The 144179-nt window shown below is 32.5% G+C and overlaps 3 protein-coding genes, 1 long non-coding RNA gene and 1 other non-coding gene across 6 annotated transcripts in view; 2 read left to right on the forward strand and 3 right to left on the reverse strand.

The window, feature by feature from the left end:
- The first annotated feature begins 1444 nt into the window (after nucleotides 1-1444).
- Nucleotides 1445-45396, forward strand: LOC126882445 (uncharacterized). Of its 2 annotated transcripts, XR_007697349.1 has the most exons (5): nucleotides 1445-1656; nucleotides 12075-12159; nucleotides 16612-16817; nucleotides 29841-30184; nucleotides 44566-45396. XR_007697349.1 is itself a non-coding variant. In XM_050647410.1 (4 exons), the coding sequence occupies exons 1-4, from the start codon at nucleotides 1447-1449 to the stop codon at nucleotides 44581-44583; spliced, it is 519 nt and encodes a 172-aa protein (XP_050503367.1). In that variant the 5' UTR covers nucleotides 1445-1446; the 3' UTR covers nucleotides 44584-45396. The 2 variants fall into 2 exon arrangements, 1 of the variants encoding a protein (XP_050503367.1); XM_050647410.1 differs by lacking the exon at nucleotides 29841-30184.
- Nucleotides 3819-4943, forward strand: LOC126882448 (uncharacterized). Its single transcript, XR_007697353.1, has 2 exons — nucleotides 3819-4690; nucleotides 4749-4943. It is a non-coding gene; the product is annotated as an uncharacterized LOC126882448 (long non-coding RNA).
- Nucleotides 45397-45639: 243 nt separating the features above from the next.
- On the reverse strand, nucleotides 45640-71312 carry LOC114328776 (peroxisomal acyl-coenzyme A oxidase 3-like). The gene is made up of 9 exons (XM_028277737.2): nucleotides 71100-71312; nucleotides 68392-68700; nucleotides 68021-68340; nucleotides 60637-60916; nucleotides 57167-57398; nucleotides 54359-54595; nucleotides 54131-54285; nucleotides 51055-51345; nucleotides 45640-45900 (listed from the first exon to the last, which is right to left on the reverse strand). The coding sequence occupies exons 1-9, from the start codon at nucleotides 71217-71219 to the stop codon at nucleotides 45784-45786; spliced, it is 2061 nt and encodes a 686-aa protein (XP_028133538.2). The 5' UTR covers nucleotides 71220-71312; the 3' UTR covers nucleotides 45640-45783.
- LOC114328779 (U12 minor spliceosomal RNA) lies at nucleotides 64688-64842 on the reverse strand. The gene has a single exon (XR_003652223.2). It is a non-coding gene; the product is annotated as a U12 minor spliceosomal RNA (small nuclear RNA).
- Nucleotides 71313-91807: 20495 nt separating the features above from the next.
- LOC114328777 (peroxisomal acyl-coenzyme A oxidase 3) overlaps nucleotides 91808-144179 on the reverse strand; it is a 55357-nt gene continuing 2985 nt past the window's right edge. The window contains exons 2-9 of the mRNA XM_050647411.1: nucleotides 134428-134736; nucleotides 120917-121236; nucleotides 117070-117349; nucleotides 112388-112631; nucleotides 110025-110261; nucleotides 104246-104400; nucleotides 95029-95319; nucleotides 91808-92130 (exon numbers count right to left, since the gene is read on the reverse strand). Coding sequence (XP_050503368.1) covers nucleotides 92014-92130; nucleotides 95029-95319; nucleotides 104246-104400; nucleotides 110025-110261; nucleotides 112388-112631; nucleotides 117070-117349; nucleotides 120917-121236; nucleotides 134428-134736 — 1953 coding nt within the window. The 3' untranslated portion in view covers nucleotides 91808-92013. The remainder of the gene's footprint in view (nucleotides 92131-95028; nucleotides 95320-104245; nucleotides 104401-110024; nucleotides 110262-112387; nucleotides 112632-117069; nucleotides 117350-120916; nucleotides 121237-134427; nucleotides 134737-144179) is intronic.

The following is a 144179-nucleotide window of genomic DNA, read 5'->3' on the forward strand; positions in this document are numbered from 1 at the left end:
GTAGCAAAAAGTTCTTTTTTATGAAATTACTTTGTTCGTTTCTTGTGTTGAAGAACAAAGAAGAAACAAGTAACTTAAAAATAAACAAAACTTTTAGTAATAAAAGTAAGAGTAACTAAAAAGTATTGGTGCTACTATAGTATGCGGTCTACAGTCGGGTTTCTACTATAGCTTGCGGTCTACCGAGGGATGCGGTGTAAGTATAAGCTGAGATGATAAAGATATTAACTTGTAAAATTACAATAATGATTCTTCTTATTTATGCGTATTATTAACTTTGTAAAGAAGGATTTTGTTGCTGCTAATCACCATAATCTTTTCTCAGAAGGCTTTGAACACAATAATGAAAGGCTCCAGTAGGTACTAATAAACATTACAATAAAATATAATCTTTATTATAATGCAAATTACACCCTAATCTTTTCCAGGATATACGAAATCCTTCGATTAGAGGTAGGTAGATCAAACCCACGGGGTAAACCGTATACTATAATATAATGGTACCAAACTATTGTTATAAACGGTTTAAACATGCTTATTAATAACTCTTACTTATTTGCCTTGACACCTCGCATTTCTCCAATAGAATAGCTTTCACTACTTTTTATAAAAGTTGCCACCATGAAGACATCAACGGTAGGTAAGTTAGTCAGATTGACCTTTTGAAAAACCCTCGTCCGTCATATTATGCGTTTTAAACTCTTTACAAAGTAGCACTCAACTTTATCAATTTCAGTTTAAAACTAAGCTGATTGGGAAACTACTTATTACAATATATAAGATGAACATAAATAATACCTAGGAATTTTTCATTAAAGACTATTAAAATGTAATATACCCGTGATACCTACCTTAATCGCGTTGTTTCCGCCAGTTCACCGTGGCCGGTGACGTCGAACCAATAGAAGGACGTTCAAGAGCCTCCTAAGATATTTGAATTTTATAGCATTTTCAAAACGTCGTAATTAGCGTACGGGTTAAAAATATTTGTTTTTTTTTGCATGCAAGCGTTTTAAGATCATGTTACCTTATGTTTTTTAATATCATTTTAATATTTAAAATTTTTTGCAAGTTCCCTATTAAACAGAGAAAAACGGTATACTTGGGACACATAATTAGAAACGGAAGATACCAATTTCTGCAAAATTTAATTGAAGGAAATATCGAAGGAAGAAGATGAGTGAGCAGAAAGAATATGTCATGGCTCCGAAATGTCAAACAATGGACAGGGCTAAGAAACAAAGGACACTTATTACACACTGCGAGGTATAGAGAAAAATTGTCAAACGTGATCGCGAACATTTTAGTTGATTGCATAAGAAGAAGAAGAAGCGCTAATTGTTGTTCTTTATTATTTGTAAGTGGGCAGCATATTTTTCTGTCCGTCACCTAGGTTTAAAAATAACTAACTATATTTCAAAGATTTCTTATGTTTTAGCGGCCATGATGCTTACGGAGGAGAGAGCCAGAGCTATTAACTTTTTGGCGAAGGCAGATACGTGGAAGATAAGGTTTCTGTTGAAGAAACCTTCAATGTCGTATGTCGAAAATATTTATTTAATGACATTTACAGCAGAAGTATGGATAGCAACAGTTAGCATTTTGTTCGTGTTCTGTTTAGCGATATACTTTCTAATGAATTGGGAGAAGAAAGAGGTAATCGATTATGTTGTGTTATGTTTTTAGGATATTGAACATTATTATTTAGTACAATTTATCTAACACGTAGTCCTCATTTTTTTTGTTTTTTTTTCTGATTTGATGCACTTAAAACATTACGTTTTTCCAGCAAGTTAAATTTTCTAATACTATAGATAACTTTGACTTTACTACTGTATACCTGCGATAGTACTTTCATTCATTCATTTATTCATTCATTCATTAAGCATTACAATCCCTTGGTGATTTGTCCGCCTTCCTGGAAATGGCAGGATGGATAAAGGGCCATTCACGCTCTGATTTGTAGTACCTCTAGTGGTACGACTTTCGATGTTGGATCTAAAATCAGGCCGTGAATGGGGCGGTTGGGTTAGTGGTACCACAAGTAATACGACCACTAGTGGTATTACTAAGAAAGTTGGAGCGTGAATGCTGATGTTGGGTGTTGGATTAAAAATTTCCACTACACTGCGAGTCATAAGTTATTAACTCAAAGGATATAGAAAATGTATGCTCATTTTCATAGTTGATTTTTTCGTGAACGGATTAACGAATTTCGCTAATTTTTTTTATCTTAGATATTTCTTTACTATTTACACAGTTGTGCAAAGATTTAATTAAAATTCTTTTTGTACTTAAACCGGGTGGAAGAAAAGTAATGTTTTTCTTATGTTAAGTTTGAAACACCCTGTAGGGGGAACGGGGTACAAATCTGTGTATAGATCGGAATCGTATTGTAGTATTATGTTTTGTGAACATTTTGTTTTTTGAATCTCCCTGATATCTTTAGCTTTTTAAAGATAAAGAAAATAACAAAGAAAATAGGTGGTTTTACTCCTTAACATGTATTTTAACTGAAACAAAACTAAATTAACATTAAAAAATAACATAAGAGAGACGATATTGTTTAATGGAGGCTCTATGATGTTTTGGGGTGGAATTTCCCCAATTGGTGGAATTGAAAGTAATACGGATTCGGTGTCTACCTGGAGGCTCTTTAAATATCGAGAGGTACATTACACATATTCTTTTTCTTTGAACACTCTTTTTCTTTCACACTATATATAGGAAATAATTTCTTCTTAGTGGTATGATAAGACATGTCCTCCTCACGTATCGCAGTCGTCAGTTAAAACACATAATAAAAAGTAAAACCGTCTAGTTTCTTTGTTATTAAAGATATCAGAAAAATTGAAAAAATAAATGGTTCACAAAAGATGAGACTACAACATAGTATCAATGCATAACCACGATTTTACCTTTTCCTCCCTAAAGGGTGTCTCAAACTTTTGTTTCGGTTAAAACACATGTTAAACTACAAAACCGTCTATTTTCTTTGTTTCTAAAGATATCAGGCACATTCAAAAAACAAAATGTTCACAAAACATAAGACTATAATACAATTCCGATGCATACTCATTATTATACCTCGTTCTCCCTACAGGGTGTTTCAAACTTAACATAAGAAAAACATTTCTTTTCCTCCACCCGGTATAAGTACAAAAAAGAAGTTTAAGTAAATCTTTGCACAACTGTGTTAATACTGAAGAAATATCTAAAATAGTAAAAAAATTAGCGGGACCCGTTAATCCGTTCACAGAAAAATCAACTATGAAAATGAGCATAAATTTTCTATATCCCGAACTTATGCCTCGCAGTATATTACGTATGGGATGTCTACAAGTTTCTTTACGCAAACATTCCTAGTTTGCAAATATTTAATAGAAAATAAACTGTCACAAAAATTACCCTTATTAAAATACATGATTCTTTATTATCTACTTTTTGTTGGGACCAATCATTTTCCTTTCTGTAAATAAAGACCAGTTTCTTATTAATCTAAAACTATTTTCTTTTGGCATCTTATGCAATTTTACTATTTGAATTGGGAATAAGCCACGATATTAGTTATATATTAAATTTATTTGATGTTTCGACTTCCACTTCGCAACATTTTCATAACGATTTCAGAAGTAGAAGTCGAAACGTCAAATAAATTTAATTTCTAACTAACATTGTGATTTATTCCCAATTAAAATGGTAAATTTGCTATGAGACCGCACTGTAACTAGTATTTCCTCCGTGTATACAATTTGCTTACAACATCAGTTCCAAACAAAATCTCAATTGGTACATCGCTGAGCAAAGATCCCTAGGTTCGCAAATAAATAATAGAAAATTACTTTTAATGGCACGAAAAATTGCTACTATTAAAAATACACGATACACACACACACACAGCAAAGTAAATCCCAGCTCCAGTTTAGAACAAGTTTTTTTTTCTTTCTAAAATAGAATATAACTACCCTACATCTTAAAAAGTCGTAAAAATTACAAGAGTCGTAAAAATTAATTAGTTCATATCAGCCCTAGACAAATACTAGAGAAACGAAACTTACGGCATGCTTAATTATGAAACCTCAACTCATGTACCCAATTTTTAAAAACACAAATCCTCCGAATTGTATTTTGCATAGACTTTACTCGATACATTTTTTAGTGTACACCACCGTGAAAACAACAAGAATCTACAGGTCGAGCAAGTCTCGTAAATTTCACGATTGCGAGCCACGCTTCACGCAACCGTGTTTGCGTACTTGTGTTTCAAGTTGCGTGGTCGTACGGAGTTATATTTACCAAATTTAAATATAATCGTTTTCAAAATTAAATCAATATGTCAATATCATAGATAAATAATATAGTATTACGGCTACTGGGTGTAAAAGATAAATCTTATTCTATCTGTTCTTAATGAGTTTTAGATAATTTTAGTTGTATTTCTTTGTAATTTTGTGTTGTACAAAGATTAATTTAACATTTTCTCTGGAAGTATTAATTTAGAAAGATAATATGCTTCATTGGTGTTGTGTTTTGAAGTGTGAAATGTGATAAGTCAAGATAAAGTTCACTTTTAAACTGAACTAAATAAGGTATCTGAGAGACAACAATGGTTAAATGCAATACAATGTACAGGTTTTACTAGCGAAATGAAAATTTTCCTGTCCTGTCTGCTGTAATCATTTTATATCTGGTAAGTTACAATTACAACAGTAACGATTTTTGAAGATGTTAACATTTTAATCTTATAGGAAAACCAGCCGACTTAATAGATAATAACAATCTCCAGATTGGGTTCCTTCAATAAATATGGTCTATAAACACAATGAAATAAGTTCCCCAAAATCTAAAATGGAGTGGTATCAAAGGAGAATTAAAGGGAAAAATATTCATATTGAAATTATTTATAAGGCACTGGACTGTCTTAAATTCTACAATAATACTAGGTGGGTAAATGATTTTAGACATTTTTCATTAAGAGTAGATTAAGATTAAGTAGATTTTCATTCAGTAGATTTAAGACTTGTTTACACGGGTAGAGTAATGATGCAAGTACTTGATAGAGTAGAGTAACTCTACCTGTAAAAATGCTCAGCACAGTAGAATAGCTGGTAGAGTGTATAGTTGGAGTTAAAGTAGAGTGACTAGCAACCTATGGCAAAGTAACTACTCTATGACCACCACTACTGCCAAAATGTCTACTCGGCTGCACACTCTACCCATGGAACACGCTCAATTATGGCAGAATAGAGTAGGTAGGAGAGTACATGGGGGCGCTGTCATTCTGGCTGGAATTGTGTTTTGTGTAAATAGTGAAAATGAAGTTCACCGAAGATGAAACTTTAAAACTTGTAGAGCTATAATACAGCGAATACCAGTGTTTATGGAATTTAGGTAGTGTATACTACAGAAATAAAAGTTTGCAGCAAGCTGCGGAGGATGAAATCGTCGAAAGAATGGCAAAGGGGGCTTTGGAGTAAACAAGCTTAAGCAAAAAATTAAGAATTTAAGGTGCACTTATAATCAAGAGTGTTTAAAAATACAAAAATCGGTTTCACTATACTAGCATCAGTACTATACTTGTACTCTCCTCACGTGAATGGTATCAAGCCATTTTTGGTAGAGTACTACCACTACTCTACTCTCCTCAAAACTCTACCCATGTAAATAAGTCTTTAGAAACAGTGGAAAATGAGGTAGCTAGTAGAGTAGTAGTAGAGTAAAATATACTGGTTTAGCAAATTGCAATGTTTTAAGGTAATACAGTAGCGATAAACAGGTAGCCAAAACGTGTTCCAAGATTGTCACTGTAATTTTGAATATTTTTTCGAGGCATTTGGCACACGTATTCGTAAAATAATAAAGAATGGCGGTACAGAGCCCAATTTGAAAAATATATTAATATGTGGAAATTACTCTGTAATTATACAATATTTAAAAAATGAGCCTGTACCGCCATTAAGAAGAACAAAAAAATACACTTTCTTCAAATAAACTTTTTTATCCGATGCCTAGATTTTGTGTAATTTTGGAACTACTAATGAAATAAAAAATTTTAGTAGTTCCAAAATAACACAAAATCGGATAAAAAAGTTGTATTTGAAAAAAGTGTATTTTTTTGTTCTTCTTAATGGCGGTACAAGCTCGTTTTTTTTTATATTGTATTTAATTACAGAGTAATTTCCACATATTAATATATTTTTCAAATTGGGCTCTGTACCGCCATTCTTTATTATATTTCATATGTGTGCCAAATATCTTGAAAAAATATTCAAAATTACAGCCGCAATCTTGGAACACATTTTCGCTACCTGTTGATCTATACTGTTTCCTCTTAAGATAGTTTTAATAGTTATTTATGATATAAGTATTAAATTTTAAGACGCGCATGTGAAAGTTAACTTGAAAAAATAATTTTATTAATGTTTTGACTTCCACATCAGATGTCATTGTCAAAATACAAAATATTCATTATTATTAGGTTTGTTCTAGCAAACGGTCAAACTAGTCAAAAACCATCAGCAAACAGTTGGTCAGTAAAAGAACATAATACAGTCACCAGTGCGATCCCCTCTACTCGCGCTGGTCCACTATTCGCTGATGGTTTCAAACTGATGCTAGAACAAACCTATTATTATTATACATATCATTATCTGTAAATAATATTTCTTCTGATTGTTAATTGTAAAGGATAGAAAAATTACCATTTATTTTATTTTTTTTAGAATCAGCTGAGAGAAGTGGTCTACAAAAAAACCAGGAAGGAAACGGAATATGTGGCTACGAAAGGCAAAAGAAAGGTTTACAAAGCAAATGTGACACATTTTTTTGAAATATTTAGGAATATCAGTAAATTGCATTAAAAAAATGTATGAAAAGATTTTGTTCAATAAAAATGTTTATATTTATCAAGGATGTATTATTTGGTATGGCCACATATCGTCAGTGATGTAATAATACATCCTATCTGTTTTTTCATGAGTTTTGTAAGAGAGACTAAAAACTTGTCTTAGGGTCACCTCCTGTTTTCATATGATATTTTTTTACTTGTTTTGTAGTAAATTAAACTATCTATGAACTACAAAACAAGTCAAAACTTACATATGAACACAGGAGGTGACCTTAAAACATGTTTTTCCATCTCTCATACAAAACTCATGAAAAAACAGATAGGAGGTATTGTCACATCAGCAAGGATGTACAGTGATGAGTGCCCTAATAACCGGCAAAATATTTAGTTGTGAGATAAAAAGAAATGAAACTAGTCGAGCTGGGAAATTTAGCGAAATTAACCTTTAAATTTACGTTATATTGATCCCACCTTTACACATATCGGAGGAGTATGTCAACTAAAACTGTCACTGTGACAGTGGTAGTTTCCAAACTCATCTGATACGTCTGAAGGTGGTACACAATCAATACAATCTAAATGTATAAGTTAATATCGCTAAATTTCCCAGCTCGACTAGTTTCATGTCTTTTTATCTCACTACTTAATACATCTTTTGTGCTATTTTGCCGGTTATTAGAGCGCTCATCACTGTATTTCTGGTATATCCAGGGAATGTCTACAAAATATATTTTGAATGTCCAGAGAACATTCGTGGACATTCATGGAATGTTCCAATAAGACATTCAGGTAATGTTTAAAATGCTGACACAGGATTTTCCTGGGATGTTCTCAGAGAACATGTTTTCGGGGATATTCCAGGAATTTTTCAATGTCTGTGTACCTTCTATGGACCTATATGGAATATTTTGGTGTTATTACCGCCGCACTCCACTTGCGATTTGTAATCAGGAAGATTGAACACATTGTTTCAAATACAAGTCAATCCATTTGTGACTAAATAATCATGGATTGACTTCTATTTGAAAGAATGTGTTCAATCTTCACAACTACAAATCGCAAGTGGAGTCCGGCGCTTAGGGCTACTTCCTCTTCGGTATTATGTATTATACTACAGAAATCAGGAACTTTCCTTCTAAATATATGTATGCATCTTGGCCATCAAACATATTCTTCCAAACATTTTTTTAAGGGGTCTTGTGGGTAAAAAAAGTGACTTTTTAAAAAAATTATATCTCGAAAACTAAAATTTATTTTTATTTATAATTGGAACATGTAAAAGTATAGTACTTAAGGTAGTCTCAAAAAAAGTTTCAGCCAAAAATATTCATTTTTGTAGAGTTTAAGTTTTTTTGCGTTGGCAGCATAACTAAGTCCAGTCTCATCTGAAATCAAAAAGTTTCTTGTAGTTTATACCTCTGGCTAGAATATGAACGAAGGAATTAAAAAAAAATGAAATTTGAAGATTTTACATAAGTTTAAACACATTTTTGACCCCAATTTTTCTCATTTTTAAAGTAGTTTTTTTTATAAAACAAAAATGACCTCATCTAATAAAAAATCCTTTGTTGATTCACTAGCCAGAGGTATAAACTACAAGAAACTTTGATTTCAGATGAGACTGGACTTGTTATGCTGCTCAGGGCAAAAAAGGGCTGTTGTCGAAAAATTGCAGTCAACTCTACAAAAATGAATATTTTTGGCTGAAATTTTTTTGAGAGTACTATACTTTTACATGTTTCAATTATAAATAAAAATAATTTTTAGTTTCCAAGATATAATTTTTTAAAAAGTCACTTTTTTTACCTGCAAGCATTGATTATAAATATTCCTCTGCAAGACAACAACTTAACAAATTGTTGATTTCAAATTGTAACAGTTGTTTTGCAAAGTATGCTGCCCTCTTGTATTTTCTGTGTTATCTTCATCATACAATTACTTCATCTAAAAACTTTCTGCGATATATTCGCAACAACAAAAACAAACAAAACAAAAAAAAATAAAACAAAAGTTTAACCACCTTCACACCACAGAATCAAGCAATCAAGTTACACAAATTTTCAAACACCTCACCTGACACAGCGTCTCAAGTACGATTGCGCGAATTGGTAAATATAACTCTGCACGACCACGCAACTCGAAACACAAGTACGCAAACACGGTTGCGTGAAGCGTGGCTCGCAATCGTGAAATTTACGAGACTTGCTCGACCTGTAGATTCTTGTGTGAAAACAGGTGACTGAAAGGTAAGACCTTTGTTAACGGCTATAAAGATAAAATGTTGGGACGTGAATGGTGCCGAATAACCAACTAGTAATACCACTAGTAGTACCACTAGAGGTACCACAAATCAGATCGTGAATGGCCCGTCTAATGAACTAAGGACGACAACCCCCTGGGAGGATGCACAATGAGTCAATTTTGGCCTAAGCAGTGGTGTCATGGCAAAATTAGCAGTGCCGGAACGCACTTTGCTTAACTAAGTAAAATATTACTCTATGTTTTTAATACAAGTTACGTTTGCATATTTTAAAATGTATATGCATTTGCTTAATTCAAAATATTTTAAATAATGAATGGGTTGCATGTGTGAGTCCATACTATTGTATTAAAGAAAAGAGAGACGTTCTCACAAACAATTTATTTTACTACTGACGACCGGTTTCGCTGTTTACAATTTAACAGCATCATCAGGTCCGGTTAAAGTAAAATCAAATGCTACAAACAACAAAAAACCAGAGTTAGTTAGGTGGTCTGGTTTAAATAAGATTTAATGATACAGCCAATATCAAAGTACATATGTTCATGCATGTACATGAATACCCACTTGTATGTTGCGCATGGTGTACAATCCTCATACTCACAAACATGCAAGCATTCATGTGCAGTGGCAAGCAAAAGTATGTCAAGTATATGATATATACTTACTTTCCGGTATAAGGGAAGAATGTAGTAGTATTCAATATCATACTTTTCTGTGCACTTTGCTAGAGGAATGGTTGGTGAAGGGAAAGATTTCAATGTAATATATTAACTAAACATCGGTGGGGTCTTGAGGGGTTTAGTAGGGAAATACGACATTAAACCGATAGTCTAATTTGTTAGTTATATATAGTGATGTTATTTTAATTTAATTATATATGGTGATGTTATTTTAATTATTAATGTAGCTTTTAATTATATATGATAGTTAGATGTTGTGCTGGGTGTGCGACTTTTAGAACAGATTGGTCGTTTATGTAATAGATGTGATCTGTTTGTGAATATTTATTTGCTATGTTTAAAAAATTGAAAATGAAGAAGAAATTAAACAATAGTAATTTGTTAAAACTTTTTGATATAAAAATATTAAAAATTGTCAAAAAATTTAGTCAAAATGTAAAATCATTCATTTAGCTTTAACTCTGAGTCAGTTATGAATGATTTTACATTTTGACTAAATTTTTTGACAATTTTTAATATTTTTATATGAAAAAGTTTTAACAAATTACTATTGTTCAATTTCTTCTTCATTTTCAATTTTTTAAACATAGCAAATAAATATTCACAAACAGATCACATCTATTACATAAACGACCAATCTGTTCTAAAAGTCGCACACCCAGCACAACATCTAACTATCATATATAATTAAAAGCTACATTAATAATTAAAATAACATCACCATATATAATTAAATTAAAATAACATCACTATATATAACTAACAAATTAGACTATCGGTTTAATGTCGTATTTCCCTACTAAACCCCTCAAGACCCCACCGATGTTTAGATAATATATTACATTGAAATCTTTCCCTTCACCAACCATCCCTCTAGCAAAGTGCACAGAAAAGTATGATATTGAATACTACTACATTCTTCCCTTATACCGGAAAGTAAGTATATATCATATATCATATACTTGACATACTTTTGCTTGCCACTGCACATGAATGCTTGCATGTTTGTGAGTATGAGGATTGTACACCATGCGCAACATACATGTGGGTATTCATGTACATGCATGAACATATGTACTTTGATATTGGCTGTATCATTAAATTTTATTTAAACCAGACCACCTAACTAACTCTGGTTTTTTGTTGTTTGTAGCATTTGATTTTACTTTAACCGGACCTGATGATGCTGTATAAATTGTAAACAGCGAAACCGGTCGTCAGTGGTAAAATAAATTGTTTGTGAGAACGTCTCTCTTTTCTTTACTACAATCAAAATATTTTATTTACAAAACCTAAATTCTCTATTTTTTTTTCTTTTCTTAACCAGTGCCGGAACGGCGTTCCGGCACCATGACACCACTGGGCCTAAGTGCTGTGGGACTTGACTCACCCTCCCTACTCTACAGATACTACAGAAGCATTACAATCCCTAGGGATTATTGCTAACGCCATGACGTTCAAAATCCTATTCTTGAGTGAGGTGGATTACCTAATCCTCTGTCATTTTGTCTTTGCTGCTGTCGTGAATGTCATGCTACTTTTCCATTTCTTCCTGTTCTTGTACTGAACTTTCCAGTCTTTCACATTCATTGTGGGCATCTTTGTATATATTATGTCCTATCCATTTTAAGCGAAGAGATTTTATGTATCTGACTATATTTTCCCTCTTTAATTCTTCTTTAATTTCGGCATTTGTTTTCATTCTTATTTCTCTCTCATTACATTGTGGCTCAGTATTGTTCTCATTATTTTTTTTTCAAATTTCAGAAGGCTATCTTCTCCTTTCTTATTAATCGTCGTTGTTTCCATCCCATATCTAACATCAGGTGTTATTAAGGTTCTTATATATGTAGGTTCATCTTTGTTCTTTTACTTAGAGTCTTCCTTCTTAGCAGATTTCTATTCATTCCATATGTTTTTTGCCTTGCAGAATTCTTTCCTCTGTTCTCTCTTTTACGATTTTCCCTATTATTACTCTCAAGTAGCTAAATGTGGATACAGTTTCATATTTATGGTTCTGTGTTATTAGATATTTGTGAGTTGTTGTGTCGTCCATCCCTATCGTCATGTAATTTGTTTTGTGCTGCTGGTTTATCTCTAGCCCTTATTCTCTTCACTTCCTTATCTAAATTTTCAACTTCTTTTGATAAGTGTCATCTTCGTCTTCGCTATGATGTCTATATCATCTGCGAATAGTACTTAAGTAAACTATATTAGAATAAAACTTATATAAAATTAACTATATTAGAATAAAACAAAATCTAAACGCTTTTCATAATTTCAGTTGCAAAATGAAAATCAAAATATATCCAAAAAATATACTGTAAGTGATGCTAGTTTGCTATCGTTTGAGGCTTTGTGTCAACAAGGTAAGTTTTTGGCTGTCTTTTTAGTTTTGCATATAGCCGCTTAGAGGGCACAACCAATAAAACTTTCCTACACAAACGCAACCTCAATATGAATCACTTATTGTATAAAGGGTATAAGTCCACAATGCCTAGTTTTGAGAAAAACGAAAAATACTATTTAGTTTAGAAACTTGATGACCTATCAAATTTTGTTCTACAGCTGAAATGTAGAAGGAGACTAGTAGAGTGACATGTGATACAGCAAACTTGGCTTTGAAAACTATTAAGACCAAAAAGTCATTTTCAAAGGCTGAGACTTGTTTCCTTTATACAATCAATGAATAAAAGACGAAATAATGCTGCTTCACTACAGTTAAATTAATATTTTTATTTATAAAAAAAAGTTTATTACAAACAAGACCTAAAATACCTACATCCTAAGACTAACTAACGTAAGCTAACCGAAGTAATAAAATAAACGACCCTGTAAACAAAATGACACAAACAATGGTGGCACCACAAGAATTATTGTATAAAGGTAATGAGTCCCGGACTAGTCCCCTTTATACGCTCAACAACAATTTGATCGTGCGATATTTCGCGTACGGTGAGAGATACAAATTTCCTTTATAGACTCATCGATCCGTCGGCGTTGGTTTAACAAAATGTATATCTCACTTTAATTTCGTACGGAAGTGGACTTATTCCCTTTATAGAATAAGCGATTCATATATTGTTGACATAAATCGAGAGTTTCATTGGGATACAACAAGTCGTGTAGATACAGTGAATTTTTGAAATTAGTAAGTCGGTAGAAAAATGGATCTTAGCCGAGAACATTTTCGAGCAATAATGTTTTAATTTTCGTAGAGGATTATCCCAACAGCAATGTCACGTTGAAATGGTTTCTGTGTTTGGGAATGAAGCATCACACAAGTCAACTATTTTCCGCTGATATTGCGAATTTCAACGTGGTCGCTGCAGTCTCGGCGACGAATCCAGGCCAGATCCATCCAAAAAATCAGTCACACAGCAAAACATTGATGTGGTTCGTCAGCTAATTAAGGATGACCGCCATGTAACATACTGGGAGATAGGGGCATCTTTGGGCATTTTTACAGAAAATCAAAAAGCGGTTCCCGTCAATTGGTGTCGAAAACATTGGACCGGTTCAACAAAGGAGGCTCAAAAAACGTTTATAGTATTGTTCGTGGCGATGAATCTTGGATTGACTCCTACCAACCGGAAAATAAACGCCAATCCGCTGTGTGGGTATTTCACGATGAGGAAAAATGACCTGTTCTCGAAGTGTGTCAAAAAAAATATTCGCAAGTTTTGTGTTAAAATCTGGTCGTGTGTCAACAATTGCTTTAGAAGATCGAATCACCGTTACTTCTGATTGGTATATAACTGTTTGTTTACCAGCAGATATCGTGGAACTCCGACAAAGCAACACACAACGGCGAATCATCCTACATAATGACAATGCAAGTGCTCACACTGCCCAAAAGACAATAGAGTTTTTAAAGCTTCAAAACAACGAATTGTTAAACCATCCACGTATAGCTCCGACCTAAGTCCCAACGACTTCTTTACGTTCTAGTCTAGGCGCCAAATAGAGGTCACCGTGTCATTTTCAATTCTGATGGACAAACTCAACGGTTTCTTATGGATTTTTGGCTGCTGATTACGAATTTCGAGGGGGGATTTCGATCCGAGTGGTCAAAAAATTGTTATAAACAATTTAATTGTTTATAAATTGTTTATAATGCTCTGGCTCATAAACTAAAAGAAATAGAAAAAAATGTTTCAAATAAAATTTGTTCCTTAATAAAAAACGAAGAAACAACCGTTTACTAAACTTAAATCCGACAATCAGAACTCCAGATATTGTAAAATTAGTGCACAATGCAAATTTCAAATTGCAAAATAAGTATTTTTCGAAGCTTTATCGATCATAACTCGGCTTCTACCCATGCAAATGAGCCCTATAAGATGTTCTTTTAAAGCTTGATCAAGAGGCTTCCAAACAAAGTTCATTAAATTATTTGATCTTCATTTGTTTTAAAGTTATACCCATTTGAAGTTATAATTTTCTCAAAAAAATTGTACATTAATTTGTTTATAAAGGTTTCAAGCAAACTTGAGCTATAAACATTTATACTTTAATTAACAATAATGATAAAACAACTCAAAAGGAACAATTTGAGCTTACGAAAATGTTCGTAAGTTTATTTTTGGCTAAGATGTCGATATTTTAATGGCGCGCTATGAGGCGCAAGATTGGCTCACAGTCAAGTAAGTATGTATTCTTCGACGCTTTATCGATCGTAACTCGGCTTCTACGCAAGCAAATGAGCCAATATGTGATATCCATATAAAAATGGATCGAATTTTTTTGCAGCATCATCATTGCATATAAAACGAGCATTTATGATGTGGCGGCATACACACAATTGACGGGCCTTGATGATGCTGCAAAAGAACTATGATTCATGAACAAAATCTATGAACAAAAGATTCTAGATCCACTTTATATGGATATCATATAGATAATTAGACTCTGAAGCCTCAAAAAGTTTTAGTTTTACTGCCTACAAGAACAGACTTGTACCACCATGTAACTGTTAAAATTTCGCTAAGAACTTATGCAGATGTAAAAAATCTGATGATATTCCCTGTATATCTCTTTGCAGATTTGCAGATGCATGAAAAAAATGTTTGTAAAAATAGTACTAATAAATAATATCAACTTACTTTTTAGTTATACTTCTGAAATATTAGTTTTTAATGTTTTTTTTCTCATTTAGTGCAAAAAGTAGAAGACAAAGTAAATAGAATGAAAGGTGATACGAGGTACAGTATGATGATTTAATTATAAGAATTATATGATAAAATTTTATTAGGATCTTCAAAAATGAAAAATGAAGATAACGTATGTATACATAGAAATTATAATTTGCATGGAGAAGTTAGCGCGTGAACCTTTACGCGGTGAGCCGATATTGCGCTTCATAGCGCGCGCCATTAAAATATCGACATCTTGGCCAAAAATAAACTTATGAACATTTTCACAACCTCAAATTGTTCCTTTTGAGTTTTTCTATCATTATTGTTCATTAAAGTATAAATGTTTATTAGCTCAAATTTGCTTGAAACCCTTATAAACAAATGAATGTACAATATTTTTAAGAAAATTGTAATTTCAAACGGGTATAACTTTAAAACAAATGAAGATCAAGTAATTTAATGAACTTTGTTTGGAAGCCTGTTAATTAAGCTTTAAAGCGACACCTTCTAAGACTCATTTGCATGCGCAGAAGCCGAGTTACGATCGATAAAGCTTCGAAAAATACTTATTTTGCAATTTGCAATTTGCATTGTGCACTAATTTTACAATATCTTGAGTTCTAATTGTTAGATTTAAGTTTAGTAAACGGTTTTTTCTTGGTTTTTTATTAAGGAACAAATTTTGTTTGAAACATTTTTTTTCATCTCTTTTAGTTTATGAGCCAGAGCCTTATAAACAATTTATAAACAATTAAATTGTTTATAACACTTTTTTGACCACTCGGATCAAAATCCCCCCTCGAAATTCGTAATCAGCAGCCAAAAATCCATAAGAAACCGTTGAGTTTGTCCATCAGAATTGAATATGACACGGTGACCCCTCTGGCGCCTAGACTATTCCCTAAGATCAAGAATTCAATACGTGGGTAACGATTCCAGTCACGGGCGCCCGTATAAAAATTTTCAGGGAGGGCAGATGTGAAGATGTTGCACATTATATTTTGTGTACTCTGGATAACCATATATAGTTAACAGCACCCGAAAAGCCAGGGGGGGGGGCCACGCTCCCCTGACCATGGGTATGGGCGCCCATGATTCCAGTTGCCAGAAGAAGTCATCGATGCCTTTAAAACAGCGATTTTGCAGGTCTCAACTGAAGACTGGAATAACTACTGTTTTACCAATTGGTTTGAACATATGCAAAAGTGTATCGATCTTGGTGGGACATATTTTGAAAAACAATAAAGTACTTTAAGTCTACTAGTCCACGTACCTATATTTTTTTGTTTTTATGGCTATATGAAAACTAAAAAGACAACATATCGTATTAATTATAGCACATCATTGAACTGTGTAATTGATAAACCAAAAAACACTACCGTGAACCTAGAGCTTTTTTCTTGTAATATTTTAACCACTTTTAAACTGTTATTTAGTATTTTTAAAAGAAATTAGCTACAACTCCAGATGAAAATACGTTTGACGTTTCGATTTCCATTTTCAGTGGTAATATCTTTTCCACCAAACGAATACTTGTAGTTATTCTGCAGTTCAAAGTTATATCTAGCCTTCACATTACGTTTTCATAGACGGTTAATACAAAAGCCTGAAACTAAAAATTATATTAGTAAATCTATTGACAGATACAATTTCAAAATAACAAAATCGAACATTATATTTTAGGTTCTGAGCTAAAATCAAAGACTTACGCTGGAAAAATCTTATTGTTTTTGTTATTCGCAGCACTCATGTTCCTGTATTCTGCTTATTCAGGCTACATACTAGTTTTGCTGCAATCAACCACACCTATAAAGTCTATTCGTCATCTGGTTGACAGTAGACTGGAAGTTGGTGGTATTAACGTCAGTTACCAATTTCCTCATTACAACGTAAGTATCTTCTTCTAGACGGAGAGGCAGAGCTGAAAAATCTCTTTGAATTTACTAAAGCTAAATTATTTTTCACAGTTGATTACTGTGATTGTGTAGAAAAACATTCTGCGCACAAACCATACATACTCATAGACGTTTCACGGCCATGTTAATCTTTCGGATCGAATTAACGCCATCTCTTGATTGGAATGGGAAGTAAATTGACAAATTTTAGTTACGTGGGAATTTCAAATAATAAATTTTTCGGGATTTTTGATGAAATTTCGCAGGAAATTAAAACAGCAGAAAGACAATTCAATGTTTTATTCAATGTTTTACTGAAAACTTCAAATATTCCAATTTGTTTTCAAAATGCTATAAACACTACTGCCATGTGTCACGTGAAAGCACTGATGTGTAATATTGAGTTGAATGAAAATTTTTGTAATAATCTTGTAGGATGATTGTTTAGATAAATACCTGAAATCTTTCACAAACTTCCAAAAATATATAGGCCCGAAATGTTGATGACACACTTGTATATTGGAATAAACTGTTTCAGGATCTATTATATTGTTTTTTTAAATGTGGAGAAACACAACACGGGATGATCAATGTAAACTAAAAATTCTACTCACAAAAACGGAGAGGAGGTTAATACAATTGATTAAAATTGTGATTAAATCTAATTAAAAACGTAACACCACTATAATAAAATATTTAAGCCACAAACTGTAAAATAAAAAGTAAATAACAAATTAATTTAATTGTCAACTGTCAGTTGTTAAATATGACAAGAGAATTGACTGACAGCGACATCTCTGGATTGGAATGGTAACTAATTTGCTGTCTTGACCTTGACAATTTACGTGAAACGTCTATAAGTATGTATGGTTTGTGATTCTGCGGTCGGTCAAGCGAAACGTAGAACAGGGGCTACTGAGAGGGTATCAAAGTTGCTTGGAGGTAATTAAATCCATTTACTAAGGCTGAAAATTAGTACACATATTCTAAATTGAATATAAATAAAAGTTATTATAGTGGGTCAGCTGTATGACGGAACAGAGCCGGTCGGTCGGCCCCAATGAATGTACAGGGTTATTCACTATATTTTGACCCCCTTGTAAACTGCTTTATTTACAGAATTAGAAAAAATGTAAAATACAAAAGTTATTCGATTTTTTTAATTATGATTTTTTGACATATATATCGTACTAGTGACGTCATCCATCTGGGCGTGATGACGTAATCGACTATTTTTTTAAATGAGAATAGGGGTCGTTTGCTAGCTCATTTGAAAGTATATTCAATTCTATATACAGTACTATAAACATTAAGATCATTATTTATACAGGGTGTCCAAAAATTTTTTTTGAATTATTAATTGAACAATTAATTTAATTTAAAAAAAAATTGGACACCCTGTATAATTAATCATGTTAATGTTTATATTACTGAATAGGGAATTGAATAACATTTTAAATGAGCTAGCACTCGATCCCTATTCCCATTTAAAAAAAATAGTCGATTACGTCATCACGCTCAAATGGATGATGTCACTAGTACGATCATGGACGTATAAACACAGATGGACTCAGCAATACCATACCTTGAATACACACTGTTTTGAAGCTTCGGTACTCCTGGGCCAGAGGGTAAAGGGGAGTAAAACGGGTATCGATAGAATGTGACGCTTCCTCAATGAGCATAAGCGTGCTTGAATTATTACTCGTGGGGATAATAATTCAGGCGTTAATAATAATTGGAAGTAGTAATAATTTATAAAAACACGTTCAAAGAATTTAATTAAAAAAAACAGAGTATAAATATTAACAATCACGTTTTTATAGAAAAAATAAAAACAATTTTATTTGTTATTAAAATTAATATAATGTCAATATAGTTAAGCTCAAGTTAATTTTTTAATACGTATCAAATAATACTATGATAAAACAAATCAATTAAAAAACATACATTGGTCAAATTAAAGTACCTACCTACATTTATTGTAGTCCAGTCGGGTTAGACGAATAACAAGCCTAACCTTGCATTAGGAACTGCCTCAAATTTTATTTTTCTAATCTTTAGGGGGGTCAACAGTAGTGTAAATTTTAAATCTCGACTAAATTCCGCCGTTGCGTTAGCCGCCATCTTGATTTTAAACGAGAACCGTTTTAGCTCAATATCTCCGTCATTTTCAAATTTTCGATAAAAAGTATGAGAACCAAAATTGTTAAAAATGTGATTTTCTATCATTTCTATTATCTCGAATTATCTCGTTTATTATTAGTTTTACGACAAAAATGTACCTATACAAAAATGGAGAGAATTAAATTCTAAACAATTTTGATTTCTTTCATTTTTTTTGCTAAAATTAATATTTAAGGTAGTACGTATGCGGTAATCTCGCGAGCGTAAGACCTGATTGATTTAAAAGCAATTGTTTTTGTTCAATATCTACGCCATTTTCAACTAAAATTTTCCAAATATGATTTCCTACAATTTCTCTTTAACATTTTTTTATGCGGTTGATATTTTCCGAGTTAAGTGGGAAAATAGTAAAAAGTGGTGGGGGGAGCATAATTACTGAATTGAATCTTGCTTCCGAGATGCACCAAATTTTATAATTCTCTCCTTTAGGGGAGATTAATATTAGTGTAAATTTAAAATCTCGACTGAATTCCGCGGTTGCATTAGCCGCCATATTGATTTTAAAGGAGAACCGTTGTTGCTGAATATCTCCGCCATTTTCAACTTTGCGACAAAAAGGTAGGAACTAAAATTGTTGGAAAATGCAATTTCCTACAATTTCTTTTTCACAATTTTTTTATGCGATCAATATTTTCCGAGTTAAAGGGAAAAATAGTGGAAGCGGAGGGGAAGTATAATTATTGAATTGTCTCATTTATTATGAACTTTACGACATCACTGTATATAAACAAAAATAAAGAGAATTATATTTTATAAAGTTTTTGAAATTCCCAATGAAACACCAACCAAAGTAAGTACATAAGAGACATACATAATAACAATAACTTATATGCATTAATGTCACTTAATTTTATTAACTAGCCGGTTTTATGGGTTGAAGTTGCCTGTCGATATTTTAAGTTTCATGTCAGCTAATATACAGTAGAACCCCGCAAATCCGAACTAATTGGGGGGACAGCCTGTTCGGATTCCGAAAAGTTCGGATTATCCGAAAGTTAGCCTTAACTAGTAGTTCAAAGCGTTCATTGTGATTTTGAGTAGCCAAACGTTCTCGCAAGAGTGTGGACAATATTTTTGGACTCAAGTTGACTACGAGAGAACCAAAGTAAGTTTGTGTTTAAAACACTTTATAAACCTATATATTAAAGTATAATATTTATTTTTAAGAAATTTTAAATGTCAAAGTCCTAGTAATCCTACATTGTCCAATATTCTGGCTTTACTCTGTATAATAAACATGTTTTTAAGTTTTTGTCTTGAATCTTTAAATTTTTTCACTTTCCGTTGGTTCGGATTTGCCGAAAGTTCGGATTCGCGGGGTTCGGATTTACGGGGTTCTACTGTATTTTTATATTTCAACATTTTTTTTTTTTAAATTTTGGGCTCTGTTGGGGGAATTTCCTCATTTCCCCCCACGTAGACCCGCCACTGGTTCTCTCGAAAAGTTGTAGTAAATCGTAATTGCAACAATTTCAGCCCTTACACTTTTTGTCGAAATGTTGAAAATGGCGGAGATATTGAACAAAAACAATTGCTATAAAATCAATCAGGTCTTACGCTCGCACCTTTACCGGATACGTACTACCTTAAATATTGATTTTATCAAAAAAATAAAAGAGATTAAAATCGTACAAAATATAATTCTCCTCATTTTTGTATAGGTACTTATTTGTTGTAAAACGATAATAAACGAGATAATCCAATAATTCATTAATTATGCTCAAACTGTCACTATTTTCCCCCCATAACTCGGAAAATATCGACCGCACGAAAAAAATTATAATAAACGAAATTATAGAAAATCGCATTTTCGACAATTTCAGTTTCTACACTTTTTGTCGAAAAGTTGAAAATGGCGGAGATATTGAGCAAAAGCGGTTCTCGTTTAAAATCAAGATGGCGGCGAACGCAACGGCGGAATTTAGTCGAGATTTTAAATTTACACTACTATTGACACCCACTAACAATTAGAGAAATAAAATTTGGGGCAGCTCGTAATGCAAGGTCAAATGCTATCCGGACTGGGCTATTTGATAATGTATTAAAACATACTTTTCAAATTTTTCACCAAATAAGTATCATATAGACCTTTCAGACTCTCTTTACAGACAACAAATCCTAGAAATCCAGTTTTTCTTCTGGTTTCTAATTATAAATAAAATTATAAATGGAAAAATAAATAATTTTTTATTCATTTCACTAATTGATTTGAATGCATGAGAAATATCAAATTAAAAAGCTACTAAACAGATCTTTTTAAATCAGATGATGTCTACTTACAATTTAAAAATATATAATTTAATGAACTAATATCTTGTTCAATACATTAATATGAAGGACCCAATGGTACGCCTATGAAAGACATATTTCAAAATGTAAACAGACTTCCTCATCCTTCTATAATGTAAAATAAACAGTACTTACAAATGAAATGAAAGATCCGGATATAAATGTTTAGTTTTTTTTTGCAAATGCAACACTGTAGCACCATTATTATGTATGTTTATTTCACTTTTCACAAAATATCACTCAGAATATAGCCAAAATAGCGAAAAACAACTTTTCCTCAATTACCTTAAAAAGTAAACAAACATGGAATATTTGACATGGACGTTTGTAGACAGAAATGCAAACACCGTTGCCATTTATTTATAGTTTCAATGCTTCTACATATACAATAATTGGTTGATATCTATTATTCAATGATATGAACACTTGATATTTTAATTACCATTCAATATGTAAATTAATATAACTGAACAATTATTATTTTAGTTTGATAGCATCTGTAGACACGACATAAAAGAGTAACATTTTCAGCAATACGCGAATAAGAAATTTTAATAAAAATACGTGACAACATGTGAAGGTACTTAGATTGTGACCTATTCAAATAATTTTGGCTTCACAATTTTATGTAAATAGCTGAGTCCATCTGTGTTTATAGGTCCATGAGTACGATATATATGTCAAAAAATCATAATTTAAAAATCGAATAACTTTTGTATTTTACATGTTTTTCTAATTCTGTAAATAAAGCAGTTTACAAGGGGGTCAAAATATAGTGAATAACCTTGTACATTCACTGGGGCCGACCTACCGGCTCTGTCCCGTCATACAGCTGACCGACTATAATAACTTTTATTTATATTTAATTTAGAATGTGTGTACTGATTTTCAGCCTTAGTAAATGAATTTAATTACCTTCGTAGGAAAGCAACTTTGATACCCTCTCAGTAACCCCTGTTCTACGTTTCGCTTAACCGACCGCAGTATGTTTCTCTACACAATCACAGTAATTAACTGTGAAAAATCTAGCTTTAATAAATTCAGTAAAGAAATTTTTAGTAAACAGATTTTTCAGAGCTGCCTCTTGAACTATTCCTATGATGCCGTGCATCTAACATGGAAACGTAACTATACAAAATATTTCTTATAACTTTGCAACTATAAAAAAATCAATTGAAGTCTCGGATTATCTTCTCAGCTACTTGCTTAATTCGACATAAGCGGAGTCCTATTATTCTCTCTACTATTGGAGTGATTCCGAAGAATTTTATATTAACATTAGAATCTTCTAGAAAACAGCTGGGTAGTAGTGAACATCCCTATAAAACCATGACGAAAGCTATGCTATACTTTTGGAAGATACTTCAGCATACCGTCACCTTCATGCTGAAGGTATACACAAAAGAGTCCCACCAGTATCAAAAAAGAAAATGAACTACTTTATTTCTTTCCAACCTGTTGCTGCATCTCCCATAACATTTTTCTTCTTCCTGAGTTTTTCTCTTTTTAAGTTTTTCTCTATTCCTTACTCTTCTTCGTCACTCCTTTCTGTCCATCGGGTCTACTTCATTTAAACCATTCTATTATAAGTCCTCTATCACACAGTCTTACCATCTTTTTCCCAGTGTTCATCTACCTCTCTTCCTTCAACTTCTAACAGATCTACATTCGTTCCACGTAGTTCTCATTTCTACGTTGTCTAAAGGGGCCAAAAAAATGTAGTCTTTGTTCTTAAATCTCTTTGAGACTGTAGTAACCCCGACTGTAGTGCCCAATCATGTCCTTCCTGAGCTTGTCCCGTCTAGTCATACCCAACATTCAGTGTAACATTTTCATTTCAGCTACACTACCACCATCTTGTTTTCCTAAACCCTCTTTACAGGCCACATTTGTATATATTTTCTTTTAACCCTTCGTCGATTTTTTGACCTCAGGGTACCCCGTTCATTCATTTCTATCTAGTGTCCTATTTTCCATCATGTAGGAACCAAGGTATTTAAATTCTCCTACTTAGTCCAGAAAGCCACTGCGCATCTGCTAGGAAAAATATTCCGATTCGGACTTTTTGCATCTTACAATTGCAATCTTACTCAAAAAGGACCGCTTTTAACAAATTTGCATGTTGCCAGGTCCAAAAGTGGGTCAAAATTTTTTTCAAACGTTTTTTTTTTGTTTTTTTCCCAAAATTATTGTTTTTGCATCGAACAAAGTTTTTTTTGGTTTTTTTGGATCATTTCAAAGAGAAAAGCTCTTTAGTGACTTTTCTCTAAAGTTGATAGTTTTTGACATATAAGCGATTAAAATTTAAAAATTGCGAAATCGGCCATTTTTAACCCTCAGAAACTATGTGAAAAACTGAAAATTTCGATGTTGCCAAGATAAGAAAATATTCTTTGAACATCGATTGATGAAATCCCGAAGAGTTTTTAGCAATACAATATCGAAAACCCCTTTGTTTTTTAATTGCCAATCAAGCGGGCGTTTGATTGGTAACCGTTGCATGTATATTGCCTAAGTAAGTATATGTGTGGAAAAATATTTCGATTCAATTTTTTTTCACCATCTTCGTTGAAAATATCCCCTCTTATGAATAACAAATTTGTATGTTGCCAGGATCAAAAAGTCAAAAACAAATTTAAACGTTTGTTTTTTGCTTTTTTTCTAAAACTAATTTTTTTGCATCGGACAATTTTTTTTAGGTTTTTTGGATCATTCCAAATAGAAAAGACCTTAAGTGACTTTTCTGTTAATGTGATAGTTTTCGAGATATAAGCTATTGAAATTTTAAAAATTGTAAAATCGGCCATTTTTACCCTCAAAACCTATGTGAAACACCAAAAATTTCAATGACACTAAGGTACGTAAATATTCTAAGAATATCGACTGATGAAATCCTGAAGAGCTTTTTGCAATACAATATTCAAAACTCCTTTGTTTTTTAATTGATAATCAAGCGGGAGCGACACTATTTTCAACCGTTGCATGTGTATACGTAATCGGAGAACATTTTAAGTTTAAAAAAATTGTTTAAAATTTTTGAAGTTATACTTCTTTAGGCGCGATTGAGATTGAGGATGAATTTATATTGATATGCGCGCATGCGCACACCGACAGTTTGGTATTAGTCTTTATACGGGCTCTGATTGGGTGTTGAAATGATCTGTCAATAATTGTTCAATATGAAGGTTATCGGTAAACAAAAATGTTGTATAATATATTAGTTTTTATTGTTGTGAGGACAGAAATAAAATCAAATTTATAATTATAGTGACTTTTTAAATACATAGTTTTGAAAAGCCACAGGTACGTAATTCTAAATGTTTCAGTTGTATTCCAATAAAAAATTATCTTCATACCTATTTGGAAAATGTAAAAAAAAAATAATGTACTTACCTATTCGTACTTCAGTACTTGCTATGCTATACCCCTAGTAGGCAATGCTTTAATTTACATAATCTGATTACGAACAAACTTTCTACAAATTTTCATCTAATGTATCGTTTTCTTACTCTATATATTGTTGTATTTTAATTCGACAAAAATCAAACTAATAAAAATTCATATAAACAAAATGTCAAAAAGTTGTTCAGTTTGTGTATATTCCCACATGACGTATACGCGAAGGTGGTGCAGTTTGAAATCGCTTCAACTCTCGTACGGCGGGATACACGGGAAGTAGGTTCAAGCCCAATGCAAGTTATATCATTTTTATATTTTTTTATAGACTTTATGATTGTAAGTATATTATTATATAATTTTTTTCAGAAAATACGTATTTAATTAAAATTTTTGGCAACAATTATTGTTTAGAAATCATTTGCGGCATTTTTCAATGTGTTTGTGTGTGTTTTATTCTTTTATTTTTTGGTATTGTTTTAATAAAAATTTTTGGAAAGTAGTAGAGAAACTAAAGTATATTGATTTCGTTGAAATCATATAATAGAAGTATAACTTCTTACGTGCGTACAAAGTACACACATTCTTTTTTTTTTTGACACATTTTTGACCCTGGCAACATGCAAATTTGTTAATAGGGAACCTTTTTAAGCAAGATGGTGAAAAAAAATCAGAATATTTTTCCGAACATTATTATTTACGCATATTACGCATATTACATACAATGTTGTATACATGCAACGCAACGGTTAAAAATAGTGTAGCGACAGCTTGACTAGCAATTAAAAAACAAAGGGTTTTCGATATTGTATTGCAAAAAGCTCTTCGGGACTTCATCAATCGATATTCTTAGAATATCTGCGTACCTTGGTACGCAGTGTTACTGCGTACCAAGTAATACATCATTGAAATTTTCGGTGTTTTACATAGTTTTTGAGGGTTAAAAATGGCCGATTTTACAATTTTTAAATTTTCAATCGCTTATATCTCGAAAACTATTACATTTACAGAAAAGTCACTTAAGATATTTTCTATTTGGAATGATCCAAAAAACCTAAAAAATTTGCTCGATGCAAAAGAATTAGTTTTAGGAAAAAACAAAAAACAAATGTTTAAAAAAATTTTTGACTGTTTGATCCTGGCAACATACAAATTTGTTAAGAGGGGATATTTTCAAGCAAGATGATGAAAAAAAATTGAATCGAAATATTTTTCCGTACATATATTTAAAATTTAAAAAAAGGGTTTTCGATATTTTATTGCAAAAAACTCTTCACCGATGTTCAAAGAATATCTTCTTACCTTGGCAACATCGAAATTTTCAGTTTTTCACATAGATTTCGCAATTTTTAAATTTTTTATCGCTTATAAATATGCCAAAAACTATCAACTTTAGAGAAAAGTCACTACAGAACTTTTCTGTTTGAAATGATCCAAAAACCCTAAAAAAAAAACTTTGTTCGATGCAAAAAAAATAATTTTAGGAAAAAAACAAAAAAATACCTTTTAAAAAAATTTTGACCCACTTTTGGACCTGGCAACATGCAAATTTGTTAAAAAGGGTCCTGTTTGAGTAAGATTGTGCAAAAAATCCGGATCGGAATATTTTTCCTAGCGGATGCGCAGTGGCTTTCTGGACTAACGGATCCTAATTTTTTCCAAGAGATGCTATGTTCCAAACCATTTATGTCCTGCTAATCTCAAGTCCTATATATATATATATATATATATATATATATATATATATATATATTGTTAAGATATGTAAAATTTGAATTAATATGGTTTCGATCTTAATATTTTAGAAAAGTTAAAACATATAATAAAAATATACCAAAATTCATTTCGAAGAAATGAAAGTCAATTATCTTTGGATGGCCGTAGGTAAACAAAATTTAAATAGGGATTAAGTATTTTCTTTGTACAGTTAGTATGATAAGAAAGTGGTTATGTGTTTGGACAATGAGACCGGGTTTCCCAAATGGACTTTTGCGGCGAGGGAACAATTGTATTTAGAAATTTAAATGAATGTAATCTTTGTTTAGATATTAAGAAAGGAAAAAAAACCGATTGGCATGTAATTAGTTTTAGGAAATTTCTAATGGTAGGGAAAATTGGTGTTTGTTATCTGAAAGGTAGATGGGGATAAAATTGAGGAACTCGGATTGGTGAAGAAGGAAAAAGGAGGGGCTAGGTATGAAGAATGGGAGTTTAGCGAAATGTTAGAGGGTGGAAGAAGAGTCAGTTGTTAAATGATCGTTAAGTCGACTAGTGGTGATCTCTAAGAGTCTCCTGAAATAGTAAGGCAGATAAGTGAATAGTTGTGAGTTTGTTGAAATAAGTGTCCTGACGGAAGCTCATCACGTAAAGCATTGTAAGTTATATTGTTCTACTTATATTCCAAGAGTCACCGTTGCATGCCGGAACGAGAAATAGATTCAGTTTATCGAGAGGAGAAAAGGCTAGCATTGTTTTTTGAAAGATACGTGCATCTGTAGGGGGTCATTAATGACAATAGGCTTGCAATAATTTGTTGCGAGATTGCTGACTACATAGGGGGCTGCTAAGAGTAAATTGTAGGCGACCAGAGACATGAATTTGGACAACTCATCATCCGAGAGACAGTTTTATTTTTTTTGTAGAATTATTCATAACGCAAATTTCAATAAGTACTTTAGATAGTGGTAGGGTTATTTCAATAATCAGAATAGGAGATATTATTTTTAGAGGATATTTTGAGGGTGAATTTATTTCAATAGATGCTTTTATACCATATATGTGTTTTATTCCGTTAATCTTTGACCTTATTTATCATATGTAAAGCAAAGGAGATATTGAAGCACGAGAATATAAAACCCTGAGATTAGAGCATTAAATAGTGTGATTAAATCATAAGTGCATCATTAAAATTAAATTTAATTAATTAGTTAATTATCTAATCAATTGCTTTGAGCACACCGATCTTTGAATATCACATTAATATATATATATATATATATATATATATATATATATATATATATATATATATATAACACCGGTTTATAACGTCCTGCGCCTTTCGGTTCCTATTCTCCAGACGCGTCGATCTGTCCAATCTCCTGGTCGGAGATCTCTCTCAGACATGTCTTTCTGGATTCCACTTATCCAGGTTGTTTTCGATCTGCTCCTTTTCCTTCTTTCCGGGGGTTGTCATTCCATTATTAGCTTTGGGAGTCGATGTTCCTCCATTCTTTGTACATGGCCATACCAACACAGTTGTTTTTGTTGGACTTCTTCTACTATGTTTGTTTTTATACTCATACTTCATATCTCGTACCCGTTCATTCGTTATATTTATGTGAGACTCTGGAGATGTAGGCCAATCTTCGTCAGAAGTCCATTTCCAGTGCGAGCAACTTCTGTTCTGTTCGCTTATTCAGTTGCCATGGTTCACATCCATACAGTACCACGCTGTTAAAGATGCTATTATATAGCTGTGTTTTCTTCTTTTTGATATGGTTTTTGACCAAAGTAGTGAGTTCAAAGCTCTTATTACCTTCTTTCCTTTCATAATTCTTTCCTATATTTCGAATTCTATTCTTCCACTTTGTTGGATTCTCTTTCCAAGGTATATATAATAAGAGCTTGGCTCGACAACCATATCATCCTCTAGTTGTAACTCCTAAAGTCCTGCCTTTTCAATAGTCCTTTTCCAATTCTCCCACTTGTCCTTCAGCATTGTTTCTCTCGTGACATTACTAAAAGTAGAACAGACCTCCTTCCAGGATTTCAGAGGCCGTCGTAGGACTAATTCAGCACTGAAAGCTACATACCGTGTAACGTCTTCTTCTTCTTTGAGTACCGTGCCCAAATTTTAGGCCTGGGTAGGCTTCCATGACAATTTGCCGATATCGTTCTCGATCTTGCGCGGCTTGTAATAATTGATATACTGATAAGACAGTCTTTTGACGAAGGTTTCGGAGCCATGAATATTTTTTTCTACCAATTCCTCTTTTTCCGTCGATCTTTCCGTTGAGTATTAACTGCAGCATCCTGTATCTGCTACCTCTTATTATATGACCGAGATATTTAAGTTTTCTCTTTTTTATCATCTTGATTAAGTCACCTTTGCCTTGACCTTCTCTGTGTAAGACTTCTCTGTTTAAATGTGTTGAACCCAAGATATTCTGAGGATTCTACGATATGACCACATCTCGAAGGCTTCTAATTTGTTCATCATGTTAACCTTCATGATCCAGGTTTCACATCCATATAGTAATACAGGATACACATAACATTTTAGAAACTTGATTTTTAGTTGTAAATTCAGCTGAGAATTGCTCAGAATAGATCTAAGTTTCATATATGCTCCTCTTGCAATTTCTATACTAGTTTTCATTTCTTCATCCGGATTTAGTGTCTCGTTTATCCAACATCCTAGGTATTTAAAATGGTTAACTTTTGTTATCGGTTCATTACTGACAATTAGTTGCAAGACGTCGGTCGTCTTGTTTGCTAACCACAAGTAACTTTGTCTTTGTTGTATTTATGCTAAGTCCGTTATTGGAGCATTCTCTAGTGACTCGGTCTATAAGGAATTGAAGATCTCCGATACTTTCAGCCATGATCGCGGTGTCGTCTGTATATCTGATGTTGTTAATAAGTTTCTCCCCGATTCGAACTCCACATTGTCCCTCCAAGGCTTCGTTAAAAATTATTTCTGAGTATACCTTAAACAAAGTTGGGGATAACACGCAACTCTGTCCGACACTTGTTTGAATGCAAATTTTGTCTGTTTCGTTGCCATCTAACAAAATATAAGCTTCTTGATGCCAATATAGATGTTGTAAAAGTCTCAGATCTTTATCGTCTATTCTATTCCAATCATTTCTAGATATACATTATTCCACGAATATATGTACGACTGTTTTGGATTATCTCGACAACGAATATTTCACTGTGCAAAATATGAAGAGCAAAAGTAAATTGCAAATTCCATTTTTGTTTATAGGAATAATTATTAGAGCTATTTACTTTCGTATTTCTTATGTTGCACACTAAAATATTTGTTGTCGCGATAATCCAAAAGAGTCGTATATTCGTGGAATGTAGCCTATTCAAACAGCCGTGTAACGTATATGACAGTTTTTGTTTATTTTGTAGCTGACCAAAGATCCCGATCTAATAGAACTTTATAGAAAGAAAATACATCCAAATAGATTCTATTCTCTCGAGGTTGGACTACAAAAAGTACGAAAAGGAAATTTCGCGTTTCAGACTGACATTGGCCCTAGCTACAATTACATCATCAAAACCTTCAAAAATTATGATATATGCACATTGCAAGAACTATCGTCTTTTATGAACGTAAGTTTTTATTTACGTATAAAGAGAGAAAAATCTAGACAATATACTTTGAGACAAACTTAACCTGTTACTATGTTTTAGAGTCCGCAGTATTATGCAACACCCAAAGTTTCGAATTTTAAAAAATTCCTTAAAATTGGGTATGTAACAGAGAATTATTTCATAATATTATTTTAGACTATGGAAACTCTATAGATTCGCTTTTCGTTGTACAGCTGTAGCAAATGCTTACAAAAAAATTTATATTATCACTTTACTCATAACGCCTAACTAATAAGATTGTGGTCTACAAAAAATGCCTTATAGCGGCTTCCCACGGTCTGTGATTCTACGGATCATCACGCACAGCTAGTGCTGCCAGGTCCGATTTGTTTTTAATCGGTACATAAGCAAAAACAGATCGGGATTTAGGGTTGTAGATCGGGACAAATAAACAACAATGACCGTTTTGGAGTGTAATTTTCAGATTCAACTCCGAATTGCATGAAAATCTGGTTTTAGGTTCTACTTACTGTCTACTTCAAAGTTGAACTTATGCCGTTGGTTGCTTTTGCTTGGGGGGTGACAGTTACAGTTACCCCTGCTCGGGGTTAAAAAAACGCACATTTAAAGTGTCCCAAAATGGATTAACTGTCTAACTCTAAAAAACTTTTGTTCTATATAATTGAAGTTATACTTCTTTACCGGCGATAGAGGATAAATTTTTATATGGGAAAACCTAGCGACCGGGCGCATGCGCATTATAACTTTGTTCTGATTGGATGTTCAAATGACATGTCAAAAATTATTCAATATGGCGGCTGTGGAACAGCTGTAGTTAGATTATTTATGGTTGTTGCGTTTTAAAATTTGTGTGAAAAGAAACAACAAACAAAAGTTAGTTAATAGTTATACTGCCTTTTTAAATAGTTTTCAAATACCTATATTTTTGGACTTTTGGACTATTTTGGACAAAGAAAACTCATTCTAATTTGGTAAGTAGCTTTTATTATAATCATATTGTAATTATACATTTGGATTAGGTTGAAATACATACATTTATTTTCTCAAGAATGCGGATTTTAGAGAGAAATCCCAAATTATGTTCGATTTTTATTTTTAAATTATGATTTATTGGCGTAGATTTATTTATCTAGTAGGTATGTAATGCTTTGATTTACATACTTAATTTGATTACCAACAAAAGTTCTACCAATCTTCATCTAATATATTGTTTTCTTACTGTTTTGTTATATTTTTATATTTTTTTCCACAAAATTCAAACTACATAATTTAATTTTCAAAACAATTGTCAAACAGTAAAACGTTCAGTTACAGTATTTTTCCACATGATAAATAATGTGGGATTGGACGAGTTAGTCTACGCTTCGATTACGAGTCAAAGCGGCACGAAATTCAAGGGTTCAATTCCCGATGCAAGTTTTATTTTTTTATGCATGTTATGATTGTAAGTATATTTGTTATATAATTTTTTTTTTCAGAAAATGCGTATTTAAAATTTTTGACAACAATTATTATCGTTCAGAAATCATTTTTTCTTTGTGGCATTTTTCAATGTGTTTGTGTGCGTTTTATTCTTTTATTTTTTAAAATTTTTGGTATTGTCTTAAAAATCACATAATATGTAGTAGAAGTATAACTTCTTACGTGCGTACAAAGTACACACACATTCTTTTTTTTTTAACTAAGTCAATACTTTTCGAGTAATTTTATCGAAAAAAATATTTTTAGAAAAAATGTAGATTTTAAAAAAGCAAAAAAAATTGTATGTTCAGAAAGTCTATAAAACCAGTAAAAGCAAAGTTGTAGCTCATCAAAAATACGTTCTTATTCGTCAAATTCCAAATCGAATTTTTCAACTTGAAATAACCAAAAAATTAAGCAATTTTCGGGCAATACTTATTAAAATTTTTTAGAAGTGTTTAAAAAAATCTTTAATTTTGTTGTATATGAAAGTCTCTAGCAGTCTTAAAACTAAGCGAGTTACGCTCATATTAAAAGTTGGCTCCTTTTTTTGGTAAAAAAAATTGTGAAAATCTCCCCCTATTTAGCACCGTAAATAAAATTAATCGTTCCCCTTTACCATTTACTTTATATGTGTGTATTGTTTATACGATCTGTAAGGTTTACCGGTTGGGAGTGCTTAGTTTTAAAAAAAATTGGTTTTACAGTAAAAATAAATTTTCCTAAAATATTGGAAAATGTCCTTTTTTTCAAAATAATTTAAAAAGTATTAGGGATATTAAAAATCTCAAGGAGTAAAAACTAGGTAGGTTTTGCTTTTATAAATATGATAGATTCATTTTGTGTTTCTGTAAGACAAAAATTGGTTAAAATTGGTTGTTCATATTTTGCATACACTCGTAATTAGTGACTCGTTTAGGCCCTTTCAATCATGCAAAAAATATATAAGTAAAGTAAATTGTTTGCAAAGCGGTAACCGGTAACGATTAATTTCATTTGGGTGCTAAATAGGGGAGATTTTCACGATTTTTTTACCCAAAAAAAGGAGTCAACTTGATTTTGAGTATAAATCGCTTAGTTTTGATGTTAGAAACTTTTTTAAAACATAAAAATAAAGCTTTATTAGAAAAGTTTTAATTGGTTTTCCCGAAAAGTGCTTCATTTCTTGGTTACTTCACGTTAAAATATTTGATTTGGAATTTGATGAATAAGACCGTATTTTTCATGAGCTACAACTTTGCTTTTGCTGGTTCTATAGACTTTATGAGTTCACATTTTTTTTTCATTTTTTTATATTATGCTACATTTTTGCTAAGTATTTAATACTTACTTTTTTTATAAATAATTTACTTACTTTTTCGACCAAATACTTACTTTTTGAGTTATTTGTGAAAATCTCCTGAAACCATGATTTTTTTGTCGAAAAATAAACATTTTCAATCGTAAATAACTCGAAAAGTATTAACTAAGTTAAATTCTATAGAACTAAAATTGCTTAGAATTAGTTAATTTTTCCAACTCCGGACTTATTTTAAACGCTCGGTTTTCACCCCCAAATACCTATCGGGGGTGATTGTCACCCCTCGAGTAAAAGCAACCAATGGCGCACAAGCCGTCCAAATTTTCATGCAATTCGGAGTTGATCCTGAAAATTACACGGTATCGCCGTATTTCCCGTTCATTTACTGGACTACCAGGTTTTTCTAGAATCTGTATTTAATCCTACATAATAATAATAATCGGACGAAATTACAAAAAAAAAATCGTAGATTTAGTAAATTTATTTTTCATTAAAATTATATTGTTCATTCGATTTTGCCGCTTTTAGGAGTGCCTTGTTTTTATAACATATTTATAAAATTCACTGCTAGTCCTCCTAAAATTGGTTTTCGTGGGTGAAAATCGGGACATTTAGTGTCCCGATCAGGTACAAATCGGTACGCGTCCCCAGACCCCTGAAAATCGGGATGTCCCGCGCAAATCGGGACACCTGGTAACGCTACGCACAGCCGACGACCACGGACACCAACGCACCGCGGACAGAGGTCTTCCCATGGTCCGCGGTCCGCGACAGTCTGTGTTTTTGATTGAGATTGAACTATGTATGTAACTTTATTCCTCGCTAAGTAGCAAAAGGACTGACGGTTTCATGAGAAAAGAATATTATATATGTGACTCATTTAATTTGGGTGATGATTACATTGCGTTTGTCATGTTTTTTATCTCTTTCGATGTTTTCGTTTTAGACAAGGCGGAAACGGCGGGTTCGTTGGGAAAAATATTCCCATGAGATATTTTTGCATAATCACATTCGTGAGACATCCCAGAATAAGGTTCAAGAAGTCGCCCACGAGAAAAGTGGGCCAATTTTTTTTAACAATTTTTTTTTAATCAAATTGCAAAAATCAATATTTTGGCCCGGACTAATTTTTTTTAGGTTTTTTTAGACCATTCTGGACAAAAAAGGTCTCTTATAATTTTTCTCTAAAGTTGATCTTTTTCGAGTTATAAGCAAGTTAAAATTTGAAAAACGCGAAAATGGCCATTTTTAAGGCTTAATAACTCGGTCAAAAATTATTATTTTGAAAGTCAGAAAGTGACTAAATCAAAGTTTAAAGTCGCCGTTACATGATCCTGAAGAAATCTGTGTCATTAATTTACTACTAAGCTGTTATTTTTAATTAATAACAATGAGTGGTTGTATCGTATTGACGCTGCAGTAAATGTGAGTGCGAGTAAGATGCACAATTGGACTGCTGGAATAGCTTCTCTCTCGCACTCAGCATTTACAGTACCGCACACGTGCATGGCGCTTATTATTATTACTTAAAAATAACAGCTTAGTAATAAAATAATGACAAAAATTTCTTTAGGATCTTGTAGGGGGGGCTTTAAACTTTGATTTAGTCATATATTGACTTTCATAATAATAACTTTTAACCGAGTTATTAAGCCTTGAAAATCGCCATTTTTCGTTTCTTTCAATTTTAAATTGCTTATAAGTCGAAAACGATCAACTTTAGAGAAAAATTAGAAGAGATCTTTTTTGTCCAGAATGGTCCAAAAAATTAAACAAAAAAATTGTTCGGGCCAAAAATATTGATTCTTGCAATTTCATTAAAAAAAATTGTTAAAAAAAAATTGGCCCACTTTTCACTTGGGCGACTTCTTGAACCTTATTCTGGGATGTCGCACGAATGTGATTATGCAAAAAAATCTCATGGGAATATTTTTCCCTTCGAACTCGCCGTTTTCGCCTTGTCTATTTTGAATATGGTGTGAAATGTGTAGTATGCACATTCCATGTAAATCAATAATTACACACATAATTTATTTTATTTTTAACAAAATGTTACATTTTGTTAATGTATTTTATTTTTAACAAAATTTGTTAAATTATCAACTTGTAAAAAGATCGTTGGTCAAAAACAAATTTTGGACCAACTTTGGATATGCTTTATAGTAGTCAGGGAGGTAGTATAAAATTTGACCGGAGCATTTTAGCATGGGTGTTTTTCTTTATTGAGTTAGGTGTTCCATTAAAAAACGGTGTGTCAGCTGGCCCAAAACCGGGGCTTTTAGGCAAAACAAGATAAAATATGAAACTAGATATAAAAACCCTACAACTATAATATGTCAAATATTTATCTCCGTGGCTTACATCCATCATGGCCTAAAATATCTAGCTCCTGGTTTTCACCTAAGTGAGCCGGGTTCCATTCCCTACGTTGGAAGTTTTTTTTTTGTTTTTAAAATTGACATTTTGATTTGAAAAACAATTATTTTTATAATACCGTGTTTTTAATATTCATACGACACTATAAAAAAGATTAGTAGGTGGGGGTAAAAGTACGCACGGGGCAAAGGTACGCACTTACATTTTTCAGTAACTTCTTATATGTTGGCGACAACATCTTGTGGCATATGTTTGTACTACTCAGTAGCATTGGATGAGAAACTTTGGCGCAATCAGGGCGAACACAACAACAAAAATGAGGTAAAAATTATTTTTGTACCTTTTGATCTAATTTTTCTTAAAAATTGATTGATTCTAATTCTTAATCTTTCAAACTCAGATTATTATTGGTTAGGCATGTTGAAAGTTTATTTGTTAGAAGTCTTCTTCTACATAACAGTTTGAAGTTCATATGTGCATAGTTTCATATTAGGGTTAGATATATTATTGGTTGCCGGATGGGGCAAAAGTACTCACACAAATGGGGCAAAGGTACGCACTGCGAACGTTGAAATGGGGCAAACGTTCACAGTGCGTACCTTTGCCCCCAGTGAGGTAGACTTGGCAAATGCATGTTTCAAGTCAATCTTCAAAGTGAATATCAAGTTGAGCTTGATATTCTATCAGCTAATTTTGTCTCAATTGCAAAATGTCTCAAATCCGCAAAAGTACGCACGTGCGTACTTTTGCCGCATTAGGTGGGGCAAAGGTACGCATTTACAATTTTTTTTCAAAATGTTATCAACACTACAAAAATGATATTAAAGAATTTCCATTTGCCTAATATGATTACAAAATGTATCAATTTCATTTTCATCTATACTCTGTGCCAATTCAAGGATTAGGAGATTCACTAGAGATGAAAATTTAGAAAATGCGTACCTTTGCCCCCACTACCCTATATGTGTGTACTTTGTACGCACGTAAGAAGTTATACTTCTAATAGTCGGAGAGGTAGAAGCGGATTTTGTGCGTGATAAGTAATATGGAAAAACTATACGGGGATATGTTGAATTAGTTGTGTACATGACTTTCACCAACGACCGGAAACCATAGTTGGGGCCGAGGGTAGTTATAAGGGGTCAAAGTCGCGGATTTTATTATTTTTTTTTTATGACGCTCATGATCGAGTTAGTGCACCAAAATTTGGGAATAAGTAGGTCATGACGTAACTAAGTAAAATCTCTAGGGGTGAAACGCTGCGTGGCCGACAAAGGGGTGGGGGTGGGGGTGAATATAAAAAATATAAAGGGTTTTTTGCGACGTTTGTGATTGAGATAGTGGACCAAAATTTGAAAATAAGTAGATCATGACATCACCAAGTAAAATCCCCAGAGCCGGAAACCAGAGTTGGGGATGAGGATAGTTATAAGGGGTCAAAGTCGCCGTTTTTATTATTTTTTTTGTGACGCTCATGATCGAGATAGTGCACCAAAATTTGGGAATAAGTAGGTCATGAGGTAACTAAATACAGTCTCCAGGGGTGGAACTCTGTGTGGCCGATAAAGGGATGTGAATATAAAAAATATAAGGGGTTTGTTGCGACGTGCTAGATTGTGATAGTGTACCAAAATTTGGGAATAAGTAGACCATGACTTAGCTAAGTAAAATCCCCAGAGCCGGAAACCAGAGTTGGGGATGAGGGTAGTTTTAAGGGGTCAAAGTCGCAGTGTGTATTATTTTTTTTTTGTGGCCCGGCACAGCATTTGTCCCACACGCAGCGTTCCGCCCCTGGAGATTTTACTTAGTAATGTCATGATCTACTTATTCCCAAATTTTGGTGCACTAACTCGATCATGAGCGTCAAAAAAAAAAATAATAAAATCCGCGACTTTGACCCCTTATAACTACCCTCGGCCCCAACTCTGGTTTCCGGCCGTTGGTGAAAGTCATGTACACAACTAATTTAACATATCCCCGTATAGTTTTTCCATATTACTTATCACGCACAAAATCCGCTCCCAGCTCTTAGACTATAATTTATGATTTAAACGAAATTAATATACTTTTTATTTATATTTTATTTAAATATTAATATAATTTGTACTTACTACTTCTCAAACATTTTTATTAAAACAGTGACAAAAATTAAAATAATCAAAGAATAAAACACACACAAACACATTAAAAATGCCACAAATGATTTCTGAACATTAATTGTCGGAAATTTTTTAAACTAAATACGTATTTTCTGAAAATAAAATTATATAATAAATATACTTACAATCATAAAATGTATAAAAAAAATAAAAAAATAAAAGTTTTTATTGGGATTCGAACCAGCTATCAGCGCGGTTGGTATATTGGGGTTCATTCGCCTTAAACGCTTCGTCACGGAGGCAATGTGTCATTATGTGCGAAAATCGACTAACTAAATGGATTAAGCTTTTGACATTTTTGGATTAAATTAAATTATTTTGATTTTGAATTGAAATGATTTAGAATTGAAAAAATACAACAAAACATAGAGTAAGAAAACAATATATTAGGTGATCATTGATAGAAATTTTGATGGTAATCAAATTATGTAAATAAAAGTATTACATACTATGTATTTTGGTAGGTTCAAATAGGTAGGTACCTATGATACATTTACAATTATTACGTACCTGTTGCTTTTAAAAACTATTTAAATGTCACTACAATTATAAACTTTTTTGTTTCTGTCCTCACAACAATAAAACTAATATATTATACATTTGTTTACCTTCATATTGAACAATTATTTATTATTGACAGTGACAGATCATTTCAACACCCAATCAGAGCCCGTATAACGACTAATACCATACTGTCGGTGTGCGCATGCGCGCAGATCAATATAAATTCACCCTCAATCTCAATCACGCCTAAAGAAGTATAACTTCAAAAAGTCTGTATGTCCTTTATAGAATCATAAACCATGCATTTGATCATAATATGATGACCTCAAGCAAAGTTGTTGTACATGAACCCGGGAAGGTTTCTGAGTTAATACGACCAACCTAAGTAATCATTATTTGCGCAGACAGCACAAAAAACTATTATATATACTATCCGCAACGCCTCATATAAGTTGTAGGCTTTTTCCATCTAGTTTCATATTTTATCTTTTTTGCCTAAAAGCCCCGGTTTTGGGCCAGTTGACACATCATTTGTTAATAAGCTTTGGAACACCTAACTACATAAAATGCTCAGGTCAAATTTGACACTACCTATATAAGTTGTGCTATAAGTCCCCCATTCAATTAAATACAAACGCTGAATTCTTTTGAATCCATCTAGCCCAAAGTGAAAGTAAACAACTGACGTTTACCGTGTTAAAAAATCATGACAGCGTCCGCACGGGCCCATAACGCACCTTTGATCTTTACCGACTTTCAGCGGATCACTACAGACGTGTCTGTGCTACCACGGACGACAACTTCCCACGGTGCGTGGTGCGAGCTAATCTGTGTCCGTCGGCGAAATTGCCGATCCTGGGAAGCCGTTGTTAGTACGGACCAGCACAGACGCGTCTTTGCTACTACGGACGATACGCTTCCCACGGTGCGTGGTGCGAGCTGGTTCGTGTCCGTCCGCAATATTGCCGATCGTGGGAAGCCGCTATTAGGTTGCGTACAGAGTCACGCCGTAGGTTGCTCCTGTATGCTTAAGTCGATGGCTTCCAATTCATGCTGTACGCAGCCTACAGAGCGTCTATTGGATACCACCGGCTAAGTCGGTGGTCACTTCAATTCAAATCGTAATTTGACTTTGTTTTAGAATTACGCTTTTTTAACTATTTTCTGTTGCAAGATAGTTTTAGTCCTTCAAAGTTTATTAACGAAATGAACAATTTTTACGGCGTGACGTTGTACGCAGCCTGTAGCGTCTATTGGATACCACTGCCACAGGCGGTAATCACCAATAAACGCTGTACGCTTCTTATAACACTGTCACGCAGTAGCTTGCGTATGTATGCTTTATACAATATATAATGGATACAGCAGCGTGTTTAGTTATTTTCGAGCATTGAAACGTACGGCTTGTACAGATTTTAACCTAGCGAAATGGGTAAAACGAGTAATAAAAAGGAACAAGACGAGTTGCTTATCAACAAGTTGAAATATCGCACTTGACTGATAACGAAAACGATCGGAATGTTGTTGCCGGCTATCTACAAACGCTGTACCCAACTTACGGTGAACACAGCTTACTTACTCTGGACACGACCTACGGTGTTTATTGATAATCATGGCCTATATTTTGTATTGACTACTTGAAGTTGCCGGTGACTGACAAAGGCTGTATGCAACGTCTGGCTTGATGTTGTACGTAACCTACGGCATTTATTGGAGACCACAGCCTAAAAGCAAAGGTTTAGGTGAAAATCAATTTTATTCATCAATAGGATCTCATCTAAAATAATACATACATTGATTCCAATGCTTCTGAAACAGTTTAATGCTTCTACAAAATATGTAGGAACATCGATATTCTCATATAGTCTAATTTTTCACGCTGTATCCAATGCTATCTGATTCAATCCCAGTGATTTATTGTTCTTTAATCTGTAATTGTGGTTTCCAATCTAGTGTCTGTTTGGTAATCGATCCTTTTCCATTCTCTGAACGTGACCGTACCACTTCAGTTATTTGAATTTTTTGTTACCTAATTTTCGACTCTTTCTAGACGTGACCTTTCAGCAGACATTTGTAATTATAATTGAGCTTTTGAGTCAAAAAAGAATAGGTAAACCACGTTGTGCTTCACTTAATCTCTGAAACCACAGAATAACGTAACATTATGTATTTATTTTATTACAATTCTTTTTCCATGGTTCTTCTTCAATCCTATTAATCATTTTTCTAACTTTTCCTTAAGAGGGTTGTTAAAACTTAATACATAATCTGTTAAATCCTGAATAAGGTGGCAATGAAATATTTGCTATTATTTGGGAAATTTAAGTCACTCTCACTCCTACCTGCCTCCATGTAACTGGATATAGCCATATTACGTTCTTTAGTCTTTTCTATGATAACTGCTTTCTTTATAACTTCTTCTAATGTTTTTAAATCATCTTGTAGGAGTTTTTCTCTAATTTCGTTATTTTTTATACCACAAATTAAAATATCTTTACCTAGGCTCTCCCTTAATTGATCTAGTTCACAGTGTAATGATATATTTTTCACTCTTACACTAAATTGCTCAATACTTTCAAACTCTGTTTGCTTACTGGTTAATAGTTGATGTCTTTCATAGGTTAAGTTTTTCTTTGGTGTAAAGTGGTTATCATATTTTGTAAGTAAAACTTCTAGATTATTTTTTTCTTCGTCTAAGAATGTAAAAGTATTATAAATTCTCATTCCTTCGTCACCTATTAACGTTAACAACAGGGCACATTGAGTCTCTTGTGCCTTTTTTGAAATCTCGGTTGCCACGAGGTAAGTTGTGAATCGCTGTTTCCAGAATTTCCAATTTTCGGAGACATTCCCTGACATCTCCACAGGAGGTACGCCTTTAAAGTCCATGTTTACTATAATTATTACTGCTTTATCTTCTTTATTAATTTTATTTTATATATTTTTTGTCGCAGCGCCATGTAAGGTTAATGATACTCCATTGTCAGGTTATAAACTGTGTTCTTTATTGTCATGCTTCTCCCAACTATATCAACAGCAGGCAATACACCTTTCCAACATATGGTGAATGTATTGCCTACCTTTCAAACTGAAGCAAAAATTCTGGAATCGGTTTTCAAAAGACTATGTTACTCAACTACACAAGCAGTATAAATGGAACGAACCTGCATCTCCAATAATGGTGGACATCTTGTCCTCATCAAGAATAGCCAGTTACCGTCTTTCCGATGGAACATTGGACGAGTGTTAAAATTTTTTCCTGGAAAAGACAATATCTCTAGGGTAGCGGAAGTACGGACGTCCAATGGTGTTTTAAAACGATCTATTAGAGACCTCTGTTTACAACCATTACAAGACTTACATGTGTAATGTAGTTAATTTTGTTGCGTTTTATATTACATTAATATTATTATTATTTGAAGGTTCCCTTCAAGGTGGGGGCTATGTTAAAACTTAATACATAATCTGTTAAATCCTGAATAAGGTGGCAATGAAATATTTGCTATTATTTGGGAAGCTGCCGATTGTCAGAATGACAAGATTCAATAATTTAATTTCATTACGTACACCTTCGAAAAGTATTTGTATTTTAGACGAAGAATAAATTTAATAAATTGAAGATAAATTCCTTTTATTAGAACCACAACAATAATACAGTCCACACAAGATATTTATACAGGGTAGACGTAAAATCTTTGTTCAATGCTATTTAAATACATTTATTTTTTTTTCGAATTTTGAGAAAACTAATTAGTATTTTTCAAAAATTTAAAGGGAGTATGAAAGATTACGTTATTACCGAGGGCCGGAACTTCCTAAAAACTTCTATAATGTTTATTTGATTAAGTTACAGGGGTGAAAAAAAAAAGAGAAAATTTAGTGTGATTTTTAATTTAAAATATTTCATTCAAAAGAAACTTTTTGTTTATTCTAAGGAACTTTCGGCCCTCGGTAATAACGTAATCTTTAATTCTGAGTTCAAATTTTTCAAAAAATATTTAGGTATTAGTTTTCTCAGGATTAAAAAAAAATAATGTGTGTATATTTTGTACTTGTACGCACGTAAGAAGCTATACTTCTGTTATATAATTTCAACGAAATAAATATACTAAACAGTATATTTGTATTTTATTTAAATATTAAACTAATTCTCATACTTATCTACCACTTTCAAAAAAATTTTATTAAAACAATACAAAAAATAAAAAAAAAACATTAATCGTCCGGATTCGAACTCGGGACCTCTCGACCTCTGGTAGAATGCTCTACCAACGAAGCTATCATCGCTGTGTATACGTGACATCTCGGACATAATTACAAATCACGGTGACAAATAGATTAAGTGAAGTATAAAGATATTATATTAGATATTTATTATCTTACTCCTGAGGAAGACAAATCCAAAGAGACAAAAATTTATTTTAATAAATAATACATTTACTAAAAACAATAATACAGTCGGAAAAATGAAAGAATACCCATGAACACAAAGAAAATTGCCCAGCGCAAGTACATGTAATAATAATTATTACATGTACTTGCGCTGACCAATTTTTTGTATGACACGGTGACAGGAAAATACAGCGTGTTTTATATGTTCGTTCATGGGTATTCTTTCATTTTTCCTACTGTATGTTATTTTTATACCTTATTTGCGAATATATAGACATAACTTGAAAGATAAGCAACGAACTCCATACTGTCTGTGTGCGCATGCGCCCAGAATAATAAAAATTCACTCTCAATCGCCCCTAAAGAAGTATACCTTCAAAAATGAATGAGTTTAATATTCATACACATATATGCATATATATTTAATAGCATTGGACCAAGATTTTTTTGTGGTTTTAAAATCTACTTTGCACGTATTATTTCTCTCAAATTCTTTCATAAATATATTACTAATAATAAAGATAAAGAAGAGCCTATAGCATAGCTAAACCAAAGTTTTGTTTGTATAGTCCATTCTTTCACGGTTTTTGCTCTAAATTTTAAAGAACCGCTTGGATTGACATGAAATTTGGCATACGCATAGCTTACATGTCAAAGAAAAAAAGTGATATCGTGCCGATGTGTGCTTTTGCCCTGGGGGTGACTTTCAGCCCCTCTTGGGGGTGAAAAAATATATCTCCAAAATAAGTTCGGAAATGAATAAACTGACTAATTTGAAGTAACTTTTGTTCTATAGAGCTTTTTCGCCAAGTCAACACTTTTGGAGTTATTTGCGAGTGAATATGTTCATTTTTCAACAAAATAACTACATTTTTAGACGGTTTTTCGCAAATAACTCAAAAAGTAAGTATTTTGTCGAAAAAAATGTTCTTAGAAAAAATATAGCCAGTAAAAAAGTAAAAAAATGGTGTACGCGTTAGGTCTCTGGACCTCGTGGAACCAGAGTTATAGCCAATGAAAAATAGATTCATATTCACCAAATTTCAATTCGAAGTGAAATATCCAAAAAATTAAGCACTTTTTGGGGAAAACCCATTATAACTTTTTTAAAGTGTTTAAAAAAGCTTTATTTCTGTTTTTATAAAAAGTTTCTAGAATTAAATCTAAGCAAGTTACGCTCAAAATAAAGTTGGTCCCTTTTGTTTTGGCAAAAAAAATCGGGAAGACCACCCCCTAATTATCAACTGAAATGAAATTAATCGTTATCGCTCCACAAATCATTTTACTTATATTGTGTTTATATGATCTGTAAGTTTCATCGATTCAAAGTGCTTATTTTTGAAAAAATTTGGTTTTAAAGTAAAATTTTTAAAAAACTTTATTTTGAAAAATATGTTTTTTTTTCAAAGTAACTTAAAAATTATTAGAGATACCAAAAATCACGAAGAACAAAAAAAGTCAGCATTGCTTTTCTGAATATCATGTATTTTTTGTTTTTCTGTTAGACAAAAATTGATTAAGATTTGGTGTTTCGAAATTTGCAAACATTCGTGATCAGTGACTCGTTCAACCCCTTTTAAGTACAACCCTTTCAAAAATAAGAACTTTGAACCGATGAAATTTACAGATCATATAAACAATACATACACGAGTCAAGAAACTTATGAAGTCGTAACGATTAAGTTCATTTGAGATACTAATTAGGGGGTGATTTTCCAGATTTGTTTACCAAAAAAAGGGACTATTTTTATTTTGAGCGTAACTTGTTTACTTTTGATGCTAGAATTTTTTTTATAAAACAAAAATGAAGGTTTTTTTTAACACTTTAAATAAATTGTAATGAGTTTTCCCCGAAATGTGCTTCAATTTTGGTTATTTCACGGTAAAGTATTCCATTTGGAATTTGACGAATATGAACCTATTTTTAATTAGCTATAAGTCTGCTTCTACTAGGTGTAGAGACGTGATATATACACCATTTATTTTTTTCGTCAAAATACTTACTATTTGTGTTATTTGCGAAAAACCGTCTAAAAACGTGGTTATTTTGTTGAAAAAATGAAGATATCCACTGGCAAATATCTCGACTTACTCTGGACAAATATTTTTCACCCCCAAGAAGGGGTGAAAACCACCCCCGGGGCAAAAGCACATATCGGCACAGTATCACTTTTTTTCTTTGACTTGTTAGCTATGTGTATGCCACATTTCATGTTAATTCAAGAGGTTTTGCAATATTTTACCGTTAAAGAACGTACCAGTAGAAGTCTTACATATCTTGTGGCTTTTACATACTCGAATTCATTTAACATATCTTTATTTTCAGGATTTTAGTCGCTTCTGAAGCAGGACTAGCACATAGGGTTAAACATAGGTTAGCAAGTAAACCACAATGTTATAGTGCAGGAGCTAACTTTCAGTCTGTGAGAATCCACGATTGTTACACGATATTCGTACTGTTTTTCATCGGTAGCTTTGCCGCGGTTACTGTTTTTTTAGCTGAAATAGTTCTCAATAAATATTCACGTTATGTGTTAAAATAGGCACATTTTATATGCACAGCACAATAATATGTATTGTTCAATGGCAACATGCTTTCTTAAGAGTATATTGGTTTTGCTGCTATGATAACGTCATTTATTTGAGTTTTTAGTTGCATAAGCTACGTACATACGAAATAGAAGGAAGAAGAAATGGAAAAGTTCTTGAACGAATAGGAATAGATGACAAATATTTAAGAATTATGCAGAATCTATACTAACACCAGTAAGCAATGTTAGAATTGGCCTAATAGATACTTATGAATGAATTGGAAATTTTCTATGAATTAGACAGGGGTGTATCTTGTGACCACTGCTTTTTAATCTGTATTCCAAGCATAGTTTTGAGAAAAGAGACACTTACCAGGGTTGTGGTAGGTATCACAGTATCACGGTAAATGGTAAGAATTACAACAAATGGCACATAACAGACAAGAATAAAGAAAATTTAAAAAAAGTCGGAGACCTAGTGAAACAAAGAGGAAATATTATGACGTATGTATGTTACTACTTTTTAATACGTTACTTATTGAACCGTAGTGAGCACAACATTTGGTACAACAAGTTATCCACCTAATACTCTCCCCCCTTTTAAGAGCTGTTCTTTCTTTATCTCTGCGTTTGTAGGAATGAAATAAAATACTAATTAGTAATTTTTGGGTTTTTCTTCAATCGCTTTTTTTCTTTCTTTTAAACAGCTGGAGCTTTGGGTACACCATATAAGAGGATGCTCCACACGTGCCATATATTTCTAATAATTGTATGGTTTCTGGAATACCTAGATTCTGCATATCAGGAACAGGTACTACATATTTTTTAAAACAACTAGTTTGAACAATATAAAATGTTATTAACAGCCCTTAAAATATTAAGATTTATTAATTTTTTAACATTCACCAGCAGTTATACATAAAAAATAAAACAGAAAAATTTCTACGACTTACGTATTAATTTTTTCACTATTTCATAATATATATTTACAATTTTTTTAATGAGATAGGTACTTATAGTTTACTTTTTGATCTATTGTTTTCGGCATAATTAACAACCTCCTTCCACCATGGTGGTCTGTTCATGTTATATTTATCCTTGGTCATTGATTCTTTTAGACGTTTGTAAACCTAAAAATATAATGTTTGAAATTTTACGAACATCTTGATTAGTTAAGAGTTTGGTGCCTTATATTATACCTAACTAAAATATTTGATTGAGAGATAAACTAATAGTTATTATACAACAGATAGTGCAGTCGCTGAAGGTGGATATGAGCTATTACCTACGATTTCGTTGAACCTCCATCGATTTGCATGAAAATTGGTGAATGGTTAGAGGATATCTCACGGAACAAAGGTGACATGGTGCCAACTTGCGCTTTTACCCTGGGGGTGGATGCCACCCCTCCTCGGGGGTGAAAATTATTTTATTAAAAATAGCCCCACAATTCGATAGAGGGACAAATTATAAGCAAAAGTAGTTATATAAAGTTATTAAAATAAACCAAAACTTTTTAAGTTATTAAAGATCAAAGATTTTAATTTTTCGTGAGAAAGATGCATGTTTTAACCGATTTTTCATAAATAACTCAAAAACTATAAGTTTTTACAAAAAAGTTATTATTATCAAAATTGAGGCTAATAAAAAAGCAAATAAACTTCTTACTCGAAAAACCTTTCAATGTTAACTAAAAGTGAGTTATAGGTAATTGAATGTATATTTCTTTCGTCGAGTACCCAAATCTAAGTATTCAAGCTTAAATACCGGGAAAATGATGCATTTTATAACATAAACTTATTAAACATTTGTCAAAGTTCATAGAAATATGTATCAAATAAGCCCTCGAACAAGTTGATAGCATTAAAATTTATGCACCAAAAATGTTTCAAAATGTATCTTTTAAAATTTTTTTCAAAAAATGTTATTATATTTTTGTAAATAACTCCGTTAATTTTTAAGACATCATGTTCATCAAAAAACTAGTTAAAAGCTTATTCCAAGAGGTATTAAAAAACGTCAAAATTAGTCTTTTAAACCTCTTAGTTTTTTTAAAATAAAAGGTTAAATGGTCCCGGTTACATGGTTCTCGCAGCAAAATTGAAATTTTAAATGTTTCTATCTCGGTTATTTTTTACTCTAAGGAAATAGCAAAATCGGCATAGTATTTGGAACAGAAAAAACTAACATTTAGTTTTATATCATTTTTTACGTATATTGAGTATTTTTGGAGTTATTATCAAAAGAAAATGAAAAGTACGATAAGTTTAAAAATTCTGATTTTTTTAAATTATATCTTTTGTTTCAAAAATATGCATTCTAAACCGATCAAAATTGTTAAAATCATTAACTATGTTAACCTAAAGAAATTCTTGTGAGGATTACTACAAATTTTAATTTTTCTGGAAACGGCGTATGCTTTATTTTTCACTTTTTCCTAAAAAAAATCGAAAGGGTTCTCTTATTTTAATCATAATTTGCTTAATTTTGATGCTATTAACTTCCACTTGAGCTCATTTAATAGGTATTACGAAGTACTTTGACAAGTGTTTAACAAGTATATTCTATAAAATTCATCGTTTTACCGTTATGTTAGCTTGAATATTTAGATTTGAGTACTCGCCGAAAAAAATATACATTCAATTACTCATAACTCACTTAGAAATAACATTAGTTTAGTTCTTTAAGTGGAGAGTGTATTAAATTTTTTATTATCTTTAATTTTGGTAACAATAGCTTTTTTACAAAAACTTCTAGTTTTTGAGTAATATGTGAAAAACAGCTTTAAAACATGCATTTTTTTTAAGAAAAAATAAAATCTTTGATATTTAATAACTCAAAAAGTATTGATTTATGTTAACTTTATTTAACAAATTTTGCTTAGAAGTTGCCCCTCTATCGATTTCTGGTATTATTTTTAATAAAAAAAATTTCACCCCCGAGAAGGGGTGGCATCCACTCCCAGGGTAAAACCGCAAGTTGGCATCATGTCACCTTTGCCCCTTGAAGTATCTTCTAACTACTCACCAATTTTCATGTAAATCGATGAAGGTTCAACGAAATCGGAGGTGAAAACCTTCAGTTACTCCACTAAGAAGGATTGCAGTAAACTTTGTAAGTTGCTCTAATAGGCTATTGATTATGTTCAAAATAAGAGAGCTAAAAGGAACTACAACGTTAACGGGGTTTTATTGTTTTATATGGCGAGTGGACCTCTAAATATGAAAAAACCGTGGAGTGCCACCATTTAAAGTGGTGCGTTTTTGAGAAAGTGGTGAATTAGTCCCTAGGCACACAGTGAATTAGGGTGAGTTCTGTGCACTTTTGGTACAAACAAGTTTAGAGAAAAATTGTACCAGGTTCAATTTTCTATCAAAATATCACCTTTTAAAGTCAAAAATATTTCTTTTTACAAAAATATATTAAAAACAAACAAAAAAAAAACACGAAAGAAAGCAATTTTGTTTTTGCCCCATAACTTTTTTCCACGGTGATATTGGTATAGGCATTGAGAAGTCAATTACCTTTAAAATGGTCTATTGCAGTGGTTTTCAATGTTTTTCAGTCATGTACCACCAACTTATTTTAAAATTATTCTTGGTACCACCTAGCTGAAATACATGTGGAGCTTAGTAATCTAAACAACTGCAAATATGCTGGATTTTGCTTGTGTTTTTGTGTTTTATGTACCACCCCAAATTATGATATGTACCACCGGTAGTACACGTACCACATATTGAGAATCCGTGGTCTATTGTATAAGGTTGTACGACTATTTTTAATCAAGTTATGGTTTTTCAAAGTTGTATACTTTTAATGATTTTTGATATTTTTTACGATTATTTTTTAATTTCATTATAACTTTTTTTCTTGTACATTTAGGTACCTAGACAGGGTGAGGCAAATAAATGGCCTATTAGAAATATCTCGAGAACTAAAGGCAACAGAATAATGAAAATTGGAATAAAGGGGTTTTGGAGGATGATCTATTAAATTAAAATATTTTCATCTCTTTCCGGTATAACCGGAAGTTGCTTATAACTTCGTTTTTTTAAATGGGACACCCTGTATATTTTTACATTTTTGGATTCTATTCGATGTCTTCTTTCTTAAAATATAATATTATACAGGGTATTTTAAAAGATAATTACGTTTTTTTATTAATTTCGTAGCAAAATTAGCACCCTGTAGAATTGTAGTAGTTTGACATCTAAAACTCTACTTACGTTCAAATGATTTTTAATATACTCTACTATTTTTAAGAATCATTAGTATAGCTAAATTTTTAATTTTAGTATACAGGGTTGGTCGAAACTCGGAATGAGTATTTTCTGAGTTTTCTTAAATGGAACACCCTGTATTTTAGTATTGTAATGAAATGATATTTTATGGTACTTTTTTATTTCTTAAGCATTCCCTATACCTAACTGCTTTAATTTGTGCTTAATTGTTAATCGCACCAACAATCTTAACTAAGTAGGTATTTCGATAGCTAAACCATTATTGGTAATTTTAAGGACCAGTCTGTATTAATATGTATTTATTTCTGAAAAATTATCTGGGATTGAGTATTTTCACGGCCAACCTAATAAAATTTTACGTATTTTTTGTTGCAATTAATGTTTAGCTTGAATCACCAATAACTCACAAATTAAAGCAGTTAGGTACATATAGGGAATGCTTAAGAAATAAAAAAGTACTATAAAATATCATTTCACTACACTACAAAAATACAGGGTGTTCCATTTAAGAAAACTCAGAAAATACTCATTCCGAGTTTCGACCAACCCTGTATACTAAAATTAAAAATTTAGCTATACTAATGATTCTTAACAATAGTAGCGTATACTAAAAATCATTTGAACGTAAGTAGAGTTTTAGATATTAAACTACTACAATTCTACAGAGTGTGAATGTTGCTACGAAATTAATAAAAAAACGTAATTATCTTTTAAAATACCCTGTATAATATTACAAAACCTTATATTTTAAGAAAGAAGACATCGAAGAGAATCCAAAAATGTAAAAATATACAGGGTATCCCATTAAAAAAAACGAAGTTACAAGCAACTTCCGGTATAACCGGAAGTTGCAAAGAGATGAAAATATTTTCATTTAATAGATCATCCTTCAAAACCCCTTTATTCCAATTTTCACGATTCTGTTGCCTTTAGTTCTCGAGATATTTCTAATAGGCCAGTTATCTGCCTCACCCTATATACATTGTGTAATAAAAAAAGCTTATTTTCTTTACTTTAAAATGGTGTATTGCAAGAAACTCTAGGACTATTTTTAAACAAGATATCCATAGGATATCCAAAAGTATCCGTAATTTGAGAAAAAATTTGAAATTTTTTATTTTTTTAACTAGAAGAATATAATCGCACATTATAACATAATTTTGCATGTGTATATGTCACATTTGAAAAAACATATCTTGTTTAAAAATAGTCCTAGAATTCTGTACAATACACCATTTTAAAGTAAAGAAAATAGGCTTTCTTTTTTATTGCATAATGTATACCTATACCTAAATGTACAAGGAAAAAAGTTATAATGAGAAATTTAAAAAAATGTTCCATTGCATATACCTAAAGCTGCGTAGAAAAAAGTTACAGAACAATGTTTTCGAAATAACAAGAAAATAGCCCAAAATCGCTGTGAATGGCGAAATTTGAAAAATCCTATTTCGGAAACTAGAAATCCTAGAGACTTTTGCCAAACCCCATTTAAAGAGGAACGATGGAAGTTTTTTCTGCTTTGGAAATTGCTTTGTTTCGAGTTTTTTTGCTTTTTTTAATATATTTAGTAAAAAAAATTTTTGACTTTAAAATGTGCTATTTTGATAGTAAATTTAATCTGGAATAATTTTTCTGTAGACGTGTTTGTACCAAAGGTGCATAGAACTCACCCTAATGCACCCTGTGCCCAGAGACTAATTCACCCCTTTCTCAAAAACGCACCCTTTTAAATGGTAGCACTCCGCGGTTTTTTCATATCTAGAGATCCATTGACCATATGAAAACATAAAACTCTATAACGTTGTAGTTCCTTTCTAAAGTACATAATCAATAGCCTATAATAATCTATTCGTTAACTTACTCTGTTAGACCTATCATTTGTGATATTCATCTATCTATTTTATAATATATGTGTTCTGTGCTATAGTTTTCAGCTTCTCTATTAATTTATCTAATAAATTACATTTCTACTTAAAAGTCAATATAGGTTGTCTGATTGTTTTCTAAATATAATTTTTGAAATTTTAATATGGAATAACTTACTTGTCCGTCTGACGAACCCAAACACGACCTCAAAATAAAGTCAGGAACTGCGATTGCATCTACCAAACCTACAGCATCGTCTTTCAGATCGGCGCATAATTTTAAAATGGCGTCTTGGATTAACGTCGGTGCTAATTCAGTTGAAGCGAATCCTCCCTTAAATAGAGTCGCCATGTGCCATCTTTCTATCGACCACAATCCAAACAGTGAAAAGATTCTCGTAAGCACAGCCTTTATAGCAGGATCTTCTGCTTCGGAGATGGTCACCAAAAATATTTGCAAGAAGAAATGCTAAAAAATAATGTATGATTAGAATAGAACTTAAAAATTGTACAATATCTCGTGTTTTATATCGTATGTACAAAATCTTCACACACATCGATATCCATTAAAGAAATTCAATAATACCTACATAAAAGATGTTGACCAAATAAGACATGTATGTACATACATACTGTTTAATTTTCAACTAGATATACCCATTAGAATGGCAGCACTGCTTCCCCGCTGCTGACCTAATGCACCAGATTCGCGCCGATTCATTAAGCCATTCGTTATTCTACAGCTACAGTGACAATGAATCTTATTATCATAAGCAATGTTGCCGATTTTAGCGTGTCCTTCATTGAGGTATATCTAATTAAATAATAAACAGTCTGTATGAGAAATTATTAAAATAATTTCAGAGTTGCGTGGACTGTATTATACGGAGTGGCTCAAAAAAATTGATAGAGGTAATTATGTTATACATACAGACAATATTTAAATTAAGTTTGTAAGAACGCTTACCAATATCACTGTGTCACTCGCGCATCGATAATTGTCACATATACCTACAGGTTTTACATGCCGTTGTTTCTCGTACGAGGGTGTATATTTAGCTGAGTAGCTGTTTTTGTTAATAAAGCATGGTATTTTTTTACCATGCGGCAACTCGTCTTTATCAGTAACAGATGATGGAACAGAGCGTCTGTTATATTTGAGGATCAAAACCAGAGAGTTATCTGTAACGTCTGTTGCCTATGGCGGTCAAAAGTTAAGAGAGAATTTTAGTTTGCAGTGTCTCAGAAAATGTCTGTATTTGAGTAGGAATAAAACTAGGTACTACGAATTATTATTCAGGGATGAATTAAAAAATGGCTGGTAATATTGAGGTTGAAAACTTAAGATTTGATACAGTGAGAAATATAATATGTATTATTCCCTTACGGGAATGTCGGAGTGGACGATAGTAGAAATATTAACATGTAAATTATATATCTCAATGTTACCAATTTTAATAGCGTGCTAGTTTCATCTACTAAGCAGAATGTAAGTATTTGCCACATTTTTTCTTTAACAGTCACAGTTTTTATCTTTTTCATTCTAACGTGGAAATACTTCGTTCTAGACACTGAAGATGATCTGATCTAGATCGAAAACGTTTTGCAAACCATTTGAATGGCATTTTAATAGTTTTTTAATAAACTTTTTATATCATTATACAAACGAAGTTTCTTAATTCTGTATGATGTATTATTTTTCTCATGTGAACAATTCAACAAATTTCACCAATGGAAGGGTGTCTGGAGAAAATCATGGATATTATTAACAAATGATTTTAAGAAAAACGAATTTTAAAGTTATAACACTATTTACGACAAAAAAAATGAGTTGAGAGGTATTAAAGATGGACATAATGATAGAAAAATGTATTGATAATATGAACTAATATGTAAACAAAGAACAAAAGTCAAGTTGTTTTTAAAAAAATAAAAAATTTGTGGCGTAATGTCCACTTTTTAACGAAGAAAACAATGGATGTCACCAAGTGCAGGCGTTTAGTGACAGTATAATTATTCCTGCTTTGTTTTTGTTTCTCCTTTGTTTTTTTGGTTATCTGCTTTCTATTTAAACAGAATAATAAAACATTTTAGTTAAAAAATTGGTTTTAGCAATAAAATGTTTCAGCTTTTACTTGATTTTCTGCTTCCTTTAGTTGTGTTATATCTTCTTACAGATTTTATTATTGAACGGCCTGGTGTTGGTTGGTCCCCATTTTTTCTTTTATTTTTTTATTTACATATCTTTCGCTTCAAGTCCGTAGACTTACTTTTCACGGTTAGATCATGTGTTGCCTTGTTTTTGCCACTCATTTTTTGTTTACATGGTTTCTTTTCTTGAGGAATTGAAACATACTTTCTTTTGCATCTCGAGACTCGCAGAAAAACTATATCTTTATATTTTTCATCAGTTATAGGAATACAGTTGAAATATGACTGGTTAGGCAAATGGAACTCCGATTCTTTAAGACTTTTAGATGTTTTTGACTAAGCGGAAGAACGAGTTGGATCTTCAAGTCTATGCCCATGATATGCATCTCGATTCAACATAGCGAGGGGGTTAGAACTGATGCACAATATTTCCTTCATCTTTTGTATTGCGAAAGAGCATTCCTTCAGATGTCTATTGGTAAAAAATTTGGTCCACTCTTTAACAAGATCTTGAGTTACTTAGATAACAAACAATGGTAATGGTTTTACGCGAGAATTGGATATATTTTCTTCCCAATCTGAAGGCATTTCCATTCTATTTTTGAGGTTGATCAGTACCTACCATATTTTGTCGCATTCCAAGTAGGAATGCGACACAGGATATGCTCTCACAGGATACGTTATAACAATGGACCGCAAACGTTTAACAACAGTTATCATGTAGTGAATAAATCTTATAACGGTATAGTTTTTATTTTGTCAGCCAGCGCCATCACAATAGATATGCCGAAAAATAAACACGCGGCGCACAGTGCTTGGGTGACAATCAATGTTTTCACTCAATTACGCCTGGACAAATATCGTTTTCTCCCTATACATGGTCAATTATACGCTTAAAATCTCTGAACATTCATCGTTTTCTACCGATTTGAAGGAATGGTGCGATAGTATTTGTTAAAATCTACAAGACTACGTAGTTGACTAAATTTCACCCATTTAGTGATATCCACGGTTTTCTCCCAACCCCCTTCAATTGTTGAAACCTAATATCTACATCATTTTTAAACTCACGTTTAAACTTGGTTTCCAAACACAAAAATTACCTGAATAAATGCTAGTCCTAAACTCTTCCCGTAGTACACTTGACTGTTGTTTTTGGCTTCGAACAAATCCTTTCCAGCCTTCAACTCTCCTTCTACTTTCTCGTAAGTAGCTTTCAACAGATATACAACTATCCACTGGAATGTTGTGATAATACCTACAAATCAAACCAATTAACTATACAAGAAAATTTGTCTAAAATGGATATTATAAGATAGAGAAAAACTTACTTTCTGGGTGAGAAATCTCCTCAACTTCTCTGGCATCACATCTATTATTACTCAATATGCTCAAACCGTTCGATAAGAAATCAATTGAATGCATTGGACTAGATATTTGCCTTCTCGCAAGCATTTGTGGGGCTAATTTAAGAAGCCACTTGACGGTTTGTTGTATCAGTACATGATTTTCTCCTTCGACAGTTAAATTAGGATCTAGATTATCTCTAACGTCCCCTAGACCAGCCGCTAAAATATCATTTAACGTTAATGTTAAGTTGATTTATTTAGTTTTTATTTTAATATATTTACACTTATTTTAATTTATTTATACTAAACTATTTACATCAAAATATAATTTATATAATACATTTATTAAATTCCCGTAGGTGAATAAGTAAAATAAGAAAGATATTTTGACCAACCCAGTGCAGCGATGGCTGCAAAAGACTGCGAGGCAGCGGTTTCCACTGGCCGTAAGCCATGGATATCCGATAATACGTGGACTGTGATTCAACGCAGAAAAGAACATAAAACTAGATAAGGAACAAACGATGAATACAGAGGGTTATCGAGAGAAATCAGAAAACAGTGCCGCAAAGATAAAGCTGATTACATCTCTCAAATATGCAGAGAGATAGAGGAACATGGCTGTCGAAATGAACCGAGGGACTTATTCCAGAAGATCAAACTCCTTACCAGAGAATTTAAACCTCAAACGTGGTCTGTAATAGATAAGGAAGGTAATTTAAAGACCGATACTGATGGAATATTGGAAACATGGCGAAACTACTGTGGCGAGCTATATAAAAATAACGAGGTATCAGCAGAAAATCAGTGGCCTTCTGACTACCCTAGAAAACCTACTGTCTTACTCACTGAAGTCAAAGATGCAATTAAATCACTAAAGAGAAATAAATCCCCAGGCATTGATTCAATATCATGTGAAATACTACAGTTACTAGGTGACAAGGGATTACATATCATTCATTCTATCTGTGTCGCTGTTTGGAATTCAGGAAAATGGCCATCTGATTGGTGTACCTCAATTTATATCCCACTACACAAAAAGGAACTACCACCAGATGTGAAAACTACCGCACACTGTCACTTAATAACACATGCTAGTAAAATCTTGTTGCATATCGTCAAAAACAGATTAAAAATCTATCTGCATTACCAAATACCTCAGGAACAAGCGGGGTTTGTAAAGGGTAAAGGTACAAGGGAACAAATCCTGAACCTGAGACAACTCATTGAAAAGTCTAGAGAATTTCAAGTACCTATGATTATATGCTTCGTTGACTACCAAAAGGCATTTGATTGTGTAAGCTGGATAAATCTGTGGTCAATTTTAATAGAAATTGGCGCACCAATGCACCTGGTGACACTTATTAAAAATCTGTACCAGTCTCATATAGCGACAGTACGACTAGATCAGAAGTTCTCACACTAATTCAAGGCCAAAAGAGGTGGTAGACAAGGATGCGTGTTGTCACCTGACTTATTTAACATTTATGGTGAACATGTCATGAGGATGGTTTTAGAAGGATGGGCAGGTGGAGTAACAGTAGCTGGTAGGAAAATCTCCAATTTAAGATTTGCTGATGACACTACACTTATAGCAGCAAGTGAGCAAGAAATGTTTGATCTTCTGCGAAGAGTTGAGTACGAAAGCAATAAAGTTGGTCTAAAAATCAATAAAGCTAAGACAAAAATAATGGTGGTCAACAAATTCGGCACTATTCAACTGACTAACATGTTACAGGAATACCAGATAGTAAACACCTTTATCTATCTCGGGTCTAGTATAACTAACGATGGTAACTGTGAAGCAGAAGTTCGGAGACGTATTGGTATGGCAAAAAATGCGATGAGTCGCCTAACTAAAGTTTGGAAAGACAGATCTATCTCTCAAAATATCAAGATGAGACTGGTGAATGCCCTTGTATTCTCAATATTTCTACACGGAGCAGAGACTTGGACTCTTCGCGCATGCGAGCACCAAAAAATTGATGCCTTTTAGATGTGGTGCTGGAGAAGAATTCTGCGCATACCTTGGACAGCTCATAGGACAAACGTTTCCATTCTAAACCAACTCAATATTGAAAAAAGGCTGTCCACAATATGTCTGCAACGAATTCTGCAATTCTTTGGTCACGTGGTTCGCAGAGGTGACGACAGTTTGGAGAGATTAATTGATTCTGGGAACGTTCCGGGGAGAAGATCAAGAGGACGATCACCAACTAGATGGTCTGACCAAATAAAGCATTCAGCTGGAAACTCATTCTGCGAAGCTCTTAGAGCAGCTGAAGATAGAGACCAATGAAGAAACATTGTTAGGAATATATGTTGAAGAAATCACGATCCTCAGTAATGGGGAAACTACATGAGAGAGAGACAGAGAGAGAGAGAGAGAGCAGCGACGGTTCGTGAAGAATTAAAATGAACTACAAGCGGGATGAACTAATGCAGAGCGCAGATATTGTTAGATTTGTAATGTCACAAAGACTATAAACTTGCTTGGTCACTTAGAAAGAATGCCAGATATTCGAGCTGTAAAAGTAATCCAGAGATGGAAGCTCCAAGGAAATAGAGCAAGAGTAAGGCTTCGTAGGAGATGGATGGACGACGTAGAGGATGATCTTAAAACCATGAGCATCAAGCAATGGAGAAGGAAAGTATCCGACAGGGCAGAATGACTTACAAAGGGTTATAGCGCCATTAGAAGAATAAGAAGGGGTAAATAAATAATTAAAAGAGAGAATTTGTCAAAAATCAAAATGGAAGCAAAAGGTTATATTAACTGGTTTAACTCACCCTGAAGATAACCGTGTCCACCACAACATTCCCTGCATTCTTGTACGGCATCTCGCAGTATCCAGCCTGCTATTGGTTTAGATGCTGAAGAAACACCATGGATTTCGATTCCTACTTCAAGTGCATTTGGTAACGAGGGGTTCTTGGTAAATTCATATAACATTTGTGTGAAGTAGGTGTTGAAATTTCTTATCACATATGTTGCTGCTAAATATGGTATCAGACGAAGTTGCTAAATAAGAATAATTATTAATAAACAAAAACTTATATTTTTATTAAATCAAGATAAGTAGGTATATCGATAAGGATTGACCAGTCTTAAATCACTTTCATGAAGTTACAGAACTACTACGATTAATAATAATGAAGACTACACAAAAAGTTTATGGTTAAGTTTCATATTCTAATAATGATAGCTTAAGGCAGCGGTTCTCAATCTGTGGTACATGTACCACTGGTGGTACATATCATTATTTGAGGTGGTACACAAAACGCAAAGTCAGCAACACTATTGTAGTTAATTAGATCACATATCTAGATAGGTATTTCTGTTAGGTGGTACCAAAAATATTAAAAAGTATTTGGTGGTACATGGCGCAAAAAGATTGAGAACCGCTGGCTTAAGGCCTTTATTTTGAATATGGAGATTTGGAATTGGTCTCTGAAATAATGATTATGATCTAGAATCTGTTTTTATATTATTAAAACCATTTATGTTCTGCTATATGTATATTAAAGGCTTTTCGAGTATGACCGATTTAAGTTTTTGGGTAGCGACCACATTGCCATGTACATCGGTCAAACTGGTAGAACCTTTAAGTAACATACGTAAAACAGAACACAAGAGAAGTTTCAGTCATATAAAACTTATTCTTCTCTCCTCAGTCCTCAACTTATTCAGTTAAAGACTAGTAACTACAGACGCATTGTAAAAGTAAATAACTTAAAATCAGTGCCGGATTTAGGGCACTTGCGGCCCTAGGCCAAGTTACCTCGAGCGGCACCCTATAACTTCACGATTATGTAATTAAAGCTTAAGAGCACACAGTAGCAGTAGCGATCAACAGGTAGCAACAAACGCGGTCCAAGATTGCGAAAGTTCTGCGAACTTTCAAAAGTAAGGCAACAGTGCGTCGGTAATTCGACACTGACAGTGACGTTTATACTATCAAAAACAATAATTTTTTACACATAGGCGCGACATGTTGCCAAGTCAGTGACGTTCCATTTCTTGTTAAAAAAAATCGATTTTTAGTAGTTCCAATGTGACACAAAATCTAGGCACGGGATAAAAAAGTTTATTTGAAGACAGTGTATTTTTTTTTCTTAATGGCGGTACAGGCTCCTTTTTTCAATATTTTATTTAGTTATAGAGTAATTTCCACATACTAACATATTTCTGAAATTGGGCTCTGTACCGCCATTCTTTATTATATTACGAATATGTGTGCCAAATATCTCGACAAAATATTCAAAATTAGAGCCTCAATCTTGGAACGCGTTTATTGATCCTACTGTTGTTGATCCTACCTGTTGATCGCTACTGTTTGCTCTTATTACATAACGTACTTTAATTTTCCTTTTTAAAACTAGTACAACATACAAAGCATAACATAAATGAATAGAAATACTATTAATATTCTATTTGATTACGGTAGGTACATAAATAGGTGGAAATATTGTATTCACTAATTAAATAATCTTGGTTTATAAATTTGTCTAAAACCCCAAAACAGCTCTAACAACAATGTCTATATTGACAGAAAATACATAAATCAAAAAGTTAGCAAACAGTAGTTATTTGTAAAATTATTAATATTGCTAAACTTATTATATTATAAAGTAGTATTGCAGTTAATCGTTAAAATTAAATAACATTTGTTTCATTCAGGGGTAAACGTACAGGTGACAACGAAAGGTTGAAAAGTTGAAAAGACATTATAAGTAAAAGAACAAGGAAAATAATACTTTAAAAGGGTAAACCCTGTAGTTGGCTGTATACCTTTGTTAAGACAACGTAGAATGAAGTAAACACTTCTGTTGTATATAGGTATATAAACTGTAATAGTAATAGGCTAGGGCACTAAAAAATAAAAATATTAAGAATACAAAAAATAAACTTCTAGATCGTTCAATTCTCACATTATTCTCTTATACTGAAAAACGTCAATGTAATGTTCTTAATTTGGGTAAAGTTGGATTAGTGATTAACATTGACACTCGCACCACTCCGTACTCATAATAAATCTCATATCTCAACTCTAAACACTCATTTTTCTAGCTTTTTTGACTGCAAAATCTTTAATCAAATCGTTAAAGTCTAATAATTCTTGAAAAAGCTCAGAATTTGAAATAGAACTAGCCAAACTAGACAATCTAGAATTTTCGTCAGAAGTCGAGTTGCACATGTAGTTTTTGATTATTTTCAACACGCTGAATGATATTCCTCCACATGCATTGGATGTCACCATGCATAGTAGAATGCGCAAAGCCGTGTCCATATTCGAAAATATGATTCTCACGAATGAGTTTCAGATACTCTAAAAGTGTATTTCTCGGAGGCTTGGTAATGTTGTTATCACGACGTTCTGTTTCTACATAAAATATACCTTCAACAAAGCCTTTGAACTGTACACATACACACTTCTTCAAAGTCACCATCTATGTCGATACTTTTTAGCCAAAATAGAAGTTTTTCCCTTGATTTCTTCATTAGAAATTGACGATAAGTTGGTTAAAACTCCAAATTCTTCATTAAGACTGAAGTAAACTTTGGACCTTTCATTCAATTCTGAATAAAGCCTGTCAATGTTAATTATTATAATATTAAATGTATTAATCTTTAAGTATTCTTTGCCATTAAAGTTAGGTTCAGTGGATTCATCTTCTTTGTCTTCGCCAGGGAGAGCTTTTCTTTTCGGGCGTCTTTTTATTTCAGGAATATAGGTTTCATTTTTGAACAACTCTTTTCCTCTTTGTTCATAGGAATCAAGGTTGTCTCTCAGACTCAATACGTACTCCTTTAGAGATTTGTATGTGTTGCATATACGAAGGAGGGGGGGGGGGCATCCGTCATCTCGGCGCCTTGATAGGAAAGGAAGTGACTCATCACACGGGGCCCCTACCGTATGCTAGTGCGGGCTACATCAATTCATCACATTCCTATCTAGAACTTTCCACAATCCACCTGCAATCTGTATAGCCTCCTATACCCTGGCAAGAGTTAATATTTATTTTTGATATGAACATTGGTTATTTTAATTAGACTTTCAAAAATAAAAATTCAATTTTTTACCAAAATTTTTTTTTACAAAACGCTGCAGAAGCTTTGCATGCGGCCCTAGACCGCGGCCTAGTGGGCCTAGTGGTAAATCCGGCACTGCTTAAAATAGTAAAAAACAAAAGTTTTCAGTGTTTTTTATGCTTATTTGTAGTCTAAAAATTAGAAGTTTCGGTTAACTTAAACTTACTTGGCTTTGGTATTCCAGTATCGGTATCTCCTCTTTTCCACTTGGTCCGAATTGTTTCCTTACTGCCGCATACCTTACCGCTATCGTGATAGCTTTAGCTGCTAAAGCGTCAACGATAGTTGCAACGGTTACTCTTCCTGCTGATAGAGATCCTAAGGCAGCTCCGTGTCTTCTATTGGGATCTTTGATTGGAGTTATGTAACGCCCATCTTCAGAAACGTCTGCTATTTTGTTGAGTAAGTTGATTCTGGGTATTTCGTAGTTTGTAAATTGGACAACACTGAAACCAAACAAAAATCATTATGTTAATGTTTATTGCTATAAATAGATTTATCCGCTTCTTCTTCATCCTATGAGTTTACGCATTTTTCCTGTTTCAGCGTCAAACCTTGTTAAATCTAGTCAAATGACGCGACGTCTGACACTTTTTCGATCTCCATTGATAACTCAGCAATTACGTCATACACAGGGTTAGTTTGAGAGCGTAAACAAAAAACAGTGTCTAAACTCTACTATTGGCAAAACAGTGATAATAGCAAGATATTAAAAACCTTTCAAAAATTATTGAAAGAAATAGCAAGTTAAGCATGAAAACGAAGTGAAGAATGGCAAAAAGCATCATCATGTAACAATACCAAAAACAATATATGCCAAAGATTGTTCGGACTATAGAACAATATCATTAAGCCATACCCTCAAAATATTTCTAAAGGTGATTCATGGAAGATTATACAGAAACCTAAAATATGATATGGATGATACCCAATTTGGGTTCCGCAAAGGACTTGGAACAAGAGAGGCATTGTTTGCGTTTAATGTCCTCTCTCAAAGATGCTTAGATATGAAGCTGGATATTTATTCCTGTTTAATCGACTTCGAAAAAGTGTTCGACAGGGTCCGACATGAAAAACTAATAGAATTATTGAAAAACAGAGATATAGACAGACTAGATTTACGAATTATCATAAATCTGTATTGGAATCAAAAGGCCAATATAAAGATAGAACAACAAGAATCCGAGAATGTTGATATAAAGAGAGGGGTAAGACAGGGTTGTGTTCTGTCGCCGCTACTCTTTAACCTATACAGTGAAGCCATATTTCAGGAAGTGATAGCGGAGCTAAGTGATGGAATCTCTATAAACGGAAGAATAGTAAATAACATAAGATTCGCTAATGACACCGTTATAATGGTAGACACAGTGGAATCGCTCCAAGAATTGCTAAATAGAATTAACGATTATTGCATTCGATATGGACTAAAAATAAAAAAGAAAAAAACTAAATTTATGATCGTCTCAAAAACAGGTGAATGATAGAACAAACCCAAATAGAAAAAGTAAAGACGTACAAATATCTGGGAACCTGGGTCGATGACAAAAATGACCAAAGCAAAGAAATTAAAGTCCGAATTGAAACTGCAAGGCAAGCATTTATAAAAATGAAGACACTGCTTACAAACAAAGACCTTCAGTTGCCTGTCAGATTGAGGGCTCTAAGATGCTACACATTTTCTATATTGCTATACGGAATGGAAGCTTGGACATGGAAGAGACAGGCGTTTGAAATGTGGTGTTACAGAAGAATATTAAAAATTCAGTGGGTTCAAAGGATTACCAATGTTAAAGTGCTACGACGTTTAAATAAGTAGTTAGAAATTATGAAGAGTATAAAATCTAGTATACTGGAATATTTGGGTCACATTACCAGAGGAGAAAAATACGAGTTGCTGAGAAGTATTATGCAAGGAAGGATCCAAGGAAGAAGGAGCATAGGAAGAAGACGCATTTCCTGGCTGAGGAACCTTAGAGAATGGTTTAACTATAGTTAATTACAACTGTTCAGAGCAGCAGCAAACAAAGTGACCATAGCCATTATGATATCCAACCTCCGATAGGAGAGGGAACTTTAAAGAAGAAGAAGTAGCTTATCCCAACCTGTATAACCAGCATAAGGAAGATCCAAATAGGCCAAAACCATATTATAAGAGACGCTGTAAACGTCCCAACATAAATATCAGAAAGGATTTATACAGAGGAACCAAAGAGGTAAGGACCCTAGAAAAAATTATTGAAATATAGTATGGAATCATCAAGGAATTAAAAAGATAAAAGGATGAAGCTCTAAGGAACTTGACGAACTACGATGAAAACAGATCGGCAAGATACAGAAGACCCATACGTTTATTATTAGTAGGGTGTAGGGCGTAGGGTATCAACCCGAAAAGTGAAAAGAGAAACATGAAAAAGTAGTCACATAGTAGTAAACGAATACTATTGGTTGACATTGCATTGGACCTGGCAAATAAAGTAGTTAGAATAAGTTCGTTAGAAGTTAAAATAAATAGATTTAGGAGAAAAACAAACAATTGGACTTCGTAAGTCCTATGTTTTCACCCAATGTGACCGGAAGTAGAACTGAAAGTCGATATTTGATCTCTCCGTGTAACTTTACGTCGACTGATATACGATTTTACTAATTTTGAGTAATTTTTGCCAAACTTCCGGTCATAACTTTTTAACCGGAAATAACATCAAAACCGGAACTAAATATTCAAGCTCGACTTTTCAATACACTATTTAGTTGCACATTTTTAACCGAAAGCGATATAAAGCCCGGAAGTACAGTGAAACCCCGGTAACTCGGATTAATCGGGACCGCGGCCGATCCGGGTTATCGAAAATCCGGGTTATCGAAAATCCGGGTTAGCCGGAGAATATGGTAAAAATTAATAAAATACGGTATACTTACAGATAAACTCCGTTAGAATAGAAATAACATGAAATATATATAAATATGCACAGTACCTACACATCTTAATTACTAAAAACACGCAAACACAAACCTACGCAAAGCAAACCCAAGCGAACAATACCACAATACTGTATTCATACACTCACAATCGGAAGGATGTTTTGTTATTATGTATTAAGAACAGTTAACTAAGACCATTGATTAAAAAATAGTTTTTTAAATAGTCTTTCTTAAACAATGCTAACACAGTTTGAAATAAAAAATAAAGGAATAATACAGACAGGTGCCTGTTGTTTCTGCCAACTTGTGCTTATGAGTCATTTTTACTATCTATAGTTCAAATTACACAAATACACATTATCTCAAATATTATATTACATACATACATTTTTATTGTTGAAATGTTTATCTGATAATTAACTATTTTGATGGGAAATAAGCCACAATTAAATTGAAAGAATAATTTTATTAACATTTCGACGCCCAGAACGGGTGTCATTGTCAAAATACAAAATATGTACTGAAAATCAAAATGTTTATCTGATGAAAATCGGTCCGGGTTAGCCGGACTTCCGGGTTATCGGGGGCCGACTTATCGGGGTTCCACTGTAATAATAATATAGTTCTCGTCTTGCTAAGGCACGTCAAAAAATATAGATATCCTTTGCTTTATTTCAGCCACTTTAAAACAGTAATTCTAATTGCAACTCTGAAACCTTCGGAAGTCCTATGTCAAATTTCTCACCTCTAATATCATCTTTTGGTTATAAGCTTTCATTCGACACCTCATTTGTCATTATGACTGTTTTAATAACGGAGGAGCTATATTCGCGAACAGAGGGACAAAGCGGCATGAAACCGGAAGTATATATTTGATTTCGTCTTGCTAATGCGCGTCGAATAATATATTGCTTGTACTCGTATCTCGGTGATTTTAAAACAGTACTTCCGATTGCAACTCTAAATCCGTCGTATTTCTCACTTTTAATACCATCCTTGGGTTATTATAAGCTTTCATTGGGCACCTCATTTGTCATTATATCTGGTATGGTATGTATAATGACGGGTGAAAACAAAAATACAAAAACACATACACGAGGGCACTATAATGTAAACTCATCTTCCAGGACTCAAGGTTAAATAATAAATAATACTACATACCACCACCACCATTTATGACGGCTTTCATGCATACTGAATTTTTGCGTGCACCCCGTACATTCATTGTGTTATTTTTTGAGCTAATTAATTAACTACCTTCAAATTGTTACGTTGTTTCTTATATTTGATTAACTTATGGGACAGATCGCTGTCACCAGGAAATCTGCTAGAGTATGCAGGTCCCCACGGGACGACCTGTACCCCTACAAAAATTCACAGACTAGTAAATCTAGTATGTAAGCCAAGCGTTACCAGGGCTTGTTTATTTTCCTTACTCATTAGTTTAAGGCACGAATTCAGCGAATGTAAATTTTAAGTATCACTGTGTTTTTACAATGGTATATCTATATGTTGAATGTGGCGCCATCTATTACAAGACGGAAGAAATATTTCCGTTGTAAATTGTAGATAACTGTAATATTGAATACCTTATTAGAACTTCAAGATGTAATAAAACCAGCTAATCATACTAACTTCACACTACTTAATTAACTGTTTATGAGTTTTATGTTATCTCTTCTTCTTCTTCTTCTTCTTTTTCTTCTAGTTCCATGACCATCATCGATCGTAGGATATCATCTTGGCTACCATATGCGCTATCGTGATTTTATTGGCAGCAGCTCTGAATAATGATGTAGTCGATTTTCTATACTCTACATACTCTATAACATTGCCTTAGATTTTTCAACCATGATGTTCTTCTTCTACCAGGACCACGTTTACCTTGGATCTTTCTCTGAATGATCAGATACAAAACATCATATTTTTCGGGGTGTCTCGCATAATGTGACCGAAGTATTTGTTATTAATCTCTTTATTATATTGACCAGTTGTGTTGTTTGGTTCAACCGTCCAAGGAAGGACCTCCTCATTTCTAACTCTGTCAATCCATCTTATTCTTAGTAGTCATTTGTCTACCCACATCTCAAAGGCTGTCAAGCGTTTAAGCATAGCTTCACTTAGAGTCCACGCTTCTACTCCATACAGTAGGACAGAAAATTTTTAAGTTATCCAAAAGAGAAAAGCCATTTTCCACAGATACTCCAGGTGGAGCAACCGTGGTTACTGATGCAATTCTGGAAGTTTCATAAAATGGAAGGTAAAACGGGGAAAAACTTTGATTCTCTGTGCCTCTTAGATTCCCCATCTCCCAAAGTATCTTAAGGCACGTATCCACTGTGTTGGCGCTCCGTGCTCCCTGCCACTGCTCTAATCGATATGGCATACGCTCCTCTACATATAAACCGCCACCGATTGGAACGCCGAGGCGGAGCGCGCACTGTTGCATCAACGGAGAGCGCCAACGTATCTACTATATAGAGTACTTGCAGGAGCGCGGAGCACCAACACAGTGGATAAGTTCTTTAAGATACCTCGCGCGACCTTTTTGGTTCTCGGATATGAGAACCTATTATCCTGGAGTTTCACATGTTCTGTAGCTGGATTTCTCTGTATTATATATGTAAAGAGAAATCTCCCGACATACAATATCTGCTGTCGAGATTCTCTTTAATTTAAGTTTGAAGCAAGTAGCTGAGACACTAGCCAAGTAGCAAGATAAAGTGAAGTGACAGTGACAAAATGTCATGAATAAACTTTCTTAAAATTACTTAATGTCATAAATGATTAAGAATTTTTTAACGTAGAATAATTAGCTTAAATTGTTGTTTCTTTGTATTTTCAGGTAGTATAATTTTAAGTTTGTAAATATTGTAAAATTAATAAACTTTGTATTTTCAGAGCAACATCAATTTAGTTTAAAAAAGTCAAAAGTCCCAAGTCCCAGTCTATAGTGGTGTAAAAAGTAACATATTAAATATATATGGCGCTTTATAAGAGGTCAAAGTACGGAGGTAAAGGAACTAATAGAACAAAAACACATAGAAAATGATACATGGATTGACAATCTAAAAAAGCTCCATGCAGAGGAAGAACAAATGATGCTAGAACCGGAAACACCAGAAATTACCACAAATGAAGATGCAGGTAAGCAGGAAAAAAAGCTGCATGTAAGAATGGAATACCAAACGAATTACTGAAATATTGTGGAGCAGCAATGACAGAACAATTAAGAACATTAATTAACAAAATCATAAAACACAATAAAATACCGGACGAACGGAGAACTAGCGAACTAATTCTACTATTCAAAAAAGGAGATAAAAAGCAGCTAGAAAACTACAGAGGTATCAACTTGTTAAATACTACCCTAAAACTTACAACTAAAATCTTACAAAACGTAATGAATCAGAGGATAAGTTTAGCAGATGAACAACAGGGTTTTCGTACTGGATGATCGTGTACAGACGCAATATTCGTCATAAAGCAAATTACTGAGAAATCACTAGAGTATAATAGACCAGCATTTCTATGTCTGATTGACTTAAAGAAAGCATTTGACAGAGTAAGACTCAAAGATGTAATTCATCTTCTGTATAATAGAGAAATCCCTCTAGATATCATAAAAACTATTGAGAACATCTACCAAAACAACAAAATGGAAGTCAGAATAGATGAACAACTTACAGAACCTATAGATATACGCCGCGGAATAAGACAGGGATACTCATTGAGTCCTATGCTTTTCAATTTAATCATGGATGAAATCATCAAAAACGTCAACAAAGAAAGAGGATATAGAATGGGAAACAAAGAAGTAAAAATACTCTGCTACGCAGACGACGCAGTATTAATAGCCCAAGATGAAGATATAGAATTAGTCCACAGATTTAACATAAGAGCAAAAGAATTCAATATGACAATTTCATCTCAGAAAACCAAAACTATAGTAATCAGTAAAGAAACAATCAGATGCAAAATAGAAATTGATGGTATCAGTATTGAACAAGTAATCGAAGTAAAATACCTTGGAATTACATTGTCAAGTTACGGAGACCTAGACAAAGAAGTGAGAAATCAAGTACAAAAAGCAAATAGATTGGCAGGATGTCTTAATAACACTATAGGGCGAAACCGACATATTAACACTGAGATGAAGTCAAGAATTTATAAAGCCAGTGTAAGACCAATAATGACATCATAAAATAAGAACCGATACAGCCACAACACTAAGACTACTGGAAACGGCAGAGATGAGAGTACTGAGAAGAATTCCAGAAAATAAACTGAGAGATCGAAAGAGGAGCGAAGATACAGAAGACAATGTAACGTATAGTGTATAAACGAATGGACACTAAATAGAAAAAAAGAATGGAACAACCACATAACCAGAATGGGATAGACACGTGTGGTCAAAATAGCAAGAGATAAATCACCAATCGGTAGAAGAAGTATCGGCCGACCGCGCAAAAGGTGGAGTGACAACCTTCCATAGAGGTATCAATCCGCCAATGAACAAGCAGAATTGCTTATAAACGGGAAGAAGAAGAAGAATATATATATGAGTGTGTGTGCATCATACATTATAATACAGAAAATAATCTAAATTTAATATCTTACCAAGCACTTACCCGTTATCAGCTCCATTCAATCCGATTTTTCTTCCCATATCCCATATCTCCAATCCTGGGTATGGAATCAGCGTCTTGGGATCACGAAGTGGTACTAGAAAGGCATGTAAACCATAATTAACACCATCTAAAATTAACTGCGCGAAGACAGTTCCATACATAGCAGTCTGACCTAACCCACCAGCCCAGCATTTAGCTGACTCGAAATCTGGTGAATTTATTATAAAAACTTTCTTGTGTTTGTCATAGGTAGCTATCGTTCGCATGCTTTTTGTGTTACTTCCATGTGCAATCTCAGTTAAACAATAGCAACCTAGAATCTGAATATTATTTAGATATTTTAAGAAAGAACTATAAATTAAATAATATACCTTTCCAGTTTTAGCATCATCGATGATCTTGTGATGTCTCTCTGTTCCCATACTTAATATAGAATTAACAAAAAACCTATTAGCAACTAAATATTTTGCGTACGAGGATGGTATTGCTGTCGTTAGTATTCTAACAAGGGCCGAAGGGCGTCGTAAGTTTTGCATCAAATAATCAAAGGAAAATGCGTACTGTTGACTCTGATCTCGACATCCAAGAAAGGCAATTCTGCGTTGATTGTCTCTAGACAGACCAGCGACATTTTGTTGATTGTATAAAGGATTGTTTTCCAGAATTTTGTATATTTCATTCTAGAAAGAGAACGATAAAAGTATTTAGATTACATAGCATACAAATTATGTATGTATGAGTATACAGAGATATACAGGGTGTCCCGAAAAGATTGGTCACAAATTATACCACAGATTCTGGGGTCAAAAATAGGTTGATTGAACCTCACTTACCTATATACAATAGTGCACACAAAAAAAGTTACAGCCCGTTGAAGTTACAAAATGAAAATCAATTTTTTTTATATATCTAAAACTCTTAGAGATTTTTCATTGAAAAAGGACATGTGGCATTCTTATGGCAGCAGCATCTTAAATAAAAATTAAAGTAAAATTTGTATACCCCATAAAAATTTTATGGGGGTTTTGTTCCTTTAAACCCCCCCAAACTTTTGTGTACGTTCCAATTTAATTATTATTGTGTCACCATTAGTTAAACACACCGTTTTTAAAACATTTTTGCCTCTTACGACTTTTTCGATAAGCCAGTGTTTATCAAGATATTTTGAATATTTATCGAATCCACCACATATTTGTATATGGTTAAGTACGATTATAGAGACCTGTTAAATGTATTTTTAATTTACATTTTTAGGTATATTTTGAAAAAGAAGCCACATCTCGATAAAAGGTGACTTATCAAAAAAATACTAAGAGGCAAAAAAGTTTTAAAAACACTGTGTTTAACTAATGGTACCACAATAATAGTTTAATTGGAACGTACACAAACATTTGGGGGGTTTAAGTGAACAAAACTCCCATAAAATTTTTATGTAAATATATTAAAAAAGAAGCTGCATCTCGATAAAAACTCGCTTATCGAAAAAATACTAAGAGGCAAAAAAGTTTTAAAAACGTTGTGGTTAACTAATAGTACCACAATAATGAATTAATTGGAACGTACACAAAAGTTTAGGGGGGTTTAAGGAATCAAAACCCCCATAAAATTTTTATGGGGTTAACAAATCTCGCTATAATTTTGTTTTAAGGTGATCCTGCGGCATAAGAATGATACATATCCATTTTCAATAAAAAAATCTTTAATAGTTTTAGATATATCGAAAAAAACGGGCACATAAATTTGATCCACCCTGTATATTGATTTGTAAATATTTATTAGAAGTTAGCTTGCATGTAAGTGGGTCTCTCCTTTAATGAGCTTTTCGATGAAGAATTAAAGACTTTTGTGAATAATTAAAGTGAAAGGAAGATTTGTTTAGGATCATAATGTAAAACGATTGTTTATTACGGGAAAAGTAGAATCTACAGGTAGAGGTAATTATTAGTTTCTAGAAAAATAGTTTAAAAGGAAGTTTGGAATTTTAATCTCTTTTTGTTTAACCCCGAGTAAATGTTGTAGAATTCCCCGAAAGTAATTAATATGATGGTAGGAATAATTTTGAAAGAATGACTGTTTGTTTTCGAATGAAAAGAGAGGAAGGTGGAGAGATAAATGTTTCTGATTGGCTAGGAAATTTGGAATGGGGAAAGACAAGCTTGACATTTGAGACAGTTTGAGAAAAAAATAGATTATTATGTTATTGGCATCGCTGAAGAGCAGTCAACGTTTTCGTGGATAGTTAGATAGCAAGTACCAGTGGGTGATTGATAGTGGAGAATAAAGCTGAAAAGTGGAACGAGAGACAGATCAAATTGAGACGAAATACCTCTTTGATTCTGTAAAATTGTGAGGAGAGGAGAGAATTATTGGAGTTTGTTTTTGTTGGAGAATTGGTGCTGGTGTGCTGCTAGATTGAAACTTGAGAACGGAGAGGGCTTTGATGGGTAGCCTAACATAGTCAACAAGGGAGAGCTGTTTTAGGTCAAGAGAAGACGTCAGAGTGAGTGAAGCAAAAGGTCAGTCAATTTATGTGAAAGATATTTTTATGTTAGGAAACTAATATTTTGAGTAAAATCATATGAATTAAGATTCCAATATTTCAAAACTTAAATAGGAAGTATAAGTAATTTTTCGAATACCTAAATTTATTTGTTTAGCTTGTTTTATCAAAGTCATCGGGAAGAAACCGATAAATTGTTATTTGAACTAGAATAAATTTAAGTGGTAAAAATTTCATTGGGACAGCTGTGTCCACAGGTTTTAATTTGATCAATTTTCAGAGTATTGATTTTGATAATAAAAGACAATTCTGTATGCTTATTTTATATTTTCATTTAATTCCTTTTCCTAATATTTTTTCCCGATTAGAACCAACTAAGAGATACTGAAACCACGGGAGAAGATAAGTATAACATAAGATAATTTAGATATATTTTTTTTGTATTATAAAAAAGGCACCCTGAGATTTTTTCTTAAATTTTTTGTATGTTTTGTGACAATTGCATAATTGATTAAATAATTAATTGGAGTAATCAAATAAATACTAATTGATATAAAAGTAATAAAAAGTAAATCTTACCTGAAATTTAATTCCATCTTCTGTTTCAATGAACAATTTTAATTTTTTACAATCAAAAGACGTTTTTTTGCGATACACATCAAGTGGTCCTGGTTTGAAATCTTCTACAAGATGAGACATGGTTTTAATTTTTCTCTTTTTACAGTAATTTTTTTATAAGATAAACATTTTTGTATTCTAAATTCTAAGATAAAGTGTGTGAACTTTGTGACGTACTAATCTCCAAAAAACAGACATTGGCAAAGGTCATGTAGAAATTAGACAAAGGCGCGTGGTAGATAAACATCAGATAAACTGATAAAAAAATAATTATATAATTAATTTTCAAATTTACTAAGTTTACTGGAAGTGTTTGTTTGTCTATACAGGTATACAGGGCAGTGGCGTAACAAACTCCACCGCCCCCCCCCCCGCAGAATTGGAAATGGGGCCCCCTTTAAAAAGTTACTAAATACGACTTGTGTAACAAAAACTTCTCGTGGTTGCGTAACTTAAGGGGATTGGTACGGATGCACATCAACCGAACTATTCAGAGCAGCAGCATCTAAGATCAGAATAGCCATGATGATTGCCAACCTCCGTCGCGGAGATGGCACATGAAGAAGAAGAACAAAAACTTATGTGTGTTGTAGCCTAGTACATGAACGTTAAATACGGAAATACCGTGTAATTTTCAGTATCACCACCGAAGTGGTCAAGCCAATACTTTTCAAGTTATTTGCGAGTGAAAATGTTTATTGTTCAACAAGAAATCCACGTTTTGAGGCGGTTTTTCGTAAATAACTCAAAAATTAAGTAATGGTCGAAAAAATATTCTTAACAAAAATGTAGCTTATAAAAAAATGATGTCTATCGAGCCAGTAAAATTAAAGTTGTAGCTTATGAAAAATTCTTCTTATTCGTCAAATTCCAAATCGAATATTTCAACGTGAAATAACCAAAAAATGAAGCACTTTTCGGGAAAAACTCATTGAAACTTTTTTAAAGTGTTTAAAAAAAGCTTTATTTTTATTTTTTTATAAAAGTTTTTAGCAGCAAAACTAAACAAATTACGCTCAAAATAAAGTTAACCCCTTGTTTTGGTAAAAAAAATCGTGAAAATCTCTCCCTATTTAGCACTCCAAATGAAACTAATCATTACCGCTTTACAAATTACTTAACTTTTTTTATATGACCTGTACGTTTCACTGGTTCAAAGTGCTTATTTTTGAAATGGTTCTAGTTGAAAGGGCTTGAACGAGTCAGTAATCACCAGTGTATGCAAATTTTGATCAGCCATATCTAAACCAATTTTTGTCTTTGTCTAAAAAATCATTCTTTAAAAAACCAAAATAAAACCGTGCTATTTATAAAAGCAAAACCTACATTTCTTTACTTTTTGAGATTTTTGGTATCACTAATACTTTTTAAGGTATTTTGAAAAAGGGCATTTTTCCAAAATAAAAACCCTTTTTCTACTTTAAAACCAAATTTTTTCAAAAATAAGAACTTTGAACCGGTCAAACTTACAAATAATCTAAACAATACATAAACTAAATGGTAAAGCGTTAACGATTAATTTTATTTGAGGTGCTAAATAGGGGAAGCTTTTCACGATTTTTTTACCAAAAAAGGGGCCAACTTTATTTTGAGCGTAACTCGCTTAGTTTTGATCCTAGAAACTTTTATAACAAGTAAAAATAAAGCTTTTTTAAACATTTAAAAATAATTTAATTAGTTTTTCCCTAAAAGTGCTTTTTTGGTTATTTTTCGTTAAAATATTCGATTTGGAATTGGACGAATAAAAATAATTTTTCATGAGCTTTAACTTTGCTTTTACTGTGTCGATTGACTTCATGAATATACCATTTTTTTGTTTTTTATAAGCTTCATTTTTGCTAAAAATATTTTTTTGATAATATTTAACTCTTTGATAATATTTATTAAACATGTAATCCATCTTCTGTATAATAGAGTTCCTTTAGAATAGATGGACAACTTACAGAACCTATAGACATAGGCAACGAAATAAGGCAGAGGACTCATTGAGCACAATTCTCTCAATTTAATCATGAATGAAATCGCTACCAGCATCTACAAAGGCAGAGGATACAGAGTGGGAAAGAAAAAAGTAAAAATACTCTGTTATGCAGACGACAATATTGCGTCGCGACGCAATATTGATAGCCCATGCTGCGGGGGCCTCTGTTACGTCTCTGGAAACTACTGCCGATAATTGTATCGAAATACTAAATGCAAAGAGAAAACCCAATTCTAGATTTAGAAATATTGTTCTAAAATTCGGCAAACTGCAACTCTCAAATCATTCAATGGTCCCGTACAAAGCATTATAGTTTATTGTCGTCACCATAAAAGTAAGGAAGTTTATTGTCGTCACCACAAAAGTTGGGAAGACCGGAAAGGATTAAGTTTATAGATATGAGATGATTCACTTGCCAAACATGCCTATTTAGAAATTTACATTCTTAAATTTATAAACACAACGTAAAATAGTATAACAATAAGAGATTTTTACATAATATCAGATGACAAGATGAGGCCCCTGATCGATTGGGCCCTCCCGCAAGCTTCATGCTGCGGGGGCCTCTGTTACGCCCCTGATACAGGGTGTTTCATTAATAATTAATAAAATCACTTAAATAAACTGTGGCTCCTCACTGAATTACAGGGTGTTTTATTTAAAAATTGAAAAACTATTTGTCCCAATACTTAAATAATTATTTGACATAGGGGAAGGTGGTACACAGTGAGACGCGGTACACAGTAAGACAATCAATTTAAATTCTAAAATTTTCTTCCTTTTGCTTCGCCAATCTACTTAAGGAGGGATATTACATGCCAAATGTCGCTACTATTGTTATTTTCGCAATATGGCGTATAGTGTAAATGTGTTTAACTAAAACGTGTTTTCGATAGTATAAAGTTACATTTAAACAAATATTCAGAGGAATATTTTGCTGAAACTATAAACAATTATTGAGTGATCCAAGCTGAATATTGGCGCATCAGGTGTTGTGAACAAGGTACGTTGTTGTTTAGAACATATAAGTTGTTGTACGTTTTCAAAATGGTAAATTTCAAAATAACGTCCAACAGCACACAGTGAGACAAGCATTACTGGTACACAGTGGGGACTGTCACACTGTGTACCACAAATGAGTACTAACACAATTACCTGAAAATAATGATACCGTTTTTGTTGCAGATGTCTAGAAAACTTAATGCTCCACGCACAATTGGCAAGGCTTCTGCTGAACAGATGTCCAATGCTGTTAATGCTGTCATTGATGGTGTATGTTCATTAAGACAAGCCGCACAACAATCTGATGTCAAATTTCAAACCCTTCAGAGATATGTGCAGAAGAAAATAAATAATCCTAAAAATTTACCAATCATTATATGCAACCAAATTATTCGATGAACAAAATTTTTACAGATGAACAGGAAGATATTCTGTGTAACTACATTAAAACCTGCAGTAATATGGCGTACGTCCTAACCACCATAGCTGTAAGACGCGTCGCATTTGATGTAGCTAAAGTAAACAAATTGAAGATACCAAAATCATGGACAGAACGTAGAATGGCCGGTATCGACTGGCTTCGTGTATTTATGAAAAGAAAAAAGTTGAGCATACGACAACCTGAGGCATGTAGCTTAGCACGCTTAACTTCTTTCAATCGACACAACGTTCAGCTGTTTTTTGATAATCTTCAAAACATCCTAAACAAATATCCTATTTTAATTGAGAGTTCACGTATTTTTAATCTTGATGAGACTAGCACAAAAACTGTCCACGACCCCAAAAAAGTTGTGACTGAAAAAGGGATTAAGCAAGTAAATAGCTGCACTAGTGGTGAACATGGTGTGCTCGTTACCACCTGTTGTATATCCGCCCTTGGCACATACTGTCCACCAGTGATGGTGTTTCCACGTAAATTCTTTAAAGAGCATATGTTAAATGGAGTACCTCGTGGTACTTTGGGACTAGCTAACCCTTCAGGTTGAATGACGGTAGAACTTTCTTACAATATTAGAACATTTTATCAAATACAGCAGCAGTTCCAGCAAGAAAATCCGTCGCTACTAATATTTGATAACCACGAGAGCCACGTCACAGTGGAAGTAATCATGAAGGCTCGAGAAGCAGGTGTCCATATTTTGATGTTGCCTCCACATTGTAGCAACAAACTCCAGCCGTTAGATGTGGCTGTCTTTGGGCGTTTCAAGCCATATTATAATGCTGCATGTGAGGCTTGGCTACTGAATCATCCAGGAACGCCTATCACAATATACAATATATCGCTGAGTTGGTTGGTACAGCACACGATAAAGCTCTCGTACCTCAAAATATTCGGCCAGGCTTTGAAAAAACAGGAATATGTCCCTTCAATCCAAATATTTTTAGAGAAAGCGACTTTCTTGGATCGGCAGTGACAGATCGTCCTATGGAAATTGTAGAAGAGAAGTCCTTCAATAATGTCCTTCCAGGATCATCGGCTGTAAACTCTGTTCCTCCAGACCCAAGTCCTGAAACACCCTCTAGAAATATCAAAGAAAATAAAAATTTCATTTCACCAGAGATATTGCAAGGATATCCTAAGGCCAAGGCAAGAAAAGTTAATAGGAATCCGAGAGAGAAGAAGAAAAGTAGTATCCCCACAAGCACTTCTGAGAAAGATGCGCTCGAAGCAAAACGGAACCAGTTGGTTTCTTCGACAATGAAACAGAAAGTTACCAGTGTTGTGAACATTGAGAGTTCTTCGGATGAAAGTGAACCAGCTTTTAATTTGGGAGATAGTGATGATAACGATGATTCTTGGAAAGGACCAGTGGATGATGAAGCATTTGACTGCAATCGTGACCTTGTAGAGGGTGATTATGTTTTAGTGAAATTCAAAGAAAAGTCCAAAAGTATATTTTACGTGGGACTTGTTGTATCGTGCAACAATTCAGAAGTAGAGGTCAATTTTATGCGCAAAACCAACAAAATAGGTGCCTCGTGTTTCATATTTCCCACTGTTCCTGATATTGCTTTTGTGAAGAAAGAAGATGTCAGATTTGTTCTTCCAAATCCAACGCCATTTCGCAATAACAAGAGGCCGACAGCATCTTACAATACATTTTAGATACATTTTGATCATATAGACGTTCGCTAATTAGCGTTCATTTTAGATAATCAGCTCTTATGTTTTCCTGGGAAATATATAAGTATTTTACGAAGTTATATTGACTATTTTTTTATTTTTCTTATCAAACTATGGAATATATCATGTGTCTCACTGTGCACTAGCAATATGTTTCAATGTGTACCAGGGGTGGTACACACTGAGACATGTGCAAGGTTATTTTTAAAGTTACATAACTTGTTTGAATTAAAACTTCAGGCCTTTATATTTGTGGAAGTGATACACAAAATACCAAAAATCATTATGGCTGAAGCTGTCAGTTCTTATCGATGATTAAAAAAATTAAATCGCCAATAACTCATTTTTTGTCTCACTGTGTACCACCTTTCCCTATCCTTGGCATACTTGGCAGCAAGTGTGTAGGTACTGCGTACACCCTATTAAATTATGTTAAACAAATATTTCTGTACTACCAAAGGCGTACGACGGAGGAAAGTCGTTGGTTGACCCTTCTCAAATTCTGCGTCACTGGTGGAATTGATATTCCAATACAATTTTTGGATTCTCCAATACTTTCTATGTAAATCATATACTCTTCATTCATAACGATAAAGTCATTAGTTTTCGAGATATTTAAGGTTAAAAATGAAACGGCACAGTTATTTTGGTTAATGTGTATTGTGCCACTTAATTTCAAACTAAAAATATCTCGAAAACTAATGATTTTATCGTTACGAATGAAGAGTACCAAATTATAGGTATGCTTCCACCATGAAACAGAAGTTTAAAACAAATGACAATCGATGAAAAGCCTTATTACTGACACAATAGGGCTTTTCATTCACAGTCATTTGTTTCGAGCTTCTGTCATGTGTCGTATAATCCGTGTATATTAATATATACACAGATTATAATACAACATATGACAGAAGCTCGAAATAAATGACAATCGATGAAACGCCCTATAAAGAATATACATGATGTACTGGTTGCCTACTTCTGAAAAAGTTGAGAGCAAAATCGTTAATCGATAAAAATTTATACACTCACCGGCAGAGAAAACGGGCACCCTAAAAAAATGGGTCATTTTTAATGTCTTGTATTTCCTAAACCTGATGATCGATTTAAGTAATTTTTTTAATATGTTATAGCCTTATTCTTTATCAATATCGATGTAATAATATTGTTGCTAGACTGGTACATTGTCATTGTATACAGGGTGTACGAATCAAACTGTGTTTTTTTCTCAAACTTTGGAACACCCTGTGGAATGTTCTAGCTTTTATAAAATACTGAAATTATAACCAAACTATAGCCTCAGGTTTTCTTAACATTCTGTTTTTTGATTCATTCGCTTATGTTGGATAATAAAAAAGTTAAGCACTTTAACAACTACCCCTGTTTTTCGTCAATACAGGGTGTCTTTCAATAAGTACGGCAAGCTTTAAGGGGTAATTCTGCATGATAAAATAATGACAGTTTGCTTTATAAACGTATGCCCGCAAATGCTTCGTTTCCGAGATAGGGGGTGTTGAAATTGTTCTTACAAACTAACGATTTATTTATTTCTCTAAAACGGTTTGTGATATGCAAATGAAATTTGGTAGATTTTAAGAGGTAGTTATTGCGCATTTTTTGGCATACAATTAAGAATTTTATATTCACCATTGGCGTGCATACGGGTATAAATATTTTAGATATATCCCGTATGCACGCCAATGGTGAATATAAAATTCCCAATTGTATGCCAAAAAATGCGAATTAACTAGCTCTTAAAATCTACCAAATTTCATTTGCATATCACAAACAGTTTTAGAGCAATAAATAAATCGTCAGTTTGTAAGAACAATTTCAACACCCCCTATCTCAGAAACGAAGTATTTGCGGGCATAAGTTTATAAAGCCAACTGTCATTATTTTATCATGCAGAATTACCCCTTAAAGCTTGCCGTACTTATTGAAAAACACCCTGTATTGACGAAAAACAGGGGTAGTTGTTAAAGTGCCTAATTTTTTTATTATCCAACATAAGCGAATGAATAAAAAAACAGAATGTTAAGAAAATCTGTGGCTATAGTTGGTGTTAATTTTAGTATTTTATAAAAGCTAGAACATTCCACAGGGTGTTCCAAAGTTTGAGAAAAAAACACAGTTTGATTCGTACACCCTGTATACAATGACAATGTACCTGTCTAGCAACAATATTATTACAGCGATATTGATAAAGAATAAGGCTATAACATATTAAAAAAATTACTTAAATCGGACATCAGGTTTAGGATATACAAGACATTAAAAATGACCCATTTTTTGGGGTGCCCGTTTTCTCTGCCGGTGAGTGTAGATATTTATTCACCAAAGCTAATAAAACACTTCTGTTTTTAGCATTATTAATTTTATATTTCTATTTACCTTTATTTTGGATTTAATTACGTAGCAGAATATATAAAACAAAATTAATTTCTTATTATTTTGTATATTCGAATATCTAAGAAATTTGGCGCCATCTATTGTATAAATATTTTTCAAATGTATTGCCGTACTAAACATTCGCTCAAATCGACATAAACAATATAAAAAATGCATCTGCAAAAAACTCTAAAAATACAAGTCAACACTGGATAAACAAATGAGAATCAATCACGTTCGATTAGCCGAAATGCACTTCGGCCCACGAGAGATTTAACAAGAAGGCATTCACGCATCGCCATATTTTTGTAGATTTCTTTGCTGTAAGGCTTTACGCGTCCTGCCGGTGTTTCCTATAAATATATTTTAAAATTTCCGGGTTTTTTCAAAATTGCAATTGTAAGTACATATAGTAAAAAGACAACTATTATTAATAATGTGCGATTGTTTCTTAATTATGTTAAATAACGTAATAAATGAGTAAATTTGGTCATAAATACGGGTTGAAAAGAACACTACGGGTAGTGAAGTGGCGTTATTAGATATCCAAGCTGTTTCTGGTTTTCTAAATGGTAAGTGATTAAAATATTTGATTTTAGCGAACATTATCAACATTAAATTATATATTATTTCTGTAATTACCTTCTATATTAATATAGGGGAGTGCAATTAGAACGAAAACATGCATTGTTTCGGAAAAATTCAAACAAGCTTATATTTTTCTAAAACTTTTTTTGTTAGTTTATATACATGTTAAAGTAAAAAGTTCTACTCGCGGATTTGGCCGCTAATTGTTTATTAATTGTTTAAACAATAACAATTGTTTTGTTAAATAATTTTAAAAATATCGTTAAATTCATCATTTTACTTTGATGAAATATGTTTCTATTTTGTTTTTGATTATACTGAATCCGAATATAGCATTGTAATTTGAAAATTCGTATACAGAAGCTCTTATACAGTATGTCTGCGTAGCAAGGAACCACATGGAAAACTTTTTTATTATCAATTTTACGAAAAAAAGTTATTCTTCATAAAATGCTCTGGATATTTAAAAATCTAAAACTCAACCATCAGATATCAAATTTTATCAATTTTATACGAGTTATGTCAAAAATATGAATTTTTGAAGAGTAAAATACCTTTATATTTCAGCAGGGCCGCCGATGAGTGGAGTGGTCGGGCCCCGGTAAGAAGTGAAGAGTGGGCCCCCGGCAAAAAGTGAAGAGCAAACAAAATTGTCTAATTTTTCTAGAAATAAAATTATCAATAATAAATACATACCTATTAATAGACATTTCAACTATAAAAATTTTATTAAATTTTGATTATATTAATAGTGAAAATATTTGTAATACAGGTGCTTTTTGAGTTTTCTAATTGGCAAAGGTGTCTATATTTTCAAAAAATCGCATGATTTTATCAAATCATTCTTAACGCACAAAGTTGCTCGGCCAATTAACGAATCCTGTTTCATTATAGTTTTCCTAACATTGTTTATGCGAGAACAGGGGCGTCATTTGGGCGTCCAGGGGGGGGGGCATTTGCCCCCCCTGGCCCTAAAAAATGACTGAAATTTACAAAAAATACATCAATATTCATCATAACATCATATATAATGTATAACATATATAGTGCTTGCCCCCCCCAAACAAAATTTCAAATGACGCTCCTGTGCGAGAAATACAACTAAAGGATCTTTCCGCTTCTGCAACTGTCACCGGTAATGTGCAATTAAAGTGGTTAAAATTCATTGATTAAAAACAATCTTATTTTATCCCATGTTTTCTATTTATTTCTATTTACGTCTATTTTGCATCAAGGGTAATAAATTAAAACATTTTTAACCAGCCGTATCAAATAGAAAATTTAATAATTGTTAATTTATTTTCCGCACGACTTTGCTTAAAAATAAATCCTTTTAAAGTTATAAGTAAGAAAAGTAGAAAAAAAACGATGTTTTTAGTAATTTTTAAATATTTCAAATATCCTTTTATTAATATTCCTGGCTTCTTAAAAAGAGAGGATAAGTCAATTATTATTACTGAATATGCACATAAAGTGAAGAACAAAAAAAAAACGGAAAAAATTACGTCTTTGGTCTGGTTGACGTCGGGCCCCTTAGATCGCCGGGCCCCGGTAAAATGTACCGGCTGTACCGCCCTCTCGGCGGGCCTGTATTTCAGAATATCAGAAAATGCTATTCTGAAAAGTTGTTTGAAATTAAAAACTATGTTTAAATATACAATAACATTATTCTAATCGAAATTTTTTTAAAATTTTTTCTAAAATTACGGATACCCATCATCATTTTATTACAATTATAATAACTATTTTATTATCACTTTTACGAAAAAAAGTTATTCTTCATAAAATGCTCTCCCTGGTCTAAAATCTAAGATACAACCATCAGATATTACACTTTTTTAATTTTATACGAGGTATGTAAAAAATATGAATTTTTCTTAAGAGTTAAGAGCCTTTATTATGCACAATATTTTAATTATAAGGATGTAATTAAACACTAAAACAAATTTTTTAATTCCAAACAACTATGCTTAATAACAATTTTCGATCTTGTGAAATTTAACGATACTTTACTCTTGAGTGAAATTCATTGACATACCTCGTATAAAATTCATTAAATTTGATATTTGATGATTGCATCTTAGATTATATACAATGCAGAGTATTTTATAAGGAATAACTTTTTTTCGTAAAACTGATAATAAAAAAGTTATCAATAGGTTCCAAGTTACGCAGACATATATAATACTGTATAAGAGCTAAAAAAATTTTTTTTTACTGAATATTCGTTATTGTTGAAGTTTATTATTTAGTGTATTTTAGGTAAGTTTTCCAGAAAAAAGTTTTGATCACTTTATATAAACATTTTTTTAGCTGGTAATTTTCGGTTTTTGGATTACATTTTTGTTATCTTTCTTAATTTTCTCAAAAAGAAATAGTCTATTTCATTTCTAAAGTAAAATAATTTCATGAATTTTAAAGATTTCATCCTAAGCTTTAAAAAAGCACTTATAAAACGTAATAGATTTGTTCAAACTTGAGTAATACCGTCTTAACGTGGTGGTAATTCTATAAAACTATGAAATTTCAAAAATTACATTTTTTGAGACGTCATATCATTTGAATTAAATTTTTGAGATTTTTTTTTAATGAAACATCATTTAGTACGATGCTTGAAAGGTAAGCTGTGCAAAATTGAGGGTTTTATAAGAAAAATTGTATTAGTTACACATTTTTAAATAATTTTTAAACAAAATTCATGTAAGGTTCATTTTCCGCCCCCACCGTACTTATGCTCATACATTTTATTTCTTTTTATTATAACCATAAGATAGCTTAATTATTCTTATTTTAGGTTCAATTTGTAAAATTTCATTTGATCCATTAGTTAAAACATTAGATACATTAAAATAACTCAACCGTGCACTTCGCCGTACGCTAGTTTACAGTGCGCCAATGTTTGTGAGAAGGGTGACTTTAGCGTTATAAATTAAAAATTATAGAAGATACAGATTTAATTTTAGAAAATTTTTATATAAGGTTTTTTTTGTAAAATTTTATGAATTTTTCAATGGTCGAGTCAGTTTTATTCAGTGTGAAGAACCCACTTCTCGAGTAGAACTTTTTGATATGTTGTTTATTAAACATTTCTTAAGGAAATTACAAAAAGTTCTATCTTGTTTGATTTTTTCCAAAGTGAAAATCTATATGCACTCCCCTAATACTATTTATTGTTGAAATCGTTGATAAATGCATCATTTACCTTTACAACATAAATCATTTTTTGTTCTTAATGAATTTTTATTCTAAAATATTTGTATTTCTATTAAAATTTCATTGCAAATGTTACAGTTTTTACATAGTAAGTGCATTAATATTAATTTAGCAATTATTGTCCTATTCCTGAAAATGGCTTTTGCTTGTCATAAATGCGTCCTAAAAAGATGGATTCCCGCTTTGTGAATTTGATTGGCGTTCAATATTGGAGAATAAAGTAGATTTTAATATAGAACTTTATAGTACAAGATAAAAGTAAAGGAAATAATACAAAACTATTTTAAAAAATTTATTTTTTGTTAGCAATAGTGATATTAAAATTATTGTTCAATTTATTTTAATCTCTCTCCCTTCAGTCCTAGCCCCTGGAGGGAGCGTAGTTGTTATCGTTATGTCGTGTAATGTCCGTTTTCAACGGTCTCTATCTCTGGCCATTTCTTTTAACTCATGCATAATCATCACCATTATTCCTCAACCTCTTGCATCCACATTATTGGTCTCCTCCTAGATATAGAATCCAAATATTCTTCCATTGTTCTCTATCTTATCTCTGATGGGAAAATAATAAAGCAGAAAGCAAGGACTACATATTATCTGGGGATATATATATATATATATATATATATATATATATATATATATATATATATATATATATATATATATATATATATATATATATATATATATATATATATATATATATATATATAAGATGGTGGTATTCTTGACTGTAGATTTATATATCAAGTAGTGACTCTTGAGGATGCAGTCAGTTTATTTGGCCCTATATATATATATATATATATATATATATATATATATATATATATATATATATATATACATATATATATATATATATAACCAGTTATAGTCTAAGAGCCAGAGCCGAAAAATCATCGTCATAAGTAAAATATGGAGTTTGTCATGTGAAATGTGTCTATTGTATATTGATAATTAAGACCCCTTTCAGGCTGATACCTCAGCCTGATACAGGAAGTAGCAATAAGGGATGAAAGGGGAAAGTTAGTGTAGTCTTTAAAGGTTTTCACCTCCTATTTTGTTAAACCTCCAACGATTTGCATGAAAATTGGTGACTAGTTAGAGCATACCTCAAGAAATAAAAATGATTTGGTGCCAACTTGCACTTTTACCCTGGGGGTGGATATCACCCCTTCTCGAGGGTGAAAACTATCTTATTACAAATAACCCCACAAATCGATAGAGGGACAAATTATAAGTAAAATTTGTTATATCATGTTATTAAAATAAATCAATACTTTTTGAGTTATTAAGATCAAAGATTTATCTGTTTAAGAGCACATGCTTGAAGTTACGGATGATAAAAAGAAAATATTAGTTAATTGTATGTTACTAAAATATTATTTTTATATTATTTCGATAGGTATTATAAATTTAGCAAAAGTGTATTCGAATATGTCAAATGTACTCATTATTGGACACCCCCAGTTTCTGAACATATTCAGTTTATATTGATAGAAAAAATTCAATTAAATATCGAAATAATATAAAAATAATATTTTACTAACATACAATTAATTACAGTGGGTGATCATATTATTAGAGCCACCTAGTAAAATTCAATGTTTTAGAGGAAGGGTATATAATTGAGCTGTATCATATATTAATGCAAATGTTTCCATTTGGTTGTCTTGTTACACTTTATGAAAGTGCAATAAATAGTCTGACAATAGTGGCAACACGCATGTGTGGCAATGCGTGACTCAGATGCCATTGTTTGTCAGTGCTGCTCAGCCTAGCTTGCAACTCGTGCGCCTATTATTTTGTATTCTTGGTGTTTAGAGTTATAATAAACTTTGCGAGTTTCCATTGCTCTCTAGTGATATTCTGACAGGCCTATACCTACCATTTTTTGTCAATTTAGTAAAAATTGCGTGTTCATTACACTAGTGGTACCAGAACATCATGGGAAATCCAAAATAGCAGAAATAAAAACTTTAATATTCAATACTAATCACTCCAACAGTAACCTAGCATCCATTTCTAAAGTTTCAAAGATAATGTGGACCGTATAAATAAAAAACTTACATACCGTTATTAAACAAAAATAAAAATTTTTGAGGTGGCTTTAATAATATGATCACCCACTGTAATAAATATGTTCTTTTTATCATCCGTAACTTCACGCATATGCTCTTAAATAGACAAATCTTTGATCTTTAATAACTCAAAGAGTATTGATTTATCTTAATAACATGATATAACAAATTTTACTTAAAATTTGTCCCTCTATCGATTTGTGTGGTTATTTTTAATAAAATTGTTTTCACCCGCGGGAAGGGGTGGTATTTACCACCAGGGTAAAAGTGCAAGTTAGCACCAAATCAGTTTTATCTCTTGAGGTGTGCTCTAACTAGTCTCCAATTTTCATGCAAATCAATGGAGGTTTAACAAAATAGGAGGTGAAACCCTTTAATGACTGCACTAACTTTCCATCCCTTTTCATCCCTTATTGCTACTTCCTGTATACACTGAGGTGTCAGCCTGAAAGGGGTCATAATTGTCAATATACAATGGACACATTTCACAGGAAAAACTCCATATTACTTATGACGATGAATTTTCGGCTCTAGCCCTCCTTCTAGTATGGAGATGTTGTAGAGGAAGTACGACAACAAAGCTTAAAAGCAAGTAAAGCGGTGGGACCTCTTAATGACACAATCTGGAAGAACAAACACCTAAGACAAGACACAAAAGCAATAATCTATAAAGCAGCAATTAGACTATATTGTCATATACGGCGGAGACAAGACCTGACACACCTAAAACGAGATGACTACTAGAAACAACAGAGAAGACAATACTTCGACGAACATCAGGGAAAAGTGTGTTGGATAGGGAAAGAAGCGAAAACATAAGAAGATCATGCAATGTAGAAGACATTCATCGATGCGTGACAAAACGGAAACAGGAGTGGAACGAACACATTAGTAAAATTGCAAAGGATAGGATAGTACGAATAGCACGACCAGATAAAGTCACCAAATGGACGAAGAAGTATTGGCAGACCAAGATAAAGATCGTGCGATAATTTAAACAATTTAGAAGTCTAATATTGAAGAAGAAACTCGCTCTAAAGCCTACATACAAGAAGGAAGAAGAAGAAGTTCTATATCTTGTACAGTCTGCATACAATTTCCCACTGTTTTTCTCAAGTCATCCATCCATCTTTTTGGTGGTCTATCTTGGTGTCTTTTATCTTCTCTAGGTCTCCATTCTTTGAGTATTTTGGTCCACCTATATTATCATTTAAACGTGCTACATGTCCAGCCCATCTCAATTTGGCTTGTTTAATTTTTTCTATGACATCTGTCACTTTGGTCCTCTTTGACAATCCTATTTGGTATACACCAAATCGATTAAAATAAACTTGAGTGGTTTATTATGCCATTGAAACAGTGGGAAGACAGTTTGGCCTAAATATAAACTGTTCAAAAACAAAATACATGGTATTTAGCCTATCAAGATTCACGGTTATATGTTGATGGTCATATAATTCAAAGAGTACCCAGTTTTAAATATCTTGGTTGCCATATAGAACAACTAGATCCAGATAAAGAGATAAAATGTAGAATCGAGATAGCCCGCACGACATTTTTAAAAATGAGGTCATTCTTCTGTAATGATAACTTGCAATTTCAACTTCGAAAGCGCATGATTAAATGCTACATTTGGTCAGTCCTCTTGTATGGTGTCGAAGCATGGACATTAAAAATATCCACCATTAACCGTTTGGAGCCCTTTGAAATGTGGCTGCACAGACGTATACTGAAAATACCATGGACGGCTATGCTGACAAATGTGGCAGTCCTTAAGATAGAATATGCTACCCGCGAGCTGCTTGATAACATAAAACATAGAAAGATGGCCTATTTTTAACACGTAGTAAGGGGAGACCGATATAATATTCTTCTACTTATTATGATGGGTAAAATCGAAGGACGCAGAGGAATTGGTAGAAAGCAGGCCTCTTGGTTGAAGAATATCCGGGAGTGGACAGGAATAAAGAAAGCAGAACACCTATTTAGAATAGCTCGAGACAGAGACAGTTTCGCCAACGTTAAGGGGACTTGATAGGGCACGTTAAGAAGAAGGTTTATTATATTCAACACATTTTTTAATTAGTATTTTAGTATTTTAAGTGCTTCTAGGTAGTCATTAAAGAACCACCTACCATTTAGTAAAGGTTATGGAACAAATTTTGTTTCACTAAAACTTTTGTTTCCTAAACTACCCAGCTGGCTCCTTAGGTTAATAGAAATCTAAAATATGCATAAGTTTCTTGCATATTCCTATAATTTAGTTGATCCATCTTGTTGGGGATCTTCCTTGTGATCTTCGGCCTTCTACATCTTTCCTTGGATAAGTCTTTCCATGATTCTGTGTCTGGTTTCATAAAATGTCCAAAGTATTTTAATTGTTGGAGATGGACTTTGCTGGAGAGTCGGTTAATGAGCTTTAAACTCATTTAAAATTTAGTTATTTGTCCACAGAATTCGTAACATTCTTCTGTAACAGAACATTTCAGTGGCATCTATCTTTCTTCATTCCCCTTCTCTTAGGGTCCAAGATTTACATCCTTAGTATTGAGAATATTAAGCATTTGATCAACCTCATTTTAGAGTAAAAGTACTAGAGACCTTATTTAGTATATATTACCCAGGGCCCCCGTAAGGGTTACTGACGCCTGTGTGCAAAAAGGATATTGGCGCCCCTTAAGGCATTTTTGATCATATTTTTATTTATTTTTTTAAGGTAGGTAGGTAAGTGCTTGAAATAAAGCGAGAAACTAAACTTTAGAAGTCATATTTATAAAAAATCAATGGGAAAATCCCAATAGTTGGCTGTATACCATAGTTTAAAAAACCAATACAGAAGTAAAAACTTCGAGATGTATTCTGGTATAAAATCGTTTATTTAAAACTATAAAATGTCATCGATTGCAGAACGTTTTCGTTCTAAACAGAACATCTTCAGTGCCTAGAATGAAGTATTTCCACGTTAGTTTAAAGCAAAAGGTTAAAAATGTGACTGTTAAAATGAAAAATGTGGGAATACTTACATCCTGCCGAGTATTTTGAAAGTCATATTTATAGTCCATTTACTCACGGTAAAATATTACAAAATCTCCGAATTTTAAAGAACCGCTTGGGTTGACATGGAATTTGGCATAGACATCACAGCTAACAACTCAAAGAAAAAAAGAGATGTTGTGCCGATGTGTGCTTTTGCCCTGAATATGAGTTTCACCCCTTCTCGGGGGAGAATAAATATACGTTTAAAAAAGTCCGGACGATGTCGGCGTCTGGGTAAAGTTCTTCGAGCTCTTTGTTAGTTCTTATCCTATATTGTCCTGATGCTTCATCCAGCACAGGACCAAAGATCTTCCTTAGAATTCTTCTTTCCCAAACAAGTAATCTCTCTTCGTTTGCCTCTGTTATCGTCCAGGTTTCGCTTCCATACATCACAACGGGTCGTATGATTGTTTTATAGACTTGTATCTTCGTACGTCTTGTTAGCTGTTTTGATTTTATAAGGTTTTGGAGGGCAAAAAGACATCTGTTGCCGGCCTGTATCCTGTTGTTTATTTCTTGTGATTCGTTATTGTCATCAGTTATTGTTGTTCCAAGATACTTGAATTCTCTAACGCGCTCAAAGTTAAAGTCATCGATGGTGATGTTCTGGCCAATTCTGTCTCTGCTTTGGTTATTGCGGCTCATATATATATTTCGTCTTGTTTTCGTTGATTTGGAGCACCATCTTCTTTGCTTCCTTCTCGAACCTCACGAAAGTCTCCTTCATCCTTAATCGTGTGTTACCTATTAGATCGATATCGTCTCGTCTTCGTCTTGTGACCTTGATGATCTTGGTTCTTAATAAGTATAATGATCACTCCAACAAATAGTTCTTCTGAGAACTCTCAAAATTATATTTCCCATTGGTTTATTTTTCATAAATATCTTTCCATTTTTCGATTCTTTGAATAATTTTTAATTGTAAATTCTTGTATGTATGATTGATGCATATTTTTAACTTTTTTAAATTTAAATAATACAAAACATCTGTATAGTATGTACTAACAATTAACAAATCTCCTTTATGTTACAGCATCCAGTGCCGCGTCGTTAATGTCGGGCCGTTATTATCGGTAAAGGTAGGAGTATAGTTATTTCTGGTGGAGATATTAGATACATAAAATTTTAAATAAGTATAAAATATAATTTATAATAAACTTACGTGCATAGAAATTGGCCCACTTAAAATTTTGGTTATTTTTGATGTCTCTTATTTCCTGAACCTGTTAGCCTATTTAAGTGATTTTTTGAACATGTTATAGCCTGATTCTTTAACAATACCACTGTAATATTATTGTTGCTCAGCAGGTAAATTTTTATTGAATACCGGGTGTGCCAATCAAACTGTGTTTTTTTCTCAAAGTTCGCATCACCCTGTGGAATATTCTAGCATTTATAAAATACTGAAATTAAAGCCCAACTATAGCCACAGGTTTCCTTAACATTTTGTTTTTTAATTCATTCGATTATGTTGGATAATAAAAAAGTTAGATACTTTAACAACTAGACATGTTCTTCATCAATACACGGTGTTTCTAAATAAGTGCGACAAACTTTAAGGGGTAATTCTGCATGAAAAAATAATGACATTGGCTTGATAAACGTATGTCGGAACATATTACCCGTATGCACGCTAATGGTGAATATAAAATTCTTAATTTTATGTCAAAAAATCTGCAATAACTATCTCTTAAAACCTACCAAATTTCATTTGCATATCTCAACTGGTTTTAAAGCAATAAATAAATCGTCAATTTGTAAGAAAAAAGTCAACATCCCGTATCTCGGAAACGAAACATTTGCGGACATAAGTTTATCAAGCCAACTGTCATTATGTTTTCATGCATAATTACCCCTTGAAATTTGTCGCACTTATTTAGAAACACCGTGTATTGATGAAGAACCTGTCTAGTTGTTAAAGTACCTAACTTTTTTATTATCCAACATTATCGAATAAATAAAAAAAAAAGAATGTGTGTGTACTTTGTACGCACGTAAGAAGTTATACTTCTATTATATGATTTAAACGAAATTAATATAAAAAATGAATATCCATTTTCAATTTCGTTGCAAAACGAAAACACAGCCGAACCATATTCTAGTCCAATCAGAGAGTGCTGCAAGCACCCCTACCGGTTTCGAAACTTATTAGTCTCTCATCAGGAGGCACATATGCTGCTCTTCCCCGATCCAACCAAAACAAACCCCAGCATGCAGTCCCGGATTGCAACGAACGAAATGGCATGTAGAAATGGGATGTAGAATAGCATTATGTTGTTTTATATGCCATTAGAGTGAAAACTTAGAAATTAATATACTTTTATTTATATTTTATTTAAATATTAAACTAAATTATACTTACTACTTCTCAAACTTTTTTATTAAAACAGTGCTAAAAATTAAAATAATAAAAGAATAAAACACACACAAACACATTAAAAAATGCCACCAATGATTTCTGAACAATAATTGTCGGAAATTTTTTTAACTAAATACGTATTTTCTGAAAATAAAATTATATATTAAATATACTTACAATCATAAAATGTATAAAAAAATAAAAAATAAAAGTTTCTATTGGGATTCGAACCCGCTTATCAGCGCAGTTAGTATTTTGAAATTATTCACCTTAAACGCTTCGCCACGGAAACAATGGGTCATTATGTGCGAAGATCAACTAACAATTCTGAATTAAATCAAATTATTTTGATTTTGAATTGAAAAAATACAACATAGAGTAAGAAAACAATATATTAGGTGAATATTGATAGAAATTTTGATGGTAATTAAATTATGTAAATAAAAGTATTACATACTATGTATTTTGGTAGGTTCAAATAGGTAGGTACCTACCTATGAAATTTTTTATTAGGCTACTTAAACATTTACAATTATTATTACGTACCTGTTGCTTTTAAAAACTATTTAAAAAATCACTACAATTATAAACTTTTTTGTTTCTGTCCTCACAACAATAAAACTAATATATTATACAATATTTGTTTACCTCCATATTGAACAATTATTTATTATTGACAGATCATTTCAACACCCAATCAGAGCCCGTATAACGACTAATACCATACTGTCGGTGTGCGCATGCGCGCAGATTACTAAATAATCACCCTAAATCTCAATCGCGCCTAAAGAAGTATAACTTCAAAAACAGAATGTTAAGAAAACCTGCGGCTATAGTAACGTTTTAATTTCAGTATTTTATAAATGCTAGAATATTCCATAGGGTGATGAGAACTTTGAGAAAAACACACAGTTTGATTGGTACACCCGGTATACAATAAAAATTTACCTGTTTAGCAACAATATTACCACAGTGATATTGTTAAAGAATCAGGCTATAACATGTTCAAAAAATCACTTAAATAGGCTAACAGGTTCAGGAAATATAAGACATCAAAAATGACCAAATTTTTAAGTGGGCCGATTTCTATGCACGTAAGTTCAGTTTATTTCAAAATATAATATAAAATGAAGTACAAAATTACTACTATAATAATTTAAGATCAAGTATTGAATGATTTATTAAGGATAGGGACTCCACAGATTAAGAGTTGAGTACGAATTTGATAACTGTTCAGTGGGATCATTGACAGTTTCTAAGTGGTCAATAAACGTAACTAATCTGTGAGTCTTTCGAGGCCGGGGTAAGTTGTTCAAGGCTGATCCGGGTGCTGCCAAAAAGTTGTCTAAAAGAGAGATTCTGATATGAAGAAAGAAATGGGACAAGATGGAACTCAGAGGAGCAAGATGGAATTGCTGAAGTGTAAGAAACTTACATTAACAGCAGCGCAAGTGCTGTAAATTGAAGAGAAATCATCAAAATCTCTTCTTTAGACTTCTCGATGGCCAACTAATAGGAACTGTTTGGTGATGGTATGACAGATATGTCAGAATGAGTTGGTCGCCGCCGGGATCAGAAGATGTCCGGAGCGAATCACGCGAACTCGGATTGAAAGGATGCAGAGAAGCGCCAGTTTACCAGTAATGGATGACAGACCAGCAGAATGGGAGATATAGTTCTACGTAGATTTTGTTAAAGGTAAGTTCCAGCAGTACTTTTTTAATGCGGTTAAAGTAGATGTTTTCGATATCTCAGGTTTCTCAATATCTCCGCCATTTTCAACTTCTCGACAAAAAGTATGAGAACTAAAATTGTTGAAAAAGTGATTTTCTATAATTTCTGTCATGCGGTCGATATTTTTAGAGTTGTGGGAAAAAATAATGACAGTTATTATTTTACTTTTTTAAAATAATTTATTTTTAAAATTCAACAATACTTAAGTATAAATAAATTCCCACTGTTCCACTTAAACTATCAAATGTATAAAATTGGTACGTTAGACGTAATATCAATGTCATTTTTCATCAACTTGTATAAAAATTTTAAAAAATATATTCTTTTCATCATATTCTTCAATATATATCACATGTGACTTATAGTTTACTCTTCGCGCTATTGTTTTCAGCGTAGTTTACAACCTCCTTCCACCATGGCGGTCGGTTCATGTTATATTCATCCTTGGTCATTGATTCTTTGAGACGTTTGTAGACCTAAAAAAATGGAATCATTCGGATTTTATAAACACTAATCATAAGAGATACAAATGGTTTATACAGCCACTTGTATAAATTATTTGATCAAATAACCACTGCCAGAATTGAGAACAAACTAGAAACGTGCCAACCAAGAGAACAAGCTGGTTTCCGCACTGGGTATGGTACAAATGACCATCTAACTAGTAACTGGTCTAAAGCCCCTAATCGAAAAAACTATAGAGTACAACCGGCCGCTGGTTCTAGTATTTGTTGATTATAAAAAAGCCTTTGACACTATCGAGGTAGTAGCCATTTTAAGAGCTTTGAGAGATTGTAAAATCGACTACTGATGTACCAACATTATTCAACATATATATGCAAATGCCACAACAACAATAAACCTCCACACCCAAACTAAAAAAATAAAACTAAAAAGGGAAGTTAGACAGGGAGACAACATGTCACAAAAACTATTCAATGCCGTAATGCAGCATGCAATCCAGATATTAGACTAGGAAAACAGAGGTTTGAGTGTCGATGGCGAAAGGCTGAACCATCAACGATTTGCAGATGCCATAGTTCTAATATCCGATTACTTAAAGTAAGTCCACGAAATGATGCAAGAACTACAACGAGTTTCCCAAAAAGTAGAGTTGGAAATAAACTTTCCATCCCATCCATTCAATGGCACTACAGCCCAAATCGTGCCTTGGCCTCCTTCAACAAGCTTCTCCAATCATTTCGATTTACCGCTATTCTTTTCCATGAACGCGTTCCCAGGAAGTTCCTGGCATCCTCATCGACTTCGTCTTCCCATCTCTTTTTAGGTCTTCCAACAGGTCTTTTTCCCCCTGTATTCTTGGATTTAACAATTTTCTGAGGATTCTATTCTCATGCATGCGGACCACGTGCCCTGCCCACCGTAATCTCTGCAGTTTAGTGTATTGTGCTAGAGGGACATAAACTTTGGTAAAACTAAAATAATCACCAATTTAGTACCTAGCGGACCATTGACACTAGAAACCTGGCATATCGAAAGAGTTGATACATACATCTACCTGGGCAACGAAATACAAATAGGTAGAGACAACCACACATGCGAATTATCTAGAAGAATAGCTTTAGGATGGCAAACTAATAGACGTGTTTAAGGAAAAAATCCCACTAAAACTAAAAAGAAAAGCATTTAACCAGTGGGTGGTTTAACACTGACATTGACTAAAGCATACATAAGAAAATTATAAGTAGCACAACGAAAAATGACATAATGCCATAAAAAAGACAATACGAAATAATGAGATACAGCGAAGAACTGGAGTGGAAGACATAAAACGCATTACGAAGTTGAAGTAGAAATGGAAATTGCGGCTTATTACGACAAGATCATCCGCAAATGCGCATATTTGCATAAGTCTTGTATTAATACAGCCGTTTATATACAATTTTCTAACAGCCTCTATAGTTAGATTAAAAAGTGCTGTTGATGTCTTTCTAGCTAACCCAATTATGCTTTTCTCTTTGTTTAATTGTCTGTTTCCAAATACTCTCCCGAAAAGCCACTGTATCTCCCCACGTGATTTTATCTGTTCAAATAACTGTATTTACAATTTTATTGTCTGTTTGTCTCCCAAAATTATGTCTTTTTTACCTTCATATGTTTTTATCTCTACCCCAATGAATGTCTTTGAATTTTTTGAATGACCCTTTTGAATGCATTATTCTTTATAGAAATGCCTTTCACTTTCCCCAAATTTAATTACATCTCTCCAAGTGTATTTTTTACGTAAATCTCTTTTTATCTGCCAAAATTTATTTTTCTCTTTTCAGATATATGCCTTTCTTTTTATATCTATCGACAAATCCCTCCTTGAATTCATTATTCTATAAATAAAAAAAGAATGTGTGTGTACTTTGTACGCACGTAAGAAGTTATTCTTCTATTATATAATTTTAACGAAGTAAATATACTTAACAGGTTATTTGTATTCTATTTAAATATTAAACTAACTTTCTTATCTACCACTTTTATTAAAACAACCAAAAATAAAAAAAAATGAATCGTCCAGGATTGGAACCCGGGACGTTTCGATCTCTGACCGAACGCTGAACAACTAGAACTAGACCACCGAGTCTCCTTTAACTGGCACGTAAGTTTCGGATATAATTACACAACACGGTGACAAATAGATTGAGTGGTATCGTGATAAAAATGTTATACCTACGTATTTTATTATCTTACTACAGAAGAAGAGAAATTCAAACACACAAAAATTTTAATAAATAATACATTTACTAAAAACACTAATATATTCTTTTAATGACTTATTTGCGCTGGCTGATACAGATACTATCTTGAAAGATTAGAAACGAACTACACAGTCTGTATGCGTATGCGCGCAGATTTATGAAAAAATTTACTCTCAATCGCGCCTAAAGAAGAATAACTTCAAAAATACATTCCTCCATCTTCAAATATACTTTACTCCTTCTAAATGTTATTGGCGCAGGCAGTATGAATGATTTTCCCACTTTCACATGCGTTCCACGCTCCCAAAATGTCATTCTATCTCTTCAAATACCTTATTTTCTCTCCAAATGTGTTTTCTCTAAAGAAACATCTGCATTTTTGTCGTAAAATTGTGTCTACCTTTTTCTAAATGTTTGCCCGCCTAAGATGTCGTTTTTTCTCTGGAAATGTTTTTATTTTTCTACTTCTCTTCTCTTTTTATCCCTGTAAATCCCAACATTGCTTCAGTCCCCAATTAAAAGTATATTAAGGGATTCAACAGAATTCATACGTAATCTAACCTATAAATATTTAATAACAATAGAAACACTTCAGAATAACTTACTTGTCCATCCGAAGAATGGACAAGTTCATAATTTTTGAAATTTTAATATGGAATAACTTACTTGTCCGTCTGACGAACCCAAACACGATCTCAAAATAAAGTCAGGAACTGCGATGACGTCTACTAGACCTACAGCATCATCTTTCAGATCCGCGCATAATTTTAAAATGGCGTCTTGGATTAACGTCGGTGCTAATTCATTTGAAGCGAATCCTCCCTTAAATAGAGTCGCAATGTGCCATTTTTCTATCGACCACAATCCAAAGAGTGAAAATATTCTCGTAAGCACAGCTTTTATAGCAGGATCTTCTGCTTCGGAGATGGTCACCAAAAATCTTTGCAAGAAGAAATGCTAAAAAATAATGTATGATTAGAATAAAAGTTAACAATAGTGAAATATGTCGTTTGTTGCTTTCAAGTACGCATGTAATATTATTTCATAAAATAATTACACTTTTATAAAAAAGAACTTTTTTATAATAAAACGTTTTTATTATTTATAGGAGATAATATAAAATAATTTGACGATATAAAATGCTTTAAATTCCAAAAATTACACTATAATAAAAAAAGTAATTTTTATAATAACACGCTTTTGTTATATACAGGACACAACATGTTTCGAAAGAATAAAATATGAATTTTTAGTAGGTGTATTAACTGTTAAAATTATAATTCCAAAAATTACACTAGTATAAAAAAGTACTTTTTATAATACCACGGTTGTTTAAAATTGGATATATAATAATTAACTTATAAAATATGAATTTTAAGTATATCAACTTTTAATTATTTATTAAAAAAATAAAAAAAGATACGCAACAGCCGTGTTCGAACTAGAGAACTCTTGATCTGCAGTCTAATGCCACTGACCCACCATCAATTTGTAGATATCGATTTACTAACGTTCTTTAAAATATCATTGCATTGGTCACATTTTTAAAATAGTTTGAAATAAAAAAAAATCGATTTATCCATACAGGGTGATTGATTAGTGGGGTAAAGCTCCGTAGATCCGTTATAGTAATAGATATCAATAAAAGTTAATAACAACAATTATTGTAACCAACTTTGATTACAAATTGAATCAGTAATCGTAAATTGTCAGTTTTAGACAATTCAGTCATGGCTTGCCTAAAATTTGGATAGATTTAGACCCGTAATTAATAATTTGTTCTGAAAAAATGGAAATATCTCGGAAAACTAATAAATTTAGACATAGGCAATGTTCTACAAAAATTAAAGTACGTATTGGTACTTTTCGATAGTGATATAAAATACAGGGTGTTTCATTTAAAATTACTGAGAAAATAATGTACTTGCGTTTTGACTCACCCTGTATTCAATATAAAGAAAATTAGCAATGTCGATTATTTATGAAAATTTTTACAATAAATAAAAAATATGGCATTATTACACCATTGCCGTTGTGCTTATTTTTATTTATACAGGGAGTTAAACTTGTTACGATTTTAATATAAAATTGGTTATAACTTTGTAAATACCCTGTATAGCATACTAAACCTTTATATTTTTGCAATGGGGAAGTTAAGAATATTTTAAATATAAAATAAAATACAGGGTGTTGCATTAAAAAAAAACATAACTTTGATCTGTCACTATGTTATCGAACACCCTGTAATGTTCTAACTAATTTTCTAATGTGAAGTTCAAAGTTGGCTACAATTTTTATTATTAACTTTTATCACTATCTATTACTATAACTGATCTACGGAGCTTTACCCCACTAATCAATCACCCTGTATAATAGCAGTTAAATATTGCATTGTTAGCTAGTTCTAAGCTATTTTGAAAATTTCAGGTACCTAAGTAGCCTAGAACTATTTTTAAAATGGATTACAAAATTGGCGAAGACCGTGACAACAACCAAGTCAAATATATAAAAACGTTTTAAAAACGATATGGATAAGGTCTATCATGCATAAAACTTACAAGTTGGCAAATATTACAAAACACGCTAAAATAAAAACAGTTACAGGTAGATGAAAAACAAAAAATTGTTCATAGTTATTGATTACTTACTTACTTAAGTAAGTAAGTAATTAAGGTATTGATTAATTATGATACATTTTTGAATAATTGTGAGATTGCCCTAGTGGCAAGTATTCACACATGTACAGCTGGTTCCTAAAAAAACTGATACGACTCTTAGTAAGATTTTAATTATTTTGAGAAGTGTATTTGATTGGTTTTATTGACATTCCATTATATTTATTATGACAGACAAATAATAAAATAAACAGATATTTTAAGATTTGGCAGTGACATTGACAGTATGTAAATAATAATTATTTCAGGAAGTAATTTGCTGGTGTATACACGTGTATAAAATCGCTCCTGCTATTTAGTAAATTTAAGTGGTACAAAAATGATAAAAACAAGTGAGTTCCTCAACAACTAATCCACAAAAGTGCACGGACATCTTCATCTAAAAAGTGAGTTAAAAATATTAGATAAATACACCTAAATTGCAGAAAATCCTTAAATAGAAGCGAATAAAGACTAAAATCCAGTAAAGTAGCTGAAGTCACTTTTTGTCGTATATTCTTGCTAGACATCAATTCCACCAAAATTAATAGACGAGTCACTGCGGTAAATAATGGTAGACGTTAATAACGAAGCTACAAATATATCTCAACTTACCGTTTCAGCCTGACCAATCTTATACATAACGCGATTAAAGAAGTTACTAGTAAACAAACACTTGAAATTAAAAATGAAATTGCTGCTAGTTTGGACAACATTTCGCAAATAATAGAACAAAATAAAAAAGTAATTGAACTTGAAAATAAAGTTTGCTTTCTAGATAGAAAGATAAGAAAAAATAATGTGGTTATATTTGGCTTCAAAATCACAGATAAGAATAATTTACTGTCAGAAGTTCTTGCAAAATTAAATTCCCTTTTAGAGATAAATCTCAAAGCAGAAGACATCAACAACGTCTATCAAACACAAAGAGATCCTCAAAAGTCTCCTGTATTTCTCGAGTTTGTCTCCTTTTTAAGAAAGCAAGATCTGTATAAAAATATTGTAAAATTAAAAGGAACAGGTATATCAATAGTAAATGATGCATCCGTTGAGGACCGGGTAATACAAAAAAAACTCTCAAAACATTTAAAGTTAGCCAGAGAACAGAACCTGCGAGCTAAGATAAGAGGTTATAAATTAGAAATAGAGGACCAGATATACACAGTAGATAATTTGGAAGACCTAGAACAACAAGTAGACTCGCCGTCTTCAGATGAAAGTGATACATGCAGCACTAAATCCAACCAAAATATTACTGTTCATAAACATACTGAGGCCGGCACTTCGATCCAACAGAGTGAGAAGCCCGTGTTCAAGAAACGGAAGCGAGGAAAAATTAACTACAGCCCTAAAACGAGAAATCAGAAACAAACTGCGAACGCTAGAAAATAAAGGCTCCTTTATTTCTTTTTGGTGGAATGAACTCTAATTTTGTTTCTTAGATTTTTATGCTAGATTATACTAATGTATTTTTCTTTATTTTTATAATTAAACGAGTTTTATGTCGTTCATATCAATATTTGTAACTATGCGTCAATATAACAACTAAAAATTATATGAATGCTTATATAGACAACATTAACTAAAAAAAAAACAATATTTTAAAATTGTACATTTATTTTCAATTCTTTTCAGCTTAGTATATCTGTAAATTTTTTTTTAATTTTCATAATACGTTTTTTCAACACGCTTAAATTTGGGTATTGTTTGAATATATTTTGATGGATTTTGTACTTATTTAATAAAATGAATGAGCCATTATCTGTTTGTCATATAAATGCAAGATCTATCTTGGCTAACTTTATTGCTTTTAAAGATGCTGTGTTTAGTAAATTTGACTTAATTACAGTATCGGAGTCCTGGCTAAAACCAAATATTGTAAATAGAGTAGTCGATTTACCGGGATACAAAATTTTCAGACGGGATAGATCTTTGAGAATAGGTGGAGGTACTGCTGTATATATTAAAAATAGTTTAAAGCCTAAACCTATTACTAATCTGGACAATATTACTTCCGAACAGTTATGGATTTCGTTTTGTTATAATAATAAAACTTACGCTTTGGGTTCACTTTACAGGCCTAATGATTTTTCTTATCACGATTTCGCTAACGATCTTGACTTATGTTTAGGTACATTATCGCCATCGTATGACTATATTGTTTTTGCTGGGGATCTTAATATTAATTTTTTAGAACCGAGTAGCCTACAATGTAGAACTCTACAGTCAATTTTTGACACTTACAGCCTTACTCAAGTTGTTGACCAACCAACAAGAGGTCCAAAACTATTCGATATTATATTATGTACGGAAGCTTTAAAAATCAGTAATGTAAAAGTTACTAAGTGTCCTTTAGTATCAGATCACTCCATGCCATCTTGTTACTTTGGATCACCGGGTATAAAAAAATTTAAACCTTTTGAATTCACTTTTCGTGACTTTAGAAATTTTGAACCGCATTATTTTCATCGAGATCTAGCAGCTTCCGACCTTCAACAAATTTATCTACTTAATGATATTGAAAGTAAAATCAACGTATTAAATTCCACTATTCTAAATTTATTTCAAATTCATGCACCTCTTCGTCAAATTAAAATTACAAGACAAAAGGCTCCATGGTTAACAGACACATTAAGGTATATGATGAAATTAAGGGATAAAGCATTATTAAAATTTAAAAAATCAAAAAATGAGAATCATTGGAATTTTTACAAATCAATTCGTAATGAAGTTAATCATGCAATTAAACGCGAAAAGAAGGCGTATTTTGAATTCCAGTTACGGCGAGGAAAAAATATGTGGAAAGAAATGAAGAAGCATAACATCATTAGTAATAAAAAATCGTCGTCATTTATTCCTGATCATTTGCAAGATCCGGATTCTATAAATAATTATTTCGTTCATGGTATTGGTGGTCACGACATTCCTGATGCTGACGTTTTAAACCACTATTCTTCTTCTAAATTTCCTGGTGTTGATAATTTTAGTTTTACAGTAATTGATGAGTTAAAGGTATATGAAAAAATACTTTCAATAAAATCAAACGCTTCTGGACATGATAACATTAATATCACTATGATTCTTTATTGTTGCCCCTACATTTTACCATTTATTACTCACATATTTAATTTTTGTCTACAAAAATCTATTTTCCCTTCTGTTTGGAAAGAGTCGAAAGTCATACCTCTTCCAAAAACTGATAGTCCTGTTGACTACAATGAGCTGCGTCCCATAAGCATTCTATGTACCTTTTCTAAAATCCTAGAAAAAGTGATGGATGAACAAATTAGGCAACACATTACCAAATTTCACCTCCTACCAGAACATCAGTCAGGTTTCCGTCCTGGATATAGCTGCACTACCGCACTTCTTAAAGTTTTAGATGACATTTACTCTTATATTGACTCCAACAACCTGTGCATACTAGTTTTATTAGATTACTCGAAGGCATTTGATAAAATTAACCACCCTCTACTTCTCTCACTATGTAATTTTATGTCTTTTAATAAACAAGCGCAAAAAATGTTGAAGTCATATTTAGATCAAAGATCTCAAAGCGTGTTTTTAAATAGAAGGTCGTCAAATAAAATATACCTATCACGAGGAGTTCCGCAAGGTTCTATATTGGGACCTTTGTTGTTTTCGATATACACCTCCCAGTTCTCAAGTTATTTAAATTATATGAAATCTCACTATTATGCAGATGACACACAATTGTACTTAGAGTTTAAAGAATCAGAAGTTGAAAATGCTTGTTCTAAAATTAATAAAGAACTAAAATCTATTTCAGACATTTCAAACAAATTCTGCTTAAGCATAAATCCCTCAAAATCCAAAGCCATGCTGTTTGGACGTAGAATAGAGAAAAATCGAGTAAATAATAAAATATATTTAAAAATCAATAACGAAAATTTAATTCTATCTAATTGTGAAAAAAACCTGGGACTCATATTAGATGACTCCCTAACGTTCTCTAATCATATTTCATCAATAATTCAGAAAGCATTTTGTAATTTAAAACTTTTATTCTCACATAGACAAATGTTTAATAGAACCACTAAAATTATGCTCTGCAATAGTTTTGTGCTTTCACAGTTTAATTACTGTGATGTAATATATGGACCAGCATTAACACAACTAGATCAGAATCGTTTGCAACGAATTCAAAATATGTGTGTCCGTTTCATTTGTGGTATCAGACGTCGAAATCCAACTTCTAAGCATCTTGCAGATCTAGGATGGTTAAATGTTAGTAACAGGCGTATTCTTCACGGATCAGTATTATTTCATAAAATAATGCTAACCAAAAAGCCCTATTATTTATATAAAAAAGTTAAAAAAAGGTCAGAAGTACATAATATTAATGTCAGATTCAAAAATAAACTTAATATACCGAAACATAAAACCTCGTTATTTCGATCTTGCTTCTCTTAGGCTACGGCTCCACGGGCTGGAAATTGACGCTAGCAGTAGCCGCAAAACGAACTTAAGGTTCCACAGAACGGAATAGGAATAGCCGAACTGTACCGACTACAGGACTTGTGCGTAGTCGGTTCAGTTCGGCTATTCCTATTCCGTTCCGTGGAACCTTAAGTTCGTTTTACGGCTACTGCTAGCGTGAATTTCTCGCCCGTGGAGCCTTAGCCTTACAATATTGCTAATCTGTACAATATGATCCCTGAAAATTTCAAAACTTTACCCATCTCTCAATTTAAATCCAACGTAAAAAAGTCTCTATTTAATAATAGCATAAAATTTAAAATTTAGATTATAAACAAGTAAATTTGGCTACATTCGTTTAAATGATTGCAAAGTTTATTCAATAAAAATAGATAATTAGTGTTATTATCATATACGATAAATTTATTTTAGCATGTAAATAAGGTCTTTAGGTTACACTAGAATAGTAATTATTTGTATTGCGGTTACGTGGAAGAGCGCTTCTTAGCTGGTGTTTCTAGGAACATCATCTAAGAGCGAACGTCGCCTTTTGCTTTATTATAATTATTACTGTTTGTCTAGTTTGTATTTTTTTTGAAAAAAAAGCAATAAAGTCATCAGATTTAGCCATACGGCTCACACTCCCTCTAAGGGGAAAATTAACTCATCCCAGATACCTATGGTATCAGAAGGATTGAGCTCTGGTGGGACTCTTTCCATGTTATCGAGCCCTAAGTGACTTAAGTCGCTCCCAAAAATGTTCGTACGCATCTGGCCGTCGCGAGTAGTACAGCTTTCTGCATGGTCTTATAAAGATGTTCATTAAGACCCAGCTTTTTTATGCTTTCGAGGAGGGTCTTCGGAATGACTCCAGTAGTAGAAATAATAATCGGTATCGTCTGGGTACTTTGCATTCTCCATTGCCTTCGTATTTGAATTTCTAGATCTCTGTATTTGGCGATCTTTTCAGTAAATTTACTACGTAGATTATTGTTGTTAGGTATCGCCACATCAATTAGTGTTGTTTGTCTTGTTAATTTATTAACTAGTACGAGATCTGGTCTATTATGTGCCACTGTTTGGTCTGTGAGCACAGTGCGGTCCCAGTATAGCTTGTAGTTGCCATCCTCAAGCATACTCTCAGGGACGTATTGATAATACGGGAGATGGTCTGTTTGGAGAAGTCCCAGCTTGATAGCTATCTCTTGATGAAGGATTTTTGCTACTGCATCATGCCGTTCCTTGTATTCAGTTGCAGCAAATGCCTGGCAGCCCCCTGTAAGATGTTGGATGGTTTCTTGGGCTTGACATCCATATCGGCATCTGTCGTTTTGAACCTGAGGGTCTTTGATGATATATTTCAGGTAATTTCTGGTTGGTATAACCTGATCCTGAATGGCCAGTAATGAACCCTCCGTTTCAGGGAACATCTTTCCTGATGTCAACCAGTAGTTCGACGCTATATTGTCGACATAGTCTTGGCTGACCTCATTGGGATGTCGCCCGTGCAGAGGTTTACCCATCCAGGCGCGCACTTTTTCGTCCTTAGTAAGGTGGTTTATGCGCATTTCTGGTTCCCTCAGTTTGATCGGTGTTGTGTCATCTACTGCGCAGATAGCGCGATGTAGAGTAGATGTCTCAGCCTGCATCTGAAAATAAGTTCTTAAATTAGCAATTTGTTTATCTAATTGCTCACCTATATCCATAAGTCCTCTTCCTCCTAGATTCCGTGGTAATGTTGTTCTTTCTACTGCACTCTTAGGATGGTGTTTTTGTGCCTTTGTGGGGTGTGTTCGCACTTTTCGCTGAAGAGCTTCTATATCTGTTTTTGTCCACTTAACAATACCAAATGAGTAGCTAAGCGCGGAACATGCGTAGGTGTTTAGTGCCTTAAACAAATTTCTACTGTTAAGGTGTGAGCGAAGCAGCTGTTTTACCCTTCGTATAAACTCAGTAGTTATTTCTGTTTTCATTTGTTTATGGCCAATTTTCCGCGCTTGCTTTACTCCAAGATATTTGTACATATCGTTTTCACCCATGGCCTCGATGTTCTGGCCATTTTGCATATCGAATCCTCCGGGCTGTACTTTTCCTCTGACTATATTTAAAATACGGCACTTGTCTAGTCCGAAGTACATACTAATATCATTAGAAAAAGTTTCTACAGTTTTTAGCATCTCGTCGAGTTGGTTTCGAGTGGAAGCCATTAATTTCAAATCATCCATGTACAATAAATGATTAAGCTTCGCCACCACATTGTTGTTATTTTTGATGCTAAAACCTGCATCTGTGGAGTTCAATAGCTGAGATAGTGGGTTCATAGCTAGACAGAACCACAGAGGACTCAACGAATCTCCTTGAAACAGGCCCCGAACAGAATAAAGTCATTATTATTATTATTATTATTATTATCCTTCAAAATACACTGCTCAATTTTCTACAAAATACGCTTTAAGAGTCGTATAAGTTTTTTTTGGAACCAGCTGTATACATCCAATGAAAATATTCAATAATACGTAAAAGATGTCATCGATTTTTGAGGACTTAGTACCCTTTCCGACTACGTCACTGGTGTCTGACACCGGTGTCCGCCACCGGCTGCAAAACACTGTTTTAAATGAACGACTACAGACGAGCCACTTTGTGTGATGACTGATTTTAGTGACTTGACAATGTTTTGCTGCAATTGAACACCGATGGCGGACACCGGTGTCAGACACCATTGTCTTAGTCTAAAAGGGTACTAAGTAATGTAAAATTAACAATTTCGAAAGCATAGTAAAACTCACCTGAATAAATGCTATGCCTAAACTCTTCCCGTAGTACACTTGACTGTTATTTTTGGCTTCGAACAAATCCTTTCCAGCCTTCAACTCTTCTTCTACTTTCTCGTGAGTTGCTTTCAATAGATATACAACTAACCATTGGAATGTTTTGATAATACCTACAAAAAAAATATATATACACATATTATTATGGGTTGAACTGTTGCTGGAGATCATCTGCTTTTCATTTAAACAGACTCTAACTAGCTTCGATGTATTTACGGCTCATCAGACAGTGGTAGGCCGAAGATACAATAGAAGACAACAGAGTTGATTCCAAAACTCTGACAAGGATACACAGATGGAACAAAAATTTCAGAGAAGTGTTCCGTGGTGTTCACGGAAACACACAAATAAAATAATAAATAAAACGCAAACAACTGTCAATAATATACAGTGCGTCCATAAAGTAACGCATAAATTCAATAATATTTCGTAAACCGGCGACTTTAAGGAAAAATCCCGAAACAGGTCGATTTTTATTTTTAAATTCCGATTTTTTGGCATATATATCATATTAGTGACGTCATCCATCTGGGCGTGATGGCGTAATCGATGATTTTTTTAAATAAGAATAGGGGTCATGTGATAGCTCATTTGAAAGGGTATTCAATTCTCTATTCACTAATATAAACATTAACATAATTATTTATACAAGTGTTCAAACAAACGTTTTTTTAATTAAAATAAATTGACACAAAAAGAAGAATATATATGTAATTTATTTAATTCAAAATACGTTTTAATGTTGTCAGAAAACAGGAAAAAATATTTATTTGACAAATACATATTGTTTTTCGCTTAAATTCAATGTTAAAGCTGCCACCAACCTGCCTTTTGGCAAATTGAACAGTTCGTTTATGCGAAAATCAATGTTTATTTGTCAAATAAATTTTTTTCTGTTTTTTGACAGTAATAAAATATTTTGAATTAAATGAATAATATATATTCTTCTTTTTGTCTCAATTATTTTAAACTATTTTTAATGGGAAATAAGCCACAATTTTACCAAAAAAATGATTTTATTAACGTTTCGAAGCCCAAATCGGGTTTCGTTGTCAAAATACAAAATACTACTAAAATAAACAAAAATGTTGTTGCTAAGTAAAAAAAAATTCTTCTAATAATTTATTTAATCTGACTCATTTATATTGGCAATTCAGACGTATATTATACATTTTAAAGTAGAAATTTGGGTTTAAATTTAAAAGCCCGATTTGGGCTTCGAAACGTTAATAAAATCATTTTTTTGGTAAAATTGTGGCTTATTTCCCATTAAAAATAGTTTATTATAAAAATTCCACAAGGAAATAGCTTCAGAACAACATCAATTTTTTTAATTTACAAAAATGTCATTTTGACCACCCTGTATAAATAATAATGTTAATGTTTATATAAGTGAATACAGAATTGAGTACCCTTTCAAATGAGCTATCACATGACCCCTATTCTCATTTAAAAATATTATCGATTACGTCATCACGCCCAGATGGATGACATCACTAGTATGATATATATGCTCAAAAATCGAAATTGAAAAATAAAATTCGACCTGTTTCGGGATTTTTCCAAAGTCGCCGGTTTACGAAATAACGAATTTATGCGTTACTTTATGGGTGCACTGCATTTATTTATTTTGGGTAAAAAAGGCGTGCTTTGTTTATATCTCGACGCCTGCTGGATTGTGTGAACCAGCTGGAGGCTGTGTATCGACTGAACTAGACCACAAACACTAATCTGTCATTATGTGGTTCTACCATATGGCCAGACACGCGACAATTTATTAGGTTTGGCGTTTTAAAAACTGAAAACATTTCTGTGGTTTTTAAGAAGTTGACATAAAGAGGGTGGCTAATCTGGTACCGTAATCTATTATGGAATTTGTGTTTACCATGAAAAAGCCATTCATTTTATACATTTTGGTTTTGTATATTAAGAGCGAAACACATGTGAATTTTAAGGTACTAGTACACTTTAGAAGACCAAAAATAAGCATTTTTTCAGGATTTGTTTTCTCAGAACCTTTCTTAAAAATGAACATAAAACTTTTTACATATTAATATCTAACTCTTAGAGAATACAAAAAATATATTTATTTTCATTTATGTACGTATATTAATATTGTAGAGGACGTCAAAGTCGAGGCCTCAGAAAAAGTAGTTCCGATGGCGGACAGTTAATCTCAGGATTAAGATCTTTGAAACAGAAAAATCGTACGGCATTTGAAAAAGGAAGGTTTCTTACGTGACAATTTATCACCGTTAGTGAAAAATTCTGCAAAAAAAGATTTTACGGAAATTTGAAAAATTTTTGTGAAAATATCGTCCGTTTTTCTTCAGTTTTTCATGGTTAAAAAAATATTTATTTTTTATATTTTGGTCAAATTGTGGTAAACTGTCACGTAAGAAAACTTCCTTTTTCAAATGCAGAACGATTTTTTTGTTTCAGATATCCCAATGTACGTGCATAAATGAACAAAGATATATTTTTTGTACTCTCTAAGAGTTAGATATTAATATGTACAAATTTTTACGTTCATTTTTAATAAATGTTCTGAGAAAAAAATTCTTGAAAAAAAAATGATTATTTTGGTCTTCTAAAGTGTACTAGTACCTTAAATGCTACCATATTATTTCGTTTAGAAAGAAAAGTTAATATTTAAAATTAGCAATTAATAAAATAGTAAAATAGTAATTGAAGCGTGTCGCCACAATTATTCGAGAACTGAAGAGAACATAAAGTTACATGGCACCACAGATGGCAATCAGATAGACCACATACTAATATCCTACAAATTCCTAAAAATGGAAAACAATAATGCACGACTTCAGATCATATAGAAGAGCAAACGCGGACAGGGACCATTTTCTGGTCATAGGAGAAATAAAAATGAAAGTAATTAAAACAGAAAGACCAAGACAAGACCAAAACAAAAAGAGATGGAACCTGGAAAGAAGTTAGCAAATATGGAAAAATAGAAAAGAATTCATTTTGAGTTCAGCTGAAGAGAGGCTAGGATAGAAGGAAATGAAAAGAAGGAAAGAATGGTTCGATACAGAATGCGAGACCAAAATCAAACAGAAAAACCAAGCAAGAATTAAACAGATATAAACTAAAGAAGAACATCATCGAAAAGAATACAAAGAAAAAAAATTGAAAGTACCGTGTTTTGGTCTACCCCGTGTTTTGGTCTATCCACCTCAGTTTTGGTCTACCTCGTCTTCTAATTCTCACATTGCTGGGACACATAGAGAGAAGGAAGGAAAAGCGACCTATCGATTAACAGGGTTACCAGATGGAAGCCATGAATTGCAATACCAAGGGGAAAATCTAGAGGGAGAAAAGAGAATGACCAGAGATATCAAAATCCTGAAACTGAGAAACTGGAAGGACCTATGCACAGATCGAAATGAGTGGAAGAAAATTGTAACGAAAGCCAAGTCGTACAACCAACTTTGACAATGCCCAAGAAGAATGTGGAGTGATTCACCACAATAAGTGAATCAAAGAGTTCTAAATAAAAGTGGCAAACATTCCATTAGAAACGAAAGGCATTGATGATGACGATTCTCTCCAATTTTTGTATTGTTGCCAATTGCTATTGAAAATTTGCATTGAAACACACTATGACTAGTATCGCTGTACTTAAAGCTCATCAGACAATCGTAGACCGAAGATAGACTCCAAGACAAGTTGATCTTAAAACACAGGCCCCATCTTCCTTACACAGCATACAATGAAAATAGCTTTGTTTCTTTTAACCACAGACTACTAATAGACCAGGGCGCATCTGTAAAAATATTAGTACGTTTGGATGTTGAGAGGTGACTCATATTTTTTTGCAGAAATTGCTTCTAAAAGGCTCATATAATAATAATTGAGTTATCCTCCCACTCAAAAAGGTCCGGAACATTGTTTAAATAATCAAAATGTCAAAAAAATGAAGCAAAAATTCGAGTTTTTTCTTCGTTTTTTGATTATAACTTTAAAAGTATCCATTTCCGAGAAAAGTTGAAATAACATAAAAGTTGCGTAATTAAATTTGCTACAATATAGGGATAGTTAAAAATTTTAAAATTTGTCACCCTTGTTGCAAAATAGCAATAATTCCGAAAAAACCATAAAAAACAAGTATTCGAATTTTACGTTATTCAACCATTTGTGCTACACGTAGGACCTTCATATTTCACCCAGAAAAAAATTATGATATAGTAAAACAATACTGTAAATTTCATTAAGATCGGTTTAATAAATTTTGCAATCCAGCTTTCGCAAAAAATTTTCATTTTTTCAAAATGTTACTGGACTGAAAATAGCATTTGACAACCATTTGATTTTTTTTGTACATATAGAAGAATACTGTACCTTTCATTTGCAATTTGCAAAATTAAAATCGGTTAACTACCACGACGTCAGGAATTTTTTTAAATAAACATTTATTTTTGGTGCTACGCGCAGGACAGCGGATACGTTTGCTCTGATTGGGCATTCCAATGACCTTTGGTAATGATTGGTAAATTTTAATTTTTAGTACATTTCGATATAAATAAATAAATTTGTTTATTGCAAAATAAAATCACATACATAAATCCTTTGAAATAACACTTTTTTTAGCAAAAAATTTCTTCGTTCATATATTTTAACTTAGAGAATAAAAGTTTATTATTTTTAAACATCTGCAATTTTTTAAACAATATTTCACAAACAATAATCAAATTATTTTGATTTTTGTGGAATTAAAATATTAAAATACAACAAAATATAGAGTAAGAAAATAATTTCTTCCAATCTTCATCTAATATATTATATTAGATAAAGATTGGAAGAAATTATGGTGGAAATCAACTTGTGTGAATCGAACACCGCTGTCCTGCGCGTAGCACCAAAATTTAATGTTTATTTAAAAAAATTCCTGACGCCGCGGTAGTTAACCGATTTTAATTTTGCAAATATTGCAAATGAAAGGTACAGTATTCTTCTATGTGCAAAAAAAATTCAACTTGCTATCTGCTTTATTTTTAGTCCTACAATTTTGAAAAAATGATTTTTTTTTTGCGAAAGCTGGATAGCAAAATTTATTTTGCAAAATCTATTGAACCGATCTTAATAAAATTTACAGTATTGTTTTATTATATCATAAAGTTTATCTGGGTAAAATATGAAGGTCCTACGTGTAGCATAAATATTTGAAAAACGTAAAATGCGAATACTTGTTTTCTTTTTATGTTTTTTTCGCAATTATTGCTATTTTGCAACAAGGGTGACAAATTTTAAAATTTTTACCCAATCCTATATTGTAGGAAATTTAATTATGCAACTTTCATATCGGTGCAACTTTTCTAGAAAGTGAATACTTTTAAAGTTATAATCAAAAACGAAGAAAAAATCGAATTTTTCCTTCATTTTTTGACATTTTGATTATTTAAACAATGTTCCGGACCTTTTTGAGTGGGAGGATAACTCAATTATGAGATAATTCCAAGCAATTTCTGCAAAAAAAAATATGAGTCACCTGTCAACGTCCATCTCAAAACAGATGCGCCCTGGACTATAAGATTGATAATGTTTTCCTTAACTCAAACTAAAAATCATTTTATCGGTATATTCAGTTATTGATACCAATAAGATCACGTAACTATAATTGATTTTAAAAAAAATATTTGACTCTTAATAAATGAACAAGTAGCCTAGTGGGGTTATAAGCTCCCAGGCTAAATTATAAGTAAAATACAGAAAAACTTACTTTCTGGATGACTAACTTCATCGGTTCCTCTAGCACTGAATCTACTATTCTTCAAAATGTTCAAACCGTTCGATAAGAAATCAATTGATTGCAATGGAGTGGATATTTGTCTACCTTCAAGCATTTGCGGAGCTATTTTGAGAAGCCAATTAACGGTCTGTTGAATAAGCACGTGGTTTTCTCCTTCGTACGTCAAATTGGGATCAAGTTCGTTCCTAACATCGCCCAAACCAGCCGCTAAAAGAAACATTCATTATTAATACACAAAAAACTATTGTATAAACTGATAAAAAATTGACTAACTGTTCAAATACTGATAATGACAATACAAAACTGCAAGGAAAGTAGTGAAAATGTATTTTCAAACTGTAAGTTGCTCAACTAAGGCACCTTTATAATGTTTCTGTGATATTTTAATAACAATTGATGGGGTGCCATTTTGTAAAAATATTTTAACTGAGAATGCTTATAGAAACGGTTCCAAAATCAAGGAATCGAGAATGATTGGATCATCCATCGTATTTGCTATGTCATCATCATTCTCTTTAACTTATCCCTATGCGGAGTCGGCTTCCCTAATTGCATTTCTCCATAGAATTCTTGTATCTTGAGTCATATCAATATTAATCCCCTTTACCAACATGTTCTGCCTAATCGTCTCCCCCAGGTCTTCTTTGGTCTTCCTCTCCTACTCCTTCCAGGAATCTGCACTTCAGCTATTATTCGTATTGGGTGATTAACGTTTCGACGTTGAACATGACCAAACCATCTTAACCTATGCTCTCTCATTTTGGCATCAATTGGTGCCACACCTAGACTTCCCCTAATATACTCATTTTTAATTTTATCCTTCTCTGTCGCTCCATTCATCCATCTAAGCATTCTCATTTCCGCCACAAGCATTCGTTGTACCTTTTTATTTTTTACTGCCCAACATTCAGTTCCGTACATCATAGCCGGTATTATGGCTGTTGTATAGAATTTTTCCTTCAGCTTCATTGGAATTTTTCTGTCACATTTTTCGCATTTGCTATCATATGTGACTTTCCTTATTCTCTATGGTAAAATTGGAGCTTAAGGAGATAATATTCGACAGTGTGGAAGTATCGAAAGCGAAAGTGGTAAAGGTTCTCGAGAAGCTGACTTCCAATGCTACTTCCAACAATGCAAAATTAGTATGGAACGTTGTAGGAAAGGACGAGTAAAATACATTGAAAGGAATAAAAGCAAATAGGCAGCAAGAGTCCAAAAAGGGTAATTTTCGTGAATTTTCATAAGAAAATCAATGCTTTTCCAGATTGTGTTTGAACGAAATATAGGATCACAACGTTTGAGGACCCGTTGGAAAGGAAATGTTATTCTCCATGTCACATGTCACACTTTACGTCAGTTGTCACACAAATGGGACATTTTACATGTAATGACGCTAATATGTAGCTTAGGGCCGTTTGCACCGACTATATTAAGGCTAGCTTAAGATTAAGTAAATATTTTTGTTTTTTTTTATATTAATTATTTATTAGTAGAATTGTTTATTAGAGATTAATATTAGTATTAGTTTTAGGATAAGATATGAAAAAATGACTAATAAAATAAAAAATAGTAAAATTGGCGAATGGATTTAGTGTCCGCAGTCATATAAACCCAAATAAACAACAACAATATTTTCGTTGCATAGTATGTCAAATTAAACTTAAACCTCACTTAATTTAAGCCGTCAAATTCGGCGGCTTAAAAAAACTTAAATTAAGTGAGGTTTAAATCGAGTTTGACATACTATGCAACGAAAATATTTACTTTAAGCGGGCCTTAATCTTAAGCTAGCCTTAATTTAGTCGGTGCAAACGGCCCTTAAGCCTAAAAATTGATTATTAACGTGAAATATGACGTGGTACGTGATATGTCTGGTAAAAAGGAAGGGATCAACTTGAAAAGCATAAAAAATGAGTATACCGCGTATCAGACATGAGATTCAGTGTTCAAAGGATATCCCTAATACAAACTAAATGAGAATCTTATTGACAACGTTGCCGCTCTCCACGGTATCGGCCGTTAAAGGTAGTATTAGGCAGGTACTTGTAGAGGACTATTGCTGTTAACTGCTGTAGAATACTGAAGGAGGCTTTATTTATGATAATTCACAGAATGGCAAACCCGCTTGCAATTTTCAACCGTACTGATTCTAACGTTTGAAACAGAGAATAGAAGATTCCTTAGATTTTCTTATGGCGATTTACATGACGAAAAATGAGAAAATAACTCATTTTGGTCTAGTTCTCTTGCTGTCTATTTGCTGATGAACTCTATAACATGATAAGTGAGATACATACTCGTATGTTAAATTAAGTAAATGTCTGATTTACCATGAAGATACCCGTGTCCACCACAGCACTCTCTGCATTCCTGGACGGCGTCCTTCATTATCCAGCCAGCCATTGGTTTTGACGCTGAAGAAACACCGTGGATTTCGATTCCCAATTCAGGTGCGTTCGGTGAGGAGTTGCCCAAGATGTTGTTCATGGTGAATTCGTAGAACTTTTCTGAGAAATACGTGTTGAAATTTCTTAGTACGTACGCTGCTGCTAAGTAGGGTATCAGTCGAAGTTGCTACGGAAAACGAAAGGTTACTAATAGTACATTATTTCACGGTTTTTGCTGTGTATTTTAAAGAACTGCTTGGATTGACATGAAATGTGGCGTATGCATAGCTAATATGCCATACAAAAACAGTGATATCGTGCCGATGTGAGCTTTTGCCATGGGGGTGATTTTCACCCCCTTTCGGGGGTGAAAAAATATATGTCGAAAATAAGTCTGGAAATGGATAAACTGACTCATTTTAAGCAACTTTTGTTCTATAGAGATTTTTCTCTAAGTCAATGCTTTTCGAGTTATTTGCGAGTAAATATGTTCACTTTTCAACAAAATAACCATGTTTTTAGACGGTTTTTCGCAAATAATTCAAAAAATAAGTATTTTATCGAAAAAACGTTCCTAGAAAAATATAGCCCGTAAAATTTTTTAAAAAATGGTGTATACATAAGGTCTCTAGACTCTAACCAGAGTTATAACTAATGAAAAATAGGTTTATATTCGCCAAATTCCAAATTTGCCGAATTTGGCCAAATATTTGGATATTTCAACGTGAAATATCCAAAAAATAAAGCACTTTTTTGGGGAAAACTTATTACAACTTTTTTAAAGTGTTTAAAAAATCTTTATTTCATTTCTGTTTTTAAAAAAAGTTTCTAGCATTAAATCTAAGCAAGTTACGCACAAAATAAAGTTGGTTCCTTTTGTTTTGGCAAAATAAAATCGGGAAGATCATCCCCTAATTAGCAACTTGAATGACATTAATCGTTACCGCTTCACGAGTTACTTTACTGTTTCATCGATTCAAAGTGCTTATTTTTGGAAAAATTTGGTTTTAAATTAAAATTTTTAAAAATTTTAATTTTGAAAAAATGCTTTTTTTCAAAATAGCTTAAAAATGGTTAGATATATCAAAAATATTAAACAATAAAAAATGTCTGCATTACTTTTCTGAATATTTTGTATTATTTTGTTTTTTTGTAAGACAAAAATTGGTTAAGATTTGGTGTTTCTAAATTTGCATATACTCGTGATTAGTGACTCGTTCAAGCCCTTTTAAATGCAGCCCTTTCAAAAATAAGGACTTTGAACCGTCGAAACTTACAGATCATATAAACAATACAGATACGAGTAAAGAACCTTGTGAAGTGGTAACGATTAAGTTCATTTGAGATGCTAATTAGGGGGTGATTTTCCCAATTTTTTTACCGAAGAAAAGGAACCAACTTTATTCTAAGTGTAATTTGTTTACTTTTGATGCTAGAATTTTTCTTATAAAAAGAAAATAAAGATTTTTTTTAAAAAATTTGTAATGAGTTTTCCCCAAGAAGTTCTTCATTTATTGGTTATTTCAGGTTAAAATATTCGATTTGGAGTTTGAGGAATATGAACCTATTTTTCATTAGCTATAACTCTGCTTTTACTAGGTATAGAGACCTAATATGCACACCATTTTTTTCAATTTTTTACAGGCTATATTTTTGCTAAGAATCTTTTTTTCGACAAAATACTTACTTTTTGAGATATTTACGAAAAACCGTCTATAAACGTAGTTATTTTGTTGAAAAATGAACATATTTACTCGCAAATAACTCAAAAAGTATTGACCTGGTGAAAACTCTATAGAACAAAAGTTGCTTATAATTATCCATTTCCGGACTTATTTTGGAAATATATTTTTTCATCCCCGACAGGGGGTGAAACTTACCCCCCAGGACAGAAGCACACATCGGCACAATATCACTTTTTCTTTGACTTATAAGCTATGTTTATGCCAAATTTCATGTCAATCCAAACGGTTCTTTAAAATTTAGAGGTTTTGCAATATTTTACCGTTAAAGAACGTACTATAAATTATGAAACAAGATCGGCGAGTTTTATTTTATTGGTGATAATAAAGATAAATTTGCATGCCAAGACTCTTAGCATAAAACACAAGAACACCTTCAAAAGTTATTATGTTTGTCGATGGAATTTCAGCTTTTGTTTTATCTTTTTTATTATTTTTTTCGGGAAAGAACTAAAAATATTATGTCGAATTTGTCATTTCTAGCTTGAGGTACTCTACAGTCTGACAATGCCAAGTGGAATAAATTCATTATTTCGTGAATGAGCTATTTTGGAAATAAATCCCGAAACATGTCAATTTTTATTTTTAAATTATGATTTTTTGGCAGAGCTTGATGACGTAACCTATGATTTTTTTTAAATGAAAATAGGAGTCGTGTCCTAGCTCATTTGAAAGGTAATTGAATTATTTATTCGGTAATATAAACATTAACCTAAATATTTATACAGGGTACCCGAAAATTTTTTTTTGATTAAATTTTTATGTTCTTATTCACAGAACCAACTATGCTTATAACAACTTTTATCTCGAGCACTAAGATGGGTAAATATTCACCACGAGCTAGATTTTTTTGCACCGAAGGCTGAATTCATTTCGGGCCTCAGGTGTATGTTTATTTGAGTGGTTGTGGAATAGATAGTCATTATTTTCGTATGTAAATCTGATAGACCTGGATCCCGCGTACCAAAAAAGTTTATTAATAGCAAGCTGAAAATTTGTTAATAGCTTAACGGTGTCTAGTCGGACAAACTTTGACGTATGGGAACACTGGAACAGGGGAAGTTTTAATAATTGTGGAACAGGTTAAAAATTTGGAACGTCAGCCTGAGAAAACGTTCCATGTATTTTGTCGGACAGAACTTCCAATTGATTTGTTACCATTTCATTAAACTCTTATGCAAAAATCAGACTGGTGTTTATCACCAACGGGGCATTTTAATGAGTGGAACACGAAGAATATGTCAAATGACAGAAATCATGTTGGTTAGTAATAGCAGTCTGATTTTTGCATGAGAGTTTAATGAAATGGTAACAAATCAATTGGATGTTCTGTCCGACAAAATACATGGGACGTTTTCGTAATCTGACATTCCAAATTTTTGAACTGTTCCACAATTAAAACTTCCCCTGTTCCAGTGTTCCCGTACATCAAAGTTTGTCCGATTAGACACCGTAAAGCTATTAACAAATTTTCAGCTTGCTATTAATCAACTTTTTTTTTTTCATACGCCGGATGCAGGTCTGTGAATTAAGTGATAAAGTTTGTGATATTTATATTTTATTTGATGGTATTATTATTACTATTTTATTGCATTTTTAATTATTAACACATATATACAAGTATATTGGAATATATTATAAACTTGTTAACCCTATTGGGCAACAGCCCGTTGAAAATAAATAAATAGATTAATTAATTAATTGACAAAAAGAAGAATGTGCGTAATTTATTGAATTTAAAATATATTTTACTACTGTCAGAAAACAGGAATAAAATGTTTATGACAAATAAACATTACTTGTCGTTTCATTTCAATGTTCAACCTGCCACCCACCTGCCTCTTGGCAGTTTGAACACTTAATTTAAGCGAAAAGCAACGTTTTTTGTCAAATAAACATTTTATTTCTGTTTTCTGACAGCAGTAAAATGTATTTTGAAATAAATAAATTACGCACATTCTTCTTTTCGTGTAAATTAATTTAATAAAAAAACATTTTTTTGGATACCCAATATAAATAAATATGTTTAATGTTTATATTACCGCATAAAGAATTCAATTACCTTTCAAATGAGCTAGCATACGACCCCTACTCTCATTTAAAAAAATCATTGATTACGTCATCACGCCCAGACGGATGACGTCACTAGTATGATATATGTATATGGCAAACAATCATAATTTAAAAATAAAAATCGACCTGTTTCGGGATTTTTTTCCAAAATCGTTTATTCACGAAATAATGGATTTATTCCATTTGCCTTTGTTACACTGTATATACCTGCCAGCACTTGAATCCATAAGATTTTTTTCTAAGGACCTGCTAAAAAGACCTGATGGCACCTTTGCCTAATCTAAAAAGGGAACGTCAGAGTTCTTACTACAAAACCACTTCGCAGAATCAACAATTATTGAAGAGCAGACTCAGGCTGGAAACCTAGAAAGACCTAAACATCCTAGGAAAAGAAACTAAGAATTTTCTGCAATAAACATCAAACGGGAGAAATTAAAGTGGGCCGTGAATCACTTAAATCTCCAAGGGAGGATGGAATATTTCCTGCCCTCCTACAAAAAGGATTGGATATTGTATTGGCCATCCTAACAAAGATCTTTAGGGCTAGCCTAGGACTTATATTCCAGAGACTTGGATAACTGCAAGGGTAGTGTATATACATAAAATAGGACGACAAGTTCAGTATTGATCATTTCTATTGGAGACAGTAGAAAAAATTCTTGATCATCCCTATCAAGAAGGAAAATCTCAAAGTTTAAGATATGATTAAGAATTTGTAATATAATTTCGTATTGTATCAAAAGATGATAGAATTGTGAAAGTATTTTGACAAACCGTTCTTAAAAAAAAAACAAAAATAAAGCTACTTACATGACTCTGATATTCTAAAATTGGCAACTCTTCTTTTCCATTCGGTCCAAACTGTTTTCTTACTGCTGCATACCGGATTGCTATAACAAGAGCTTTTGAACCCAATGAGTCAACCATAGCTGCAATATTTACTCTTCCTGCTGATAGAGATCCTAAGGCAGCTCCGTGTCTTCTATTAGGGTCTTTGATCGGAGTTATATAACGACCGTCTTCAGACACGTCGGCTATTTTGTTGAGTAGATTGACTCTTGGAATTTCGTAGTTTTTAAATTGAACAAAACTGAAATAAATGTTTTAAGAAATAATTAAATAATAATAAAAAATAATATACAGTAAGGTCTCTTTTTATGCGGATTATTTTTATGCGATTTTGAAGTTATGCGGTTGTTATTTCATTCAAAAATGTCTATTATTAACAATTAGTATAATTAATATTAACTATTCCCATCCAGTAGTCTGAGAATTCGGGTATTCCCCTTGTTACATGATATACCATGCAGTTACAGTGGAACCTCGATTATCCGTCTCTCTATTAACCTCACCTCTGTTAACCGTCAGGGTGCATACATAAGTTATATTGACTACATAAGTAAAAATTTAGTCATCAATTCATTTTGTTTGAGCAATGTGATAAGCCAAACGAAATTTGTTGAAATGTACACGTGCAGTTATGCCATAACCGCATTTTTCATGTAAATAATTTTTGTTCTAATTCAGGGCTCTGGATCAAATTTCAATTTCAATAGGTAATGATAAATGATACCGTGCTTTAGAGTTCTATTTTTAGAATCGCAAGCCGAAAATAAAAACGCACGGCACAATAATTATTACCTAGATTTGATGATTTTACGTCGATTAAGAAATAAAGCCATTGCAAAATGTGAAGTAACAATAAAACAAACAAAGATTTCGGAATATTTTAAATCAAATAGATTCGACTGTACTAACATAAATCCCTCTTATATTGTCAAATAAAACATACAAATACAATTTGAGAGTTATATGTACTATGAATTCTTATTTTTTTTTAATGTTCTGTTAACCGTCTTTTCAATTATCCGTCATACCCTTGGTCCGGTGCCCTGACGGATAATCGAGGTTCCACTGTATTATATCAATCTGAATTTTGCATTGAAAGGTATTAGGTCTGGATCCCGCGTATAAAAATTGATTAATATCAATAAAAGTTGATTAATATCAAGCTGAAAATTTGTTAATAGCTTAAGGGTGTCTAGTCGGACAAACTTTGATATATGGGAACACTGGAACAGGGGAAGTTTTAATTGTGGAACAGGTTAAAAATTTGGAACGGTCATACCACGAAAACGTCACATGTATTTTGTCCGACAGAACTTCCAATTGATTTGTTACCCTTTCATTAAACTCTAATGCAAAAATCAGACTGCTATTTATCACCAAATGGGCATTTTAATGAGTGGAACACGTAGAACATGTCAAATCACAGGAATTATGACAGGTGATAAATAGCAGTCTGATTTTTGCATGAGAGTTTAATGAAAGGGTATCAAATCAATTGGAAGTTCTGTGACGTAATAAAATACATGTGACGTTTTCGTGGTCTGACCGTTCCAAATTTTTAACCTGTTCCACAATTAAAACTTTCCCTGTTCCAGTGTTCCCATATATCATATAGTCGTTTGTCCGACTAGACACCTTTAAGCTATTAACAAATTTTCAGCTTGCTATTAATCAACTTTTTTTTCATACGCGGGATCCAGACCTATATTTATAACCTGTAATTGTTTTGAAATTAAATTTAAATGTTGCTGATTTCAAGTTGCAATATAATAAACAGCACCTTTTGATTTCTGGATTGGAACATTTAATTAAGTGTCGTAAGTTTTATGTTCCATTAGAAGAGGTTTTTGCAATCTCAATATCGTTAGTCTGCGTTTTTAATTTCTTCTTTAAGATTTTATTTTTCCCAACGAAGAAAAAAAAACATCAAAGACACAATTTTTGGTGGACAAACGTCCACCATTTTATGTGATTTTAGAAAATCTAAATCTAAATCTACTTTTTCAATGCAAGTAGTCTTTTTTTATGTGATTTTTTTTATATGCGGTTTTCTGAAGAACATATCCACCGCATAAAACGAGACCTTACTGTATAATAAAAAAGCCTGCTTTTGCATCTTTATTGATTTGGCTAAAGCCTTCGATACAGTTAGACACCTGGACTTTCTCGTAACAATGGAGAGAATTGGCTTTAGAGGAACTGCACTAGAACTTATGCGGTATTATCTTCAAAACAGAACTCACTGTGTTCAAATATTAGAAGCAAGTGAATTTAAGCCAGTAAACTATGGAGTACCTCAGGGCACAGTATTGGGACCATTATTATTTAATATCTATATAAATGATATGTATAGTCCGTCTAGAAAGTATCCGGAATTTTATATTTTTTCTAATTTTAATAGATTTCCTTTTTGTAACATTTTAAGACAAAAGTAATACATCAAGTAGGTTGTGCCGATAGTAGGTTATGGACAAAATCGCATGACAACACCACCTGTCAAATATTGTTTGTAAACAGACTTAAGATTTGTGAAATAATGTCGCAAGTAGAAAAAAGAAAAGTGGTGGAATATTTGTATAGAAAGGGTGTCCGAAACGTTAAAAAATTAGTGCAATTGACTGAACTCGGAAAAAGTGCAGTGTATGAGACAATAAAGAGGATAAAAAATGGCATAGATATGAGACATAGACCAGTTTCGGGTAGACCGCGTAAGATTCGCGGACACAATTTAAATGCTTTAGTGGCTTTAGGACGACAAAATCCGCGCCTAGGGTTTCGAAAATTAGCGAACAGATTTGGAAATCAACGAAGAATAAAAGTGTGCCCAGAAACTGTCCGCATGTCACTGAAAAAGCAAGGCTACGTATCAAGGAATCCAAAAAAATCCCTAGAAGTTGTTTCCAGCTTGGTGCAAATCATCTAAAAGTCCTATCAAGAGAAAAGTTACCGTTAAAATTTCCCACTAAAATAATGGTTTGGGGAGCAATATCTCAGCGTGGTGTTACACCTCTCTGTATAGTTAATGGTACTGTTGATAGTGCAAAATATTGTGACATCCTAAATGGTTTTCTTCTTGAAACGGCTTATGTTTTATATCCAGAGGAGTGGCGTTTTCAGCAAGATAATGCAAGATGTCATAATTCTGTTTATACTCAAGCTTGGATGCAAGAACACGCATTGGCAACAATTCCGTGACCAGAAGCATCTCCAGATCTTAGCCCCATTGAAAACATATGGGGACTGATGAAGATTGAAGTGGAACGAGCAGCGCCACGAGATAAAGAAGGTTTGATTCGGTCAGTTTTATAGGCCTGGAACACCATTACTGAAAATTATGGCCTTGACCTAGTTTCGGGTGTACCTGGACGTTTAGTTAAGTGTTTAGATTTAAATGGAGGTTGTATAAGTAAATGAGATGAATTATTTGTTAAAATTTTATATTTCAAGTGATAGAAATAAATACCGTAAAATTATAATTCTGCTTTCTTTTTTCCGGATACTATCTAGACGGACTATATTTACAAAGTGCAGGAGAATATTATCGGTTTTGCAGATGATACGGCAGTATATTATGAAGACTCTCCTGGGAAGAATTAAAAAGAAAAGTTGAATTTGAATTTCCTCTAATAATAGATTTCTTTAAAAGTAAACTTTTAAAATAAATCTTTCAATAATATTAAATTTTGAAGAAGTATTGTTACTCTAGCTTTAAATGAATTGTCCATCGTATAGAATTTTATTTTTAGTACAATAGGATTGTTTATTCCTATTAATTATTTAAGTAGAGAAGGTATTTACAAAGACTTACCCATTATCGATACCGTTCAAACCAATCTTTCCTCCCATATCTCCAATCTCTAATCCTGGATATGGTAGCAGCGTCTTGGGATCACGGAACGGTACTATGAATGCGTGCAGACCGTAATTCTGGTTGTCTAAAATTAACTGTGCGTAAACGGTTCCGAACATGGCGGTCTGGCCCAATCCACCAGCCCAGCATTTAGCTGCTTCAAAATCGGGCGAGTTGAATACGAAAACCTGCTTCTTTTTGTCGTAGGTGGCTGTTGTGCGCATGCCTCTTGTGTTACTTCCGTGTGCGATTTCAGTCAAACAGTAGCACCCGAAAATCTAAAAAAAAATATTTCATCACTTCTTTATTTTGATATAATTAAGGTTATAAACTAGAAGTCAAACAATAAGGAAAGCACGTCATTTTGACAAAGACAAAGAGAAACAGTGTAGACTGTAGCAGCTTTGGTAAATAAATATGTGTTGTTTATTTGGCAACAGCGCTGTCCTGCCAAACCTGACGGTAGCGAAAAAACTAATATACAGGGTGGGGCATTAGTGTGACAAAATCCAATTACTCGTTTGTCGTAAGAGATACGAAAAAAAGTTATTTACATAAAAGTTGGGGCAGGGATAGGACCATAATTTAAAAATATTTTCAGATATACAGGGTCACCCGTATTGACAGAGTGACACAAACTTATGTTTTTTTAAATGGAACACCCTGTATATTTTTACATTTTTGAATTCTCCTTGATCTCTTCTTTCTCAAAATATAGGGTTTTGTAATATTATATGAGGTAGTTTAAAAGATAATTAAGTTTTATTGTTAATTTTGTAGCAACATTCACACCCTGTAGAATTATAGTGATTTGACATCAAAGTTTCAATTTACGGTCAAACGATTTTTAATATAGTCTACTATTGTTAAACATTAATAATATAGCGAAAACTTTAATATTAATATACAAGGTTGGTCAAAACTCTGAATGAGTTTTTTCAGAGTTTTCTTAAATGGAACACCCTATATTTTAGTAATCTAATGAAATTATATTTTATGGTACTATTTTATTTCTTAAGCATTCCCTATTATACCTAACTGCTTTAGTTTGTGAGTTATTGGTGATTATTTAATCCAAACATTAATTGCAACAAAAATTACGTGAAATTTTATTAGGTGGCTGTGTAAATATTCAATCAAAAATAATTTTTCGAAAAAAAAAATAGATATTAATCCAGACTGATCCTTAATTTATTACTATTGAATGAGATATCCAAATACCTACGTAGTTAATATTGTTGGTACGTAAAATATTAATAAAAACATACAAGATTCTACCTAGTTGGCTATGGCAATAAATTTGCTAAAACATTTGACATTATACTATTTTTATAGTTTCAGTTGCTTTGTTACCATTACTAATATGAATTTTTATAATGAGTAACTGATGAGTAATTGATCAAAATGTTTCTTGTGCTAGGAGAGTATAACAAAAATGTGCTACTAGCAATAAGAATTTTTCATCAGCAATTCCCTGATAGACGAAAACCAAGAAGAGAAACTTTGGAAAGTACACTAAAACAGTTTCAACAGTATAGGTCTAAATAGTTAGATTATAAGAACGTTCTTCTTAATATGCACATCCTCAGTTACACTAAGCATTACTTCAAATTCATTTTATTCATGTAAAATAGTTTTTATTCCATCAGGTTTCTCGTAATTTAAGTATCCAGTCCGTTGAAACCGTTTTAGCATAGTTTCAAAAGTTTCTCTTTTTGGTTTTCGTTTATCAGGAAATTGCTGATGAAAAATTCTTATTGTCAGTAGCACATTTTTGTTATACTCTCCTAGCACAAAAATCATTTTATTCAGTTACTCATCAGTTACTTATTAAAAAAAATTAATATTAGTAAAGGTAACAAAGCAACTGGAACTATAAAAATAGTATAATGTCAAACGTTTTAGCAAATTTATTGTCATAGCCAACTAGGTAGAATCTTGTATGTTTTTATTCCTATTTTACGCACCAACAATCTTAACTACGTAGGCATTTGGATATCTCATCGAATATTAATAAATTAGGGATCAGTATAGATTAATATCTACTTTTTTTTTTGAAAAATTATTTTTGATTGAATATTTGCACAGCCACCTAATAAAATTTCACGTAATTTTTGTTGCAATTAATGTTTGGATTAAAGAATCACGAATAACTCAAAAATTAAAGCACTTAGGTATAGGGAATGCTTAAAAAATAAAAAAGTACCATAAAATATCATTTCATTAGAATACTAAAATACAGGATGTTCCATTTAAGAAAATTCAGAAAATACTCATTCCGAGTTTTGACCAACCTTGTATATTAATATTGAACTTTTCGATATATTATTAATGTTTAACAATAGTAGACTATATTAAAAATCGTTTGACCATAAATAGAAACTTTGATGTCAAATCACTACAATTCTACAGGGTGTGAATATTGCTACGAAATTAACAATAAAATGTAATTATCTTTTAATCTACCTCGTATAATATTACAAAACCCTATAAGGCGTAACGAGATAAAAAAAATGTAATGTACAGTGTATAAATGAGTGGTGACTAAATAGGAAAAAGAATAGAAAAATCACACCAGTAGAATGGCAGACACAAGTGGTAAAAGAAATAAGGACCAATCGCGCAATAGATAGAGGGAACAACCCACCAATGAGAATTACAATTGGAAAAGACAGTCAATAGAATACAAATTTTTTTACCAGTGAAAGGAAGAGAAGACGAAAAAGCCTCAGATTTTTTTGCAAATATAAATAGGGAACTTGCATAAAATGTTAAATTCGGAAAAAATGGTATAAATCACAACAGAACATAATTTAGAACCTGTATCAAAAATAAAAAAGTTTTGTTTGTCTTTAGTTTGGCCCCTAAAGGCGACTAAAAATTCAACTTATACCAGCCACCCCAAAACGCGTCGTGACGTCACTGGGTTGTATGTTTACATTCTACACCAATTGTATATATAATTTTAAATTAGACATTATAAACGTCAGTAGAAAATACAGTTATGTGACGTTACTGTACTTTTACAAAATGGTTTTATTTTCAATAGTAAACCTTCTTTCCTTTCCTTCAAAAACTGTATCAAACTGCAACGACATACGATAAATGTCATTAGAATATAAATATTTTTCCTTTATTCCCCGACGACGATCTGGCTAAATACCCAAGTAGGTGGAGGCCAATAAACTAAAGAAGAAGAAGAAGAATATACGTAAATATAACCATAACCTGAACCACATAGTCAAACTGTGTGACGTCACGGGTCGTTTGAACTATTAAGATAAAGAAGACTTTAAATTTATACTTCTAAGGGCCGGTATTTCAATAGCTACTTAAGCTTTTGCTTAGCTAAGCCTGTGTCAAAAGTTAAGGAGAAGCTTAAGCTGGGTGCCGTATTTCCATCATTCTCTTAACTAAACTGATGCTCAGCTGTAAAGTTAATTGGTTTGGTACCTCTGAATACGTCAAAGTGCCAGAGCTAACTGTTCTGAGGTAAAAACTATGGAGACCTGTAAGAAGGAGTGGAAACGCAATGCATCGTTTGTGGGCTAACACTAATTTTTGTGAAATATTTTGTCTCAAAAAATGCATTGTTTCGACAGAAAAACTTTCAAGATCCTCCTATTATTATCACTATAATTTTCATTTCAGGTTAAAATAAAAACCTAATAGGTAATACACAAATTTTATTTACACCGAAGGAAATAACATACAAACGAATAGATATAATCCATGAACGTTATAAATAACATAAAGACAAATATTTATAAAAAGTCTTTATTAACTTCGTTAAGTTCCCTTTTGAATTTTTTATCGGAACGATAACTCGATATAAATCCTGGTACGAAGCAATTTCTTTTAGTGTAAGCTTTCTTGGCACTCATATTTAAATAATATTAACCACCAAAACCAGTAATCTTATATTAACTACGAATAATTAATTATTTTCGAAATTTTCACATTCACTCCAATGCAAAACTAGCATCTATCTCTACGCCACCGCCGCCCTAGCGAGAAACCAAGCAAACAGGCAAAATCGTGTACAAAAATTTCAAGGTCGTCCTATCTCGATTCCTCTCCTCTGTGTAGGTCTCCATAGTAAAAACCACTACTGTTGACATTTAATTTTATCTTGTCATCTGATCAATGTTATTTTTACTTCACTTAATTTTGTGTACATGGTACATGTGTTTTTAGTTTATTGTCTATATTTTCTCTGGTTATATTTTTATTGTTATTTTGCATAAGCAATAGATCCGTCTTTGTAATTTTGTTTATTGGATATATTCCTTAAAAAGTCAAATTGGAATGTAAGTTTATTTTTGTAAAATAAATATACCTACCAAGCATTGTAGAAATAAACAATTTTCATGTGCCTACCCCTTCCAAAAGTAGTAAGAATTTTAATAATCGTTATTACGATTAATAAATTAATAGATTATTATGTAATAATCCAATAATAACGTTATTACTTAAAAGTTGGTTTTCAAAACAACTCTATAATTAATAATCTATAGAAATAACCTCAAAAAACAGAAAACAAATTTTAAGCAAAGGCTTAAACCAACTCTCGCGCGAGCTTAAAAATATTTGGTTTAAGCCTAGGCTTAAGCCTCAAATTGAAGTGGAAATACAGGCATCTAAGCTTAAGCAAAGGCTTAAAGTAAGCTTTGGCTTAAGTGAGGTTGGAAATACCGGCCCTAAGTTATTATGAGTTTTTGAAGCGTGAAATTTTGGAAATATCATTTTTATACAAAACTGAACATTATTATGTAATAAAAAAAATGTGCAAGTTCCCTATTATTATTATCTAAAATGTAATTAAAATTGAACACAAACCAAATTCCATCAGTCATGTAAAAAAATTCACTTACTACAAAAAACACATCAAACTTAATGTACCAGAAAATATAATCACTAAAACCATTTAAATACTGTTAATTATTTATTATTCGACATTGTTATTCAGTAATTATTTTGAACTGTGTGTACTTGTAAAACTTACATTAACATTAAAAGGTTCTTATTGCAGGCACTGTTACGACATGTGCTTGTTCATCATCAACTTTTTTAGTCGTCTTGCCTAGAATATGTCTACTTCCAGGGCCTCTCTTGCCCTCAATCTTCGTCTTATTCTTCATGTACCATGTCCTTTCAGAACGTTGGTCACCATCATAGCCATAGCTATCTTAATTTTATTAAATCTTTCCTTGTCGAATCAACTGTGGAGGCCAGAATTTATTATTACGCATAATGTGGCTGAAGAAGGCCAATTTTCTGTTCTTTACGGTGTTAATAATTTCTTTGTCTTTTCTTAGCCTCTGGAGAATGGTTATATATTAGTTGTGTTGTGTATATATGAGACCCTCAACATACACCGGCAGCACCACATTTCAAACGCCTCTAATCGTTTTATGGCATCTTCTGAAAGACTCCATAGAGGGAGACACTAAAGACGTAACATCTAAGAATTCTTATGCGTATTTTGATAGTTGATAAGATGAATTGATAGTTGATAAGATGAGTTAATAGATAAGATGTTACAGAGAATCTTTCTAAGACTGTTAAAAGAGCTTCTGGCTTTCTCAATACGAATTTTTATTTTGTAGCTATGATCCCAAGTATCCTTAATATTGCAGCCCAGATAGCATTACTTCTGTACTCTTATCTTTAACTTTGGAAATAAGTGATAATCACTAGATGCTAAATCCTGATTGTAGGTAGGTGAGGCACAACAGTCCAGCCAAAATATCAAAGCTTGACAATCGCACGCCTCAGTTAAAGTTAAATTTTGTTTCATGTTAATATATTCTGAATTGTGGTGTGGGTTATCTCAGAAATACACAAAGCAAGGTCGTTAATGGTGAACCTCCCACCTTCAAGCAATATTCTTTCAACTTTTTTTTTCAAAACACACAATTTCGTCTGAAACTGAAGGCCTTCCGCTCCGATCTTCATCGTGAATTTCCGTTCGGCCATATTGAACTATGCACTTTTCTCCATAAACTTCGATTAATTCACGATGAATGTCAATAGGAGAAATCCGTCCTGCATTTAAAAAACGTATCAAAGCATGAAATTCCATATCTGGCGGTAAAAGCTATCGGGACCTCCATCCTCGAGTGTTAAAGTGATTTTTTAATAATATATTGTTACTATGGAACGCTTACAATTTTGAACATCTTTAACAACAAAATACTTGGATCACAGAATATATCGTCGGCATACTGCCAAAAGTGACCAAGTCATGTTTGGGTAGTTTCAAGAAAATGAATGTAAAGTTTTAGAAGGAACTATAAAATCGAACATGATAACTACTGTTATGCTCTACTTTATCTGTTTTATTAGATTGATTAGCAAATTCTTAATTTAATTAATCACTCAATTAATTTAATTGCTGCCTATGTAAACAAAGCCAAATTCAAATTAAATTTTCTAATAAACTTTATTCTCAGGGCTAATTTTGTATTCGATGCAATACCTTAAATTCGTGGCTTCCAGTATCTCTAGTTGCTTACTATTTCCAGGATAAGACAGGGAAATTAAACACATTCAATATCATATAAATGTATATATATATATATATATATATATATATATATATATATACATTCAATATCATATAAATGTATATATATATATATATATATATATATATATATATATATATATATCAATCGGTTTTTAAAACGTCTTGCGACGTTGTCCGATGCCTAATTTCCATGACACTCTATCATCCCATTGGCCCTCTCTAAGATCTCTTGCGCTCATCGCCTTCGTTACTCCCTCTCTCCAAGATTTCTTGGGTCTTCCTCTCTTTCTGCGGTTTGGTGGTACCCATTGCATAATTATTTTAGGGAGTCTTGAGTTATCCATCCTCTGGACGCGTCCGTACCATATCAGCTGTTTTCTTTCTATGTCTGTTGTTAGAGAGCCGTCAACCCCCATTCGCTGTCTTATCTCATCATTACGTATTCTCTCTCTGCGTGACACTCCTACTGATCTTCTAAAAGCGTCCATTTCTACTGCCTCCATCATATAAATGTAATCTTGTTTTAACAAAAAATAATTATTTAAAAAAATTATCATTTATTCATACTAAATTTAATAAAATTTACTTTTTTCCTTTTGAATTGATTACTTACAGTTGGAATGACTAACTGAGTTATAGAACTACTGTTCATTACAAAAAAAATTAGCATATATGGTGTGGATATAAACAAACTCTCTCCGTTTCAACAAATGATTTGACTAACCTTTTGTTTCTTCACTCCTTCTTCTCCCAGATTGCGTCGTCCTTGATTCTTCCTCACGTACTCTGGATGTTGCGACAAAGTCCCTCTCGTCCAAACTGCTTCAAAACCAAACAAAACCAGGACTCGCTCGAATTCTCCTCAGTTTCTCCTTGCTCGATATCTTGTGCAAATAGATACCAATCAGCTACTCGTTCTAGACAGAACAAAGGAATCTTCCTCGGACACAGGAAAATTTTACTCCTCAACCGGTCAACAATTTCGTTTCAACTTGATTCTGCTCGAAAAGGCCGATTTCACCACTTTACACTGACTTCTCACTTTTCAAAAACTGGACTGCTCTCTCCCTATATTCATCACACAGTGACTATCTTTTCTCTCTCAAATTCAGACTCCACATTCTCATCCCTTCCATCGATCTTTCTCTACCCAACACATTCATACTTTCCTTTCCTAAGAAACCAACTTAATTTGTACCCAACTTTCCATTTTGTTAAAATTCTAAGAGACATCAAATTACTATCGTTTTTTCAAAGAACTAAACAAAAGGCCTTACATTCTAAACTCAATAAAATTTGTTTACCTTTTAAATCTTCTACGAATTATTTACAAAAATCCTATTGATGCACTTTCCAATATTTTCGAAACCATTGTGTGTAAATCCTTTCAAAAAACCCATTAACGAAAACTACATTAACGATTTCGCCTTCCCCGAAAAACACTGTTTATTAACTAAATTAGACTCTATACAATTTTTGGTCATATACAGGGTGAATAAAATCTATGATCTCGTGGTCTATGATATAAATTTATTTTCTGAATTTTTCCAAAAAAAACAATTCTACAACAGTACACAGTTTTTAAGGTTTTTTGTTCCTAGGCTTAGTCATCTAGAAGCAAATAATGTAGTTAATAATAAAATAGCTCTTATCATAAACTAACAAAAATGCAATAAATATGACTTGGTCAATAAACTATTTATAATGGGAAATAAGCCACAATTTTACCAAAAAAAGATTTTATTAACGTTTCGAAGCCCAAATCGGGTTTCGTTGTCAAAATACAAAATACTACTAAAATAAACAAAAATGTTGTTGCTAAGTAAAAAAATTCTTCCAATAATTTATTTAATCTGACTCATTTATATTGGCAATTCAGACGTATATTATACATTTTAAAGTAGAAGACTTTAAAATGATATCGTCAATATTTATGAGTTGCGTTCCTGGGACGACTTTACTAAAAGATAGTTCATTCGATTACATGAAATCAATCCCAACTCAAAAATATCTGTCACAAAAAATATCATAGCATGTGATCTGTCTTTAAAAAGACAACCAAATGCAACGATGACAGTAAAATTCTCGCGTTAGAGATTCCATAGTAAATCAAGAGGTAAAACCAGGAAAAAACCTCGTGATACTATCCCGACATCGTAAGTATTTGGTCTTACATTTAATTTACTTTCAAAAAACTAATACCAAATTCTGACTTTAATATGTTTAAATTATAAATAATATTAATAATACATAAATATACAATAAGTAATACTAAAATATAAAATTTGTACTAACTCGATATGTTATTGACTTACTAATCGTGGTATTTTCTTTCTATTGACTTCCTCTTTCAGTATGGGTAACCACATCCTACTTCATTCTACCGAAGAATTTGCGACACAATTGGTTTCATTTAGCATAATTAGAGCCGCTTCTTTGTGTCGCAAATTCCTCGGTAGAATGCAGTAGGTTGTGGTTACCCATACTGAAAGAGGAAGTCAATAGAAAGAAAATACCACGATTAGTAAGTCAATAACATATCGAGTTAGTACAAATTTTATATTTTAGTATTACTTATTGTATATCTATGTATTATGAATATTATTTATAATTTAAACATATTAAAGTCAGAATTTGGTATTAGTTTTTTTAAAGTAAATTAAATGTAAGACCAAATACTTACGATCTCGGGATAGTATCACGAGGTTTTTTCCTGGTTTTCCCTCTTGATTTACTATGGAATCTCTAACGCGAGAATTTTACTGTCATCGTTGCATTTGGTTGTCTTTTTAAAGACAGATCACATGCTATGGGCCATTCCACGAACATACGCCTGTTTTGGATTACTTCGACAACGAATATTTTACTGTGCAAAATAAGAAGAACGAAAGTAAATTGCAAATTACATTGTTGTTTATTGGAATAATTATTAGCGCTATTTACTTTTGTACTTCTTATGTTGCATAGTAAAATATTCGTTGTCGAAGTAATCCAAAACAGGCGTATGTTCGTGGAATGGCCCATATGATATTTGTTGTGACAGATATTTTTGAGTTGGGATTGATTTCATGTAATCGAATGAACTATCTTTTAGTAAAGTCGTCCCAGGAACGCAACTCATAAATATTGAAGATATATCATTTTAAAGTCTTCTACTTTAAAATGTTTAATATACGTCTGAATTGCCAATATAAATGAGTCAGATTAAATAAATTATTAGAAGAATTTTTTTACTTAGCAACAACATTTTTGTTTACTTTAATAGTATTTTGTATTTTGACAACGAAACCCGATTTGGGCTTCGAAACGTTAATAAAATCTTTTTTTGGTAAAATTGTGGCTTATTTCCCATTATAAATAGTTGATTATAAAAATGCCACAAGGAAATAGCTTCAGAACAACATGACTTGGTCACTTCCGATGTAAGATACAATTAATTAATATGACTTGGACATTTAGCAAAACGAACGTAACTACCGATAAAAAATACCCGAAAAACATGAAACTCAGTCTCTGAAGATCTATATTTAAATAAAATATATCCTTGGGCATTTCATACTTCATGCATTTCAATTTAAACCATTCAACATTATTGCCTCTTTTATCTTTGCTTTTATTTTTAACCAAGTTACTTGCTAGAGATTTGAAGTAAATGAAATCAGAATTTATAGTGCGGAGGTCTGGGCTTTGACAGAGACGCGCATGAAAAAGTAGAAGCATTCGAACTTTGGGAAAATAGACAGTAAGCGAGGGCCAGGCAGGAGAAGACACTCGTGGCTCCAAAATCTACAGAAGTGGTTCGGGATCACATCGGTCGAACTATTCAGAAGGGCCATAAGCAAGATCAGAATTTCCATGTTAATAGCCAAGGTTCGCAACGGACAGGGCACACAAAGAAGAGAAGAAATCAGGAAATCTTAATTCGTGAACGTTACAGGGACTACAACTTTTATTTTTATTGCATTTGGAACGTGCAAGTTGGAAAACGTTTCAAAGGTCATTGTGTGTAAAGGTGCATACATTTTTTTTGCTTTTTTGATTGCAGAATGCATCCAGTCTGGAGTATACGTCCATGTATGTGCATCCTTTCTCGAAAAAGTTATGTTAGATAACATCAAACAGCATGTGCTACAAAATATACAAAAAAAGAGCCAAAATAAATTGAATTCGGTTCTGTCCACTTCAGCTATCAGAAAAACACTAATTTCTTTTATAGTAGTTTTAATACCTTTAATCCAGCGGAGTAAAGCAGTTTCCATTTCACCTTCCCCTTTGACCACTTAATTCTGTCCAAGAAAAGCAATAAGCATTATTGGGTTTCGCAGTTTCATGAGTAGTTAAATTGTAGGTAGATAACTTCCTTAAATATAATCTGTAAATAATCTGTATTTGTTCTAACCCTGTTTTTGAAATTTCTTTGCGTTAGAACAATGATTTTGATACAAAATTAAGTATACTTGTACGTAACGTCTACTTAAGTTAAATTGATCAGACAAATTCAATATCAACTCTCTACCGAAAAAAGTGACCAAGTCGACTTAGGTCAGTTTTCGCAGTAGCGAATACCAGTATTATGACTTGAGCATTCTAAGAGGTACCTGAAATTAGGCAACCATATTTGTATTGCGACTTGGGCATTTTTTTCTGAAAAGATATCCAATAAACATCAAAATGAGATTTTTTTGACTTGCTCACTTTTGGCAGTATGCCGACGATATTATCCTGATGTATTCTCTGCTTGGATCTTCCACAAATAATACAAAATAAATAACTTTTTATTAAGTTCACGTCTTAAATCAATTATTTATCAAATACACTATACAGTGATGAGCGCGCTAATAACCGGCAACATAGCGCAAAAGATGGAAAACATAATACATTGCGAAACAAAAAGAGATGAAACTAGCGGAGATGGAAATGATCGTTATAAACGTATAAATTAACATTACCGTCTGTGCAGTATTCCACGAAAATAAAAATTACCATCATCAATATAGCCTACCTATTGAATGCTCAATATACACAGCAGAAATGATAGCAGTAATGTTTGCTGTTCAGTATGTACTACTGAATCCAACTAGCAATTATGTTATATTTACTGACAGTAAAAGCGTGGTGGACAGATTGAGTAACATTCAAACAGTCAAACACATAAACCACATTGAATTGAATATTCTTAAAACTCTGTTTGAAATTATACAATTAGGAGTAAATGTAACAATTGCTTGGATTAAGGGTCATTCGGGAATAAAAGGCAATGAAATAGTTGACAATTTTGCTAAATCAGCTTATGTGATAGGAGAAAAAATAAACAAAAATTTAATTCCAGCTTCAGATATTGATACTTTTAGCAGACAAAAACTTAAAAATAATTGGCAATTGCATTACAGAGAATGTAATACTGGCTCAAATTTTACTCATTGTAACCCTAGGATATTCTCAAAAAGATGGTTTTACACAGATTATAACAGACATTTTATAAAGACCATTAATCGGTTGAGAGCCAATTACATGCATAGAATCGACTTGGCAGATACTCCCAATTGTACTTGTGGCAAAATCGGAGATCTAACACATGTCATATTAGAATGTCATTTAAACATAAATAACATAAACGACCTTTATAAGGAATTAAAAGATTTAAAATGTTTTTTCCCAATAAACCTAAATACTTTAATATTTACAAATGATATGGAAATTCTTCATCTCATTTATAAACATGTTAAATTATGTAAATACAAGTTGTAAACGTAATAGGTAATAAATAGGCATAATTTGTTAATGTGGTTTGAAACAATAAAAAAAAAATAAAAAAAAATAATATTAAAAAAAACACAAAATAAAATAATAACAAAAAAATAATAAACAAAAAAAAAAGAAAAAAAAAGGAACAAAAATAAAAAAGAATAAAAAAAAAGAAGTAAAAAAAGTGTTTCGCACAAATTAAAATATATATAAAAAAAACACAGTAAAATAATTAAAAAAAAAGAACAAAATAAAAAAAAAAGCTACACAATGTACCAATGTAACTATAAAAATAAAATTGTAGAATGTACTTATGTTATAAGAAATTTATGACTATGAATCTGCAATCAATCAGAAACAAGTCTGGCTACATTACATTACATAGTTTCTCACCTTTAGACGTATCAGAGGAATATGACAACTGTCACTTTGACAGTAGAATTTTATAAAATACTTCTGTCACAGACGTCTAAAGGTGGGAAACTATGTAATGTAATGTTAATTTATACGTTTATAACGATCATTTCCATCTCCACTAGTTTCATCTCTTTTTGTTTCGCAATGTATTATGTTTTCCATCTTTTGCGCTATTTTGCCGGTTATTAGCGAGCTCATCACTGTATATCAATATTATTTAATCAACAACTCAAAATATTCCCGATGCCATGTCAAATGTTTAAAATTGTCACTGCATGATTGTCACTGTCTGACTGACAATATGCTGACAATATTCTATTCGACTGAGTGCCTTGTAAGACAAAGATAGATTTGGAAAATATTACCACGGACATTGTGTTCATTTTTTTCGAATCCTGAAAAAACCAATAAATATTTTTGAAAAGTTTAAACGCAGAATGAAAGACTAAATTATTACCGAGGGCCGAAAGTCCCTTAGAATAACTAAAAAGTTTATTTTGAATCAGATATTTGAAATTAAAAATCACACTAAATTTTCTCTTAGTTTTTCACCCCTGTAACTTATTAAAATAAACTTTATAGAAGTTCTCAGGGACTTTCGGCCCTCGCTAATAACGTAATCTTTCATTCTGCATTTAAATTTTTCAAAAATGCTTATTAGTTTTCTCAGGATTCGAAAAAAATGAATCCCCATTTGAATAGCATTGCAGCCGAAAATACGTACCCATCCCCTTAATATGAAAATGAATTTTACATGGAAACAACCTATACATACCTTTCCAGCTTCAGCGTCATTGATGAATTCTTGGTGTCTCTCTGTACCCATATTTATTATTGAGCTGACAAACAAACTGTTACCGACCGTGTGCTTTACGTAGGCTGATGCTACCGATGATGTTAACACCCTAGCAAGGGATGAAGGTCTTCGTAAGTTTTGCAGCAAGTAAGCCCATCTCAGAATATCGTTTTGGGCTTGATCACATGATCCTAAAAATGCTAGTCTGCGCTGTTCATCTCTAGGTAGGCTAGTGAGGTTTTCCTTATTGTGCACAGGATTACTTTCCAGCATTTTGTACATTTCATTCTGAAAAGAAGTACCAAATTGGAAAATCTAGGTATAGAAGGTGTTAGTTTTGCAAAACGATTAAACATAGTACAACAATTTATTGTGGCAAAATCAGGATCTGTAGCAACTTTTTAGCAAAAAACTATTGCAATTAGTCATTGATTGTCGTGGTATGTAGTATGAAAATCCCTCAAATGATTGACTGTTTTCTAGACTACATTTCTATGGTGTAAAAAAGTTATTTTTTAAGTGTGTCTGCATTTAATAGTTAATAGTATTCGTTCAAGTGTATTTTTTATATTATTATATTGATCCAAGTTATTAGTATTAAATAAATTTAAAATTGCTGCAGTTTTTCTATCCGATATGTCATTCTCAATAAATTTAGGCGCATTAAAATCTCCCAAAATAATCACAAAATTATCATTCAAATAATCAAGTTGCTCTAAAGATTCAAAGAAAAATTCAAAATCTAATAAACTTAACTTATCAGGAATATATAATACCATTACATAAAAAACGATATACCTTATGCTGCATTTAATAACTAACATATCAATTAATGGAAATTGAAGATCAAATGGTGAAGTATCCATTACCTCGGACTTTATAAAATTTTTTATTGCAAGCAAAATGCCACCGCCTTTTGTTTTATCAACTAAATCAAATTTACGATCTTTTCGATGTACATCGTATTCATCAGTAAATAATTCATAACTGGATACTTCCTCATTTAACCAAGTTTCACTTATAGCAATTATATCAAATTCAGAAACACTAACAGCAGCCAAAAAAGTCTTCAATTTACTGTTCAATCCACGCACATTTTGATAGTAGCATAATAAATCTTCTTTACAAGTTGAAAAGCTGTTGGGATTGTTCAGTTTAAATTTTTGACTATTCTTGGCACACCATTAATATACTTTATTCGGAAGTTTTGTTGGCCCTCCGAATTTTTTACAATAAGTTCCTCTTTTAATTTCTTATAATGAGTAATTTGACGCGGAGTGCGATCACTCGCAACCGAAACATTTTTATACAGTCGAACCCGCTTATTGGAATAGAATTGGAAAGAAGAAAACATTGATATGATACATGAGAAAATAATATAGGTAGATACCTACTTAAACAAGACTTAAACAAAAAACTACAAAAAATAAATTCGGTGAACGACTCCCATGAGAAAAAATCATCAATTAATTTATAAAATAAATTGCTAATTACAACTCCTATTAAAGAAAGTAACGCAGGGGATATAGAAAAATCTTTAATAACAAGATCGTCTTTAATTAATACAGTAATAGTAACTGTCCTCATTATTATAACGAACTCACAGCAAATATATATGCTACAATTATGCAGTTTTGATAAGATATAAAACTTTTACTGTATAGTACATAACAATCAATACACGAACTGCAAACGCTGACTCTAGTATGAATCAAAATGCACACATTACTAATTTGACAAGATTTGAAAAATATTGTAAATAACTGTGGCCTGTAACTATTTAAAAATATCTAGATGTTCTCCCTGTTGCTGGGATTCGATCCCTGGCCTTCTGTGTGGAAGTTAGACACTCTACCACCTGACCTACCTGTTCAATAAAAAGATACTGTTCTTTAAGATACTGCACTAAAAAAGTTATTTATGTGTCAATGTTTAACAACCTACTCTACCCACCAAGTCAATGCATAGAACATTCAAAGTAACAATCAGATAGAAACTACACCAATGACAATTGAATCGGTTGTTTGAGAAATCCTACATGTCCAAAATAATCGAGTTTTTTGCATTTTTACTAACCTTAAATAGAATCACTTATTTCAAGAGAAACCCGAACCTGTTTAACATTCTAAATGAACCTAGAGAGTTGCTAAATTTTTCTGCATCAAGGGAAACCGGCAATTACAAGATGTTTTTTTTATTTTTCCACAACTTTGCTTTTGTGGACATGTAGGGTTTCTCACACAATCAATTCAATTGTTGGTCAAATAAATATTCTAGCTGAACATATCAGGTTCCTCAAGAGAATATAAGAGGCGTCAGTGCCATCTTTAAAAGACAGTTCAAGAGTTTAGTTTAACAGCTGTTACTCTTGATCTATAATATACCATGACTAATTTTGTGACGTTTGTTAATTTTTCAGACATCTTTTTATTTCAGTATGTAATCTTTATGATAAATTACACTGAATAGAGCACACAGTTCATTATACCTGATATTTAACAATAATTGGTGAACTATTGTGTTCATTTTTATTATTTAAGCCAATAAAAATAAATGAAATATTATTATGGTATATATTTTGTTAGTAAGCATTGCTTTAGTAAGCACTGTAGCAATGCTTACTAATAAAGTTTACTTCTCTCTGTCGTAGGTATTTGAATCCAAAAACATTCATAGGGAAGTAAAGTTTAAAGTATGTAAAACTATTAGTGGAGTCACCGAAGGTGGATATGAGCTATTGCCTCCGATTTCGTTCAACCTCCATCGATTTGCATGAAAATTGGTGACTGGTTAGAGGATATCCCAAGGAACAAAGGTGACATGGTGCCAACTTGCGTCACCCCTTCTCGGGGGTGAAAATTATTTTATTAAAAATAACCCTACAATTAGATAGGGGGACAAATTTTAAGCAAAATTTGTTATATAAAGTTATTAAAATAAATCAAAACTTTTTGAGTTATTAAAGATCAAAGATTCTAATTTTTCGTGAGAAAAATGTATGTTTTTAACCGATTTTTCATAAATAACTCAAAAACTATAAGTTTTTACAAAAAAGTTATTATTACCAAAGTTGAAGCTAAAAAAAAGCGAAATAAACTCCTTACTAAAAAAACCTTTTGATGTTAACTAAAAGTGAGTTCTAGGTAATTTAATGTATATTTTTTTTCGGCGAGTACCCAAATCTAGGTATTCAAGCTTCTATTACGGGAAAATTATGCATTTCGTAACATAAACTTATTAAACCTTTGTGAAAGTACTTAGAAATATCTATCAAATGAGATACCTAAAAACTTTATCTTTTGGAAATTTTTCAAAAAAATGTTATCGTTTTTTAAGAATAACTCCGTTAATTTTTACGATATCAGGTTCAACTAAAAACGATTTGAAAGATAATTCCAAGAGCTTTTAAACACGTTGAATTAAATCTTTTAAACCCATTACTTTTTTAAAAATTAAATGTTAAATGGCCACGGTTGCATGGTTCTCGCAGCAAAATTTAAGCTTTAAACGTTTCTATCTCGGTTATTTTTCACCCTACTGAAATAGTAAAAAAGTTAAAATATTTGATATAGAAAAAACTAAAATTTGGTTACATATCATTTTTTACGTATATTGAGTATTTTTGGAGTTATTTTCGAAAGAAAATTAAAATGACGATAATTTTAAAAATTCTGATTTTTTTAAATTATAACTTTTTTTTTAATGTACATCAGAGGTTCCCAAACTATTTTTTCTCGTAGACCATTTTAAAAAATATACTGGTTTCGGTGACCCCCTGCTGCTACATTTTTACCATACTTCCAATGAAAAACATGGGGGGGGGGGGTAAAAATTAGACATTGAAGGTCTTTTTCGTCTTCTTTTCTTTTCTCAAAATACCATTTTAAGCGATTTTACAGTGATTTGGAATCTATTTAAAAAAATTTGAATTTTTATCGTAAATTATCAATTGAAAAAATTATGTTTTAATAGAAGGGAGTCCAAAATGTGATTATTAGGCATTATAACACAGTTTTTTGTGTTAAAACAAGTTGTTGATCAAAATTTAGCGTAGAAAACGTTAAAATACTGTTTTTTCATTTTCCTCCATTCCCAAAATACATACTTCTATTTGGCTGAAAATTTGCAAACATATAGCCAAAACACAGGACTTTAATGGTTAAAAGAATTTGTATAGTTTTACAATACGAGAAAAGTTACATGCAATAAAGAGTCAAAATTATATAGTACAGTCGGGTTAGCACTTGATCTTGCATGCCGAGCTACCCAAGCAGTGCAAATTTAAAATCGCGAATAAAGGAGAACCGTTTTTGCTCAATATCTCCGCTATATTTAACTTTTCGACAACAAGTGTAAGGATTGAAGTTGTGGAAAATATGATTTTCTATAATTTATTCTATTATAATTATTTTTGAGACGTCGATATTTTCCGAGTTATGGGGGAAAGAGTGACAGTTACAGAATAATTATTTAATTATCTCGTTTATTATTAGTTTTATAACAAAAATGTACCTATACAAAAATAAAGAGAATTAAATTTTATACAATTTTGATCAATTTCATGTTTTTGCTAAAATCAATATTTCAGGTAGTACACATGCGGTAAAGGCGCGAGCATAAGCTCTGATTGATTTGATAGCAGTGGTTTTTGTTCAATATCTCCGCAATTCTCAACTTTTCGACAAAAATGGTAGGAACTGAAATTGATCCAAATAAATTGTGTTTACAATAATTATTATAATTTTCTTAACCATTTTTTTCGTTTGGTCGATATTTTCCGAATTAATTGTACTTACAGTAGACGCCTATATTTTTGACTCTCATATTATTCCACGTATTTTTTTTTGTATTGTAAAACGATACAAATTCTTTTAACCACTTAAAGTCCTGTGTTTTGGCTATCTGTGGGCAAATTTTCAGTCAAATCGAAAGACATGTGTTTTGGGAATGGAGGAAAATGTAAACACGGTATTTTAACGTTTTCTACACTAAAATTTGATCAAAAACTTGTTTTCAATCAAAATAACTTGTTATGATGCATTATAATAACATTTTTGTGTCACTACTATTAAAATATTATTTTTTCCATTGATATTTTACAAAAAAAAAGGAAATTTGTTTAAATGAATACCAAATCGCTATAAAATTTTTGTGGACCCCCACTTGCAACTTGTGAACCCCCATTTTTATTTCACGCCAACGTAGACCCCCGTTGAGTCCCTCGTGGACCCCTGGGGGTCCACCTGGACCACTTTGGGAATCACTGATATACATTCTAAACCGGAGAAAATTGTTAAAATCATTACTTATGCTAATACAAAGAAATTCTCGTAAGGATTACTATATATTTTAATTTTTGTGGAAATGGTGCTGTTTTATTTTTCACTTTTTACTAAAAAACTCGAAAGAGTTCTCTTATTTTCATCATAACTTGCTTAATTTTGATGCTATTAACTTCTTCTGGAGCTCATTTAATAGATATTCCGAAGTACTTTGACAAGTGTTTAACAGATATATTTTATAAAATGCATCGTTTTCCCGTTATTTAAGCTAGAATACTTAGATTTTAATACTCGTCGAAAAAAATATACATTCAATTACCCATAACTCACTTTAAATTAACATTAGTTTAGTTCTTTAAGTAAAGAATGTATTTAATTTTTTATTATATTCAATTTTGGCAATAAAAACTTTTTTGTAAAAGCTCATAATTTTTGAGTTATACGTGAAAAACAGCTTTAAAACATGCATTTTTTTACGAAAAAATAAAATCTTTCATCTTTAATAACTCAAAAAGTATTGATTTATGTTAATAACTTTATATAACAAATTTTGCTTAGAATTTATCCCTCTATCGATTTATGGTATTATTTTTAATAAAATAATTTTCATCCCCGAAAAGGGGTGACATTCACCCCCAGGGAAAAAGCGCAAGTTAGCATCATATCACCTTTGTTCCTCGAGATATGCTCTAACTGCTCACCAATTTTCATGAAAAATCGATGGAGGTTCAACGAAATCGGAGGTGAAAACCTTCAGTGACTGCACTATATCATACTACCAATAGCAACATTTGGCATATGGGTAATTCTTATATAAGAGGTAACTTGCGCGGCAATCAGTTTAAAATAGAAATTTTGTTATAAGTTGTTATTTCTTGCTATGAAACACATCACCATAATGTAATTTATTAAATAACATTATGATTAAATGCCCAATTAAAGTATATTTTTCTGAAATTCCTTATAAAGTCTAAAAATGTCTCTACCCTGGCCTGTCCTCTTGTCGGTTTTAGTTTAATTTGAAGACGACACATAACTTCTTTGTATCAGTTGCTAAACTAAAATATGTTAAACACGAACTTCATTAAATATATTTAATTTTTATTAATAAAAAATTCAAGAATATTTATTTATTTCCAATGATTTTTAAATTTAAAGTTTGTCCCACTTTGTTTTGTGTATCTACCCTGGTAGATTTCATTCGGCTACTCAAAACATAATATAAAACAGATATATTCGCAATAGTGCTCAAGATCATCTATCGATGCGAAGTTAGCAATGCAAAACACACGAGCCATGAGAGAGCCGCCATTTGTTAGTTGTCGCAACAAGTTCCAGCAGTGTGGTGGCTTCGCGAGGTGATTGTGTCTCTTCACTGGTAAGTCACAAAAGTTATATTATTCATCTGATTTATTTGCATTTACTGCTCTAATTTAATAATAATGTAAGAGTTAAAATGTGATACATAATGTACCAAAACATTTCTTATGTCAATTAGAACATGAAAAAATATGAAAACGTCTCTCCCCTGCCATATTTCCCCTGGCAAAATAACTGCCAGGGGCAAATGTTACTGTTTTAAATACATAATTAAAACAATTTTGGTAAATAGTTAAAGACTAAAAAATAAAGGTAGTTCTCAGTTCATATTGTTATTAAATTATTGTCTAATATTGTTACAGATCATGGCACCACGGAGAAAGTTAACACGTGAAGAAAGATTACAGAAGAAACGTGAAGCAGAGAAACTACGATATCAAAAGATTAAAAATGATCCAGAAAAATATGAATTGCAAAAGCAAATAGAAAAGTAAAAATATTTAAATAAGAAGGAAAAAGGACTGATAAAGACTGTCGATCAAATGACTCATAGAGAGCAACGGAAGGCACAAAAGATATGAAAAAAAAGCAAGAGAGCGAAGGCAACGACTTGCGCTTCAAAATATAACTAATCTTTCAGCAACACCATCGACGTCAGATGTTAATATTTTTCAAAGTTTTAATTCTCATAGAAGGGTTGTACCTAGCTGCCAAACTTAAATCAGATCAAGCCAGAAGACAAAGATATTTAATTAATAAGAAAAAAGATGAGACCATACATAAACTTAAAACTATAATGGTTACCTACAAAGATTACGAAAGCCTGAAAAACTGACACCTAACAGCCAAGTAGAACAGGTGTTGAATTCTCCAAGTTCCAGAGAAACAGTGAAGGAAAATTTATTGTTTGCAGAAGTGCTCAACCAACATTTAAAAGAAAATTATTCCTCTCTTCCAAATAATAAAGAAAAAAGAATTTGCAAAAGAATGATAAGCGGAAAACTGGTGAGAAAATACGGCATTCTACAGAACGAAAAAATATGAAACCTTTAAGAAAAATTGCATACATACAATTACTGGAAAATAAACGGGAAGCCAAAGCAAGTTATGTAATAATGAAGAAATAATTATAAATTTTCTCCAAGATGACTCGAATACGAGGTTATGTGCCGGCAAAAGAGATTATGTGACGAAGAAAGGAGATAACAAACAAAAGAGTGTTCTTGTGGATACTCTAAGAAATCTCCTCATATCTTTAATGAAGACCTGCAACATCAAAATATCATCTTCTGTCGCCTTAAACCATTTTGAATAAACCGAATTGCGACAAATGTAACACTTGTTTGTATGTTACACACGCCAATATGTATCTGATGCTCACAGCTCTATTTCAAGCTAAGATTATATCTGTATCAAAGCATCAAAATCTGCTTCATATAATTTGTCCCTTCATCAATGATGTGATTGCTGACCACTCCAGAGGATACATCTCATAGACGAATTATTAAACCCTCCACTAATTGACAGACGCCTCAAAAGACTTTGGCCAGAAGACCTAGCTGCTAGGTAAATTCCAGAGAGTCGTCAATGGATGACACCTGCCACTAGCCAAGAACATACATCATATTTACTTATTACTTTATTGAAGTAGATTGTAAATTAGTAATAAATAAATAAATAAAAAAAATATATAATTTGTTGCAATAGGTATAATGAACAGTGCCTTTCCCGAGAATGCTTAGCTTGTAAAAATAAAGGCCTCAAATACAAAGAATTTGGCTGATATAAATCTGATTAATGTTTAATGTGATTGGTAGAAATGATAGTCTGATTCTATGTTAAATACCATGTTTAATTAAAGTTGATATTACTAGTTTTGTTACTTTTACTGCCACAAATTCTCTCTTCTGGCCAAATAAGTATCTACCCTGATCTTGATGTCTCTACCCTGCCCAATATATTTACCCTGGCTTTGTAAAAAGTACTAAAATATGCATAAATTGACTTGCCCTTATGTGAAAAGATAGTTAAGTAGGACAAAATCGTAATATAAGGGTTTAATGTCAAAACGGCAACTTTTTTCCTTGGCAGTATCCTCTATCTATGTACTTGATACCTCTTATATAAGAATTACCCATATACACATGGATCATGACAGAAAAGTCAATAAACCTTATCAATAATTTGAAAGAAAAATATTGAGAAGGTTATTGGGATTGCGACGTATCTGCAACAATAATAGTAGGTGGAGATTAAGGTTTACCCATGAGTTGTATCAATATTACAAAAAACCCTCTATAGCAAATTATGCCAAAATACAAAGATTGCATTGGGCAGGTCACCTTATAAGAATGGATAATCACGGAACCTTAGTAGAACACCTTAGTGGAACTATAGTGGGACATCAGTCAGTAGAAAGACCAAAGAAGAGGTAGACAGATGAAGTGAGAACTGATATTCATCATCATAATTCTTTATGCCTATGCGGGCATATTCTTTATACCCCTATGCGGGGTCGGCTTCCCTAATTGCATCTCTCCACACAATTCTATCTTGGGTCATATCAATGTTAATCTCTTTTACACCAACATGTCCTGCCTTATCGTCTCCCACCAGGTCTTCTTTGGTCTTCCTCTCCTACTCATTCCAGGAATCTGCACATCAGCTATTTTTCGTATTGGGTGATTAACGCCTCGACGTTGAATATGACCAAACCATCTTAACCTATGCTCTTTCATTTTGGCATCAATTGGTGCCACACCTAGACTTCCCCTTAATATAGGTACTCATTTTTAATTTAACCTTTTTTGTCACTCCACTCATCCATCTTATAATTCTCATTTCCACCACATGCATTCATTGTTCCTCTTTCTTTTTCACTGCCCAACATTCAGTTCCGTACATCATAGCCGGTCTTATGGCTGTTTTATAGAATTTTCCCCTCAGCTTAATTGGAATTTTTCTGTCACACAACACACCACTCGCTTCTTTCCACTTCATCCATCGAGCCCTAATTTTACTGCATGCATCTCCATCTATTTCTCCATTACTCTGTAATACCGTTCCTAGGTACTTAAAACTATTGCTTTTCACAATCATTTCACCATCCAAAGATACCCTTTTATTTGT

The sequence above is a fragment of the Diabrotica virgifera genome, chromosome 3 (assembly GCF_917563875.1).
Source record: "Diabrotica virgifera virgifera chromosome 3, PGI_DIABVI_V3a".
Classification (NCBI taxonomy): Eukaryota; Metazoa; Arthropoda; class Insecta; order Coleoptera; family Chrysomelidae; genus Diabrotica; species Diabrotica virgifera.

Excerpts from the sequence above, each read along its gene's own strand:
- LOC126882445 (XM_050647410.1), top strand. The coding sequence starts at position 1,447 with ATGCTTACGGAGGAGAGAGCCAGAGCTATTAACTTTTTGGCGAAGGCA. Across the intron at positions 1,657-12,074 it reads TGAATTGGGAGAAGAAAGAG|TTGCAAAATGAAAATCAAAA; the intron begins GTAATCGATTAT and ends TCATAATTTCAG. Across the intron at positions 12,160-16,611 it reads TGAGGCTTTGTGTCAACAAG|GTTCTGAGCTAAAATCAAAG; the intron begins GTAAGTTTTTGG and ends ATTATATTTTAG.
- LOC114328776 (XM_028277737.2), bottom strand. The coding sequence starts at position 71,219 with ATGTCTCATCTTGTAGAAGATTTCAAACCAGGACCACTTGATGTGTAT. Across the intron at positions 68,701-71,099 it reads AAGATGGAATTAAATTTCAG|AATGAAATATACAAAATTCT; the intron begins GTAAGATTTACT and ends TTCTCTTTCTAG. Across the intron at positions 54,286-54,358 it reads GGAGATTTCTCACCCAGAAA|GTATTATCACAACATTCCAG; the intron begins GTAAGTTTTTCT and ends TTTGATTTGTAG.